At 40.0% G+C, this 144,179-nt stretch overlaps 1 protein-coding gene and 2 non-coding genes across 5 annotated transcripts; 2 read left to right on the forward strand and 1 right to left on the reverse strand.

Moving 5' to 3' along the window:
- Positions 1-20,782: 20,782 nt before the first annotated feature.
- On the forward strand, positions 20,783-20,882 carry LOC132534223 (small nucleolar RNA U13). Its single transcript, XR_009545892.1, has one exon. It is a non-coding gene; the product is annotated as a small nucleolar RNA U13 (small nucleolar RNA).
- A 1,916-nt stretch (positions 20,883-22,798) lies between these two features.
- On the reverse strand, positions 22,799-104,308 carry HIPK3 (homeodomain interacting protein kinase 3). 3 transcript variants are annotated; one of them, XM_060176628.1, is made up of 16 exons: positions 104,171-104,308; positions 80,924-82,019; positions 46,497-46,620; positions 40,810-40,929; positions 38,877-38,963; positions 37,724-37,908; positions 36,543-36,702; positions 36,001-36,124; positions 34,536-34,657; positions 33,658-33,782; positions 33,403-33,564; positions 32,598-32,888; positions 32,117-32,257; positions 28,555-28,790; positions 27,881-28,008; positions 22,799-26,943 (listed from the first exon to the last, which is right to left on the reverse strand). In XM_060176628.1, exons 2-16 carry the CDS (start codon positions 82,015-82,017, stop codon positions 26,467-26,469), a joined length of 3,576 nt encoding a protein of 1,191 aa, XP_060032611.1. In that variant the 5' UTR covers positions 82,018-82,019; positions 104,171-104,308; the 3' UTR covers positions 22,799-26,466. The 3 variants fall into 3 exon arrangements, with proteins under 3 accessions (XP_060032611.1, XP_007530154.1, XP_060032612.1); XM_007530092.3 differs by lacking the exon at positions 104,171-104,308 and adding an exon at positions 103,414-103,772; XM_060176629.1 differs by lacking the exon at positions 33,403-33,564.
- Positions 104,309-142,353: 38,045 nt separating this feature from the next.
- LOC132534096 (U1 spliceosomal RNA) lies at positions 142,354-142,517 on the forward strand. Its single transcript, XR_009545784.1, has one exon. It is a non-coding gene; the product is annotated as a U1 spliceosomal RNA (small nuclear RNA).
- The last annotated feature ends 1,662 nt before the right edge of the window (positions 142,518-144,179 follow it).

The following is a 144,179-nucleotide window of genomic DNA, read 5'->3' on the forward strand; positions in this document are numbered from 1 at the left end:
AATGTTTGGATGTTGAACTCGTTGTTTTGTGCTTCACCCTCTGGAGGACTTTTAGCTGGACTCTTGTCCTGGTTCGAGTCTCCAATATTTTTTCTTGTTGTTTTAACCATTTTATATATTGTGTTATGAGTTCCCTTTATCAGTACTTTTCAAATTATTGATCACTATTGCCTGGATTGACTTGTGTCTAAGTAATTTAATTAAAGGGTTCACCGTGGTGGAAGTTAACAGTTTTTTCAATTCCTGAGTTGGAGCTCAGTGGTGTAAAAGCCTCTTTTTTTTTTCTTCCCTGTAGGCTATGGGAGCTTGAGGGCTTTTAAACTGTCAATAGGCTTCTTAGCTTTATCACTGACTCCTGACCAAGAGATAAAGCAGGGTGTGGCAGAGATAATCCAGTGGTTATGCAAAGAGACTTTCACAGCCCCTCAGCTATGCCACCGAGGTATAGGTCTTCTCATGAGTTTCCCGGTTAGATCTCTGTCCCCTGGTGTCCCTCCCTGTTGCTGCTCCAGATTCCGAGGGTAGTAGCAATGGAGACTCAGAGTTGCACTTGGTGAGTCTCTGGGTTGTCCTTTCCTCCCTTCAGCTGTCCCCTTGTTGTGGAGCAGACTGGAGGTGGTGTCACACCTGATAAACTGTTGAACTGTTAGCAGGCCCCTCTCTTCTCTCTGTCACCAGCCACGCGTGTTTGTACTCACGGGTGATTTACTGGGTTCCTGTGGTCATTCTAGTCCTGTCTTGTTTCGGTCTGGGTGGTCTCCTTTGGTATTCCTAATTAATCCGGAAGAGGAGAGGAGAGGAGAGAAAGCAATCCGCTTCTCGTAGCTCCGCCTCCGGAAATGGACTGGTTTAACCATTCTATATAGTATGTTATGTTATGAGGTCCCTCTCTCAGTACTTTTCAAATTACTGATCACTCCTGCCTGGATTGACTTATGTCTAAGTAAGGTAATTAAGGCTTCACAGTTGTGGAAATTGACAGTTGTTTCAATATTATTTTAATATTGGAGATGGATATAATAGTTGGAGCTCACTCAGGGATTGAAACAACTGTTAACTTCCACCACTGTGAACCCTTTAATTAACTTACTTAGACACAAGTCAATCCAGGCAATAGTGTTCAATAATTTGAAAAGTACTGATAAAGGGAACTCATAACATAATATATAAAATGGTTAAAACAACAAGAAAAAATATTGGAGACTCGAACCAGGACAAGAGTCCAGCTAAAAGTCCTCCAGAGGGTGAAGCACAAAACAATGAGTTCAACATCCAAACATTAGCAAAGGAAATAATAGCAGGAGTGAGTAAAGAATTTGAAAAAATTGTAATCAGAAATGCAGGAACAACAAATGAGAATATGGAAGAAAATACTAATTATCTCATGGTTATTAGAGAGCTGAAAGCTGAAATCGCTGAGCTAAGAAGGCAACTAGCTGAACAAGCTAGAACAGTATCAAAGCAGGGCAACAAAATAGATGAACTCCAGAAAACAGTAGAGGGCAGAGAGTATAGAATCTATGAGGCTGAAGACAGAGTTAGCAAGATTGAGATGAATTAGAGACAACTAAAAAATAAGAAAGAGTCTCAAAAAGAGATTAAGAGATGCTGAAAACAACAACAGAGTCCTATGGGATGACTTCAAAAGAAACAATATACGTATTATTGGCATACCAGAGGAAGAAAGAGAAGGAGAGGAAGAAAGCATTTTCCAGGCCATAATAGCTGAAAACTTCTCTAGTCTAGACAACATCAAAGATATAAAGGTTCAAGAAGCCCAGAGGGTCCCAAACAGAATTAACCCAGACCTAAAGACACCAAGACATGTCATACTTAGATTGGAAAGGAATAAGGATAAAGAAAGGATCCTCAAGGCTGCAAGAGAAAAACAAAGAGTCACCTACAAAGGAAAACCCATAAGATTAGCAGCAGTCTTCTCCATACAAACACTACAAGACAGAAGAGAATGGCAAGATGTCTATCGAGTGCTCAATGAGAAAGGCTTTCAGCCAAGAATACTATATCCTGCTAGATTGTCATTCAGACTAGATGGAAGCATCAAAACCTTCTCAGACAAGCAACAGTTGAAGGAATCAACCATCACTAAGCCTACCCTGAAAGAAGTTCTGAAAGGTCTCCTATAAACAACCAGGCCACCACAAATAGGACATATATCAAAACACTCTAAAACTCTAAAGAATGGCATTAAAATATCTTCAATCTTTGATATCAATAAATGTCAATGGCCTGAATTCACCTATTAAAAGACACAGAATAGGAAGATGGATCAGAAAACACAACCCAACAATATGTTGTCTACAGGAAACTCACCTAACTCAACAAGACAAACACAGACTTAAAGTGAAAGGATGGAAAACTATCATACAAACCAATGGCCACAAAAAAGGGCAGGAACAGCTAATATCATATCCGACATGATAGACTTTAAAATAGATAAGATTTAAAAAGATAGGAATGGACACTACTTAATGCTCAGAGGATCAATCAAGAGGACTTAACAATTATTAATATCTATGCACCCAATGAGAAGCCATCTAAATACATCAAACTTCTACTGAAAGAGCTACAGCAATATATTAACAGTAACACAATCATAGTAGGGGACTTCAACACCCCACTCTCTCAACTTGATAGATCATCCAGGAAGAAAATCAATAAAGACATAAGGGAACTAAATGAAGAGATAGATAAACTAGAACTACTGGGCATTTTCAGAGTCATTCATCCCAAGAAACTGGAATACACATTTTACTCAAATCCACATGGGTCATTCTCAAGGATAGACGATATGTTAGGCCACAAAGACAGCATCAACCAATTCAATAGCATTGAAATCATCCCAAGCATCTTCTCAGACCACAGTGGAATTAAACTAACACTTAACAATCAACAAAAGATTAGTAACAGTCCCAAAATGTGGAAGCTCAACAGTACACTTCTTAACAACTTCTGGGTCAAAGAAGAAATCAAGGAAGAAATCAAAATGTTTCAAGAGTTCAATGAAAATGAAGACACAAGCTATCAAAATATTTGGGACACAGCTAAAGCAGTCCTAAGAGGGAAGTTCATACCTATACAAGCACACATTAGGAAACAAGAAAAACCACAAATAAACAGCCTGATTGCACATCTTAAAGACCTAGAAGAAGAAGAACAAAGGAACCCTAAAGCAACCAGAAGGACAGAAATCACTAAAGTTAGGGCAGAAATAAATAACATTGAGAATAGGAAAGCCATACAAAAGATCAACGAAAGTAAATGTTGGTTCTTCAAAAGAGTAAACAAAATCAACAAACCTTTAGCCAGACTCACAAAACAAAAATGTGAGAATTCCCAAATAAATCGGATAGTAAATGAAAGAGGAGATATCACAACAGACACCACAGGAATTCAACATATCATGCGAGGCTTCTATGAACAACTATATGCCACCAAGCTAGAGAACTTGGAAGAAATGGACGATTTCCTAGACACCTACCAACTTCCAAAACTAAGTAAAGAGGAAGTGGATAATATGAACAGGCCCATCACAGCTAATGAAATTGAAACAGTTATCAAAAATCTCCCCAAAAATAAAAGTCCTGGACCAGATGGTTTTACAAATGAATTCTACAAAACCTTCAAAGAAGAACTAATACTGCTACTTTTCAAAGTCTTCCAGAAGATTGAAGACATTGGAATACTCCCTGCCAGCTTCTATGAAGCCAACATCACCCTGATACCAAAAGCAGACAGGGACACAACCAAAAAACAAAACTACAGACCAATATCTCTGATGAACATAGATGCGAAAATATTGAACAAAATTCTAACCAACCAGATACAGCAGTATATCAAAAAGATTGTTCATCATGACCAAGTGGGGTTTATCCCAGGCATGCAAGGTTGGTTTAATATACGTAAGTCAATCAATGTGATCCACCACATCAACAAAAGCAAGACCAAAAACCACATGGTCATATCAACAGATGCAGAGAAAGCCTTTGACAAAATGCAACATCCCTTTATGATCAAAACACTACAAAAAATGGGAATAGATGGAAAATTCCTGAAGATAGTGGAGTCTATATATAGCAAACCTACAGCCAACATCATACTCAATGGTGAAAAACTGGAAGCATTTCCCCTCAGATCAGGTACTAGACAGGGCTGCCCACTATCACCATTACTATTCAACATAGTGTTGGAAGTTCTTGCTATAGCAATCAGGCAGGAGCAAGGAATTAAAGGCATACAGATTGGAAGAGAAGAAGTCAAACTCTCCCTATTTGCAGATGACATGATAGTATACATGGAAAAACCTAGGGAATCCAGCAAGAAGCTTTTGGAAATCATCAGGCAATACAGTAAGGTGTCAGGCAATAAAATTAGCATTCAAAAGTCAGTGGCATTCCTCTATGAAAACACTAAGTTAGAAGAAATTGAAATCCAGAAATCAATTCCTTTTACTATAGCAACAAAAACAATAAAATATCTAGGAGTAAACCTAACCAAAGAAGTGAAAGACTTGTATACTGAAAATTATGAGTCACTACTCAAGGAAATTGAAAAAGACACAAAGAAGTGGAAAGATATTCCATGCTCATGGGTTGGAAGAATTAACATCATCAAAATGAATATACTACCCAGAGCCATCTACAAATTTAATGCTATCCCCATCAAGATCCCAAGCACATTTTTTAGGAGAATAGAACAAATGCTACAAATGTTTATCTGGAACCAGAAAAGACCTAGAATTGTCAAAACAATCTTGAGAAAAAAGAACAGAACTGGAGGCATCACACTCCCATATCTCAAACTGTATTATAGGGCCACTGTCATCAAAACTGCTTGGTACTGGAACATGAATAGACACACTGACCAGTGGAATAGAATTGAGAGCCCAGAAATGAGGCCCCACACCTATGGACATCTAATCTTTGACAAAGGGGCTCAGACTATTACATGGGAAAAGCAGAGTCTCTTCAACAAATGGTGTTGGAAATAATGGGTTGAAACATGCAGAAGAATGAAACTGAATCACTGTATTTCACCAAATGCAAAAGTAAATTCGAAGTGGATCAAGGACTTGGATGTTAGACCACAAACTATCAAATACTTAGAGGAAAATATTGGCAGAACTCTTTTCTGCATAAATTTTATAGACATTTTCAATGAAACGAATCCAATTACAAGGAAGACTAAGGCAAGTATAAACCTATGGGACTACATCAAATTAAAAAGCTTCTTCACAGCAAAAGAAACCACTACCCAAATCAAGAGACCCCTCACAGAATGGGAGAAGATCTTTACATGCCATACATCAGATAAGAGTTTAATAACCAACATATATAAAGAGCTTGCCATACTCAACAACAAGACAACAAATAACCCCATCCAAAAATGGGGGGAGGAATTGGACAGAATATTCACCACAGAAGAGATCCAAAAGGCCGAGAAACACATGAAAAAATGCTCCAAGTCTCTGATTGTCAGAGAAATGCAAATCAAGACAACAATGAGATATCACTTCACTCCTGTGAGAATGTCATACATCAGAAAAGGTAACAGCAGCAAATGCTGGAGAGGGTGTGGGGTCAAAGGAACCCTCCTGCACTGCTGGTGGGAAAGTAAATTGGTCCAACCTCTGTGGAGAACAGTCTGGAGAACTCTCAGAAGGCTAAAAATGGACCCACCCTATGACCCTGCAATTCCCCTCCTGGGGATATATCCTAAGGAACTCAACACATCCATCCAAAAAGATCTGTGTACACATATGTTCTTGGCAGCACAATTTGTAATAGCCAAAACCTGGAAGCAACCCAGGTGTCCAACAACAGATGAGTGGCTGAGCAAGTTGTGGTATATATACACAATGAAATACTACTCAGCTGTAAAAAATGGTGACTTCACCATTTTCAGCCAATCTTGGATGGACCTTGAAAAAATCATGTTGAGTGAAATAAGTCAGAAACAGAGGATGAATATGGGATGATCTCACTCTCAGGCCGAAGTTGAAAAACAAGATCAGAAAAGAAAACACAAGTAGAACCTGAAATGGAATTGGCATATTGCACCAAAGTAAAAGACTCTGGGGTGGGTGGGCTGGGAGAATACAGGTCCATGAAGGATGATAAATGACATAGTGGGCGTTGTATTGTTAAATGGGAAACTGGGGAATGTTATGCATGTACAAACTATTGTATTTACTGTTGAATGTAAAACATTAATTCCCCAATAAAGAAATAATTTTTAAAAAATAAATAAATAAAAATAAAATAATAATAATAATAATAAATAGTTGGAGTTCAGTGGCTTAAAAGCATCTTTAGTTCTTTTTCTTCCCTGTAGGCTATGGGAGCCTGAGGGCTTTTAAAGAGAAAGGGAAATTCAAAGCAGGAGTTGACTGAATTTGGAGTAGGGCACCAAAGAAAAAACCCTGGGTGGAGGGTGAGGGTGAATGTTCAGCTTCATGGGGGGGGGGGAGCAATGGGAGCGGGGATGGGACAGAGTTTTTTGGTGGTGGGAATGGTGTTTAGTACACTCCTATTAATTTGCAGTCATATAAATCACTATTTAATTAATATGAGAGGAGAAAAATTGATTGAATATCTCAATATAGAAAAATAAAGAAAATATAAGTAGGCTTCTTAGCTTAATTCCCTCACTCCTGACCAAGAGATAAAGCACAATGGGGCAGAGAGAATCCAGTGGTTATGAAAAGAGACTCTCACAGCCCCACTGCTAGGCCACTGAGGTATAGAGCTTCCCCTGAGTTTCCTTGTTAGTTCTCTGTCCCCTGTTGGCAGCACAGGGATCCCCCCCCCCCCGCCCCCGCTGCTCCAGATTCTGAGGGCAGTAGCAAGGGAGAGTCACAGTTGCATATGGTGAGTCTTAGTGGAGTCTTCTCCACCCTTCAGTTGTCTTTTTGTTGGTGAAACAGACTGGAGGTGGTTTCTCAACTGGTAAACTGCCAGACTGTTACCAGTCACTTAATCTCTCCCTAGGCTCCTCTCTGACCTCAAGCCACATGTATTTGGTGATTTGGTGGGTTCCTGAAGTTATTCTAGTTCTGTCTAGTTGCAGTCCTAGATGATCTCCTTTGGTATTCCTAGTTGACCCGGGAGAGAAGAGGAAAGAAACACAGCTGCTGCTGTGCCCTGCCTCTGCAAGTCCACAATACCTCAAGTTGTTTTTCAAAAGAAGTTTCTCCAACTCACATTCTAAAACCCGCTACAACATAGATAAACCTTGAATATGTGCCACATTAAGTAAGTCAACCAGAAAAGGTCACATTATATGATTAACTCCACCTATGTGAAATAATCAGAAAACAGCACACTTGAAGAAACAGAAATAAGAATACGATTTTTCAGTGTCCAGGTTGTGGCTCACTGGTTAAACGCACATAGTACTCAGTGTAAGGACCTCTGTAAGGATCTGAGTTTGAGCCCCTTGGCTCATAACAGGGGTACCCTTCACAAGAGGTGAAGCAGTCCTGCAGGTGTCTCTCTTTCCCTCTCTATCTTTTCTCTCTCTCTCAATTTCTCTCTGTCCTATCTAGTAAAATGACAAAAAAATAAAAGAAAGAAAAAAAAAGGCCACCAGGAGCAATGGATTCATAGTCCCTGAGCCAAGTGCCAGTGATAACCCTGGAGGCAAAAAAAGAATATGATTTTTTCCCGAAATTCTTTCATGATCATTATTCTATAAACAATTTTTTTCTTTAATGACCAGTATAGCTACAGAGGGATTTTTTTTTCCTTCTTACATTGTCTATTTAAAGAACTATCTCCTAAAAACACCTAAGTGTATCTAAACTCAGTTCTCTTTCTATTGTTTCTTTCATTTGAAATTTATTACAGTTTGAGGTGATTTTGTGTGTCTGTGTATCTCGTTGGCATTAACCATTATGTCAGAAAATAAAAATTATAGGAAAAAAAGTTTTTTCTTAAAGTTACTCTGGCATCATGCTTGAAACATAAATCATTAGAGAACACTTTCTCCACCTGCTGGTCATACTTCAATATAGCAGTAATATAATGAATTAGATGGAAACTCAAGGAAAACTAAATAACTAGAGCAAACTAACTCTAGCATGTAGACAAACTAACCAACATCATATGTAAAACAATTTTCCCCAAGTCACTTTATTTTAAGGTAATAATTATTTACAAGACAACTGTGACATGAGTCCAGTGTGTTATTTCCCCATAATAGATGTCTGAACACCTATTATTTGCCCATTTTTTCCTTTTTTAAATTTTATTTATTTATTATTGGATAGAGACAGAAATTGAGAGGGGAGAGGGAAGATAAAGAGGGAGATACATAGATACATGCAGCTCTACTTGACCACTCATGAAGCTTTCCCCTTGCAGGTGGGGACCAAGGGCTTGAACCTCGGTCCTTACGCATTGCAGTGTGTGCGCTTAACTAGGTGCACCACCACCTGGCTCCTGTGCCCATTTTTTCCTATGGTCCTGCTTTCTCTTCCTGTCTAAAAAACACATTGCTACTTCCAAATGTCCTTCTTTTTTTCTTCTTCTCTCTGGGTCTTGATGAAATTGGAGTTCAGAACCCTCTAGTTATCTTCCCCTAACATTTCTCCCCATCTGGGGATATGGACCGAAATTCTTTATGGGGTGCAGAAGGTGGGGAATATGGCTTCTATAATTCCTTTGATACTAAACATGGACATTAGCAGGCCAATCTATACCCTACCCCCACCCCACACACACACACCTGATAGGAATCTTTCCCTAGTCGGGTAGGGCTCTGGAGAGGTGATGTTCTGGGACAGGTGATGGGGTGGACTGGTATTGACCAAACAGGCCATCATTAGTGAGTTAGTCTCTTACCCTTACTCAGCTTTTGTAGGCCCATTCTTTATTTGAAGAGCTTATACTTTCTCCTAGTTGTTAAAGTGTTGAGTGTCATTTGTTGTATACAAACCAGTATTACGTTTATCCACCTCTTTTTTTTTTTTTTTGAGTCTTTACTTCTACTGCAACAGACCACAATTAGTCCTAGTTTCACTCTGCCTTTTCCACTTCTTTGCTTCTTAAGTTCCACCTGTGAGGCCATCCAGTTTAAAGTAATTTAAAAAATCACTTGTCTATCTTTCAACAACATCCATATTTTTCAAAAAAAAAAAAGATATTGGTGTTTTCTGGTTACCTGCATGTCCACTGATGGCAATGGATTGTCATTAAAACCTGACTTCTAGGTTAAAAGAGGTACTCTGTGGTTTTAGGTTTTGCTTAGATTAACTATCGGTAACTTGTTATGAAAATATTCTTTGTTAATTTTCAAATGCCATTTACATATTTTTTATTTTGTTAGTGATTTAATATTGATTTACAAAATTACATATAAGCAGGGGTGTAATTCTACACTGTTCCACCACCAGAGTTCTGAATCCCCAGTCCCTTTATTGTAAGCTTCAGCAGTTTTTCTAAGGTTGCAGATATAGGTTAACTATTATTTCTACAACTGTCTGTCTATATTTGTATATATTTGTCCCCCTCCACTTTTGTTAAGGTCCCATTTTCTTTTCCTTTCCAGGCTACGCATAACCCTATTACTACATCCAAATGTCCCTTTCTTTTTCTTCTCTCTCGGGGTCCTGATGGAGTTGGAGTTTATAGTCCTCTTATCTTCTTCCTCCTATCACTTCTCCCTCACTGGGAGTATGGATCATAATTATTTTTGGGGTGCAGAAGGTTGGAGTTCTGGCTTCTGTAATTGCTTCTCCACTGGACATGGGCGTTGACAGGTTGATCCATACCCCCAGCCTGTTTCTATCTTCCCCCAGTGGGGTACAACTCTAGAGTGGCATGGTTTCTGGACACATTGGTGAAAAATCAGGATGGGATCATGATAGAGTCTGCAACTTGGTGCCTGGAAGCTGGCAAGATATAAAGTGGGACAAAAATGGCTAATGAACAGGAACCAAAAAGTAGGAACAGAGCAGATGAGATTAAGGACCTTAGGGTGGAAGGAAGCTAGAAAGTCCACTTTAGGCATGTATCTAGGGGCCCACAACTATCGTAGTTTTTGCTTGAGTTTGACAGCTAACATGAAGTTGGATAAAAATATTATCTGAGAAAATGGTGTCAGAGTAGAGAAAAGGGCAAGAAAGTTAGATTAGGACAAAGAGTAGCTCCCATTCTTGAAAAACAAAATATTTGAATAAAATCAACTATATACCCCCATCCACCTGTCCCGGAGCTCATGCACATGCACACACACACACACACACACACACACACACACACACACATATTTAGCACAAGAGTCTGTGTAACCCCTAAGTCCTTACTGGTCTGAGCTATCAATTCATGGTCAGCTGGGAACATTGTAGGATATGCCAGGCTAGCGTGAGGGTGTTTCTTCCTGGGCACGTGCTCTCTGGGTTGGAGAGAACTCCACTGGAGGCAATCTGGGCTGCCGCTTCTCAGCGATGCAGGAGAGAGACCAGGAACTCGTGGCAGAGGGGGAACGCAATGCATCTTTATTAATCAGAGACAACACTTTTATATATTTAGAACCAGAAGTGGCAAGTCAGAAAAGGAAATGGCTAGGAAAGGGGGTGGAGAAAAGGAAAGAGTGGGAAGGTAGAAAGCTTCTGTAGCAACGGTTGCTAGGGTTTTAACTGACAGGATGAATGTACCCTGCAGGCAGGGTGGGTAGAAAGAAGATAGATCTACCTGCAGTCAGGTAGAAAGAAGATAGATCAAAGGTGAGGATCTTTCAGGCAAAACAATGATTATGTAAATAGACCATAGTGTCAGCAATGGAGGATGGAGCAGGAGGCGCTGCCCAACAAGGATGCATTCATCAAGTGTCATTTTTACACAAATTAACCTTAAAACCAGTACAAAATTGTGATTTAGGGAGTGCTAGAACAGCAGGTTAAGTGCATGTGGCCCTAAGCACAAGGACTAGCTAGAGTAAGAAATCTCAGTTTGAGCCCTGGCTCCCCACCTGTAGGGGGATCAATTCACAAGCAGTGAAGCGAGTCTTCAGGTGTCTATCTTTCTCTCCCCCTCTCTGTCTTCTCCTCCTATCTTGATTTCTCTCTGTCCTATCCAAGAACAGCGACATCAATGGCGACAATAACAAGGGCAACAAAATGGGAAAAATGGTCTCCAGGAGCAGTGGATTTGTAGTGCAGGCACGGAGCCCCAGCAACAACCCTGGAGGCAAAAAAAAAAAAAATTGTGATTTATTAGTAATGAGAGGTTATCATTGGTACTTCAGTGCTCCAGGACTGTGGGACTATGTGAAAGCTTGGTAGAGCTTAGGGAAGCTCTCCCATCCTTGGATGGAGGTCTGGAAAGACACCCCACTTGTTAGTCTCGATTCTTATAGAGATGAGCCAAGAGGGAAAAGTCTCCCAGACTCAGTTTCTCCTTGTTAGTCTCTCAAGCTCACAGAAAGCCTACAGGCCCCTCACACTTAGTTTCCCCTGCTAGCAGCAGGCCAAATGGCTGCCTGCTTTAGGGTTCACTCAAAGTTTACACATCCACTTCACCTTTTGATTATAAAGGAAAACACACTCTATCATACACCCCCAACACCAGACAGTGAAAAGCCCCCAAATTTTATTTCCTTGTGTTCTTTGATATCTATGATTCATATCAACCTTTGTTTTTCTTTTTTCTACCTAACCTTACTGGTTAAACCCCTATGCTTCTCTCAAATGCCTTTGGATAATTAATCTGCCTGCATCATGGAGAATAATCGTTTTGACCTTTATGTATCACATCAATTCTTGTCATACCAGCCCCCTACCATAGTGGCAAACTGACCTTTAAGAAACCTGTAATTTCTGACATGTGAAAAATGTTATTTGTTTAACTCTTTATATAAACCTGTACCCATCTCCAAATAAATGAGTGTTCATACCAGAGTACTCCCCGAGGCCTCCTTTCTGTATCACGTGGTCCCTGAGAGCCAGTGAGGGAGGATTGGTGACTACCCCCTGGCTGGATCCACTCCAAGTGAGTGCCAGCACAGGCCAACTTCTTCTGAGAGACAGGCAAACATAAAGACAGAGCAGAGACAGAGACAGAGAGAAAACAGTACCAAAGCCTTCCTCAGTGAGTGGAAGCCAGGTCTGAACCTGGCTCACGCTCCTGGCATAGCAATGCACCATTCAAGTGAGCTATCTTGATGGCCAAACAATAGTAATTTTTAAGTTAAAATATTCAGGTTTTATTGAAATATAAATTGCAGACATGATATCAAGACTGCTGTTTAATGATTGTCTTTTGTGGTCACTCATATTTATCCATTTATTTGATATGAAACTAGAGAATGGGGAGTCGGGAAGTAGTGCAGTGGTTAAGCGCACGTGGTGCAAAGTGCAAGGACCCTGGTCCAAGCCTCCCGGTTCAAGTCCCCCCCACCACCTGCAAGGTGGTGAAGCAGGTCTGCTTTTATCTTTCTCTCACCCTCTCTGTCTTCTCCTCCTCTCTCCATTTCTCTCTGTCCTATTCAACAATGACGACATCAATAAGTACAACAATAAAACAAGGGCAACAAAAAGGAAAATAAATAAATAAATATTACAAAAATAAATAAATAAATAAATAAAGGAAACTAGGGAATGAGTCCCAGGGCTTGGGTATATGCAATACCACTGCTGAGTTGCTGTCCCAGCAACATTTATTTTTATTTTTAATTTCTTTATTGGGGAATTAGTATTTTACATTCGATAGTAAATACAATAGTTTGTACATGCATAACATTTCCAGTTTTCCATATAACAATAAAACCCCCACTAGGTCCTCTGTCATCCTTTTTGGACCTGTATTCTCCCCCACACATACATCGCCTCCCCCCACCCCAGAGTCTTTTACTTTGGTGCAATACGCCAATTCCAGTTCAGGTTCTACTTGTGTTTTCTCTTCTGATCTTGTTTTTCAACTTCTGCCTGAGAGTGAGATCATCCCATATTCACCCTTATGTTTCATGTTATTTCACTTAACATGAATTTTTCAAGGTCCATCCAAGATTGGCTGAAAACAATGAAGTCACTATTTTTAATAGCTGAGTAGTATTCCATTGTGTATATATACCACAACTTTCCAGCAACATTCTTTCATTCTTTTATTCCTTTGAAAAAGAGAGAGGGAGAGGGTATGGGAGGGCAGAGGGACTAGAAAAGGAAATGGAGCCAAGTGCATGATGGTGAAGGAAGGCAAGTTGGGGATAGGAATGATATGCACACATCTATCTCAGGAGAAAAGAAATTATAGCCATGTACCAACAACTGTCTTGTGGTTCCCCCATAAAGTGATATGAAAAAAAAAAAAAAAAGGAAAGGGAAGGAAAAGAAAAAAGAAAAAATGGAGAGAAAAATCAGAGGAGGGAGACAGAGCACCATCTATGGAGTTTGCCCAGTATTGACCATGGTGCTGCCATGTGGTGTTGGAACTGAAACCCAGGGCCTCCGACAGAGCAAGATGTGTGCTCCTCCAGGTGAGCTAACTTCCAGCCCCAGTCATCACTTTAGAATGAAAATTCTCATTTAAATTTGAGAAAAAAGTAGAGGGCAGGGTTGTTGGTACACTGGGCTGAGCACACACAGTATGAAGTGCAAGGACCTGCACAAGGATCCTAGTTCTAGTCCCTAGCTCCCCACCTACAGATAGGTCACTTCATAAGCAGTGAAGCAGCTCTGCTTTCTCTCTCCCTCTCTATACTCCCTTCCCCAGTGGATTCACAGTACAGGCACCAAGCACAAGCGATAACCCTGGAAGCAAAGAGAGAGAGAGGAAGAGGGAGATGGAGAAGGGAAGGGGAAGGAGAGGGGTAGGGGGAGAGAGAGAGTTGGTACCCATTGGGTACTAACACTGGGTCTATTTTCCTAAATATCTTTCCTGCACCCTCCAACCCCTTTGGACAGGGGTTGAAACTCCACTTTGCCATAGTTCTTTACTAATTTGAGCTCTTTGGAGAAATGACCCCCATTCCATACCTGAAACAAGAAAAAGTAAGTTTAAGATACTTTATTGTATAATTTTATAATCATGGAAACCACTATTATTAATAATAAAAAAGACACATTACTGGACTGCAGAACAAGAAAACATTGAGACTAAAGTGAGGATGTTGAAAAGATATGGATGTTGGGGCCGGGCAGTGGTGCACCTGGTTAAACACACACAGTACAAAGCACAAGAACCCATACAAAGATCCTGATTTGAGCCCCCAGCTCCCCAGTTGCAGAGGGGTTGCTTCACAAACACTGAAGCAGGTCTGCAGGTGTCTATCATTCTCTCCCCTTCTCTGTCTCCCTTCCCCTCTCAATTTCTCTGTCCTATCCAATGAAATGGAAAAAATGGCCACCAGGAGCAGTGGATTCATAGTGCCGATGTCAATCCCCAGTGATAACCCTGGAGGCAAAAAAAAAAAAAAAAGATGGATGTCCTGAAGACATCAGTAATTTATAGTGAATTAAATAAAGCAAAAACTCAAAATGGGATAGAGAAATAAAGAGGGGAGAATGAGAGAGATCGTGAAAGAGAGCAAAAAGCCTTTCTTCTTCCTTTCTTTTCACCCAGAGCCCTGCGCAGCTCTGATTTATGATGGTGCAGGAGATTGAACCTGGGACCTTAGAGCCTCAGGCATGAGTTTATTTGCATAACCATTACACTATCCTCCCACCTGCCTTAGAAAGCCTTTCTTTGCAGAAGAATGGAAGGTAATGAATATAGAAAGAAAGATGGAATTGAAAATCATTTTTGCAACCCCTAAGGTAAAATTGAGTCTGAGAATAATCATTAGTGAGTGCTAAAGCCACTGAATAATGTTACTAACACTGTCATAGTTTCACCCCAGAGATGACAATGGAGAAATTACTAATAACTTCATTACTCTACTCTTATTCACTGATAATAGACAACCTGTCATATCAATATTGAATAATAAAAGACACGACTACTATAATTCTTGGAAATGAACATTTAATCTATTTGTTATTTCTGAGCCAAATTTAATAGATGAATCAGAACAGATTCCTGGAGTAGGGGTAAGGAATAGTTATAAAAGACACTCTTAAAACAGTTGGGAAATTTTGTATATAGATAAGATATTAAGGTATTATAGAACTGATAATTTGGCTAGGTGTTAGTAAGGCTTTTGACAAGTTGAAGAATGTCATTCTTTTTTCTCTTTGTCACATTTACTTTTTATTTCTTTATTGGGGGATTAATGGTTTACAATCAACCATAAAGTACAGTAGTTTGTACATGTGTGACATTTCTCAGTTTTCCACATAACAACTCAACCCCCACTAGGTCCTCTGCCATCATGTCTAGGACCTGAACCCTCCTCCACATCCCCAGAGTTTTTTTTTAGTGCAATATACCAAACCCAGTCCAAGTTCTGCTTTATGTTTTCTTGTTTTTCATCTTTTTAAAAAAGTTACCAGTTATTTAATAATGTTCCACAAGATTGTGGGATAAGAGGGGTATAATTCATAAAATTACCACAACCAGAGTGCTATATCCCATCCCCTCCATTGGAAGCTTCCCTATTCTTTATCCCTCTGGGAGTATGGACCAAAGATCTCTATGGAGCAGCAGAAGGTAGGAGATCTGAATTCTGTAACTGCTTCTCCGCTGAACATGGGCATTGACAGGTCAATCCATACCCCAGCCTGTCTCTGCCTTTCCCTAGTAGGGTAGAGCTCTGAGGAGGTAGGGTTCCAGGACATATGGGTGAAGTCATCTGCCCAGGGAAAGCATATTGGCATCATGGTAGTACTGTCCAACTTCTGTCTATGAGCGAGATCATCCCATAGTCACCACTCTCTTTCTGACTTATCTTAACATGATTCCTTCAAGTCTCATTCAAAATGGGCTGAAAACGGTGAAAGCACCATTCTTAATAGCTGAGTAGTATTCCATTGTGTATATATACCACAACTTTCTTAGCCACTCATCTATTGTTATACTCCTGGGTTGCTTCCAAGTTTTTGGCTATTATAAATTGCGCTGTTATGAACATAGGTGTGCTTGGTTCCTTAGGATATATCCCCAGGAAAGGAACTGCAGGATAATAGGGAAGGTCCATTTCTAGCCTTCTGAGAGTTCTCTAGACTGCTCTCCACAAGGGTTGGTCAATTTGCATTCTCACCATCAGTGCAGGAGGGTTCCTTTGTCCCCATAGCCTCTCCAGCACTTGTTGCTGCTGACTTTTCTGATAAACGAGGTTGTCGTTAGTCTTACAGATGCATGCTTAAGTATTTAGGGGCCAGCCAGGTACCATGATTATCCGAAAATGGTTCAAATGAAAAATTACCTGTAGGGTGGGGCAGGGAAGTGGTTCACTGGGTTAAGATCACTTAGTACGAAGTGCAAGGACCCACGCAAGGATCCCAGTTCGAGCCCCCAGCTCACAAACAGTGAAGCAGATTTTCAGATGTCTTTCTCTCTATCTCTATCTCCCACTCCATCTCCCCCTCAATTTTTCTGTCTTATCAAAAAAAAAAAAATTGAAAAAATGGCCACCAGGAGCAGTGGATTCATAGTGCAGACACTGAACCCCAGTGATAACCCTGGGGGGGGGGGACTTATAGGGTCAGAAAAAAAGGGTTCGAACAGGGATCCCTACATCAGTCCTTGCGCTTGGCGCCATGTGTGCTTAACCTGCTGTGCTACCGCCCAAACCCCGTTTGCATTTTTTACAATTGTCATCAGGGCTATCGCTGGGGCTTGGTGTCAGCATTACAAATCCACTACTGCCGTGACCTTTTTTTTTTTTTTTTCCTTCTCTCTCTTTCTATTTTACTTGATAGGACAGAGAGAAATTGAGAGGGGAAGGGGAAATAGAGAAGGAGAAAGACCTGCTTCTCCACAAGTGGAGAGTGAGGGCTCCAAACCAGGTCCTTGCACCATCGCCTGTTTGCCTTTTTTTTTCTTAAATAAAATTTGTCTTAATATATAAGATTTTGTTCTATTAAGAAAAAATAAATGGGGGCCTGGCAGTGGCACACCTAGTTAAGTGCACACAGTACAGTGTGCAAGGACCCAGGCTCAAGCCCCTGGTCCCCACCTACAAGGGCAGAGCTTCACGAATGGTGAAGCAGGGCTGCAGGGTCTCTCTCTCTCCCTCAATCTCCACCTTCCTTCTGTTTCTCTCTACCTATATCTAATAAGTGAATAAATAAATATTTAAAAAAGAAAAAACAAATGCCTTGGAGTGTTCATAGTTAATAAATAATGATTAGAATAAAGCTGGTCGCCCATAAACTTCACATAGTGGCACCCAAAAATGTTTCTCAGGTGTGTAAAACATACGCTGCTCAAATTAATACTGAATTAAAAAATCAGAATAATAAAATTGCTTATATAACCTTAATCACTGGAACAATTAAAAAAAAAAAGAAGGGGGTCGGACGATAACGGGTTTAGCGCACATGGCGTGAAGCTCAAGGACCCGCGTAAGGATACCAGTTCGAGGCCCCAGCTCCCCACTTGCAGGGGAGTCACTTCACAGGTAGTCTGCAGGTGTCTATCTTTCTCTCCCCTCTCTCTGTCTTCCCCTCCTCTCTCCATTTCTCTCTGTCCTATCCAACAACAACGACATCAACAACAACTACAACAACAATAATAATAATAAAAGGGCAACAAAAGGGGGAAAAAAAGACTAGGGACCAGGTGGTGGCACGCTTAGTAGAGCACACATATTACACAATGCACAAAGACTCAGGTTTAAGCCTCTGTACCCATTTGCTGGGAAAACTTTACTATTAGTGAAGCACCTTTGCTGGTGTCCATTTTCCCCTCTCCCTCTCTATTTCTCCCTCCCCTTTCAATTTCTGTCTCAATTCAATAAATAAAAATTTTATGAGCATTAAAAAATATTTCTTCTGTATTTCCCAAATACAATATAATCCTGTCATTTTTATGACAGAAAACCATAAGATGCTAGCATTTTCTTTTTTCAAAGTCATATTTTTTAAGTATAGCTTCAAGATAAATCAATCTCATTAAAGTATAAGGGCTATGAAAAATTAACAGGAACGGAGGCTGGGTGTTGGTGCATCTGGTTGAGCAAGCACACATGTTAAAATGAACAAGGACCCAGGTTCGAGCCCCCAGCCCCCACCTGCAGGGGGAAAGCTTTGCAAGCAGTGAAGCAGGTCTGCAGGTCTCTCTCCCTCTCTAGCACCCCCTTCCCTCTCAGTTTCTAGCTGTCTCTATCCAATAAACAAATGAAGATAATTAAAAAAGAAAAAAAAATAGGGAAGTAGCACTCAGAACTTACATCCCAGGTTTGATCCCAACACCACCAGAGTTAAGCAACACATAGCCCCCCCAAAAAAAATACATATATACTAATTCACTATTTGGAGTAAAGTACTTGTAGTACAAATGCATCTTAGGAATGGTATCCATGAGCTCTCATCTGGACTACATCTGCATCAGCAACTGTCGACCAGTTTCCTTCCACTGCGGCACTGCAAGCATTCTCCAAGATAAACAGCTCATGTTGTTTGCTTAAAATTCTCCTGATTTTCCAATAACATTGAAATTTAGACTCCCTTCTTTAGCACAAGACCTGCATGCCCACCTCTGTAGTTATGTCTTCTAGTTCTTGCTCCTCACTCACACATATACCCTGGCTGGACTACTTTCCTGTTTTGCCCATATTATTAGCTAATTCCTAACATAGGACTTTTTACCTTTACCAGCTATCTCTTCCACTGTGAGTGACTAGTGTTCTCTTTGACTTAAATGACTCTTTCTTTCTTTTTAAATCACTGGGGCTTGGTGCCTGCACTATGAATTGACTACTCCTGAAGTTATTAAAAATAAAAAAAAATTTTTTTTGGATAACATAGAAATTGAGGTGGGGACCCCACCAATGTGTCCTGGAGCTCCGCTTCCCCAGAGACCCACCCTACTAGGGAAAGAGAGAGGCAGGCTGGGAGTATGGACCGACCAGTCAACCCCCATGTTCAGCGGGGAAGCAATTACAGAAGCCAGACCTTCTACCTTCTGCAACCCACAATGACCCTGGGTCCATGCTCCCAGAGGGATAGAGAATGGGAAAGCTATCAGGGGAGGGGGTGGAATACGGAGATTGGGTGGTGGGAATTGTGTGGAGTTGTACCCCTCCTACCCTATAGTTTTGTTAATCCTTTCTTAAAAAGAAATTGAGGTGGGGGAGATAGAGAGGAAGAAAAAAGAAAGACACCTGCAGACCTGCTTCACTACTTGTGAAGCGACCCTCCTGCAGGTGGGAAGCCAGGGACTTGAACATGGAACTTTTTGCAGGCCCTTGCACTTTGTAGTATGTGTGTTTAACCCGGTGCACCGTCACCCAGCCTCCCAAATGCCACCTTTTCACTGAAAACATTCACTAACATTGACTCCTTCCTGTTGATCTTTAGTACACTATACCTTTTTCATTCCATGAACCCTAACTGAATTGACTTATTTTAAAAATTTCCCTTCCGGGAGGTCGGGCAGTAGCGCAGTAGGTTAAGCACACAGGGTGCGCAAAGCGCAAGGACAGGAGTAAGGATCCGGGTTTGAGCCTCTGGCTTCCCACCTGCAGGGGGTCACTTCATAATCAGTGAAGCAGGTCTACAGGTGTCTTATCTTTCTCTCCCCATCTCATCTTCCCCTCCCCCTCCTCTCTCCATTTCTCTCTGTCCTATCCAACAATGACATCAATAACAACAATAATAACCACAACAACAATAAAAAAAAAAAGGGCAACAAAAGGGGGAAAAATTCCCTTCTACTAAAAGAAAAAAAAAAATCAATGTGTCTGATACATACCCAGCATTCAGTGCTTGGAAGGTGGTAGATGTTTCATAAATATTAGTGACACACCTTTATATCAGGCACCATGCTAACTAATGGCAAGATGGTTCAGGTGCTTTGTACTGGAAAATTATTTTAACTCTTTGGAAAATAAAATCACATTCATATATCCATTTAAATAAACTTCCATTCTCAAGTCAATTGACTTTCAAGCAAATTACAAAACCTGAATTTCACCTATGTGTACAATCAGTTTTGACACTATTTTGAATGACTCATACCTATAAGAATGACTAAAATAAAAGAAACAAAAAGATAATGTGTGAGAATGTAAATAACTGAAACTCTCATATTCTGGTATATAAATTAAACCACCTTGGAGTATTGTATGCAGCATTTTGTAATGCAAAATATATATATAACCTGAGTTTATATCTATGAATATACTCAAAATCATGCATGTGTTTTATCAAAAGGAATGATCAAAAAAGTTCCTAACACTATTCATAATAGCACCAAAAGACATATGCCCCCTTAAGTTCCAAGTTGCATTATTCACAATAGTCACAGATTGGAAGCAGCCTAATTGCCCATTAAGAGATGACTGACTAAAGAAATTATAGTATATATTTTCCATGGAACAGTACTCTGCAATCAAAAACGATTAATATTGTGTCCTTTGAGACAAAATGGATGGAACTGGAGGTGATTATGCTTAGCAAAGTAAATACAGAGACCAAAGACAACTACTGAATGGTTTCACTCATGTGGAATCTAGAGATCTGATACACATAAATTAACACACACACACACACACACACACACACACACACAAGCAAACTGTTTCCCAGACCTGTGAGAACTATGGTGATTTTCTTCAGATGAGGGCAGGGATATAAAATTCTGGTGGTGGGTGTGGTATGGAACTATACACTGTAGTCTTACAATCTTGTAACCTATTAATCACAAATAAAAAATTCAATTATTCGATCCTTTTGTAGTTCATAAGCATGTTGACTGGGTTTCATGTGGTTGTGTGAGATGTGCCACCCATAAACCTTACTACATTGGCACATTACCCATCTGAAGTGGAAAAAAGATTAAATTATAAAAAACTTGTCAAAAAAAAAAATAAGTAGCACCCAAAGTGGAAACAATCCAAATGTCCATCAATAAAAAGATAATGACAAGTATTTAAAGGAACACTACACATCAAAGAATACATGAACCACAACTACACACAATATGGATGCACTGACAGAATGCTGAATGAGAAGCCACACATCAGAGTAGTGCATGTGTGTTAACATCAGCTAACAATTTACTGTGAAAGCAGGAAGGCAGTCCAGGATAGAATGCAGAAGGTCCTAAGCTCAAGCTTTTGTGTCACATATGCCACAGAGGTACTGGTTGCTCTCTCTCATGAAATAAATACATCTTTAAAAAAAAAAAAAAAAGCAAGTATTGAGGGTGAGAATATATATTCCAAAGTATGAGAATGTGTTAAGTTCTGGTGGATACTCTCCAAAAAGCTTTTCTACTAGTATTTCTTTAGACCCTTAATGTATGGCATATCCTAAACGGGGCTACTACAACTACATTCTTTCAGGGTTTCGTGTTTTATAGCTTAAAAAGACATGCATAACGAGCAGAAATTCTTAGCACAAAATACATTTAGCAAAATGTATACAAAGAAGATAAGTTGTGCTTGTCCTCAATTGTAGTACTTTTGGCACAATGTCTCAGACTTCAAGTTAAACAGAATTAGTGAAAGGGCCAGGAGGCAGCTCACCCCCTGGAGCACAAGCCTTGTTGCACACGAGGCCCTGTGCTTGAGCATAGAAACAACATGGTGTTTCTTCTCTCTCTCGCCCTCAAAGAACTAATGCAAAAAGGTGGGCTGGTGAGACTACTCAGCAATGTTATCAATGCATGCTTAGCAGTCCCTGAGTTTACTCCCGAACTCCACATAAAAAAGGTGAAGGAGTGAGTCGGGCGGTAGTGTACCGGGTAAGCGCAGGCGGCACAAAGTGCAAGGAGCTGCGTAAGGATTACAGTTCGACCCCCCGGCTCCCCACCTCCACCTGCAGGGGAGTCACTTCATAAGTAGTGAAGCAGGTCTGCAGGTGTCTGTCTTTCTCTCCCCCCTCTGTCTTCCCCTCTTCTCTCGATTTCTATCTGTCCTATCCAACAACAGCAGCAACAACAATAAAACAATAAGGGGAACAAAAGGGAACAAAAAAAAAAGTGAAGGAACCAAACATACTCATCCAAAAAGATCTAGGTATACTTATGTTCATAGCAGCACAATTTGTAATAGCCAAAACCTGGAAGCAACCCAGGTGCCCAACAGATGAGTGGCTGAGTAAGTTGTGATATATATACACAATGGAATACTATTCAACTATTAAAAATGGTGATTTCATCGTTTTCAGCTCGTCTTGGATGGAGCTTTGCAGGAATCATGTTAAGTGAAATAAGTCAGAAACAGAAAGATGAATACGGTGTGATCTCATTCATAAGCAGAAGTTGAAAAATAAGATCAGAAGGGAAAACACTAAGCAGAACTTCAGACTGGAGTTAGTGTATTGCACCAAAGAAGACAACTCTGGGGTGCATTCAGGTCCTGGAACATGATGGCAGAGGACCTAATGGGAGTTGTATTGTTATGTAGAAAACTGGGAAATGATATGCATGTACAAGCTATTGTATTTACTGTAACCTGTAAAATATTAATCCCCAAATAAATTTAAATAAATAAATAAAAGATTAAGTGGAAAGTATTTTGGTAATAATAAGATAGTCTGGTTTGTGAATCTCTGATTCAACACTCATGAGCAATGCCAACTTTGGACAATTTCTTTAGATATTTTGAATCTATTTCCTCATTTATAAATGAGATGGATGTATGTTAGGCATTCAATGTTACTAACCTGTTCTTTGTCTACCTTGTAAGTACCTTTGTCTACCTAGTTAAGTCCTGAGGTGGAAAAAAAGTCAACAAGTTGTTTGCTGCAATATATATATATTTTAATTCAAAGTGAATAGACAGTAATACACCATAAATTCTTATTTTGACACTCACCAAAATAGTCACCTGGAAAACCCGCTTTTTGTGACAAAGTACAGAAGGCTTGGTCACATTTAAATCACTGAGAACTAGAAAGAAATACTATCGCAAACCGTAATAGACAATACATCCATAAAATTTTCCCAGTCCTTATTATAATATTGCACAGTGCAATTGCTACATGGCAAACTAGTGTAGCATAGAAATAAAAGCAAATACAAACAAACCAAAGAAAGAAAGCCACAAGTCTAAAATTGTTAAACAGTTAACAGTTCAAACTTAGTAATCAAAGCTATATCATTGGGTTCATTAAAATAAATCTTCCTACACCTTGCAGTGTATGATTTAACTTTTACTTAACACAAACCAAGTTTAAAATTAGTAGTAAAGGCTTTAAAATAAAATAAAAGGTTTGTTACTACAGTGACATATTTAAATAAGTACCCTGACAGAAAAGTATCAGGATATTTGATAAAAAATAATTAGCAAATTAAAATAGTTATGCAAATATGCAACTTGAAAGTCATGCAGTGTTTTATTTAAGAAAGCGCTAAAACCAAAGAAAATTAGTTTAAAATGTTTTAAAGAGATAAATCCAGATACTTTTGTCAATGTGCTAAATTTAGACCTTAAAAGAATTTTTGCAATTTTAATTTTTTTGATTACATAAAAAGACCATGATTTGAATCAGTTAAGATCGGTGTAATTAACTGGGGTACCCCTTTATCAAACATTACTATTATGAAAACACTAAAGTTTTACCATTTCCTGTCAATTGAACAAGACCACATCAGTCTGGTCCTATAGAAAATATGACACTTCAGGGGTGGGGGTGGGTGGCTGGGGAGAATACAGGTCCAAGAAGGATGACAGTGGACCCAGTGGGGGTTGTATTGTTATATGGGAAACTGGGGAATGTTATGCATGTACAAACTATTGTATTTACTGTTGAATGTAAAACATTAATTCCCCAATAAAGAAATTAAAAAAAAGAAACCTATAAAAAAAAAAAAAGAAAAAGAAAATATGACAATTCAGGGCAGTAAACATGGCCCCAAACAAAAAGAAACCTGTGCCAGTCTTGTACCTGTGGTACAACCATTATCATCAATCCTTTGCACTAGGTGTTTCTAAAACATCCACTGCTGACATTGATTCTTTACCAAAAGGTGAGCACAGTAATCTACTGAACCATATAAATAAAATTAGAAGGCTGTGGAGGGCAGCAAGTTTACTTAAATAGTGACTCCATAAATTTGCCATCTGTAAATAATCTTTTAAATTAATCTTAGGCTATTCCATTTTTCTGTGTAATATATATATTTCTATTTATATAAATGCATAGAATTGATTACTAAAAAACACTGAAACTTGTGGGGAAAATTAAGTCCTTCATTTTCAGTGCGACTAAAAATGTACTGCTGGTTTTTATTTTATGATCTAATACTGTAAAATTTAAAATCAATTTCAGGCACATTTATTTCATCGATGAATATTAAATAAAACACTGCTTGTGTCAATGGAGTAAAGAAAAGTTTATCCATTATTAGCTTATTGTCAACGCTGTACTAAAGCTGTACTAGTGGTATGCAATTCCTTTATCAAAGAAATGCTGTAAATCCAAAACATTTGAAGAGTTCTACACTCAAATGTTTTGTACTGTTTATTCCAGTAAATGTTGTAAGATTACATTCCAGATTTTTAAGGAAAAAAGTTAAGTCAAGCCTGCAAGATACAGCTTTCTCAAGTGTCTACAATGCCAGTATGAAAATAAAAAATTAAGTTACAATCCAAGTTTTTATATGCAGTGATGAGCACAAACATTAATAGAGATAAAATACTGATGCAAATAACACACCCCAAAATAACATATGCAATTATTTTCCATCATTTACAATACAGTAGTTACAATGACACTCCAAACAGAAAAGCAAAGTAAAAAATCAAAACCCCAACTTCTATTTCATGTAATTAGACCGATACAGAAATTAGAAGGCTAAATAACAACTAGTTAATCACCTAATTTCACAGCTATCTGAAGTGGCAATCGTTATATAGCAGCTTATCTATGATACATTCAAGATAAATGATACAATTTATTACTTGTCCATAAGCTAAAACACAGCCTGTTTAATACCTTTCCTTAAATTCCACCTCTATACTACAATATACTTGAGGTCTATGCAAAAAGTAGCTACCTTTTATATAGGAAATGGATGATTAAGTCTTTGGTGCTGTAAAAGCAACTTTGTTTAAACATAACCACCACCACCAAAACAAAACAAAACAGATTAAAAAAAAAAAAAAAGCACAAAACGAAAATCTCACACTTCCTAGGGGAGAAAAAAAAAAGCATGTAATTTCTGTCCCTGACGGAATGTATTAAATAAGCAAACACCACCAACAAGCAAAACAAGTACGATAATGTGAAAATACTTTAAAAAAAAAAACAACTCACATGCATAAATGAAAAATTGCACACAAAGAACTCACATCTTTTCAAGCTTCAATAGTAAATATGCTGCTACTATTTATTTATTAAATACTGCATGGTTTGCCCAAGCTAAGATGAAACCACATCATGAATCCATGAGAATTTTGCATTTTCTTTCTTTATCTACCCAAAGTCATGCCTACTGCACCTCTAAACATTTTATTAGATCCAATTATACAGCAAACACTCTTCAAAATAAACTTAAGATTGTATTGCAGTTTCACTTAACAGTATACAGAATCCTGTTTTGTGACAGTTATCAACTATCCATTAGATACTGAATCAACTTTTTAAAGCATTACTAACTGCTTGCTTTTCTTGAAGCTAGATCACTCTGAAAAACCAGACAGCAGAATTCACCTATAGCAAACATGCTGCCTTCTTAGTATGGAAAAAAAGTTCCAACCTGAAATCATACCACACAAACCCAAAAATGAACATTACTCTAGCAAAAGAAAATTAAAGAGTAGGTCTGAATTTTAAGTGCTGCAGTCCTCAACATTTATATATAGGTAATAACATTAACAACCTCAAATATTTAAGGCACTATGTGTGGGAACGGTTTACAATGCAGCTGAGAGTATTAGAACAACATTTAAGAGCAAAGTCTAGGCAACATCTTGCCCATGCAAAGACACATGCAAATGTAAAGAACAATAGCTCAAATTCTTAGGTAAGTGACCCAACATTTATACACTAAGACACAGATAATACAATTCACTTGTATGCTGTAATTCTGATGTATGTGCATCTGTTGCTCTAAGTCTGTACACAGAATGGCTTCCCAAATGTGAACATGTCTTGCACTGGTTAGAAGGCAATTTTATAAAAAATAGCAGGAGCAAAACTGGATTTCTGCCCCCATAAGTCACCTGTCTAGAATTACTACATAAGAAGATAACATGACCAAAGACAAGTTATACCAAATGTGCAAAACACATTAAAAGTGAGTTTTTTTTTAAAGCTCAAAGTTGTTTAAATTGCACCCAAGTCTACATGATTCAAAAATAATTTTCTTGTGCCATGGCTAATATTTATTAAATACCATGTTTTTATTTTTAATCAAATGTTTGTATCATTGAGCTTCCTCAATATATCCTTTTGACTTTTCACATATATGGATACTGGCTGAGTTTTGTTGGACTCAATGGAAATCCAGTATATGCAGGTGATGCTGCAATGTAAGAATGTGGTGGGAAGATAGGTTTGTACTGAGTCTGATGAATGGTTGGGGATGGTAACAGACGGGGATTTATGCCCACTGGGACTTGGTGGACTATGCCACCAGGATGGGAGATATTATAAGTTGGATGTTGTAACATAGGTCTTGAGGTACATGGAGAGGCTAAGAGGTGGGCCACTGGTGCAGCACTACTGAGAGTAGCTGATGATGGGTATGGGAGTAGAGTAGGCTGTCCTCCAAGGTGCGTGTTTCCAGACAGATGGGCATGTACAGCTGTGTGATTGGGACTTCCATGAGAAAGAGTAAATGGGTTACTGGTAACACTAGTCGGGATATAAGCTTGCTGTCTTCGATGTCCAAAATTTCCATTCCATTCTTGATGTCCTGGTGCAAAGTGCTGAACCTATCCCAAAAAGGAAAAAAATAAAAAAGATTAAACATATGTATTTTTAAGTTGAAAAGAAGGAAAAGGGGGAAATTAGAGAGTATTCTGTGACTGATAAGCCAATGAGGACCCCTCAGGTCTTAGCTTAAATTCTACACTAGCACTAACATTCCAGTATTTCATTTTAATAATAAAATTCATATTTTATTATATTTTCAACACAAACACCACCCATGCTTATACTGTCACTATCCCCACAGATTCTGTAATAGCCACCATCTGTGAAGTACTTAGTATATGGAAAGGCTAACATTACATACATGATACAGTTATTGTTCCCACTAATTATAGTTCACATTTGTTGAAGAGATCTGGTATAGGTAATATACATAGTATTTGGAGGGACAGGGATTTAAATGCAGGTCTGATTCCCTTTTTCCCCCAAGTGAAACAGAAGTGCAGAGAAAATTGTGAAACAGATATAAAGCATTCAATAGTCAGGTGATCACCATGACACTAACCATCAATCTATCAGTGCACACCCTGATTTAAGAGGTATAACACAACTCACACTAAAAAAAAAAAGTTATTTAAGAGAATCAAACAGCCCATTTTCCTAAAGAATTCAATGTCTATGAATGTCCTTAATCATTCCAAAATCAGGTCAATTACTGTTAAGTCACTGGATAGTAAAAAGGGAAAAAATACTAGAACTGCATAGCTTTAGAAATTTTTTTTTAAAAAAAGATTTTATCTATTTATCAGAAAGATAGGAGGAAAGAGAGAACCACACATCACTCTGGCACATGTGCTGCCGGGGATCGAACTTGGGACCTCATGCTTGAGAGTCCAGAGCTTTATCACTGCACCACGTCCTGGACCATAGCTTTAGAAATTTTTTCCAAGTGAAAAACTGATGAATCTGAATCTCAAAGACATAAGTCCACAAACATACCTGACTGAAATTCAAATGCTGCTGTTGGAATGCTGATGTCAATTTTTGTTGACGATTACCCACTGTAGAAGGCTGGTTTGATCTTCCAGGGGCTGATCGTCCTTTCGGTAATGGCTGGCATATAGAATCTGGGAATAAACAGAATATTAGGGAACTGATGCTTTCTTCTTCTCACATGAAAGTTAGGAAGGTCTGATTTTACACAGTAGTGGTTCAAGAACCTCAAAGTAGAAGGAAAGGAGGAGCTGAGAGATAGCTCACCTAGTATAGCACTTTACCATGTGCAAGGACTTGGCCACCCAATGGGAGCACCTGCACAGGGTGTATGAGCAGTGCTGTGGTGCCTCTCCTTCTCTCTCCCAACCATTTACTCTCCATCAAAAAAAAAAAAAAAAAATCACCAGGAGCGGTCAAATCACACAGGCACAAAGCCCCACCAAAAATCCTCAGAAAAATAAATAAATAAATAAATAAATAAATAAAACAACCATGAACAAAAGAGATTTCATGGTTTCTAAGTAGTGGGTGATGTTAGAGATGTCTCTGTACAAGAGATTTGGCAGGGTCAAGCTGGAAATTCATAGATGACTTAACTATGTTGTTCTCCAATGTACCCAAATAAATTAAACCCTTCTAATGGACAATTAGAAAAACAGGAGTGGCTGTTTGTTTACCTGTGTTTGCCATGTGCTCATCAGTATTTAATCGGTTTTCTAGTCTCATTGGTGGCACCACAACAGTACAAACAGCTGGTTTGGTTTTTTTGTCAGTAGAGGTTACCAGTTCTGTGTTCTGATGAGTGTCTCCCACAAAACTGCTCTCTACAAATGGACTGTCATGTCCTGAAGAGTCTGACGCTGGAGAGCCATCCACGGTGTCACATCCACTTTCCTGTTCTTCATCTGACATACTACAAGAAGACAACAGCTTTATTAATGTTTTGAAACATGAAATCCAGAGGCCCCAGCCCATTACTGAACTGTTATTCAATTCTTTTATCTCTAATTACAGTTTCTTCCTGTACAATGTGTATTTTTTCCTCTAAACTCTCACATTAATTCTCCATTCAGACTGCTAGCCCTAGTCCTGTCACCTTCAGGAATATCCTTTCAACATTTAGCTTTCTCTTCCTACTTGACTCCTTAATAGCAGTTCATAAAATTCCACTTTATACTTTTTAGATATTTTCATCATTAAACTATAAACGTAGCACTGTTTTAGATAACTTAAAAAGCATAGATATGTAAGCATGTAATCTGATTATTTCAGATCAAATTCTGATGTTAAACTATATTTCTCATGTGGTGACTGGACCCTTTTAACTAGCCAGTTAATCTGCGAGGTCTTCCCCATCTCTCCAAAGGCCTAGCAAAAATGCTCAAATATTTTCTCTTGTGTTACTGGCTCTCTCAGACCCATTACTGGGATTTCTACAGCATCACTTGTCTGTCTCATACTTAATAATTTGAAGATCAAATTTTAATACACTTAACTATTTATCTTATGCATGCATTTATATAAATATATTCTATGTGTGTATCTATCACTGTATATATATAAGGACTTCCAAGTTTTGTTATAAGAAACTTCTAAGAAGAAAATGTATTAAAAGTTCTTATTTTCCACTATTTTGATTATAAATACTTCATGTCAAGGCTGGAGAGAGAGAATAATGGTTTTATGCAAATCAATCTCATGCCTGAGGATCTGGGGGCCGCGCTTTTTTTAAAAAAAAAATTACTTATTTATTAATGAGAAACATAAAAGGAGAGAGAAAGAGCCAGACATCACTCTGGTACATGTGCAGCTTGGGAACTGAACTCAGGACCTCATGCTTGAGAGTCCGATGCGCCACCTCCCGGACCACTCAATCTTCACTTTTAACCAAAGCTGATCAGTGTCCTGGTTTCTCTCTGTGTACTTTCTCTCTCATTAAAAAGATAAAATATTAAGTAAATAAATATTTGATATCATATCTACTATGGAATTTTTTTTTTTCTAGAAGAATTCCTTAATCACTGCTTCAGTGTACAAAACATCCCTTTGTAATTTTGCTGAAGCCTATGTCTTAATTCAAATTCAAGTTATAATAGTAGTCTGTGGAACCACTGTTGAGAATGTGGCTTTTTTTTCATACTCTCAGAAACAAGATGATTCATTAAAATCACTTATTAGAACCTCAAATTTTACTTTTAGCTGCTTTATTACAATAAAGAAAATTACTCCTTAAAAGCTGAGTTTATTCTTAGGCCAGGTATATCAAAATCAACTGGTCCTGTTTTGCAAATTGCAAAATGGCATAAGTCATGGTGAAGTCATGTATGGTACAGTAAATCCTAACCATGGGGTTTTCAAAGTAAAGCAAGCTCCCAAATAACTTGGTTATAACACTAATTATCTATTGCCTTCTTAAACTCTAAGACTGCAAGGATCCTTCCCCATTCTCTTTAAAATCCCTACTTTTCCCAGTTCTGGAACCTCTGGGACTTTGCTTGTATTTCTTGATGCTTCTTCTCTTGATCCCCTACCCTGTGACACTGTCTCTGCTGGCCTCAACTAAACCAATGCAACCAGTGCCATCATGTCACATTTCACTTTGGACTGTATACAGAGATGGCAAGCCTGAGATGTCAACCTTCTAACTCCAACAATCTGGTGACACCTTTCCTAACACACAAGACTGACTACCTAGTTCCATTTCAAATGCTGCACCTGCTAACAAAGTTACAGAATCTAGATCTGGACTAGGGCCTAAGGGACAGGGTACATATATACATGTATCCATAAGTTAGGGGAAACTATATATCCCTAAGTGCTCAACAGCCTGCTATCATTAGACTTAGACTTAATAAACTCAACAAGTTAGTAGTAAGACCTAAAGAAGATACTATAAAGTGTCTAGTCAAATATTTACTACTTAGGCATAAACATCCTCTGTTCTCCTACCCCAGCTAGACCTCCCTCAATCACTCTGTCTACTCCATTAACTAGTAAGTAAGAGATATCTCCAATCTCTTCTGACAGCAACAGCATTAATGCCATACCATAGATGGTCTTTAGAAGAAACACTGTATGAAATTGGCCAAGAATATACTGGCAAAATTGCTAGAGGATAATTTTGCCCTAGCGGACAATTGCTGCCTCCCAGGACAACCTCCATTATAATCATCCAACAAGTAAAATGCAGTGTGTATTGCATCAAAGTAAAAGACTCTGGGGTAGGGGTGGGGGTACAGATTGACTTGCCTACATCATGTCTAGCAGAGACGCAATTAAAGAAGCCAGACCTTGTACTTTCTGCACTCCATAAAGAACTTTGGTCTACCTGGGTCCATACTCCCACGTGGTTAAATAGGAAAGCTATCAGGGGAGGGGAGAGGATATGGAGCTCTGGTGGTGGGAATTGTACCCCTCTTATCCTATGGTCTTGTCAGTGTTTCCATTTTATAAATAAATAAATTAAAAATAAATTAAAAAAGAACTTTGGTCTTTACTCCTAGAGATAAAGAATAGGGAAGTTCCCAATGGAACGGATGGGACACAGAACTCTGGTAGTGGAAACTGTATGGAATCATGCCCCTGGTATCTTATAATCTTGCTCATCATTATTAAATCACTAATAAACAATTTTTAAAGTTGAGTTTATAAAAGAGATCTAGATCAAAATAGCATTTAATGGAGGTCACTATAAAATATTAGCAAGCACTTATTTTTAAAACTATAGAAAGAAGGGGAGTTGGTGGTAGCGCAAAGCACAAGGAACGGCTTAAGGATCCTGGTTCCGAGCCCCCCAGCTCCCCACCTGCAGGGGAGTCGCTTCACCTGTGGTGAAGCAGGTTTGCAGGTGTCTTGTCTTTTTCTCCCCCTCTGTCTTCCCCTCCTCTCTCCATTTCTCTCTGTCCTATCCAACAACAACAAGATCAATAACAACAGCAACAATAAAAACAAGAAGGGCAACAAAAGGGAAAATAAATATAATTAAACAAAATTTAAAAAAAACTATAGAAAAAGGGGGGAGATAGCATAGTGGTTGTGCAGAGACTCTCGTGCCTGAGGCTTCAAAGTCCCAGATTCAATCCCCCACACCACCATAAGCCAGAACTGAGCAGTGCTCTGGTTTTTTGTTTTTTTTTTTTTAAGAAAAAAAAAAAAGCTACAGAAAGAAATTGAAGTTGGTTTTTGTTTGTTTTTGCTTTTAAGCAGACTTAGTATTTATTATATACTAATATTCCTTACCTGTTCGGTCTCTTACAAGGAGATGGGCTGGACTGCCCAGAGGAACTGGTGCTCAAGGTACTATCAGGACTACTCAATGAACACATCCGATCAATATTCAAAGTGCTCTGGCAAGCTTCACAATCTAGACTACCTTTACATCTGGTGGAAGAAGAAAGGGGAAAATGCAGGTTCAAAATGAGAAGATACTCCTACAGAAGTACAGTCACATTAAATGAAGGATATTAAACACTTAAAAGTGGTCAAGTGGTCAAAAACTTAAAACCTTACAAACACGAGAGAGATTCTGTAATAACCTCATAAATTTTATCCAGGATGTTCTCTCTGATAATTTAACTGAAGTTTTTACTCCGCAGGATGCTGACGGACAAGGATTAAGTGGCAAAAAGTTATTTCCTTTTTCTTTTCCTTTTCATCACACTAGAGTTGTCATCGTTCTTATTTTGAGGCTGCAGCATACACACAGGGATTTGGCACTTACTCTCTAAGTGAATGTCTCTGCGTCTCTTCTTCATCGGTGTCACTGCTAATAGTGATCACACTCACTGCAGGACTTGGGGAGTCAGCAATAATGATCGTTTGTCGCTGTTTGTCTGAAACTGATGAATCAGAGTCTTGCCTGATGGGAGTTTCACAACTTCTTGCCTCTCCTTCTGAGTTATGATTGTCCTGTGTTTCTATGCAAGTTACCTCCTCGACATCTTTCCCGCTGACTATCTTTGGAGAAATAAATGCTGGATGTGGGATACTGGTGTTCTGCAATGAATTACTCCTACAATCAAAAGAATAATGTGCCATTTCCATAATCAAAATATAGAATGTGCATGACAATTTTCTAACATATTTTATTAGACTGAACAATACAAATCTTCAGTTGTTCAAGAACATGTTTATAGTATATACAGATCACGAATTTTGTGAAATATAAAATGTCTAGAATTATTTCAGCAGTGTAGATTGCATTTATATACATTCAATTTATTGGTTTTGGACCATTGTGATATCTGTATATCTAAAAGTGCTATATTGTAGGTATATAATGAAAAGGGCAATAAAAACAATCTTACCAACAGAAAGCATTTATTTCCTCTCTTCCTGGCTCCCATTCTATAAGTTTTACCCAAACACCTCTGAGAAATTGAGAAGGGAGCTGGCTTAGTGTTTGTAGCAAAGCTATCAAAGAGGTCATTTTGAATACAACAGAGTGACCCTTCAGTGTACATGCAGAATTTGTCTTAAAGATTAGTTCTCAAGATGCAGGAAAAAGTTAAACTGTCAGTACCAACCTGTTCTGGCACATTTTATTTTTCTTTGTAGTGGCAGGCTGAGGCCAGACAACATGGGCAATGCCCACACTAATTGGCTGAGGGGCCGATAAAGTTATCTGATTGGTCAGAAGAGGCTGTGGTATCACTGAGCTATAATGATTGCTATGTGAAATCATTTTCCTAGGGAGAAAGTTTGGGAAAAAATGAGTACTTTCTTTACCAAGATCAATTTTGCCAACTATTCACAAAGAAGCACTTTTGTTTTTAACTTACCCCCAGTCTCCAAGCCTTTGCGAACCAGCCATGCCCTCAGAAGCTAGGGTAGTAGTAGCAGCAGCCATGGGTGCTACCTGTTGCCAGGCAGGTACCAGCATCTGCTGTGTTCTACCAGACCAAGCCTGCCATATCAAAACAACAGAGACGGCTATAAGTAATCCATTTTTACTACATCTTAAAACAAAAATTATATTAAAGCACCACAGCAAAGGATTCTGGGGGAGGTGGGAAAGGGAGAGGATGAAGAAACACTGGGACCCTGTTGTGTCTCCCAGACACCAGTCAAGGGGAGTTGAGAGGTTGTGGCTATGTCTTAAATACTGTAAACCATTAGCCCGCTGCTCCCCAACCCCCGTAAAAATTAAAAATAAGTAAATATATAAATATGCAGCTTGGGAGGTAGTACGGAAGATCCCTAAAATCATACATATCAAAGTAATGCTCTTATTCTCCTTCCTCCTCTCCTTCCCCCTCCCCTCTCACTAATAAATCTTTTTAAGTTGAAAAAACAAGATAATTTTCAAGGGGGCCAGGTGGTGGTACACCTGATTAAGGGCACACATTACAGTGCACAAGGACTCAGGTGCAAGCCCCTGGTCCCCACCTGCAGGGGGAAATCTTCACAAGTGGTGAAGCAGGGCTGCAGTTGTCTCTCTGACTCTCTCCCTCTCTATCTCTCTTCCTCCCCTCTCAATTTCTCTCTGTCCCTATCCAATAATAAATAAATAAGTTATATATATATATGTATATATATATATATATGATAATTTTCATAGTTTCAAGTGGCACAGGCTTATATATTTCAAATACATCAGTTCCAGGGTTGAGTATTAGGAGGATAGCACATATGTAAATAATAATGAATTGTTACTGACCTGAGACAGAACTCCTGGTCGTAGCTGTAGTGGCTGCACAGCTGGGGCCTGAGTTACAAGTGGAACTGCATTATCTACCCTTATTGAATAACTAGTGGGTTTACCATGTGTTGCAGGAATACCTGTGAAATAAAACAACAGTTCTGAAGAGAAGTACAATATTCTACTGAGTTAACACATTAACATTCTTTTTTTTTAAATTTTTTATTATATTTATTTATTTTCCCTTTTGTTGCCCTTATTGTTTTTATTGTTACTGTTGTTACTGATGTCATCGTTGGATAGGACAGAGAGAAATGGAGAGAGGAGGGGAAAACAGAGGGGGAGAGAAAGACACCTGCAGACCTGCTTCACCGCCTGTAAAGCAAACATATTAACATTCTTTATATAAAGAAATAACAAAACCGGGAGTCTGATGGTAGCGCAGCAGGTTAAGTGCACGTGGTGCGAAATGCAAGGACCAGCGTAAGGATCCGGGTTCAAGCTCCTGGCTCCCCACCTGCAGGGGAGCTGCTTCACAGGCAGTGAAGCAGGTCTGCAGGTGTCTATCTTTCTCTCTCCCTTTCTGTCTTCCCCTCTTCTCTCCATTTCTCTCTGTCCTATCCAACAACAATGACATCAGTAACAACCACAATAATAACTACAACAATAAAAAACAACAAGGGCAACAAAAGGGAATAAATAAATATTAATGAAAAAAAATTTTTAAAAAGAACAAAACCTAAGTAATTTCCCAGACTGTGAATTTATAGCCTCACAGTATCTTATAGTATTTCACCACTTATTTCACTTAAAGATTCAATTTTTCCTTTTAAACATTTATTTATTATTTATTTACTTATTTATGGGGGCAGCAGATTACCACTCCCGACCATACGATGCTAGGGATTGAACTCAGGACCTTATGCTTGAGAGAGAACTCAACACTTTATTCATCTATGTCACTTCCTGGGCTGCTTAATTTGCTGTTTTTATCTGAAGAAGGAAACTGTCTATTGTAATCAAAATAATTTTTCTTACCTAAGATATGAGTAAAGAGCAAGGCTTTAACATTTTGAGGCAGAACCTCTCTGACCAAAACTTAATGAATTGAGCACTCAGTAACTTTAGTGTCTAGTAATGGTAGATAGCATATACTTACTTAAACATATGGAACAGTAATACCCAGAAGGGGACAAGGATAGAACCTATTACAGCTTGCCAAGCTCATTAATTTCTACTAAGGTATTTTATCACGCTACGCTCCACAGGTAATGCAAGTGTTATGTGACCCACTTTGTTAATGATGATTGTAATGGAGCTCCAGTCAAGAAATGATGCCACTAGTCTCAAGGTTACTGATCAACTTAAATTATATTCAAACATAGCACTAAACATAACAAAAGCTATGCAACATACTAAAACAACAGATGCCCAAATTAATTTAAAGTAGTGCATGTGATGCATTGGTTAAATAAAAGGATACCTTGAATAGCTGGAGGGCAAATAATCAGTGTCTGTTGGAAAGCATCACCACAACCAAAATGAGCAGTTCCAGCCTGCAGAGGAATTCCATGATGCACAACCGAGTGAGCAGATGTAGTTAATGCCTGAAATGCAGTGGGCATTACATTATACAGAATAGTCTTCTAATTGTTCAACACCTGCTTTATACACGGAATGTCAACACACTCCTTGAAGTTATTATTTTGTGATAAAAATGGATCAGAACACTCATTCTACTAAACTTTACTTTTTGTAAAGCTGTAGGGTAGAAAAACAGGGGCAGCACATTAAGAGAATGATAAGTAAAAGGGAAAAATGAAGTTGAAGATACATTCTTAGTGTAATTGTTGGGGATTTATAGTAGGATAGCCAGAGTAAGAGCTCATTTGCACTAATAACTTCTAAACACTGACACAAAAATATTTGTATACTTCAAAAGTAAAATGAGAAATTATTAAAAAAAAAAACAAAGAAAAAGAAACCAAAAAGGAGTATAAATTGTAAAATACCACCTGTTCTTACCTGATTTCTCAATGTGCCAATTTTGGTAAAATTTGCTGGCAGACTACTGGTGCTATTTGAAGCAACTGGTCTTAAAAGTGAAACTTTATTGTGATTATTTGTGTCATTTGAACTTGGATGGGACTTACAAATATCCATAATATGAAAACAGGACTTAACACTGCAAAAGAAAAATTATTTTAAATGTTTGGAATAGTTTTAAAAGTCAAGTACATTAATAAAGTTCAAACTTACTGTTTCTAAAAGAAAAGCACCCTATGACATATCTAATCTGCTCACGGTCCTTCTGCATCATGACGTGCCTTCCTCCACCTGAGGAGCCACCGCCCGGCCCAGTTTTGAAATTGCTCTACTTCCTTCACTCTTTAAGAAATAGGCCTGGGGTTCAAAGAATGTGTAAGAGTTGCCTTACTCTGATAGATATTTCAATTTGAATATATATATTTTTTCCTTTACTAATCTATTTTAAATATATAGTTCACTAGGATAATGTGTCTGCTTTACCCAGGTTCCAGATTGGTCCCCATGACAGAGGGAAGCTTTGGTACTGGGGTGTCTTTCCCTGTGTCCCTCTGTCTCTTTCTATCTGAAAAAAAAATTGGCTTAACTGGTACAGCCCCAGAAAAGAAAGGGAGAGGGTAGAAGGAAAACTTAAAAATTGAGTTTTTGAGGCTCAAAGAATATTTAACCTAAAGGCCATCAAAACTATAACTTGATTTGGGGAGAAAAGACTGTTGATACTTCCTTTACATAAGTATGATTGGTTATTAAGATAGGAATATCATGTAAAAATCACTCAGTGGTCCGAGAGGTAGTGCAGTGGATAAAACATTAGACTTTTAAGCATGAGGTCCTGAGTTCAATCCCTGGAATCCAGAATGTCTGGATCTCTTTCTCTCTCTGCTGCTACTTTCTCAACAATAAATGAAATCTTGAAAAAAAAAATTTAAAAAATTAAATCACTCAGTAAGTTTCTGTATGACATTTTGGAAAAGTGACACTGAAATATAATTTAGATTTGTGTTCTGACACTAGTCTATATGTACCTGGCCAAGTTAGTGCAGTCTTTTGACTCAATTTACTTATATTTAATAAAGAAACTGTGTAATTCTAGCATGTTAATTTACTATAGACTTAATATTATTTTTCTAGTTATTTTAAAAGATTCTAAAATTACATACTGGTTGCTATGAGGAAAATCAAGAAGATGTTTCATATTAACAAAAGGATGGTTCAAAGTCTCTGCAGGAGTAATTCTTAAATCTGCATCAATCAGCAACATTTTTTTCAACAGACTAACAAATTCTCTTCTATCAGCTTTCTCAGCCAAAAGATCACTTCCTTCCAAATCCATCACTGTGTTCACCTAAAAAAATAAGAAATTTGAAGTTATCAAATAAAAATAAATTATAGGAGGCAGTATTTGTTAGTTACAGTATAGGACCAGGTGGTGGCACCCCTGATTGAGTGCACATGTTACAGTGTGAAAGGACCCAGGTTCTAGCCCCGACCCCCACCTGCAGAGGAAAAGCTTCACAAGTGGTAAAGTAGGGCTGCAGGTATCTCTGTCTCTCCCTCTCTACCACTCCCTTCTCTCTAGATTTCTGACTGCCTCTAATAAGTAAATAATATTTAAAAAATTAAAAGTTATAGCTTAAATAAATATCACACAACACAGGAAAGAATAGAAAATCCTAATTATTCTGAAGCAATTCAATTAATAGACCTTAAAATGTTGAGGTGAAAAATAGCATTCACAGTAGGAAAAAAAGTTTGAGTTAAGCAAATATCCATTTATTTTTAAATATTTTTTAAAATATTTTATTTATTTACTGGATAGAAACAGAGAAATTTTGAGTGAGAGGGAAAGAGGAAGTGAGACACCTACAGCCCTGCTTCACCACTCATGAAGCTTTCCCTTTGCAGGTGAGGACCCAGGGCTTGAACCTGGGTCCTTATGCATGGTAGCAAGTTGTGCTTTACCAGATGCACCACCATCCATCCCCCTTCAAATATCCTTTTCTAACAAGTTATTAGGAAAGGGAATTTGCTTGCTAGGATTGTTTCCTTTAAAGAAAATGTTTTCTGCTAAGTAATGGTGTAGCGCAGATTATATATTTGATGAATTCGAATACAATATAACTATAGGTTATATTGTTATATAACTGAAAGGTTGAAAGCCTAGAATCAGTTTCATTTTGAAAAGATTAAATATAGCAAACACTCTAAAAATAGCAAGTCACTTAGAAAATGGCAAATATGTTTTAGCATACTTAGCATTCAAGTCTATCACTGTAAGCACATAAGACTGACATATGTGACTGTGGTACTCACATGCACTATATCATCCAGACTGTTGAATATGTACTTTCGTGCTTCTTTAGATTTCATGCCTGTCTCTGCCTCATGTTCTTCTAGTGTCTTGTTGAATATATCAAAGAGAAACAGTAAATTATTACCACTGCTTGTAAATTTCCATTAAAAAATTTCCCCAACTATGACACCATGTCCCCAGACAATAACCTGGGTCCACCTGCATATTAGCTGTCAGGCTCAGGCAAAAACTAGTAAAGTCATGGGCCCCTTGGAATATACCTAAAATAGACTTACGAGCTTCTTCCAAAATGGAGACCCCAAATCTTCATCTGCAATGTTCTTGCCTTTAGGTTCATGATTAGTCAATAATTTGTCCTGCTTTATATCTTAACTCTTTTTCAGCTGCTAGGTTCCAGATGCTGCCATGATGACAACCTGACTTCTCTGGGTAGACAATACCACCATGTGTCCTGGAGCCTCACCTCCCCCAGATCCCTGCACCATTAGGAAAAGAGACAGACAAGCTGGGAGTATGGATCCCCGCCAATGCCCATGTTCAGCAGGGAAGCCATTACAGAAGCCAGACCTTCCACCTTCTGCATCCCACAATGATCCTGGGTTCATACTCCCAGAGGGATAAAGAATATGAAATCTATCAAGGGAGGGGATTGGATATGGAGTTCTGGTGATGGGAATTGTGTTGAATTATACCCCTCTTATCCTATGGTCTTGTCAATATAAATAAAATAAAATAAAATAAAGAATAAATGCCTTGCTTCAACGCCTTAAAAAAAAAAAAAAGGAAAAAAGAAAGAGGCAGGTTGGGAGTACAGATCAACCTGCCAATGCCCATGTGGAATTGTGTGGAAATGTACCCCTCTTGTCCTATAGTCTTGTCAATACTTCCATTTTATAAATAAAATTTTTTTTGAAAATTTCTGACATTTAGTCATACATAGCAAAAATTCTTTTAAGTAGTAATTTCAAAAGAATAGCTATCAAACATTATTTGAAGAACAAAAAAAAAAAGAGAACTTAGTTCATGCTAAAAAAATATGATCAGTTTCTTAACATAAAGTAAGTAATTAAAAGTTAATCACAGGATCAGCTAGTGGTTAACCTGCTTAAGAGCAGACATTACAGTGTACAAGGACCTGAGTTCAAGTACCTGGTTCCCACATGCAGGGGGAAAGCTTCACAAGGGGTAAAGCAGGGCTGCAGGTGCCTCTCTCTTTCCCTCCCTATCTCCCTCAGCCCTCTCAAGTTCTCTCATCTCTATCCAATAATAAATAAATATTTTTAAGAACTATAAAAAGATAAAGAAAAAACAAAAGTTAGTCACTGAGGATTTGCTGGCCCCTCAAAAAGCTTAGCAATAAACTAGGCATTTGGAGTGTAGACTGACAGAGATTCAGTTTGTTCTGTAAGGCTGACTAATGTAGGACTGAGGAGACAAGAGGAAGCAACACGAAAATAATTATACGCACAAAAGTCTTAAAGACACCTAAGATGATTATCAACTATTTTGCCAGTTAGAAAATAAGCTAAGTTAGGGACTGGGTGGTGGAGCACCTGGTTGAGCGCACATATTACAGTGCTCATGGACCCAGGTTCAAGCCGCCCACGGTCCCCATCTGCAGGAGGAAAGCTTTGCGAGTGGTGAAGCAGGGCTGCAGGTGTCTCTCCTTCTCTCTCCTTCTCTCTCCCTCTCTATCTCCCTTACCCTCTCAATTTCTGGCTGTCTTTGTCAATAAATAAAGGTAATGAAAATTGTGAAGAAAAAGAAAAACAGAAAAGAAGCTAAGTTATTCAGAAGACATCTCTTCAGAAAGGGAGGATTATAGATTAATATCCAAAAGGAGGGGGAAATGCAATGAAATAAAATTAGGTAAGAAGTATATTATCTAAGAAAATATGACATCTCAGAAAAAATGTCTAAAAAAAAAATTACCTTTAATCTCCAACCAGAATGAAATATATCAGCTTCTCTGCAAAAAAATCTTGTGGATTTCGTCCCCACGTTTAACAACTGTTCTCCTGGTAAACCTTGAGTCTGCGAAATGTATCGAATCTGAAAAATCATTTATAAAACAGAAGAGTTTATTGTTGAAAGCAATCGTCAATAAACTAAGCACCTATTATATGCTAGACACAAATTTAATTTAGTTCAAGAATGAAAAGATGTAGTGTGAGCCCTCAACAAATGTATTATCTACTAAAGAAACATACAAGTTCTAAGTATGTGAACATTATAAGTATCGTATGCTAGAACAGAAGAGAGATAACAACTACAGTCACATAAAGTTTCAGAGTCTATATTTACCCATATTTGTATGTCTGCTAACTAAAACCTCAACTTTACAATTTTGCTTCACCTCAATAAAGTGCAATACTTTCCTCTTGTTCTCTCTCTCTCCCCACTAAATGACTGAGTTTGTTATTTTATGGAGAGAGAAAAACACTAGAGTTCAGTACCTAGATAGTATATCAGTCTTTTAGATATCGGGAATTTCAACAAACACTGAGCAACTATTATGTGTTGGATGCTAAAGATGCAAAGGTAAACAAAATTTGGTAAGTCTTCAATAGCACATAATTTACATTAAAATAGATAACCATTTAGGAACATAATCTGTAATTAAATTAAGAAATATCATTATGAAGAAGTACCAAAAGAACATAGCAATTAATAGCGCACCTATAAAATTACAATGGTATTGAAAAGATAAACAAGTCAAGTGAACAGCTGAATATTTTTGGTCATAATGTGTTTCCAATCTTATGAAAAGAATCTGTTGAATCTATAGCACCTAATATATGACTGAACCTGCCTTTCCCCTCCCTGTTGCCAGTGAATGAAGTGTGGGGACTTAATTCAAAAACATTTAGCTAATTATTCTTTTGAATGCAACTAGGAATAAGCTAAGAAAAGAAGTGTGATGTAAGAAAAAGCGGATTGCTGTTGGGTTAGCTGAGTTTTTTTTTTTTTAATATTTATTTATTCCCTTTTGTTGCCCTTGTTGTTTTATTGTTGTATTTATTATTTGATGCCATCATTGTTGGATAGGACAGAGAGAAATGGAGAGAGATGAGGAAGACAGAGAGGGAGAAAAAGACACCTGCAGACCTGCTCCACCTTCCGTGACACGAGGCCCCTGCAGGTGGGGAGCCGGGGGCTTGAACTGGAATCCTTATGCCGGTCCTTGCGCTTTGCTGCACTCCCACCTGACTCCCTCAGTTCAGGAGTTTTTTTGTTTTTGATTTAATATTTTATTTATTCCCTTTTGCTCTTGTTGTTTTGTTGTAGTTATTGTTGTTATTGATGTTGTCGTTGTTGGATACGACAGAGAAATGGAGAGAGAAGGGGAAGAAAGATAAGACACCTGCAGACCTGCTTCACCGCTTGTGAAGCAACTCCCTTGCAGGTGGGGAGGCGGGAGCTCTAACCCGGATCCTTATGTTGGTCCTTGTGCTTTGCGCCACCTGCGCTTAACCTGCTGCGCTACTGCCTGACTCCCTCAGTTGAGGAGTTTTAAGGTTTCAATGGAGACTGTTAACTTCATGTTAACTTCATGGAGGTCATGTTAACTTCACCAAAGTTAAGCGTGGGCAGAAATCTGAGTAGTAAGTTAGAATGAGAACAGCTAAGAGCACCTAAAGAAAGCTAGGTCACACTTCAGTTCCAGCAACACTGAAGTTCTTGTGTCTATTAATTCTTCTACTGTTGCCCTGAATCCAAAACACTCCCAATAGAGACTTCACAAAACCCAGTCATACTGTAGTTCTTTTTTTAAAAAAAAGATTTTATTTATTTATTTATTAATGAGAAAGATAGAAGGAGAGAGAGAAAGAACCAGACATCACTCTAGTACATGTGCTGCCAGGGACTGAACTCAGGACCTCATACTTCAGAGTCTGATGCCCTATCCACTGTGCCACCTCCGAGACCACCATATTGTAGTTCTATTCCTCGGTTTTTGTTTTAGTCTGCATGTAATTAATGAATTCTTTTATTTTTCATTCTTATTTCTTTTTTTTTATTGGGGGGTTAATGGTTTACAGTAAATACAGTTGTTGGTACATATATAAAATTTCTCAGGACCTGAAAGTGCCACCCCCATCACCACCCCAGAGCCATTTACTTTGGTACAGTCCACCAAACCCAGTCCAAGTTCTGCTTTGCATTTCGCCTTTCTCATTTCTCAACTTCTGTCCATTCCCATCCCATAGGCATTCTTCTCTTTCTAGCTTATCTCACTTAACATGATTCCTTCAAGCTCCATTCAAATTGAGGTAAAGACAAAGTAATGAATTCTTATTTGAGTTAGCCAGAGTAGATTTCTTTGTAACTTGAGTAGTCTGACAAAACAGAAGTCTTTTAAGGCCTGAATATCACTCACATGGCAGAGCAGTCTTACCATGTACGAAGACCTGAATTTGATTCCCAGCGCCACATGGAATTTTCATAGAGATCAAACACTAAGGAAGCTGTATGCGTTGCAAAGCAGAACATTAGTATCTTTCCTTCACTCTCTTCCTCTCAGAGTATCTCTTCTCTCTCACTAGAAGTGTGTGTGTGTGCACGTGCATCACGTGTGTATGAGTGATATTTTGGTCCATTCATTGTCTCATTAAAAAAACGAATCTTTAAAAAACATTTTATGAGCAGGGGAGATAGCATAATGGTTATGCAAAAAGATTCTGATGCCTGAGGCTTCGAAGTCCCAGGTTTAATCCCCTGCACCACCATAAGCCAGAGCTGAGCAGTGCTCTGGTTTAAAATTTTTAAAAAAATATTTTATTAATTTATTTATTGGATAGAGACAGAGAAACTAGGAGAGAAAAGGGACCTGAAGCATTGCTTCATGACTCATGAAGCATTTTCCACACACCCCCGCCCCTTCCCCACCCCCCCCACCCCCCCACAGGTGGAACTGGTGGCTTAAACCGAGGTCCTTGTCCATACCAACATGTATACTCAACCGGGTAGGCATGCCACTGCCCAACCGACCCCCAAAATAAATAAAGCTTGCACCCCAGGAGGTAGCATGGTAGGTAGAGTGCTGGGAGTCACAAGTAAGAGGTTCCAGGTTCAATGTCTGGCATCATGTATGCCAGAGTGATGCTCTGGCAGTCTCTTGTTCTACCTCCCCTTTCTCTTTCATCAATAAATAAGTAAAATAGCTTTTAAAAATCTTTCTTATGAAGTATAGATACCTATGACAGAATTTAGGAAACTGCCTTGGTGAGAGTTTTGCCCAAATTACTATTATGTCTTATAACAAGTTACTTCACGTTCTTGGGCCTCAGTTTTCTTCTTTATGAACCTGGAAGGAAATAGATGCTGTATAATCCTTTTCAGTACTATATTCAGAATGATCCAAATAGAATGTAGTTGAAATTGCCACTAGATGGTGTCATGCTTCAGAGAAGAGTGCATGTCAAAGATGAATTTACAAAGTGAAAAGGTTCCATTGTTTAGGTGCCTCAGTACTTGGGCAGCTAAGGAATCCTGGGGCTCTTTAACCTGATCAGAAACTTGTTCAGCACTAGCAACAACAACTAAAGAACATTTTTTAAAAAGAAAAAAACTAAAAGAAGCCAGGGCATATGGAATTTCAAAATTTCATAGAATTCATTAGTTTTTGCTTTGTAGATAAAGACTGAGAGGCAGAGGGGCAGAGGGGGGGAGAGCCAGAGAGAGGAAGAGACCAAAGCATCAAAGCTTCCTCCCATGAGCTGGGGGGCTGGGCTGGAACCTGGGCCACACACATGACAAAGCAGCACAGTAACCAACCAAGTGAAGTATTTCACCAGCTCCTAGAAGCCATCTGTTTTAAAAAAATTTTTCTTTCTTTATTGGGGAATTAATGCTTTACATTCAACAGTAAATAGTTTCTACATGCATAAAATGTAGGAAATTTTAAGTGCTATCCTAAATGGAAGAGGGGGAATATGATAATATGGTAACTTTTCCTAAAAGAGAGAACAAAGTCATTGGAAGGGGTTGGGGAGATAGCATAATGGTTAAGACTTTCATGCTCATAATGGTTAAGACTTTCATGGTCCCAGGCTCAATCTCCAGAACCACCATAAGCCAGGGCTGAGTAGTGTTCTGGTCTCTCTCTCTGAATCTCTCTCCATCAGTAAAATAAAATAATATAATATAAAAGAGAAGTCACTGGGAGAAAATGAGAATTCAAAGTTAGTGATTATATATATTCTAATAACTAGTATTAAATGACTTGTAGGGTCACTACAGCAATATTTAGTCATCCAAATTAGATGACCTTCATGTCCCTTTTGATATAGAAACTAAACCTAAAAACCAGGTTAAAAGGCACATCATATTGTTATAGTTGCTATGTACTTTAATGAATTTTTCCCCCCAGAGCACTACATAGCTCTGGCTTATGGTGATTTGGGGGACTGAAGCTGGGACCTCAGGGCCCCAGGCATGGAAGTCTTTTATATCACCATTATGCTATCTACTCGGCTGCCCCATCCCCATGTGCTTTAAAATTTTCTGTTTTCCACAAGGTGGAACTTGGTCTGTGTATGGTGTATTATACCAAAATAAAAGACCTCCCTGCTCCAACCCCTCGAAAGGTGGTGATAGGTGTGAACAGAGAAGATATTGGGGATCTAGTACATGATGGTAGAAAAGGACCCTGTGTTGGGTGGGAGTAGTGTACAGACACCTGTCACAGGGAGATAAGGAAGGATACCCCTGTGTCAACATCTGTACTGTAAACCATTATTCCCCCTGCCCAAATAAAATGATTCGGGAGAAAAAAAAATAGTCTGTTTTCTAATCTTTAAAGTAAACAGTACTTAAATAAGAACTATGATTAACCAGCTACAAAATAGCAAAAAATGTAACAAAAAGACGAAAACTGTCAATTTTGACTAACACTTTCCATTCAAACAAGCTAAGACTATCTCTACCAAAAGTACACTGAATATTGAATAAGATAATTGCTTCAAAAAGCAATCTTGGTATTAAAAATAAGAAAAACAGCAATCAATATTGTCTGAAGGCATAGGAAGGCTAAAGAACATACCAGAAAATGATCACAGAAAAGCCTTTAATGGAGGAATTTGCTGAATTCTAATAAGTACACTTATAAACTAGACTCTCGGCCCCATTTAAAGAGTTAAAAATATCGAGCAGGGTTCCGGTGACTGAGGTACTTGTGATTATCAGCTTATGATCAGTAGTCAGTGTCTTTTATTCCTTGGGAGAGGCAACATTACTTATTTAGGAATCAAAGGTTGTCACTCAAGCAAGATACTATTATACAATTGTATGAAGCCCTATCTCTGTGTCTAACAGTATAAAAGTAATGTTAAAAATTTTTCCTTAGAGTTTTACAAACCTGGTTTTTGGGTCTCTGAATTATAATTTTGTTAATTAAACTTACTTCAGTGTTGTAGAAGAGCTATTTTTTTTCTTTAATCGAAGGCTAATTTTAAGATCTTGGATTTACATTCTATAAGATCCTAGATTTCTTTTCCATTTTATTATAAAAAGATTTTTCCCATATACACTTTGGAAACCCAACTCTACAAATCTATTATTATAATTATTATTAACATTTTGCCAACTCTACAAGATTATCCAGACAACTCTGTTACCTGGTCATACTCCAAGGCTCCCGGGTAGAGTGGCCATCCAAGGAACAATTCTGCAATCACACAACCCAATGACCACATGTCTATGGCTTCACAAAATGGCAACCCCAATATAATCTCTGGAGCTCTGGAAAAAGAAGGAAAAAGAATCAGTATATTTTTTTAATATCACATAATCTATAAAGTTGAATGATAAATAACCTTTTAATTATATTAGCTTTCCTCCCTATTTTATTTGGGGGGTAAATGGTTTATAGTATAGTTGTTGACACAAGGGTATAACTTACCTCTCTGGGCTAGGTATCTGCTGAATATTCTCACTCCCAACTTAGAATCTCTTCTATCATCATACATCAAGATGCCAAGACTTTCCTCACCACCTATCAACCCTTCCTTCCCCAGAGTCTTTTGTTTTGGTGCAATAAACTTCACCCAGTCCAAGTTTCACCTTGTGTTTCCCCTTTCTAATTATTTGATTTATTTAAAATTCCACCTGCAAGTAGGATCATCTGATATCCGTCCTTCTCTATTTTGATTTATCTTAATTAACATAATACCTTCCAGATCCATTCAGAATACTGTTAAACTCTGGTTGATACTGGTTCAGGGGATTGAACCTGGGGCATTAGAGCCTCAGGCATGAGAGAAATTTTGCAAAAACCATTAGGTTATCTCCCTAGTCCCCAGCTGCAGGGAGAGAAGCTACACAAGTAGTAAAAGCAGTGCTGAGGGTGTGTGAGGGTGTGTGAGTGAGTGAGTGAGTGAGTGTGTGTGTGTGTGTGTGTGTGTGTGTGTGTGTGTGTGTGTGTGTGTGTGTGTGTATGTGTCCCCTTCACTACCGATTTCTGTCTATATCCAAAATAAACAAGAACATTTATAATTTTAAAATTTTATAAATATAACACAGGATGGCACAGAATACCTGGGGGAAAAGTTTTAAAAGTATTTAAGCAGTAGCACACTGGGTTAAGTGTACACAGTACGAAGCCCAAGGACTGGCACAAGGATCCCACTTGGAGGCCCAGGCTCCCCACTTGCAAGGGGGTGGTTGCTTTGCAAGTGGTGAAGCAGATCTGCAGGTTTCTTTCTCTCCCCTTTTGTGTCTTCCCCTCCTCTCTCAATTTCTCTCTGTCCTGTTCAACAGAAACAAAAATGAAAAAAGATGGCCACCAGGAGCAGTGGATTCATGGTACAGGCACCGAGCCCCAGCAATAACCCTGGAGGACACACACACACACGTGCACACACACAGACACACTGAGTTGACTACTATTGAGTATGCAATAAATGAAGAGAAATGGAGAATGAGAGAGAGAGAGGTGATTACATGGAAGAGGACAGCAGTGGCATACCTGTTTAAGTGCACAAGGGCCTGAGTTTCAAAGGTTCAAAGCCCCAATCCCCACCTGCAGGGGGGAAGCTTCACAAGCAGTAATATCTATCTGTCTGTCTCTTTCCTCTCTGTTTCTCTGTCCTCTCAAATAAAGGAAAAAGAAAGAGAAAGTGAGGAAGAGAAGGAGGAGGGAGAGAGGGGTAAGGGGGGGGGGGGAATAGGAGGGGAGGAAGTTGCTCACTTGGAAAATGCACTCCAAAAAGATAATCATTCCAAAATGTTGCAAAATCATATAACCTTCCCATAATAAATTTAACATCCAATGAGATCCTTGATCCTGTGTAGTTAGCCTATATTTGTGGTGTGTTTTTTAATTTTAAAATGACTTCAAACTTAGTGATTTTTTTTTTCCTAAATGGTGTGAGAATACTTTTTCAAATACCTGTATACTTTGCATTTTTTAAAAATTTATTATCTTTATTTATTGAATAGAGACAGCCAGAAATTGAGAGGGGAGGGTGAAATAGAGAGGAAGAGAGGCAGGGAGACACCTGCAGCACTGCTTCACCACTTGTGAAGCTTTCCTCCTGCAGATGGGGAGGGGGGGCTTGAACCTGGGTCCTTGCACATTGTGACATGTGAGCTCAACCAGGTGTGCCATCACCCGGCCCCTACTCTGCATTTTCTGCAAACAAGAAAATATTAAATATCCAAAAATACAATCATCAAAATTAGGAAATTAACACTGCTGCATTTATAAAACCTATGCCTCCCTCAGAATCCAAGTTAGTCTAATCATGCTCTCTGCCAATTTATTTTTGAGCTTAAGTACTTTTTAGCATACCTATTTTATACCATATTTTATAAAGGTGTTTCAGGGCTTTAAAAAAGTACAGAGCATCAACTTAATGAGTATTGATAAAGTTAATTATGGTACATGGCAATAAAGGGGAAAAATATTTTCCTTAAACTATTTGACCTAAAATTTTGAGACTGCTTGTAGGTTTGACACTTGTCTTCTAATTGTGGTTTCTTATTTATAGAGGGGCAAACCACAAGTTTGGCTATATATTGCACTCAATAGACTTGCTCTGATGTGTACCCTGTCAGTTCTACAAAAGTACAAATGTTTGTTTCCTTCTATATTAGCACTGCCACACTATAGGTGTTCAGAAGAGAAATGGAAAAAAAAAAATGAAGAGCTTCCTTTAGAAGTAGAATGGAAGATTTATGTTGAAGTGGCTCATCAATCAGAATCCCTGCTCTGATAACTAATACAAAAGTATATTTAGCTCAGAAGGCATCTGACAGCAGGAAACTAAGTTTTATTAATTACTTACAGATGAATGTGTTACACTTTCATGCATAGTTTAACATTTTTGAAGACTAACTTGAAATAGAACTAGTGGGTGGGGGTGGTAGATATAGCGTAATGGTTATGCAGAGACTCTCATGCCTAAGGCTCCAATGTCCCAGGCTTAGTCCCCACCACCACAAGCCAGAGCTGATCAGTGCTCTCGTAAGGAAGAAGAAAGAAAGAAAGAAAGAGAGAGAGAGAGAGGGAGGGAGGGAGGAAGGAAAGAAGGAAGAAAGAGGGAGATATAATTCAACAATAAAAGACTGCATTTTCCTTAATATGCGTATTACAAAATAAAATACAAAGGCTTTTAGAAGATAGCTGTACCTTGTATTATGCCACTCAGATCTACCTTCAAGATAACTTCCTAAAGACTGAGAGCCTCCAGTGGATTCACCTTCAAATATATATGCTTCTTTCTTCCAATGGCTGCTACCCAGCTAATGACCCAATGCAGTAAGTATATTCAAGTTGGGCTGTTGTTATTGTTTGATACAGAACACCTCAGATAATTTTTCTTTTAAAGACTCACAAATGATTTAACACCTCATATAATTTTTCTTTTAAAGACTCACAAATGATTTAGTCAAGACTTTCTCATAACTGCACTGCAGTCAGGTTTTGTCTACCCAAATATTCCTCTTTTAAAAAAAATTTTTTTTAATGTATTATTGGATAGAGACAGAGTGAAATGGGGGGGGGTAGACAGGGAAGCAGACAGAGAGACATCTGTAGATCTGCTTCACCACTTGTAAAGCTTTCCCTCTGCAGGTGGAGACCAGGGGCTTGAATCTGCATCCTTGTGCACTGTAGTATGTGTGCTTAGCTAGGTGCGCCACTGCCTCTCCCCCCACCCCCAATCTTCCTCTGTAGTGCTCATCCCCTCTCTGTATCTGAAATAAAAGCAATGAAAAAGTTAGGTGTGAGGTTCTGGAACAGCATACAAGGAGGGAGGAGAAGGCAGGTGAAATGCTTACAATGCTTTCAGATTCTAAAATGAACTTGAGCTGAGTAACCTAGGTGCTATCATTAGGTTATGTTCTTTCATTGGCAAATATGTTGAAATGTTCTACAGGATCAGATATCAAACCTCATCAAGTTTTATCTTAAACATTGCAAAATAATCTGAAACATTCACACACAACTACAGTTCTATTAGTCTTAATGATCTCTTAAGATTCAAATTTATACATCAATAACCATCTCAAGATAATCTTTCAACTTGACACTTTTGAAACTGAACTGCCTTTTTGCTTTGAATCACTTTTCACTAAAGGCTAACATACTCTTTATAAATGAGTGAGTTTCTCTTCCTTTGTGCCTAGACTTTTCTTTCCTTGGAATTATTTGAGAAATACTGAGTGCAGGCACTCCCAGCGAACAAGAATGAGAAAGTTAATAAAATAATCCCATTTACAGGTACATAGAACTAAACTAAAAGTAAATTTAACAAAGGATAGACTGCAAGACACTGTTAAAAGATGAGAACTAATACTGTCAAAATATCCACTTCACCCAAGCCAATATAAAAGATTCAGTGTGACTGTTATCAAAATTCCAGCAATACTTTTTCTTTTCTTTTTCACCTGCTCAGCTCTGGGTTATGGTGGTACTGGGGACTGAATCTGGGGCTTCTGCTGCCTCAGGCATGGAATTTTTTTTTTTTTTTTGCATAACCATTATGCTATTTTTCCAGCACAGTTTAGAGTTTTTTTCAGCAAGTATAACATTAACTATGAAGAGTTCACAGCACCAGTTCTAACAGTGTGTGCAATGCGTGGCTTTCATTTTGTTGAGGTATTGTGATTCCATCTCCCTTAAAAAAATTTCCTTTAACATAAATGAGAAAGAATCTTTACAAGTTGTTTCTCCACATTTACTTAGATGGGTTGACTTTTGTCAAAATTGTGTTACATTAATTTGTTTATGTTGAACTTGTCTGGCATCCCTGGAATAAATTTCCCTTGGCCATCATGAATGATCCTCTTAATGTATTTGCAGGTCTGTGTGGGAGTTCTCCACTGCTTTGTGTATCAGATCACCAGTACTATCAGCTTCTTGTCTACTGTTGAGCCTCCCTATTGTGCTTTGTAGTTCAGCTACTGAGTTCTTCAGCTCTATTATTTCTGTTTGAATGATTTTTCATATTTTCGTTATCCTTGTACTTTTAATTTTGTTCATCTATTGTTCTTGTTTTGGTAACCACTATTAGAACTGGTGCTCTGAACTCTTCACCCGGTGCTGCTGCTTTTAAAAAATGCCCCCACAAGAAGTTCTGAAAGGTCTCCTATAAACAATCAGATCACCATAAACATGCCATATATCAGAACACTCTAAAAACTACAATAATGACATTAACATATCTTCAATCTATAATATCAATAAATGTCAATGGCCTGAATTCACCTATTAAAAGGCACAGAGTAGGAAGATGGATTAGAAAACACAATACAACCATATGTTGTCTGCCGGAATCCCACCTAACTCAACAAGACAAATACAGACTCAAAGTGAAAGGATGGAAAACTACCATACAGGTCAATGGACCACAAAAAAAAAAAAAAAAAAAAAAAGGCAGAAACAGATATGCTCATATTTGATGTGATAGACCTTAAAATAAAATTCTAAAGGATAGGGATAGGGAGTCGGACACAGTGGGTAAAGCGCAGGTGGCGCAAAGCGCAAAGAACAGCATAAGGATCCCAGTTTGAGCCCCAGGATCCCCACCTGCAGGGAAGTCACTTCACAGGCAGTGAAACAGGTCTGTAGGTGTCTCTCTTTCTCCCTCTCTGTCTTCCTCTCCTCTCTGCATTTCTCTCTGTCCTATCCAACAACGACAACATCAATAACAACAACAATAGTAACTACAACAATAAAACAAGGGCAACAAAAGGGAATAAATATTTAAAAAGTAAAAAAAAAAAAGATAGGGATGGACATTACTTAATGCTCAGAGGATCAGTCAATCAAGAGGACTTAATGATTATCAACATCTATGCAACCAAGGAGAGGTCATCTAAATACATCAAACATCTACTGAAAGAACTACAGCAATATATTAACAGCAACACAGTCATAGTAGGGGACTTCAACATCCCACTCTGTTGTTAAAATTCGGTGGCTCTAGCTGGCCGGGCTAGCTTCACGGGCGGGTAACAGAGACAACCAGAGACGTACAGCTGGGCAGGGAAGCTGTATTTCTTTATTCAGGAACAACGATTCATAAACTAAACCAAACTAATCACCAAATAGAACTCTGCTACCTCTTTCCCCCCACGGCGGTGCCAAGCACTCTGTAACTCTGAAACCCTCTCGGGGTTCCTTGGGGCGGGGCCAGCGAAACTAGCAGGACTGATCCAATTTTCTTGGCAGGGGGAGAGCTAGAACAACCTAATGTAAAGCATACAACAATTCCCCCTTTTCTTTTTAACTAAATGACTACAGTATCAAGGGTGTGGGGTGAACAGAAACCTCTATCATACAGGCATTTTTTTTAAAAAAGAAACTGGCACAAACATGGAGAAACATGTAAGCAAGTAACAAGAACCAGTGTGCTGCCAAGGGAAGGCCTGAGGGGGCCATTTCTTGCCTCTGTGGGCAAAACTTTATCAGCTTAAAAAAAAAAACATTTCTTGCCTCTGGGGGGTGTACTTGCCTCAACAGGTATTTGCATGGGGGTGGGGAACGGCCTAGAGTCCCAAAGGCAGCTGGCTGCAATTTACTTACTATGAAACAAAACTTGTTATTAGCATAACCACAGCACAATCTAAAATTTCTAATAGAGAGGGAATTTGGGACTTTTACATATCAGCAACGTCTTTTTAACCTTTTGTTACACCCATTCAAGATGGAGACACACCCTAGGTGTGCACAGGAAAGGAAACCTCAGGCATGAGAATAATTAGCATAGCCATTGTGTAATCTACCATTTCTAATAGAGAAGGTTCTTCTTCTTCTAGCGTTTGCCCTTCTTCCGTAGCCAGTCAACAGCATCAGGTTGAGCCTGATGTAAAGTTTCAAGACCTCCTTTGAATCTGGAGAGGTGGCAGTCGTTGACTATGTGGGTCATAGTCTGTCTGTAGCCGCAGGGGCAGTTTGGGTCGTCTCTGGCTCCCCAGCGATGGAACATAGCGGCGCACCGGCCATGGCCTGTTCCATAGCGATTGAGGAGGGCCCAATCATAACATGCCAGGTCAAAGCCGGGTTGACGCTTGCAGGGGTCTGTGATGAGGTGTTTGTTCTTTACCTCAGCTGACTGCCAACTCTGTTTCCAAGAGACAGGAACAGAGAAGTTCAGTGTAGGCGTAGGGGACCAGATTGGATGACGAGATGTCAAGCGTTGGACAGGGTGGGCGAAGATATCTGCGTATATTGGCAGGTCCGGTCCAGCGTAGACATGGGAAATGAACTTAGATGATGCCGCATCCCGACGAATATCTGGCGTGGCGATGTTGCTAAGAACTGGCAGCCATGGAACCGGGGTGGAACAGATGGTTCCAGAAATTATCCTTATGGAGGAATATAATTTGGAATCGACCAAGTGGACATGGGGGCTACGGAACCATACTGGGGCACAGTATTCTGCAGTGGAATAGCATAATGCCAGAGATGATGATCGTAGTGTGGAAGCGCTCGCGCCCCATGAGGAGCTGGCCAGTCTTGCAATGATGTGATTCCTCGCACCCACCTTTGATGCAGTTTTTATGAGATGTTTGTGAAATGACAAGGTGCAATCGAGAGTAACACCAAGATAGACTGGCTGGGCTTCATGCCGGATTCTCGTATCGCCAAGCTGCACATTAAGCTCACACGAGGCCGAGGCATGGTGTAGATGGAAAACATGATACCGTTTTTGCAGTGCTAGGGATCAGTCGCCATTTTTTACAGTAATCAGATATCAGAGACATGTCTTTCGTGAGTGTTTCCTCGAGGATGTCGAACTTGGATGCCTGAGTTGCACAGCAGATGTCATCGGCGTAGATGAACTTCCTTGAAGAAGTTTCTGGGAGGTCATTGATGTAAATATTAAATACGTAGGAGCCAGAGCAGAGCCCTGGGGGAGGCCACTTGAGACAAGTCTCCATCTGCTAGACTTGTCACCCAGATGAACCCGGAATCTTCTGTTTTGGAGAAGAAACGATATAGTGTTGGCCACCCATGGAGGCAGGCATCTTGAGATCTTGACTAGGAGACCACAGTGCCAGACCGTGTCATAGGCTGCTGTGAGATCAACAAAGACAGCACCCGTCTTTAAATTCTTCTTTAAATTCATCTCATTGCCTCCCTGGATGCAGCACGCCAAGCCCGCTGGCAACAACTCACGGAAAGTCTGAACTTCACCCACTCAAGTAGGAAGGCCTGGAAGCTTCTTCACAGACTGAGTGCCAGTAGCCAACCCCCTCCTGTCTCCCATCCTCCCGTATCTCCAAACTCAGTGGCCAGTCACCTAACTCAAGTTGGACGTGCTAAGATCGACCCAGTCTGGAAAAGAGAAATTTCCCATGAATGGTCATCCCACTTCCGGTTATCTTGTCCATCTCCAAAAATCTCTCCCTTTACACTGTCTGAACTGGAAGATGCTTTGAAGAGGGTTAAACCAGGAACAGCTGCTGGCTATGATAACATCACCCCAGAACTCATTCTTAACCTGGGTCCCGCGGCAAAGAAGTGGCTCGCTTCATTCCTGTCCCACATCTTGGAATCTGAGTCTATGCCCAAAGTTTGGCGTCGTGCAAAGATTATAGCGGTTTTGAAACCAAAGAAAGATCCAACACTGGCCGCCAGCTATAGACCAATTTCTCTCCTCTCCGTGTGTTATAGAGAAGGTAATGGAGAGTTTTACATATCAAGAAGTCTATTTAACCTTTTGTTTAGACCAGCTTAGTTAAAATATATTGATTGTTAACTAATTTTTACCTCAGACTTTAAATGTAAGTTAATTTTATCTTTATGAGAATTACGTTGAAAACCTTTTTCATTTAACTTTGACTAGTAAGAATTTAGCCTTAAAGTTACTGTTTACCAAATTTTAAACATACACATAAACATGGTCATTAATTTACAAGGAGAGAAACCTTTGTTACGAAGACATGTCATTTCAAACACGAATTTAGATATGTACTGTCTTAGTTGTTGGGGGGGTGCGTTGTCCAGTGGTGGTCTCTTGGGCAGCTTCACTTCTAGGAATTGCAGGTTGCAATCTCTGTACAAATCTCTGCGTACTCTAGCTTGTCTGCCTTCAGACCGGACCGGCAGCTGGAGATCTCGTGTGCCCAGTTTCGGCAGGGAGCCCGGGGGTCCGGGGGGTCCGGGATCGTTCCAGAATTCATAGCATGAGGGCGGGCGGGCCAGCCTTGTAGAAGGCGTGGGCCGAGGTGCCCAGGGGTGGTGGCCATGATAGGCTGCCGCGGCCCTGCCCCATGGCCCTGTCATGTCTGCTGCCCTGCTCGCAGTGGCCGAGCAGCATGGAGGGATCACACGTCCAGTGCCCTGCGCCACGCGGTGGAGAGCCAGCTCCTGTGGGCTGGCCTGCGTGCTGGCATTGGGCTCCTGCGTGTTGGCATCGGGCTCCAGCGTGTTGGCATCGGGCTCCTGTGTGGTGGCATTGGCTCCTGTGTGTTGGCATCGGGCTCATGTGTGGTGGCATCAGCCTCCTGTGGGCTGCGGGGCTGCGGGCGCGGTGTGCGGGGATGTCTGGGTGCAGCCGGCTGGCTGGCTGTTCCACCAGGTGGAAAAGGCAGCCCGCGCCTCGCCTCTTGCCCGCTGGCTCTTCCCGACTCATCTGGCTGTTTTGAGTGTGCCCAAGCGCGTGGAAAGCAGAGTGGTCCGGAGATAAATGTTCCAGAAACAGCAAAACAGTCTCGTGAAGAAAGAGCAGAGGCCTTTGGAGATCTCTTCACAAGCAGAAGAGAAGGCCATAGTACATACGTAGCCAAATTGTCTTCACTTATCTGAGAGATGCGCAGGTCAGCCCCACGTTGGGTGCCATTTGTTGTTAAAATTCAGTGGCTCTAGCTGGCCGGGCTAGCTTCATGGGCAGGTAACAGAGATGACCAGAGACGTACGGCTGGGCAGGGAAGCTGTATTTCTTTATTCAGGAACAACGATTCATAAACTAAACCAAACTAATCACCAAACAGAACTCTGCTGCCTCTTTCCCCCCGCAGCGGCGCCAAGCACTCTGTAACTCTGAAACTCTGGAACCCTCTCGGGGTTTCTTGGGGCGGCCAAGCGGGCCTGTGAAACTAGCAGGACTGATCCAATTTTCTTGGCAGGGGGAGAGCTAGAACAACCTAATGTAAAGCATACAACACCACTCTCTCAACTTGACAGATCAGACAGGCAGAAAAACAATAAAGCTAAATGAAGAGATAGATAAACTAGAACTAGTGGACATTTTCAGAGTAAAAATGGTGATTTTGCTATTTTCAGCCGATCTTGGATGGAGCTTGAAGAAATCATGTTAAGTGAAAGAAGTCAGAAATAAAAGGATGAATATGGGATGATCTCATTCACAGGCAGAAGTTGAAAAGCAAGTCACAAGAGAAAACACTAAACAGAACCTGGACTGGAGTTGGTGTATTGCACCAAAGTAAAAGACTCTGGGGTGGGTGGGGAGGAAGAGTTCAGGTCCTGGAACAGGATGGCAGAGGACCTAGTGGGGGCTGTATTGTTGTGTGGAAAACTGAGAAATGCTATGCATGTGCAAATTATTGTATTTACTGTCGACTGTAAAACATTAATTCCCAATAAAGAAATAAAAATGTCCCACAAGTATTTGTTTTGTTCTGTCATTTGTGGTATCTTCCTGTCTCTTCATTTGTTTGAAACAGCTTTTTTCCCTTAACTTGAGGCATTCACCTTATATTAAAATTACAAGTGACAGGATATAACCCTAGGTTGTTTACCCAAATACTGTGATGTCTGTTGCTTTATATAATGACAGCGCTGCACCTGTCTGGGTAACTAGAACTCTAGTGTCAGCACAGGGTTAGAGCCGAGGCAGCAGGAAGCAGTGGTTGCTGCTAGAGGGTACAAGAATTCAAGTTTCTCTATGTACTGCTGGTGAGAAAACTCTACTCTCAACAAGGTCCTTGGTAAGACCTTTGCCAGCAGCAATCTTGGGCTATCACTGAACACTTCTGCAGGTTCTACAGCCCAATTTTTCCCTGCGGTGTGGGCATAAGAGCAGCAATCTGAGACTGTGGTCTGGCTGGAGTTGTAGCAGCAATCCCAGCTGAATGAGAGGAGAGTTTCAGTTAGCATCCGTGGTACTATCTGTAAGACTGCCACCACCTGAAAGCCTTCTCTTAAGCCTTGTGGCCCTGTGAAGGAGCTACCATGAGGGCAGGGCCAGCCATTATAGGGCTCTGTTCCAAGCAATTTCCAAGAACTGAGCTCCCCCAGGAGGGGCATGCTTGTATATGGAGCTTTAATCTTGGACCAGAGGCAATAAACACCGTAGACGATTATAATCCCAGTGGGGGGGGGGGGAGGAATGGGACAGGTGTTTCACACAACACAAAGACCCGAGTTTCCGCCTGCAAGGGGAAAGCAGTGTTTCATAAACAGAACCCTGATGTTGATTACTACCAACCCACAAAATTACAAGGAGAAAAAAAATGTTTTACAACAATTAGATTTTAGAGTTGCCACACAGCAACAAGATAACAGACAGGTACACAGCCCATAGTTACCCAGAAAATAATAGAACTGAGATTTCAAATGCCTAATGACAAAACTATTCTCTGAAAAGGCTGGAGATAAATCAAACTAACAGAAAGCCTCAGAGTTCATGGTCATTTTTATCATCCCTTTTTGTTAATGTTCTATTTATTTATTTGGATACAGACAGAGAAATTGAGGAGGGAGAGAGAGGGAGAAAGAGATGGAGAAAGAGAGATGGCGGGGGAGATAGCATAATGGCTATGAAACATATTCTCATGCCTGAGGCTCCAAAGTCCCAGATTCAACCACCCCACCACCCCCCACCCCCCACCCCCCACCCTGCCACTGCCCTTCTATAAGCCAGAGCTGAGCGGTACTCTGGTGTTTCTCTCTGTGTCTCTCTCTGTATCTCTAGCTAAATAAATAAAATATTTAAGAAAGAATGAGAGACATAGTGGGGGTTGTATTGTTAAATGGGAATCTGGGGAATGTTATGCATGTACAAACTATTGTATTTACTATTGAATGTAAAACATTAATTCCCCAATAAAGAAATAAATTATTAAAAAAAAAAGAATGAGAGAGGAAGGAAGGAAGGAAGGAAGGAAGGGAGGAAGGGAGGAAGGGAGGAAGGGAGGAAGGGAGGAAGGGAGGAAGGGAGGAAGGGAGGAAGGAAGGAAGGAAGGAAGGAAGGAAGGAAGGAAGGAAGGAAGGAAGAGACACCAGCAGCCCTGCTTCACTTCATAGAGCTTTCTGTCTGCTGTGGTGGGGACCCCGGACTTGAACTTCAGTCCTTATGCACATGTGCATTTAACCACATGTGCCACTACCAGGACCCTCCCCTTGTTACATTTTTAACCTATTTTTTGTTACATAGAACCCTTTCAGATACATATAGTAGCAGCAATCACATAGGATAAAGCAATAGGCAATGATTTAAGTAGTTTTTAAATATCAACTCATCTTATAGTCACATAAATCATCTTAATAAAGAAACAAGAGACAAGAAAAAGTAACTTTCCAAATGTGACAAAATTGTATGAGGTACAGCTAATATTCAAAGTCAGGTTTTTATGACCTCAGAATTTATGCTTTTAACTGCTGCACTAAAATAAATAATTCTGAGGGCTACTAAAATTATCAGACTTTCAGCTTCCTGGAAGTTCTCGACTCAGATGTTATAATCAATGTGCTCTTCTTTTCTCTTTAAACATAGCACCTTTAATTGTAAGACTAATCAGGAAATATTAACTATAAACATGTTAAAAGAACTCTACTTGACATTTTTTTTCTAAATAAGCCTTTTTCCTGATCTTTAAGCATTTCCTCATTTTAACTATAATCTTTCACCATATATATATATATATATATATACACACACACACACACACACACACACACACACCAGCTAGATTTATCTCTTATTTAAAATAATGTTCTTATATAGAAGAAACTGTTTTCCTAAAGATGATTATAATATCCATTTATAAAAGCAGTTAGGAAATGAGCTCAGCAGTGGATGTGACCATCTACTAACTCGTATGTGTGATTACTCATAAATAACTAATTCAACATAACACTCAAGAAATTCTTACAAATCAAAGTCTATATTTAGCAAGAGGCAGTGAAGACCTAAAGTGGTTATAAAATACAGACATAGATATGTGTCTGTACAAGCATAGCAAATCTTGGAATGGATACACACTCAAGTTTTACCAGCAATAATCTCTGAGGAATCAACCTGGCACAGACAGAAAAGTTTGCATTTTATGGCATTTATTTCTAAAACCAGTATCTCACACTATATAATAGTAAGAGATTAATGTTTGAAATGTCAGTGATTTTCTTAAAATTCATTTCATGTTTTCTTTTAGTAATAGGATCAAATTAAACTACATATTCAGTGTTAAGTAAGTCTTTTGGTTTTCATTTATTGTAAGGAACAACATTGCAGTAAAAATATTTGATGTCGACGCGTAATGCCTCAGGAGGAGGAATGATCTTCTGTAAGAAGTATCATGAACGAGAGAGACCCTTTTAGGCACAAAAGGGAAACTTGTTTAGTAGGACCACCAATAATCCTTCTAAATCAGTACAACTAAAATTTACAAATCTGTGAAAGGACATTTCCATTAACTGCAACAGAAACTAAGGATGACTACAGAATGGAGGAAAAGAAAGAAAAACAACACTTAGAAAGGCAAATACATTTCAAAAGAGGCCATCACTTTTTGAAATGTTTTTTCTTGCAGCTGGGAGATGGCTTAGTGAAGATTTGCATAGGGAAAATCCAGGTTTCAGTCACCAGCACCATGTATGCCAGAGTGATGGCTTTGATCTTTTCATGCTGTCTCCCTCTCTCTTTAGTAAATAAATATTTTTTAAAAATATTTTTAAATTATAGGTGTGTTTACTATAAGAAATTTGTGGCTTAGGCAATAACATCACTAAGAGAATACTGGACATTCAGAGTGTTTCTATGACTGACTGCAACTATTCATGAACATGTTAAAATGTAATTAAAGTACAGGCTCTTAGAATAAACATTCATTCAAATGTAGCTTGAGTTGCAGGCTAAAAATATCACAATTAAAAATATCCTATTTGCAAGGCCACTTAATCTCTTAAGTATGCAGGACAATGATCCAGATCAAAGCACCCTGTACAAAGCATAATAGTGAAGATAAATATTTTTTAAGACTTATTAAATGTGAAACCGGAGAGGTGGAGACTAGGTCAATATTTATTACCAGTATGTCTATTATATAGTTTGCAGACTAATTTATACAAGAAATATTACGAAGTGTGGTCTGGGAGATGGCTCAGTGGATAAAACTCTGAAGTCTCAAGCATGAGGTCCTGAGTTCAAGCCCCAGCAGCACACGTACCAGGGTGATATCTGGTTCTTTCCCTCTCCTCCTATCTTTCTCATTAATAAACAAAATCTTTAAAAAAAAAAAAAAAGAGAGAGAGAGATTAAGAAGTGGCACATCTATGGCTGATCAACAACTATTATTTTATAAAGAAAGGAAAAGGATGGGGAGATAACACAATGGTTATTCAAAAGACTTTTCTGGCTAACTTTCTGATGATCAAATTCAATTGCAGGCACTGCTATAACCAACACATGAGCAATGCTCTTCTAAAAAATAAAACTTTTCTAAAAAAGAGAAAGAAAAAATACTAATATATTTTTTAAATGAATACTATTCTTTATTTATTTTAATGAGAAAGAGTAGATACAGAGGGAAAGGCACCAGGAGAGAGGAAGAGACCAGAACACTGCTCAGCTCTGGCTTATGGTGGTGCTAGGGATTGAACCTGGGACCTCAGAGCCTCAGGCATGAAAGTCTTTTGCATAACCACTATGCTGTCTGCCCTGCCCAACAGCAATGCTTTTAAAGGATTAGTAGTCTAAGATCAGTTTCTTTAGTAGGATAATGGTGTTACTCATAAAGAACATTTCAGAAAAATATTGTAGTCAGGGAGAGCTGTTCAGCAGTTAAGAGTGCTGGGATAGGCAGCAGGTTCCTAACACTGGATGACAGAGCAGCACATAGCCTACATTTTCCCATGTATTCATCTAAAAAGAATGAGGAGGAACTAAGTAGTGGCACACCTGTTAGAGTTCACATGTTGTAATGTGCAAGGACTTGAGTTCAAGGCCACAGTCCCTACCTGCAGAGAGAAATTTTCACAAGCAGTGAAGCAATGCTGCAGGTGTCTCTCTGTCTCTCTCTCTCTATCTCCCCCCCACCTTCTTGACTTCTATCTCTAGACAATTATATATATATATATATATATATATATATATATATATATATATATAGATAAGATAGATTCTTTCTTTAAAAAGATGAGCCAATAAAAAATAAATAAACATGATTGGGTAGGGCAGGAGGACCTAGTGGGGGTTGAATTGTTATATGGAAGACAGAAATGTTTGTTACACATGTACAGACTACTGTATTTTACTACTGATTATAAATCATTAATCTCCCAATAAATAAATTTAAAAAATAATAAATCAAATAAAAAGATTGAAAAAGCAAGCCATAGAACACAGGAAGATATCTTTCCAAAATTTCATACTGACAATATACACTTTTAAAATCTACAAAAAGGGAGTCAGGCAGTAGTAGCACAGTGGGTTAGGCACAGGTGGCACCAAGCACAAGGACCAGCATAAGAATCTTGGTTTCAGCCCCCGGCTCCCCACCTTCAGGGGAGTCGCTTCACAGGCAGTGAAGCAGGTCTGCAGGTATCGCTCTTTCTCTCCCCGTCTTCCCCTTCTCTCTCCATTTCTCTCTTTCCTATCCAACAACAACATCAATAACAACAATAATAACTACAACAATAAAACAAAGGCAACAAAAGGGAATAAATAAATTTTTTTTAAAATCCATGAAAGAACAATCCAAGCAAATAGAAAAACAGACAAAACAGCACTTCACAAAATAGAATATCCAAACAGTTCATAAAGTTAACTTGGGTAGCAGTTGTGTGAATTAGTTCACTTTTTAAAAAATTGTTTTTCTTTATTTATTGGATAGAGACAGCCAGAAGTTGAGAGGGTAGGGGGAGAGAGACAGAGAGATAGACACCTGCAACACTGCTCACCACTCACAAAACTTTCCCCCTGCAGTGGGGACCAGGGGCTCAAACCTGAGTCCTTGCACATTGTAACACGTGAGCTCAACCAGGCGTGCCACCTCCTGGCCCCACTAGTTCATTTTTGTAATTTGCATTTTATACTACCTTGTACATACATAAACAGATATATATATATATCGGTCTATGCGCCTGGCTACTGATACAGAGCTCCTAAAATCTTTGTAATCTCCTAAGCAATAAGAACACTAACTAGGAGCATATTTAGTTCTAAAACTTGTCTCTGATCCCATCCCTGACACAGCACTCCTAAAAACCCTTGTAAATTCTTAAGTAATAAGAGAAGTTGGAGCTCCTTTTGTTCTTTTGAGATGATTCAGGGATGGTTCCTGAACTGAGGCTGGTGACCAGAAAAACCAAGCTATGATTAGAAGCTTGGAATTTCCAGTCCTATTCACATCCTTCAGAGGGAGGGGCTAGAAATGGAGCTAATAATTGACTGGGCCTGTGTTAGGAAACCTCCATAAAACTCCCCTAGCACAGGGTTTGCAGAGTTTCCAGGTAGGAGGATGACTTACCCCAGCTTCCAGGGGGCAGAAGAAGCTCCTGTGCTTGGGACTCTCATCTGTATTCTTTTTTATGTTTATTCATTTATTTTCCCTTTTGTTGGCCTTGTTTTTTATTGTTGTTGTAGCTATTGTTGTTGTTTTTGATGTCGTCATTGTTGGATAGGACAGAGAGAAATGGAGAGAGGAGGGGAAGACAGAGAGGGGGAGAGAAAGAGAGACACCTGTAGACCTGCTTCACTGCCTGTGAAGCAACCCCCCTGCAGGTGAGGAGCCGGGGTGCGCTTAACCCACTGCACTACCCCCTGACTCCCTCTCATCTGTATATTTACCACATTCCCTAGTACTAACTTGTAAACACAAGTATTTCCCTGTCTTCTGTGAGCTATGTTCACAAATTAGTCAAACACAAGAGAAGGGAAACAACTATAGGAGACTCCCTACCATCATGTTACCACTGTATAATTTCCTTTTAAACCAAGCCACTTTTTAAATAGCTTCTAGTTATAAAATGCATGCAATGTCCCAAGACTATGTTAAATGTTTTATCTGCATTATGGAGCTAAATTTCACAGGAACTTTTGAGGTAGCTATTATCACTATTATAGATGAGTAAACTAAAGCTAAGAAAAGCTAACAGCTTGCTCAAGGTAACATAATTAGGGCTAAGACTGAAATGATGAACCTTTGAATAAATATAGCAATACAGTTTATTGCTCAGCATTATTCAACAAAGGCATAGGTATAAATTGTTTGTTTCACTTAAATTCTGTCCCATGAAAATGCTTCGACCTGGGAGTCGGGCGGTAGCGCAGCGGGTTGCAGGTTAAACACACATGGCACAAAGCACAAGGACCTGCATAAGGATCCCTGTTCGAGCCCCCGGCTTCCCACCTGCAGAGGAGTCACTTCACAAGCGGTGAAGCAGGTCTGCGGGTGTCTATCTTTCTCTCTCCCTCCCTGTCTTCCCTTCCTCTATTTCTTTCTGTCCTATCCAACGACGACATCAATAACAACAATAATAACTACAACAATAAAACAAGGGCAACAAAGGGGAATAAATAAATAAGTGAATACTTAAAAAAATAAAGAATAGAAAATGCTTCGACCTAATGCCTCACATAAATTGTATAAAAGTATAAAGTTAAAAAAAAAAGTATAGGGAGTCGGGCTGTAGTGCAGCGGGTTAAGCGCAGGTGGCGCAAAGTACAAGGACCGGCATAAGGATCCCCACCTGCAGGGGAGTCGCTTCACAGGCGGTGAAGCAGGTCTGCAGGTGTCTATCTTTCTCTCCTCCTCTGTCCTCCCCTCCTCTCTCCATTTCTCTCTGTCCTATCCAACAACGACGACAACAACAATAATAACTACAACAATAAAACAAGGGCAACAAAAGGGAATAAATAAAATAAATATTTTTTTTTAAAAAAGTATAAAGTTATCTGATAAGTCTGATAGCATAATGATTTCATGCCTGAGGCTCCAAAATACCAGGTTCAATCCCCCGAGCCACCATAAGCCTGAGCTGAGCAGTGCTCTGGTAAAGAGGGGAAAAATATAGTTAGTATAAAACTTCTTACCACAGAGAAAGTACAGAATCTCCTGACAAATGTTCAGAGATATAGTAGCCATTTTATTAGGGGAGGAGATTAGAAAATCTACTGAATATTGAATTTACAAAAGTAAATGCTTCCTAAAGACAGTAACATTTTGGTCACACGCTTTGATGTATTTGAGTTTCTTTTGATTAACTTTGCTTTTTATAATTTCTGTCATTCTGTCATAATGATGTTAATCTTAAATGAATTCTAAGTGAAAATTTATTTCAGAAGCATGTAAACTCAATTCTATAAATATTTATCACAATAGCTACCATTTATATAATGCTTTATTACATGCCAACAATGTTCTAAACTAATAAAGTATACAAGTTCAAATGAGGAAACCAATGCACAGAAGTTAAGTAACTTGTTCCAGTCATGAGACCAGTAAATGGAAGGGCTGAGTTTCTATCCAAGCAATCTCCCTCCAGATGCTTTACTCTGAAGTATTAGGCTTGCTACTCCTCTGAAGACTATAAACAGAGCCTCTGTATGATGAGTTTATAATGAAATATAGACATAATTCTACTCGACTAGCAGAGAGAAACACTAATTCCTCTTTGATAGCAATATATGGAGACATTCTGACACTCTCATAACTTAATGTAGCATTTGAGTCTTCCAAAAGTAGATATGGAGAAGTAAAGATGTATGGGGAACAGGAACAATGCAAACTTTTTTTTTTTTTGTCAGGAAAGTCATGATAAAGTTTTGCAAAGAAAAACAGGAAAATGTCATGATTTTCCCAGAAATCCAATAGTTTCTAATAGTACAAAAATGTAAGAGATGGTAGAGTCAAGGAATGAAAAGCAGAAAAAAAATAATAATGGTTATGTTAAGAAAGTATTACAAGACTTTAGGAGAAAAGATGAACAATTTTTTTAAATGTATTATTGGATAGAGACAGAGCGAAATGGGGGCAGGGCAGAGAGGGACGGAGTCAGAGAGACATCTGTAGACCTGCTTCACCACTTGTAAAGCTTTCCCCAGCAGGTGGGGACCAGGGGCTGGAACCCGGGTCCTTGTGCACTGTAACATGTGCACTCAGCCAGGTGCCCCACCACCCGGCCCCCATAAAATTGTTTTTAACATATCTATCTTTCACCCAAAAACTCTCCTTCTAGAAAAACTATGAAAAAGTGTCCAAAGATATACAAGGTGACAATGTGACAATATCAGAATACAATAAAAATGTACATCATACAAAACCATTTAAAAAAGCATAAATATACATTATAAATTTTATAAACTAGAGCCATGATAGAAAGAATTGCATATGTTTTGCTTCATACTCTTTTATATTGTTGCTTTATATAATTCTTGGATAACATTATTGAAATTCAAAGCTGGGCTTCGGAGACAGCATGATGATTATGAAAAAGGCTCTCATACCTGAGGCTCCAAGATACTAGGTTCAATCTCAGGCATCACCATAAACTAAAGCTGAGCAGTACACTGTTCTCTCTCTTTGACATCTCTCTCACTAACATAAAATAAAATGTATTTTAAAAAAGAAATTCAATGTCTTTTCATAAAAGAAATGTGTTCTTTTTAATGTCAAAGTTTAGCACATACTAGATTCTAGCTCCTAAGTAATATAATCTTGCCACACCAACTGATGTCTAAATTATTTACTGCTCACTGAACAGGCATTCTCTTGTGGCAGCATGCTAACATCTACTGAATTCCATTCACAGGAAAAGATGCATGCATTCTGAGATGTGTAAGATCAGGACTGACATGAGATCATTGATATAATTATATTCTATTACAGTACATTCATGAGATCAAATATCTTCGCCCTTTTTTGTTTTGTTCTTATGTGGTGCCTGGACATATATGATAACACTAAGTAGTGACCAGGGGTCCAATTTTCACTTGTGTGTAGCTGGAGCTTCACTCACAATTTCACTGCTCAAGGGCCAACTTTTCACTTTTGTTGTTGTTGTTGTTGTTGTTTTTAAAAAAACATCTTTATCCTATGCTTGATGAGCATTATTCAGCATTTACATTTCATGTGCCCAAAGACAGTATTGGGTTCCATCTGACTTCAGATGCCAGGTGCAAGTCCAGGCAATTGTGCGGCCTGTGCGTCCAACCAAACAGACAGAAGAGGATCCCAGGACATACTCTTCAACTTCAATTAATTTGCTAGGATGGCTCACACAAGTTAAGGAAGTAGTATATGCACCAGCCCACTGACTTAGTACAAAGGATGTTCCTCGGGTACAAGGCAGACAGAAGAAATGCAAAGGGCAAGGTAGAGTGGAAAGGAGCACAGAGCTTCCATGCCCTCCCCAGGTGTGCCAGCATCCCCACGTAGGTAGGCCTATGTTCACAAGCCTGAAAAGCTTTCAGAAGTATCTCCTTTAGGGCTCATATGGAAGCTTTATCTGGTCACGAGAATAACCAAATAAGATTTATTTCCTATAAGTCACAACACTGTGACAATAAAAAAATGCAGGTTCTTGGGGCAAGAACCTTTATAGTGGTTATGTAAAGAGCTTCATGCCTGAAGCTCCAAGGTCCTAGGTTCAATCCCCCATACCACCATAAGCCAGAGCTGAACTCTGGTAGAAAAAAAATTTTTTTTTTAATTATCTTCATTTATTTATTGGATAGAAATAGCTAGAAATTGAGAGGAAGAAGGAGAGGGAGAGGAAGAGAGACACAGAGGTACCTGCAGCACTGATTCATCATTTGCAAGGCTTTTCCCATATAGGTGGGAAGTGGGGGCTTGAACCTGGGTCCTTGTGTGCTCAACCAGGTGTGCCACCACCCTGGCCCCCAATACACAGAGTCTTAAAGAGCTTTTTGTGCACTTTCATTGCTAGCAGCATTATTCACATCAAGCTAGAAGTAGAAGCAACACAAATTTTCACCAACAGATGACTGTATAAACAAACTGCAGTGTGTACATCTTATTTAGTCTTACAAAGGAATATATTTATAAAAGAATATATTTAGCCTTAGAAATTTGGTCATACCGAAAATGGTACAAAAACTATGGATTAAGAAGCTACTTCAAGGAGAAAGCATAGACTTTCACACCTGAGGCACCAAAGGTTCTAGGTTCAAATACCAGTACCACTAGATGCGATGGCTTAGAATATGCTGCACGTGGGGGAGTCTGGTGGTAGTGCAGCAGGTTAGATGCAGGCAGCACAAAGCGCAAGGGCAGGTGTAAGGATCCCGGTTCGAGCCCCAGGGTCCCCACCTGCATGGGAGTCACTTCACAAGTGGTAAAGCAATTCTGTAGGTGTCTTTCTCTCCCTCCTCCCTGTCTTCCCCTCCTCTCTCCATTTTTTTCTGTCTTATCCAACAACAATGACATCAATAATAACTACAACAATAAAACAACAAGGGCAACAAAAAAGAATAAAGAATATACTGCACGGGAGTCGGGCAGTAGCACAGCGGGTTAAGCGTATGTGGCGCCAAGCATAAGGACCCGCTAAGGATCCCGGTTGGAACCCCCGGCTCCCCACTTGCAGGGGAGTCGCTTCACAGGCGGTGAAGCAGGTCTGCAGGTGTCTATCTTTCTCTCCTCCTCTCTGTCTTCCTCTCCTCTCTCCATTTCTCTCTGTCCTATCCAACAACAATGACATCAATAACAATAATAACTATAACGATAAAACAAGGGCAACAAAAAGGGAATAAATCAATAAATATCAAAAAAATTTTAAAGAATATACTGCACATAAAATGGTAAATGCTAAGCAACTGTGTGCTTTTCACAATGAAAAAAAATGTATGCATTAGAAATAAGTCTGAACACCAAACCAATCGTTAAAATACCAGTTGATAACACATGATAGTACAATTTATTTTTCTAATATTTAGAGAACAATATGTAAAAAGTATATGTATGTTCAGAGTAAAGTAGTAAAGAACGGAGTTAGCAAAGTATATAAATATGTTAACCGAGGTGGTGGAAATAAGGTGTTTATCTAAATTAACATACAAATCAACAAACAATACCAACTAACAAAATATCCACCTCCAGGGGTGGGGGTGTGTGTGAAGCAGAATAATTACATTATTACCAAAAAGTATCTCAAATCCATCTTTTTTACTTTCACTGTGACCACCCCTTCCTCTAATCTACTGTGTTTAATGCTTTCTTCCTAATGCTTTACTCTTGTTTTCATTCTGTTTTCCCTCCCCCTCCAAACAGCAGCCAGAGTGTAAAAAAAAAAAAACACACATTGTGGCTACCCTCCAACACAAGCCATATTAGTACTGTACTCAACTCCACCATGCCTAAGTCTCATTGGCAGGCTTTCAGATTCTTTATCTTTCCAAGCTCTTTCAAACATCTGAGCCTTCACACATGCTCTTTATCTAGGCTCTCGTTCCACCTACTCTGGGTGGTGAGCTCATCTTCAGCTCTTAGTTTAATGTATCATTTTCTTAAGAGTTTTCTCCTTATCTCAATTGCATGTTGATCTCTACAACTGATCAGAGCTACTAGGGAAAAAAAGAGCATCAGATAAATATTCCACACCAGTTATAACAATAAACTCAAAATAGATTTAGGGGGCTCAGTGTTGGCACACATGATTAAGTGCATGTTATCATACACAAGGACCTGAGTCTTTACTCCTCATCTGAAGAGGAAGCTTCGTGAGTACTGCAAGTGTCTATCTCTCTTCCTCCCTATCTTCCCTTCCCTTCCTCTCTCAATTTCTCTCTGTCCTATCAAAGAGGGAAAAAACTCAAAACAGACATAGAAAATAAAAATTTTAATATTTTAAATGGGGACCTGGTGGTGGCACACCTGACTGAGCACACATGTTACAATGTGTAAGGACCTGGGTTCAAGTTTCTGGTCCCCACCTGTAGGGAGAAAGCTTCACAAGTGGTGAAACAGATCTAGATACGAATATATATGATGGGATAAACAGTTAATTTTACTGATAGATTTTCTTCAAGATTGGGAACTACTCTCTGACCTACTCCAACTTTCTAGCCTTATTCTCAACTCTGACACCATCTTCCAAGACAATATTTTTTTCCAACTCAATGTTAGCTCTCATACTCAAGCAAAAACTATGATAGTCATAAGCCCCTAGGAACATACCTAAAATAGACTTTCTCACTTCTTTCCACTCTAAGATCTCTATTCTCATCTACTCTATTCCTACTTTTTGGTTCCTGTTCATTAATCATTTTGTCCTGCTTTATATTTCACTGCCTTTCAGCTACCAAGCTGCAGATACTATCATGATTCTATGCTGACTCCCCTGGGCAGATGACCTCACCAATGTATCCTGGAATCTCAACTCTCTAGAGCCCTACCCCACTAGGAAAAGACTGAAACAGGCTGGGGTTATGGATCAACCTACCAACACCCATGTCCAGTGGAGAAGCAATTATAGAAGGCAGGCCTTACACTTTCTGTACCCCAAAGAGAATTTTGGTTCATACTCCCAGTCAGGGAGATGATAGTGGAAAGATGACTAGAGGGCTCTAAACTCCAACTCCATCAGGACCCAGAGAGAGAAGAGGAAAAAAGTAAGAACATTCAGAAGTAGTAAAAAATGTAGCAGTGTGTTAGAAAGAAAGAGAAGATGGGACCATGGGGGGAAAAATAGGCAAATATAAATATAGACAGATAGTTGTAGAAATAATAGTTCACTCATATCTGCAACCTTAGGGTAACTGCTATAGCTTCCAATGGAGAAAATGGGGATACAGAACTCTCATGGTGGGAATGGTGCAAAATTATACCCATTATCTTATATTCTTATTTTACTTTTACCAGAGCACTGTTCAGTTCTGACTTACGGTGGTATGGGGGATTGAACCTGGGACTTTGGAGCCTCAGGCATGAGAGCCTATTTGTATAACCACTATGCTATCTACTTTTGCCCTTATAATTCTGCAAATCAATATTAAATCACTAGTAAAATTAAAATAATTTCAAAAAGAAAAGCATATATAACATACACAGAGTTGGGGAGATAGTATTAATAGTTATGCAAAAGATTTTTGTGTATAAAGTTCTGGGGTCTCAGGCTCAAGTCCCAAAACCACCATAAGCAGAGCTGAGCACTGCTCTGGTCTCTTGTCTCTATCATATACATATACGTATACATATACGTATATGTATATGATAGAGACAGAGAGAAATTGAGAGGGGAGGGAGAGATAGAAAGGAAAAGAGACACCTGTAGCCCTGCTCCACCACTTGTGAAGCTTTCCCCCTGCAGGTAGGGACCAGAGGCTTGATCCCAGGTCCTTGCACACCGTAATTTGCACACTTAACCAGATATGCCACTGCCTGGCCCCTAGTCTCTCTCTCCTCTCCCTTTATCTCTCATTAAAAATAAATAAGTAAAATAAAATATAACACAATTTTTAAAATGACACTTAAACTTGAGCTGTTTAACTTCCCTCACAAAAGAAATTTGCAAATTAAAACAACATAGATGTCCCATTTGAATGGCAACATTTCAAAAAAAACAACAACATAGTCTGTTGAAAGAGAAAAGCAGAAAAAAGTGTTCTGTTGGTTAAATAGGGACACTGCTGTTGGGAATGCAAACTGGTACAGAACTTAGCAGAACAGGAGTTGGCGACATTTAACAAAACTACATATGTCTTTTCACTAAATAATTCTACTTCTAGAAATTTACCTTGAGAATATACCTCCCAAAATATAAAACTACACATATGGATGAAGGTATTCGTGACTGTAAAATACTATATGAGTGGTTAGGAAAGTGGCTGAATAAACAACTAAGACAACCTAGATACATGAAATAAATAATATTTCAAACAAATCAGAACTCTTTAGGGAAATGGCCAGTAACAGAAGCAGGACAGTAAAAACATATACTACATTTCCATGAACTGTTCATAATATGCAGTTCAACTGAAATAGTACATTTTTGCTTGCTTAGAGTTGGTAGGATGGGAAAATTGGAGAAAGATGACTACAATGTTTGGGGGAGGGTTCTTATGGAGATTAGAAAAATGTTCTCAAATTGACTGGCGATGTCACACATCTGTGAACACAGTCAAAGCCATTGAATAGCACATTTTATTACTGCCACTGGGTTTTAACCCTTTTGCACCCCCCTCAAGATAAAAAGAGAGACACCGGGGGTCGGGGGGTGGCGCAGTGGGTTAAGTGCATGTGGCGCAAAGTGCAAGGACCGGCGTAAGGATCCTGGTTCCAGCCCCTGGCTCCCCACCTGCAGGGGAGTCGCTTCACAGGCGGTGAAGCAGGTCTGCAGGTGTCTTTCTCTCCCCCTCGTCTGTCCATTTTTCTCTGTCCTATCCAACAACGAACAACATCAACAATGGCAATAATAATAACCACAACGAGGCTACAACGAGGGCAACAAAAGGGGGGAAAAAATGGCCTCCAGGAGCAGTGGATTCATGGTGCAGGCACCGAGCCCAGCAATAACCCTGGAGGGGAAGAAAAAAAAAAAAAAAAAAAGAGACACACCACAGCATCAAAGCTCCCCACAATGTCCATGTGATATACTAGAAGCAGGAACCTGGGTCAGGTACAAATTGCAAAGCAGGTGCCCTTCCAGGTAAGCTATCCTGCCAGCCCTGAAATACACACTTTATATGTGTTGAATTTATGCTTTATCAATCACACATCGATAAAAGTACTTGTCTAAAGAACTTTTTTTTTCTCCTCCAGGGTTACCGCTGGGCTCGGTGCCTGCACCATGAATCCACCGCTCCTGGAGGCCATTTTTTCCCCTTTTTGTTGCCCTAGTTGTTGCAGCCTCGTTGCGGTTATCATTGCCATTGTTGACGTTGCTTTGTTGTTGGATAGGACAGAGAGAAATGGAGAGAGGAGGGGAAGACAGAGAGAGAGGGGAGAGAAAGATAGACACCTGCAGACCTGCTTCACCGCCCGTGAAGCGACTCCCCTGCAGGTGGGGATCCTTACGGTCCCTGCGCTTTGCGCCACGTGCGCTCAACCTACTGCGCCACCGCCCGACTCCCTAAAGAACTTTTTTTTTTAAGATTTTATTTATTTATGAGAAAGATAGGAGAGAGAAAGAACCAGACATCACTTTGGCACATGTGCTGCCGGGGATCGAACTCGGGACCTCATGCTTGAGAGTCCAAAGCTTTACCGCTGCACCACCTCCCGGACCACTTTTTTTAAAAAAATATTTTATTTATTTTATTTTTGAGAGAGATGCAGAGAGAGAGAGAGAGAGAGAGGGAGAGAGAGAAAACAAAACACGAGAGCACTGCTCAACTCTGGCTTATTTGGTGTGTGTGTGGGGGGGAGATGGGGGGGATTGAACCTGGGACTTTGGAGCCTCAGGCATGAGAGTCTGTTTGCATAATCATTATGCTACCTCCCACGCTCTAAAGAACTTTTGAGCTCTTCCCAAACTACTACTTTAAGGCTGAATAACATGGAGTAATCTAAGTCTGTTGCCATAACACACAGTACTAAAACAAACAAAAACCACTTTAAAACCTACTAAAAACGGCTACTTAGATAAGGGTAAGGGATCAAGAAGAAGTACCCTGCCTTTTAGAGTGTGAGGCCCTGGGTTCAGTTCCCATCACCACAACCACCACCACACAAGAGTTACTACTACACAAGACAAGGCAAATCAGTGGAGCAGTGCTTCCTTTCTATTTCACTCTCTCAAAAGAAAAACTAATTTTCAAAGAGGAAAGACTAGGCCAGGGAGTAGAACACACATGAGACCCCCAAGAATTAATTCTCTGGCACCACATTAAGTAAACAAAACTAGGACTGGGAGATAGCTCAGCAGGCTTTAAAAAAATACTTATTTTATGTTGAATGAGGTTCTGAATTCAATTCCTGACACCACAAGGGAGGATCATGGACAGCATCATGGGAACTCCATGACTGGTGGACTAGTGTTTTCTCTCTAGCCTCACCATTGCTCCCTATATATAAATAAGCATAAACTGACATATATATTTATTTATGGAAAAAAATTGGACACGGTTCACAGGAACAACGTCCAGGACTCATCCCCAACACCATATAAAATTTTAAAAAAGAAAAAAAAGGAAGGAAATATTGGTATAGGGGTGATATAGTGGCTGGAGCTCTGGACTTAAAGCATGAAGTCTCAAGTTCAATCCCCAGCACCAAATGTGCCAGAGTCATGCTCTGGGTGTGCGTGTGCGTGTGCGTGTTGTTAATAAATAATATAAATAAAAAGCAAAACTTAACTCACTTGAAAACCTTGCATTTGCCTAATAAAGATTCCTAAACAAAAACAAATACTGATGATGAAGAAAAGAAACTGACAGGAATTTCAACTGAATATTGAACTTTTTTTCCCCCTCCAGGGTTATTGCTGGGGCTCGCTGCCTGACCATGAATCCACTGCTCCTGGTGGATATTTTTTTCCTTGTGTTGCCCTTGTTGCTACTGTTATTGTTGTTCTTATTGCTGTCATTGTTGTAGGATAGGACAGAGAGAAATCGGAAGAGAAGACAGAGGGGGGAGAGATAGACACCTGCAGACCTACTTCACCGCTTGTGACGACCTCCCTCCCCCCACCCCCACAGGTGGGGAGCCAGGGGCTCTAACTCAGATCCTTGCACAAGTCCTTGCACTTTGTGTCATGTGAGCTTAATCTGCTGCGCTACCGCCAGACCCCCTGAACTTTTTTTTAAGTAAGACTGAGTTAGTTAGAAAGAACATTCTTTTAGACTAGTCAATCCTAACTCTACTCTGAAGGCCCATTCACGTACGATTGATCCCTGGTGCCTTTTCTGAGCCCTCAAGTAACAATTTTCCTGTAGGTTTCCACAGCAGCTGCATACACCTCTACCCTAGCACTTGTTAAACTCTTTTTCACGAATAAATGATGAAGTCATGTTTTAATTATCTCTCTGTTTGTAGTAACTACAACAGTGTCAGAATAGGAAATGGACTAAATTGCTAAGTGAATATAAACCTATGTGACTTACATATAAGCCTCAGTTTTCTATCTTTTTCTTTCCTTTTTTTTTCTTTGAGACTCAGAGTTCTACTTATTAAAGAGGAATCCCATTGTCTCATTAATTCACAGGGATGAGACATGAGAAGACAAAACGAAACACACATAAAAATACCTGAATGAAATGATGAGATAGACATATAATCTTCTGTATTTATAGCAAAACAGATTTTCAGGCCTAAGGCACCAAAGGTCACAAATTCAATCCCTCACACCATCATAAACCATAGCTAAGCAGAGCTCTGGTGGGGGGGAAGGGGTTGGACGACAATTAAAATTATTTTTTTATGGATCATACTACGTACCTTTATTTTTGTCTAAGGAATTTTGTTTTTGATATTTTAAGAGTCTAAACATGTAAATGGAGTAGAATTGTCCTAAATAAAAACTACTGTTTACAGCTACACTCTATTCTATTATATGCAAAATAGAAAGTAATTTTTATTTCAATAACAGTGCTTAACTACTCAGTGAAATAGCATATAATGCAACTACTGTGCAGGTTACTTTATGGCCCACTTTCTTATCTCTGTATTCTGAAATGACTCAGAACCACAGGCTAAAATTGTATAGTTAGGAAAAAAGGTGTTCATGACCTGAATATTACCACAACATCTCGTAAAGACAGCATTTTCTACAGCTAAATCCTTTTATGAATTCAAGAGTCCTATGTGTTCTTGACTGAAACCATACTCAAGTGGCTGAATTTAGAACATGCTGACCTTGAGCAAATCAATGCCCTTAGCAGGTACTTCTGGCTTATATCACTGCAAGAGCTAGACAGCCTCACCATCTATAGCAGTCAACAATTTCTGGCCACTGGCCACTGTCTATTTCAAGATATCTCAGGGGTCTGGGAAAAAAAAAAAAGAAGATATCTCTACTACATTTCTGTATTTAACAGTTCAAAGAAACAGAGTAATACATGAACAATTTACCTTAGAATCTGAGGTATGGGGCCAGGTGGTAGCGTACCTAGTTGAGTGCACATGTTACAGTCAGCAAGGGCCTGGGTTCGAGCCCCTGGTCCCCACCTGCAGGGGGAAAGCTTCACAAGTGGTGAAGCAGTGCTGCAGGTGTCTCTCTGTCTCCTCTGTCTCCCCTTCCTCTCAACTTCTGTCTGTCTCTATCAAATAAATAAAGATTTAAAAAAAATTTTTTTCAAGAATTTTAGGTATATGAACTCTTACTATGATCAGCTAAAAAAAAAATTAGGTCTCCTGATTTCATTTTTTAAATAAAAAGCATTTTTTAATAAAAGGGTGAGAAATCAAATATAAGGCACTTTGCTTACTTACTGCCTAAATATATTCATAAGTAACTTAGTTATAAATTAAGCCAAAATTAACAGTTTCAAATGTAAACTAAATACTGAAAATAATATAATTACCTACTAATTTTATGCAAAGCTACACTATGTGCTAAGAATGTCTAATTAACTACTGAACTACTTTTTTTTTTTAACAAAAAAAAAAAAAAAAACCTGAAAATTTACTAACTCTTCTAACTCCTGGATCTGACACACAGCCCATTTATTTTTTATACAGGCAACACTAAGAAAAATGATACCACTAATCCTTGCTTACAAATAAGAACCTTATTCTTTTTCCTCTAAATGCAAAACCTATAATTTAGCAAAGTAATTGTATAGCTTCTGAAATTCAGGTAAATTATATGTAAAAACAGATCAGATACTGCTAATTTGCTTAGCAATTACTCAGTGTTTATTTTCATTCCCAAGGTACTATTTGTGCAAAGGTCTAGTGCCAGAAACATAAATTATTTAGCACTATATATTACTAAAGAACTTCCTTTACTTACTTACAACATTTAATAAACAGTTCATCCCAAAAATAAAAGGCAAAGCTTTAATCCAAAAGATTTAAATATTAAAAAAAAAGTCTAAATATCACGGAGTGAAATTTCATATGTAGAATAATGCAGGACCCAAATAAAATGAAGTCATTACTAACAAGTGAACTAAATATAGTACCTAAGTAGCTGGAACCAGAGGGGTTATATAATATGTGAGCTAATTCCTAAGAACTCTTAAGACAAAATCCATAGGGTACAGAAAGAGGGAAAACCAGAAACAAAAAACATTATCTTCATGCTGCTAAATAAGATTTTCAAATAAATTTCCTGATGGTGGGGAGGGAGGAATCCACCACCACTTTATGCCAGCACCAAGTGGTACACTGGTTTTCAATCTCTCTCCCTATTTGCTGTCATTTTTCTCTCTCATAACAAATAAATAAGTCTGTAAATAAAACAAAATAAAAATTACTAGCCAAAACTATAGTATCTTTTAAAACATCTAACAGTGGGGGGCTGGGTGGTAGCGAAGCACAAGGACCAGCATAAAGATTCCAGTTTGAGCCCCCAGCTCCCCACCTGCAGGGGGATCACCTCACAAGCAGTGAAGCAGGTCTGCAGGTGTCTATCTTTCTCTCCCCCTCTATGTCTCCCCTCCCTTCTCAATTTCTCTCTGTCCTATCCAACAACAACATCAATGGCAGCAGTAACAATAAGGGCAACAACAAGGGCAACAAAATGGAAAAAATGGCCTCCAAGAGCAATGGGTTATTGGTGCAGGCACTGAGTCCCAGTGATAAGCCTGGAGGCAAAAAAAGAAAAATATAAGTTATTAAAATGGCAGCAATGGTGGTCCGGGAGGGGGTACAGTGGATAAAGCACTGGACTCTCAAGCATGAGGTCTTGATTTCAATCCCCGGCAGCATATGTACCAGAGTGATGTATGGTTCTTTCTCTATCCTTCTATCTTCCTCATAAATAAGTATATACTTAAAGAAAAAAATGGGGAGTCAGGCGGTAGCGCAGTGGGTTATGTGCAGGTGGCGCAAAGCGCAAGGACTGGCATAAGGATCCTGGTTTGAGCCCCCGGCTCCCCACCTGCAGGGGAGTCGCTTCACAGGCGGTGAAGCAGGTCTACAGGTATCTATCTTTCTCTCCCCCTCTCTGTCTTCCCCTCCTCCCTCCATTTCTCTCTGTGCTATCCAACAACAATGACAACAACAATAATAATAACTACAATAAAAACAGCATGGGCAACAAAAGGAAATAAATATTAAAAAAAAGTAAAAGAAAAAAATGGCAGCAATGAAAGTAAGTTTGAATCTTCAAATAATTAATCAGAACAACTTTTGAGCATACATGGATTTTTTATTATTATTATTAAAGAAATAGGAGAAGAGAAAGAGAACCAGAGCATGTACCAGAGAGAACTCTGGTACATGTGCTGGCAGGGATTGAACTCCGGACTTCATGCCTGAGAGTCCACTGCTTTGCTTTATCCACTGCACTACCTCCCAGACCAGAGCATACAATTTTTTAAGCTGTTCTGTTACATGTGATTATGTTTTAGTAAACTATTAAATAAAAAGACCTATGCAAAAATTAGCACAGACTCTTTTTCAACATGTAAAGACTTGTCTGATCATTAGTTACCTAGCATTCTTTTTTTTTCTTTTTATATTAATTTTATTATTCCCTTTTGTTGCCCTTGTTGTTGTTGTAGTTATTGTTGTCGTTGTTGGATAGGACAGAGAGAAATGGAGAGAGGGAGGGGAAGACAGAGAGGAGGAGAGAAAGATAGACACCTGCAGACCTGCTTCACCGCCTGTGAAGCGACTCCCCTGCAGATGGGGAGCCGGGGTTCGAACCGGGATCCTTATGCCGGTCCTTGTGCTTTGCGCCACGTGCGCTTAGCCCGCTGCACTACAGCCCGACTCCCGTTACCTAGCATTCTTGTGGGTCTTCTATTGACAATAAAAACCACGGGTTCGGGCCAGGTGGTGGTACACCTGGTGGAGGGTACCCATTACAGTGTGCCAGGAACTGGGTTCAAGCCCCTGGTCCCTACCTTCAGGGGCAAAGTTCCACAAGTGGTGAAGAACTGCTGCAGGTGGGTATCCCTCTTTCTTCCTCTCTCCCCTCCTCAAATTTTGTGTTCCTATCCAAAATAAATAAATCTAAAAAATATATTTCTTTCTTTCTTTCTTTTTTAAGATTTTATTTATTTATGAGGAAGATAAAAGGAGAGAGAAGAACCAGACATCAACTCTGGCACATGTTCTTCCATGGACTGAACTTGGGACCTCATGCTCGAGAGTCAAAAGCTTTACCACTGTGCCACCTCCCGGATCACTTCTCTTTCTTTCGTACTACGTGTGCTTAACCCAGCGCGCCAAAGCCCAGCACCCCTTTCTTCTTCCTCTTTCTTTTTAATCTTTATTAATTGGATAGAGACAGCCAGAAATCAAGAGGGAAGGGGGAGAGGAAGACAGAGAGACACTTGGAGCCCTGCTTCACCACTCGCAAAGCTTTTCCCTTGCAGGTGGGGACTGAAGCTTGAACCCAGGTCCTTGTGCACTGTGACATGTGTGTTCAACGAGGTGTGTTCAACCAGGCCCAAAGAAAAGATGTAAAAAGAAAAGTGATTAAAAATTAAGCAACAGGGAGCCCAGCGGTAGCGCAATGGGTTAAGCACACAGGCAAGAACCAGGCATAAGGATCCAGATTTGAGCCCCCGGTTCCCCACCTGCAGGGGAGTCACTTCACAGTGAAGTAGGTCTGCAGGTGTCTATCTTTCTCTCCCCCTCTGTCTTCCCCTCCTCTCTCCATTTCTCTCTGTCCTAGCAACAACAATAATAATGACAACAACAATAAAAAAAAAAAAGCAAGGGCAACAAAGGGAAAATAAATAAATATAAAAATTTGAAAAAAAAACCAAGGGCAATAAAAAGGAATGAATAATAAATTTTTTTTAAAAAAAATTAAATACTGACCAGGCAGTGGTGCACCTACACTGTGGAAGGACCTGATTTCCAGCCCCCAGTTCCCACTTCATGAGTGGTTAAGTAAGTTCTCTCCCTCTTCTCTCACAATTTCTTTGTCTCTATCCAAATTAAATAAATAAATAAACAAAATAACTAGTGTTAGGGTAACCGCATAATGGCTCTGCAAACAACTTTCAAGCCTGAAGCTGTGAGGCCCCAGGTTCAAAATCCCCAGCAACACCACAAGCAAAAGCTGAGCAGTGCTTTTACCAGCATAAAAGTAGTACTAGTAGCAATAGTAGTAGTAAATAAGTAAATAATAATAAATAGTAGTAAATAAGAAGCAATAATAATAATAATGAATAATAATAAGTAGTAAATAATAAATGAATAAATAATAACCTGCTGCGCTATCACCAGGTCCCCTTCAGTGAAGATTTCTATACCGCTTGGCATATATTATGCATATATATTTTTTTACCTTATTTTTTTTATATTTATTTATTCCCTTTTGTTGCCCTTGTTTTATTGTAGTAATTGATGTCATCGTTGTTGGATAGAACAGAGAGAAATAGAGAGAGGAGAGGAAGACAGAGAGGGGGAGAGAAAGAGAGACACCTGCAACCTGCTTCACCGCTTGTGAAGTGACCCCCCTGCAGGTGAGGTATGCATATATTTTTTAAAATCTTAAATAAAAACCTCAAACTAAAATTATCTGGGTTTCTTTCTTCCTTCCTCTCTCTCCCTCTCCCTCTCCGCCCCCCCCCCCCCCAATCTCTCTCTCCTTGCCAGGACTTCATTGCTTCAAATAGAGAAGAGACAAAGGAAAACACGCCATAGCACCAAAGCTTCTTCCAGTGCGGTGGAGTGCCACGGTCAAACCTGGCATGACAAAGCATGCATTAGCGATGTGAACAATGTTGTTGGCCCATCAATCTCTTTATCTGAAGTAGCCTTTTTCCCAACAAACACACAACAAAATTATTTCATTTAGCTAAAAAAAAAAAAAAAAAATTCACTAAAATACTAAAAAGTGATTGTCAGGAGTCAGGTGGTAGTGCAGTGGGTTAAGCACAGGTGGCGCAAAGCGCAAAGATCCTGGTTCGAGCCTCCGGCTCCCCACCTGCATGGGAGTTGCGGTGAAGCAGATCTGCAGGTGTCTATCTTTCTCTCCCCGTCATCCCCTCCTCTCTCCATTTCTCTCTGTCCTATCCAACAACAATGACATCAATAACAACAATAATAATAACTACAACAGTGGTCCAGGAGGTGGCGCAGTGGATAAAGCATTGATTCTCAAGCATGAGGTCCTGAGTTCAGTCCCTGGGCAGCACATGTACCAGAGTGATGTCTGGTTCTTTCTCTCTCTCTCTCTCTCTCTCTCTCTCTCTCTCCTCCTACCTTTCTCATAAATAAATAAATAAATCTTTTTAAAATAATAATAATAATAGCTGTAACAATAAAACAACAAGGGCAACAAAAGGGAATAAATTTTTTTTTTAAAAAAGTGGTTGTCACCTACCTGTAGTACCGAGATTGTAGATATGTTGAACACACTGTCTTTGATACATGACTAGCTGACCCAAAGTCTATGACTTTCACCCTGTATGGCTGCCGAACAGGATCCACCAACATGATATTTTCTGGCTTGAGGTCAGCATGAATCAAACCAAGACTTTTCAGTTTTTTCAGTGCAGTGGCCACTTGTTGAAGAATGGGTCGGATTACTTTTAGTGGCAGGGGACTGAATTTGTTTTGTTTCAAAAAGTCATATAAATTTTGTTCCAGCATCTCAAAGACTAAGCAAGTATGGTTCCGGTGCTGAAAGCATTCATAAGCCCGTACAAAGTTATATTCATCCGCATTTTCAGTACTGAGCCTGGCTAGTATGCTCACTTCTATTTGACCTTGGCGTGCATAAGAAGGGTGATTCTTCAAAATTTTGATCGCTACGATTTCATTTGTCCCTCTTTTCCAGCACTTGACAACTTGGCCAAAAGTGCCTCGACCCAGAAAGTCAAGGACTTCATAAGTATTCTTCATGGAGCACAAGACTTCATGCTGTACTAACTGATAGTCACCTTCTCCGGTGGTACAATTCTGTTTTGTTCCTGTGGTAGCTGTCACAACTGTCACTGGATTTCCCATGTTGGTTTGCAACATTGCAGGAAGTATAGACAATTCATCAACAATCTGCATCGCGCTGCTATGATTATCCAACTCCTCACTCTTGCGCTTCAATCCACATCGCTGGGAGCCTTCTAGGAAATTTAGCCTGTGTCGCCACGCCCCAATCTGAGGTGCCTCTACTGGAGCTTGCTGCGTCTGAGCGGCTATGACTTTTGTAGCACCTGCAGTGTTTTTTAAAACAACAGCACTTTGCAATGAAATGTTTTGTCCTCGAGGTCTGTTAAATGGTATCTTTGTCTGAAAAGCACTACCCTTTATGGGAGGACGAGAATTTCCAATGTTTCTACCATTCACATAGGTCCTTGGATAGTTTCTTTCCTGGAAAACACAACTGCTTGGCTCTACTTTGAGTTTCTTCACACTACAAAAGGCACTTGACTGAGTTTGATAAACATATGGTGGATAGACCAAGACTTGTGAGGCCATACCTGCCAAAAGAAAGAGAAAAGGAAATATTAGTGTTTTTAAATTAATTTTAAATCACATGAAGAAAACATTTAAGGATCAATCATAATTTGTAAAAAATAATTCCATTAAGATTATATTCTCTCTTGTGGTCCAGACTGTGACACTGTGGACTCTCAGGTCTGGAGTTCAATATCCGACAGCACATGTACCTGAGTGATGTCTGGTTATTTCTCTCTCCTCATTCTCCTTATTCAATAATAAACAAAATCTTTTAAAAATCTTGTTTATGACTTTTTAAAAAAGATTAATTTCTCTTGGAAAAAATAAGTTAGAGAGTCTAGGTATAAACCAGAAAGCAAACAATTAATACAACTAAATACCAAACAGATGATAGAAAAGCAATTTAGTAGTATCTACCAAAATTAAAAGTAGATATGTTCTTAGCTTAGAACCAGGTTAATTCAAATAAATATTGGAAATAACTTAAATATCCATTCAAAAGGCACCAGTTAAATATAATCTTGATTCACAGGCCAAATATGGTGTTAAAGAGGAGTACAATCCATTATGCTCTGATTCCCAAGATGACACCATTATATGAAAAAAGAAATATTCAGAAAAACATGTGTTTACAATAATCAGCACATATGTCCAACTGGGGTCAACTATGTAAAGTTCAGGAAAAAAATCTGCCTTTCTATGATCAATTTCAATCATTGTGTCCTATGGGATCAAGTTAAAAAAATGAGGACTTTTGAAATGAAATACAGATCGGATCGGAATATCACATATTATGCACACCACTCCAAACCAAGTTATAATAGACCGAAAGAATTCTAAATTACCAATTAACTTGATCACTGAGACTCCCTGCCATAAACAGCCTTCCCCCTCTCCTATTACTCATCAGATAAATTCATGACTAAATACAAGTATCTTATATTTGGTGTTTATAAACACCAAATTTGGTGTTGAGTATTCCTATAACCTACTGAACTCTGTGGAGTCCAAAACACTAGTGCAGCACAATATTACTTCCTGTTATTTTCAAAGAATGGCAGCAAGGAACAACAAAAAGAAATAGGTACAAGAGGTGGAGCAGTGGACAAGAGTCGGGCTCTAAAACATGAGGTTGTAAGTTCCATGCCCAGCATCCCAAGTGCCAGAGTGATGTTCTGCTTTCCTCTCTCATTAATAAGTAAAGGAGGGAGTCGGAAGGTAAACACATCGGGTTAAGTGCAGGTGGCACAGGGGGCACAAAGCACAAAACCGGCATAAGGATCCCAGTTCGAGCCCTAGGCTCCCCACCTGCAGGGGGTTCGTTCACAGGCGGTGAAGCAGGTCTGCAGGTGTCTATCTTTCTCTCCCCCTCTGTCTTCCCCTCCTCTCTCCATTTCTCTCTGTTCTATCCAACAACAACGACATCAATAACAACAGTAACTACAACAACAATAAAATACAAGGGCAATAAAAGGGAATAAATATATTTTTTAAAATAAGTATATAAACTGTAAAAAGGGGGGGGAAATAGATGCTTTTTAGAAAGATGAAAGAATACGGGAGTTGGGCGGTAATGCAGCGGGTTAGGCGCACATGGCAGGAAGCCCAAGGACCCGCCTAAGGATCCGAGTTTGAGCCAGATCTCCCCACCTGCAGGGGGGTTGCTTCAGAGGCGCTGAAACAGATCTGCAGGTGTCTATCTTCCTCTCCCCCTCTCTGTCTTCCCCTCCTCTCTCCATTTCTGTCTTCCCCTCCTCTCTCCATTTCTCTCTGTCCTATCCAATAATGACGACATCAATAACAACAATAATACCTACAACAATAAAACAGGGGTAACAAAAGGGAATAAATATTTTTTGAAAAGATGAAAGAATATCTAATTTGATACAGTGAAAGATTCTAGAATAAATCATTTTCATTTGTGATTCAAAACTATGTGTACTTCTTTCCTCCAGGGGCCTGTTCATGGGTAATTCTACTGCTCTGGGGCTGATTATTTTATTTGTTTAGTTTCAGATAGAGGGAGAGATATCTCTTTAGTGCTCTACCATCCATGGAGCTTCCCCTACTGCAGTGATGCTCCATGTAGTAGGAGTTCAAACCTAGAACCTCAAGCATGATCAAGTATACATATTACCAGGTAAGTTATACTCCAGGAGGCTAAAGGAAGATAGTGTAATGGTTACGCAAAAAGACTCACAAGTCTGAAACTCCAAAGTCCCAAGTTCAAGCCCCTGCACTACCTTAAGCCAGAGCTAAGCAGTGCTCTGGGGAGGAAAAAAGAAAATGGAGTGACGCACCTGGTTGAGCGCACATGTTACAATGCACAAGGTCCTGGGTTTGAGCCCCCAGGCCCCACCTGCATGGGGAAAGCTTTTCGAGTGGTGAAGCAGTGTTACAGGTATCTCTCTGCCTCTCTCCATCTCTACCACCCCCTTCCCTCTTGATTTCTAGCTGTCTCTATCCAATAAAGACAATAATAAAAATTTAAAAAAAGCAAACTGAGGCTCCAAAGTTGAGGCTCCAGCTTGCATAAAGTTTTTTAAAAAAATAATCAAGTCGGCTTAACCAAAACTTAGTCACATCTCCATTTTTTACATTAACTACAAGAATGGACTAAACAGATTAAATGCTTCAGTCTTTTGGTATGGTTACTCATTTCACCCTCCCCCATTCTATGAAAGTGAGCATCATCACTGCTGAATTTATATATATATATATATATATATACACATACATACATACATATTATTACCAATGCAGTGCTCAGCTTTTCCACTGTAGTGGTGCTGGGGTCTGAACCTTGGATCTTTCATGCCTCAACCATGAAAATTTGTTATTTTTGCATAACCACTGTGCTACTTGCCAGCCCCACTGCTTTATTTTTAGGAATTTCTTTTATTTATTCTTTTTTTTTTTTTTTTTTTACCAGAGCACTGCTCAGCTCTGGCTTATGGTGGTGTGGGGGATTGAACCTGAGACAAAGATTAGGAATTTATTTTATTTATTTATTTTTCCCACTGCTTTATTTTTAACTGTTAGGTCTCCAGTTAGTGATTTCCAAAAATTTTTAAAGATTTATTTTCACAAGAGAGAAAAACAGATTAGAGTACTACTCAGCTCTGACAAATGGCAATGCTGGGGATCAAACCTGTGACCTCTGGACTCTTGTGTGTGCAAGCTTGGTATACTAGCAAGCACTGTGCTATCTCCTCAGCTCTGATATTCCAAATTCTTTTTTTAATATCCTATTTATTTATTTATGAGAAACATAGGAGAAAGACCCAGACATCACTCTGGTACATGTGCTGCTGGGGATTGAACTCGGAACCTCATGCTGGAGAGTCTGATACTTTATCCACTGCGCCACCTCCTGGACCACGATATTCCAAATTCTTATCATATAAAGACCACTGGTGAATTTAACTTGGGAGGTGTACAATGCTATATTGGTCCCTCATTACATTTAAGCGGTTTCACACCCACATGCTCTAATTATTCTCCAACTGAAGTGTTAGAATTTCCTTCAGAAAGATAAATATAAAAGAGGGAGAAAAATCTTCTCCAATTATAGATATTTCTATCTTTCTATTCCAGAGACTTAAGAAAAATATTCTAAGTTTATAAATATCTCAAAAACACTTATGCACATCCTGGTCAACCTACACAGAAGATATATAATTTTTTATCGCTTTCAGTTTTAAATTGCTAGTTTTTTAACAAATCATAAACCTTTGAAAGAATGATTCTGCTAAAACAAGACACAAAAAGTACAAATTATAAACAAAAAAATATTAGAAACCTGACCTCAAAAAAATTTAAATCTTTCATTCTTATAAAAAAAAGGATACCAGGGAGCACGGCAGTGGTGCAGCAGGTTAAGTGCATATGCCGTGATGCGCAAGGACCCGCTTAAGGATTCTGGTTCGAGCCCCCGGATCCCCACCTGCAGGGGGTTCGCTTCACAGGTGGTGAAGCAGGTCTGCAAGTGTCTTTCTTTCTCGCCCCTCTGTCTTCCCCTCCTCTCTCGATTTCTCTGTTCTATCCAACAACGACATCAGTAACAACAACAATAATAGCTACAACAAAAAGCAACAAGGGTAACAAAAGGGAATAAACAAATATCAAAAAACAAACAAAAAAGTTTAAAACCGCAAGGCAACAAAAGGGGGAAAAAATAACCTCCAGGAGCAGTGGATTCATGGCAATATCCCTGGAGGCACAAAAGTATACATCCTCCCTATTTCATTAAAAAAAAAAATGAAATAGGGAGTCAGGAGGTAGCGCAGCGGGTTAAGCGTAGGTGGCACAAAGCTCAAGGACCGGCATAACCATCCCAGTTCCAGCCCCCAGCTCCCCACCTGCAGGGGAGTCGCATCACAGGCGGTGAAGCAGGTCTGCAGGTGTCTATCTTTCTCTCCCCCCTCTGTCTTCCCCTCCTCTATCCATTTCTCTCCTATCTAACAACGACAACAATAATAACTACAGCAATAATAAAAAAACAACAAGGGCAACAAAAGGGAAAATAAATAAATATATAAAAAACATTTTTAAAAAAATGAAATAGCAACCCTGATGCACTGGATTCTCAGGCATGAGGTCTCAAATTCAAATTCTGGCATGGTATGTGCCAGAGTGATGCTCTGGTTCTCTCCCCCTCCCCCTCCTCCTTCTTTCTCATTAATAAACCTCCTTTTTACTCTTAATTTTATATACAGAAAAAGAAATGAGAGGGAAAGGGGAAGTATAGAGGGAGAAGGGGCTGGGGAGACAGCCTAATAATGGCTATACAAATGACTTTAAAGCCTGAGGTTCTGAGCACTCTCAGGTTCAATCTCCAGCACCACTATAAACCAGAGCTAAGCGGCTCTATGGTAGAAAGAGAGGTGGGGGAGTCGGGCAGTAGAGCAGCGGGTTAAGCACAGGTGGCGCAAAGCGCAAGGACCCCATAAGGTTTCCGGTTCGAGCCCCAGGCTCCCCACCTGCAGGGGAGTCGCTTCATAGGTGGTGAAACAGGTCTGCAGGTGTCTATCTTTGTCTTCCCCTCCTCTCTCCATTTCTCTCTGTCCTATCCAACAACAATGGCATCAATAACAACAAGGGCAACAAAAGGGAATAAATAAATATTTTAAAACTTTTTGAAAGAAAGACAGGTGGGGGGAGAGCTGCAGCCCTGCTTCACCACTCAGGAGGCTTCCCCCATATAGATGAGGACCAGGAGTTTGAATCCATGTGGCCCGGGAGGTGGCGCAGTGGTAATTCACTGGATTCTCAAGCATGAGGTCCTGAGTTCAATCCTCAGCAGCACATGTACCAGAGTGATGTCTGTTTCTTTCTCTCTCCTTCTATTTTTCTCATTAATAAATAAATAAATTCTAAAAAAAAATTTTTTTTTTTAAAAAAAGGAGTTTGAATCCAGGTCCCTTTGCATGGTGGTATGTGTACTCTACCATGTATGCCACCATCAGATCCCCAACAAACAAATCTCTTTAAAAAAAATGCTACCACCAGACCTACACCAAACAAATCTCTTTAATAAAATAAAATAAAATAAAAGAACAATGAAACAGGTAATGTTAAAAGTTGTACCATATGCAGCGACAGAATTGTGAAATAATCTACTTGTCAGAAGAGTTGAATCTTCCTCACAGAACACACATAATACAAGTGTGTTGTGTGACACATGCACAAAAATAAAATAAAAGCCACGCTGACACTAAGACAACATACATTTTAAGATACATCACAACTTCAATGGTATCCACAAATGTGGAGGAAATTTATGTACATCAGAATAATGTTTAGTAAATGAACTAAAATTACATGTTAAGGCAGTTAACTTTCATGTAGAAAAACAAGTTCAGAGAGAAAGAAAGAAAGAAAGGAAGAAAGAAAAACAAGTTCCAGAAAAGCATGTATCATTTATTGTAAAGCAAACAACAGACAAATCTATACTGGGTTTCAGATACATTATGTAGTAAGAGCATTAAAATATGCATGGAAATAAGCATACCAGGGAAAGAGAACATTCAACAACTATATATTTTATTTCCTGTCCTGGATAGTAGTCACACAGGAACTGATTATATGACTCACTATACCTACCTAGACTAGGTTTATATTAATATCGAAAGAGGGATAAGAGATAACAAGGTAAGTAGTACACAAGATTTACATAAAGGAGGTCCCAAGTTTGATCATCAGCACCAGAGTTAAGCAGTCAAAAAATAATAATAACAAATAAAGGGGGGGGGGGGAGAGAACATTAAGAATAGGAGAACTATCTCCTAATCCTAGGTACTCTGAACTCTCCCTCCATCACTGGTACCACCATAAGCCAAAGCTGAGCAGTGCTCTAGTTATTAAAAAAAAAAAAAAAAACTTAAATGAAGAGAAAACAATCTGCCAGAAAATAACTTTCTATTTTAAAATTTAGAAAATGTAACCCATTGCAATATCTTTTACTGACATATTCAGTGACACCCTATTCATTTTAAGTTTCTCCATGTCATGTAAGCAAACACTAGCTGCCTATATATTTTATTTATTTCCTTTTGTTGCTCTTGTTGTTTTATTGTTGTAGTTATTGTTGTTGTTATTGATGTCATCGTTGTTGGATGGGATAGAGAGAAATAGAGAGAGGAAGGGAAGACAGAGAGGGGGAGAGAAAAATAGACACCTGCAGACCTGCTTCACCTCCCCTGCAGGTGGGGAGCTGGGGGCTGGAACGGGATCCTTATGCCGGTCCTTGTGCTTTGCACCACCTGCACTTAACCTGCTGAGCTACCACCTGACTCCCTAGCTGCCTATTTTTTCAAAGGTTCTTTTCAAGGACATTTTATATACATCAGCCTGGGAAAATAAGAGATAACGGCTTCCACCTGAGCAAAGAACAGATATAATAATAAAGATAAGCTAGAGCTGAACAAGAAGGAGGAAGAGAAGGTGGGGGATTACAAATTAGTATTAAGAATCAGAAAAATTGAACTTTATAACTAGCCACATTCCAACAACAAAAAGCAGTGTCTAGTCTTAATATTTTATTTTTTTTCCCAATTACTCTGTTTACAGTAGATATTTATAAAGGACAAATATGCCTTCTTGGAAATAAAGGACAGGAAACACCAGAAGTTATTAGTGTGAACAGGAAATGAGTTTAACTCTTTGCTGGCTCTTTAAGTCTCAATGAGCCAAATAAATTAATAAATTATTTGACTGGTATTCTAACCAGGAAACACTAAAACATTACACACAAGAAACATTTTGACATAAATGAACTGCCACCGACTATAATGCTTCATAAAATAAACCCAGGGTCTGAGGTGCCTACAAAACATTTATTTGAAAACACTAACGTTCTGGATTTTTTTCCAGCAGTATTGTGAACAAAGCATCTAGGGAATGTGTTGACTGTAACACAGATCAGCATGTTAAATAACAAGCTTCATCTGACTTAGCAAAACATTCCAACTTTTGGAACAGAAAATGACCTGCTGGACATTTCAAAGCCACTAGAAATAATCCTGCCAATATAAACCTTTACACTAGAAAGACTAGAAGAGAGCTAATTAAGGACTGTACTTAAGGACTACTCTTACTAAAGCATATAATTCGAGATTTTTTAAAAGCTATATAAAATCAAAATGCAAAAATATAAATACTGACAGAAAAGTTGGCTACAGATTAAAAAAATTTAAAAAACACTTCACCTGAAGCACTCTAACAATCTGAATGCTGTTGATAAAACTTAATAAAATGTGTGTGGTCCAGGAGGTGGCACAGTATTGCTAAGGAACTAGACTCTCAAGCATGAGGTCCCGAGTTCAGTCTCCAGCTGCACATGTACCAGAGTGATGTCTGGTTCTTTCTCTTTCGCCTATCTTTCTCATTAATAAATAAAATCTTAAAAAAAAAAAAAAAACTTAAGGGAGTCAGGTGGTAGCGCAGCGGGTTAAGCACAGGCGGGTGGCAAAGCGCAAGGACTGGCTTAAGGATCCTGGTTCAAGCCCTCGGCTCCCCACCTGCAGGGAAGTCACTTCACAGGCAGTGAAGCAGGTCTGCAGGTGTCTATCTTTCTCTCCCCCTCTCTCCATTTCTCTCGGTTCTATCCAACAATAACAACATCAATAACAACAATAATAACTACAACAATAAAAAAACAAGGGCAACAAAAGGGAATAAATAAAATTTTAAAAAAATTTAAATTTAATAAAATATAAATATAAAAAATTTTAAAAAGATAGAAACATTAACTCTTGGAGAAGTTTGGGGGGGAAAGGAACCTTTTCCCTAAAAAAAAAAAAAAAATTATAAAGAAGTAAAAAATATTATAGAAAGTAAAAGTAATCATTTTCCAACTCTGTCCCAAAGAAACCACTTTGTTTCTTACAAGAATCCCAATTAATTAACTTAAAAGAGTAAAAAGGCAAATGACAAACCATCATCACTAGTATACTTCCTAAATTAATTCACCTCTGAAACAATTCAATTCATGAGGAAGCTGAATTCTATACTAATAATTACATTAAGTACCCACTGTTTACAAAGCATATTACAGAAAAATTCTGACAAATATAATCTTTGTATGAAATCACAATTCAGAGTCTCAAGTGAACATTTACAAATCGAAGATAAAATTCAAGAAACCATTTCAAATGACAGACTATCCTAAAGAATTTCTTCTTTCCTTATAGGGCCAGTTAAATAGCTCACTTGTATAGTGTACTGCTTTGCCATGAATGCAACCCAGGTTTGAGAAGGTCTCTATCACATTAAAGGAAACCTAGGTGCTGTGGTTTCAATCTGTCTACTGATATCTACCTATAATTAATAAGTAATACAATTTTTAAAAATAAGATACTTCTTATATATTCATGTATCTTTCATGCAAAAATGTGTCATGATTTTTTCTGACAACCCAATATTTCTGATTTCACCTCAGAAAGGAGTATAATCCCCAAATAAAGTATATCACAAGAATTAACAAGCCAGGGGGCCGGGCGGTAACACACATAGTATGAAATGCAAGGACCTGAGCAAGGATCCCAGTTCGAGCCCCCGACTCCCCACCTGTAGGGGGATCACTTCACAAGTAGTGGAGCAGGTCTGCATGTGTCTGTCTTTCCCCCTATCTTCCCCTCCTCTCTCAATTTCTCTCTGTCCTAGCCAACAACAACAGAAATGGGGGGGGGAAGGGGGGGTACCAGGAGCAGTGGATTCGTACAGTAGGCACAAAAACAAAAAACAAAACAAAACAAACAAAAAAAAGAATTAAAAAGTGGTGGACCTTAAAAAAAAAAAAAGAGAGAGACAGAATGGGAAAGCACAAAGTGAAACTTGGACTGGATGTGGTATATTGCAACGAAGCAAATGACTCAGAAAAAGGAAGAAAAGGGGGGTGGAGAGTGCATTGGGGTCCTATTTTATGATGGTGGAAATGGAACTAAGTCAGAGGTGAGAATGTTTTGCACATGAGAAATTGTACTCGCATGTCAACAGCTGTACTGACAACAGTTAAGCCTCCAATAAAATGACTTTTATTTTCCAGAGCACTGCTTAACTCTGGCTTATTGGTGGTGCTAGGAATTGAACCTGGGACCTTTTAGTGCCTTAGGCAAGAAAGACTTTCTGCATAGTCATTATGCTATCTCCCCAACCCTAAATTTTTTTTTAATTTATTTATTTTTATTTCTTTATTGGGGAATTAATGTTTTACATTCAACAGTAAATACAGTATTTTGTACATGCATAACATTCCCCAGTTTCCCATATAACAATACAACCCCCACTAGGTCCTCTATCATCCTTCATGGACCTGTATTCTCCCCACCCACCCACCCCAGAGTCTTTTACTTTGGTGCGATATGCCCTTAAATGTTTTTTAATTGAATAAAATTAAGTCTAAAAAGTGAAATAACACTAGTTGCCCCTAAATACACATCCACACAGGTAATAGTTCTGTATTGTAAAAGTTGAAGAGGCAAATATTTACAGCTGCAGAAGTTTAATTACAGTACTTCAAGTTTTGGAAAATCTTTATGAAAGCTATCTTGGTAACATAAAAGTTAACTATTTGTTCTTTCCAAAAATCTGTTAATATGCCTATGTGGTTCTGATGTGACCTCACACCGTTGAAAATAGAGGTTTTTATTATTTTAATTCCTACAGTTATGTCCTCTCATATTTTAATTCTCAGATATGCTACTTTATTTTCTTTCTTTCTTTTTTACCAGAGCACTGCTCAGCTCTGGCTTATAGTGGTGCAGGGGAGGAGGGAGCCTCAAACACAATCAGATATACAACTTTACACAGATGACCCCACATTATTTTTTAAAGGAATTCAGTTAAGTGCCTTCAAAAACCTTTCTAATATCTAAATACTATTATGTTTTAATTTCATGACAAGAATTTCACATGAGCTTGATGCCAGAGTACTTCAAGTACTTGGATAAGTGCATTCTGATACATAGAGAGAAAACTGGGAAATTCAGGCATGGAAGTTCCAGATGAGCAATTTTCCTGAACTTTGAAATACCATTTTCAAGTCTCGAATACATACACATACACATATATCCTGTGAACTAAGGATAGTTTTTCATGGTGTTTACAGGAAATCCTGTGTGTCAGGAAACTATGATATTAAATCAGAAACAAAAGGGACAGAAATGAGAAAATTTTTTAAATATTTTATTTATTTTGGCTAGAGACAGAGAGAAGTTGAGAGGGAAGGGAGAGACAGGGAGAAAAGAGACCTATAGCACTGCTTTACCAATTATAAAGCTTCTCCACTGCAAGTGGGGACCAGGGGCTTGAACACAGGGACCTTGTACACTGTAGTATGTGCATTCAAATGGGTGCAGCATCACCCAACATCAAGAAATGAGAATATTAAGAAAACATGTGTCTTACTGTCTCAGCAAATCTAAGGAGAGAGAGAAAAGAGATTTACAATGGGTTGCCTTAAAAAACGTTCTGATTGGGAGTCGGGCTGTAGTACAGCGGGCTAAGTGCAGGTGGCGCAAAGCACAAAGACCGGCATAAGGATCCGGGTTGGAACCCCGGCTCCCCACCTGCAGGGGAGTCGCTTCACAGGCGGTGAAGCAGGTCTGCAGGTGTCTATCTTTCTCTCCTCCTCTCTGTCTTCCCCTCCCTCTCTCCATTTCTCTCTGTCCTATCCAACAACAACAATAATAACTACAACAATAAAACAAGGGCAACAAAAGGGAAAAAAATAAAATAAAATAAATATTAAAAAAAAGTATTAAAAAAAAAAACGTTCTGATTCTCTCTGTGTCTCTCAGAAATAGTTTAAAAAATAAAAAGAAATCTGAATGTTATGTTTAAAGTGTTATTTCTGTTTTATGACTTACATAAAAACAAAAGTTAATCTCATCTACTCGTTTCTCAAAGCAGCAATATGTCTCTTACATATACTCAAACTTTAGTGTACACTCAAATATATATTTGATATTATCACTGTTTTAGCTGCCACAATAAAACTTCATTTATTTGTGATCAGAATCCAACTAAGAAAAAAAAAAAAAAAAAACTTGGCTAAATTCTGGCATATGGTAGTACTAGGGATTGAATTTAGGACCTTGAGTGCTTCCAGTATGAAAGTCTTTTTGCATAAGCACTACACTATCTCCCTAGCCCAACAATCTGTAATAGTATTTCAACCCATACTAAACTGATTTAACTTTAAATTAAATACAGAGACCCAGGAGGCGGCACAGTGGATGAAGTACTGAACTGTCAAGCATGAGGCCCCTGAGTTCCATACCCAGCATTACATGTGTCAGTGTGATACCTCTGGTTCCTGCTCTCTCATAAATAAATAAATCTTTAAATACACAATTACAAGGCCTGGGGAGCCAGCTTAGTGGTTACATAAAAAGATTTCTTGGGGCTGGGTGGTGGTGCACCTGGTTGAGTGCACATGTCTCTCAATATGCAAGGACCCAGGTTCGAGCCCATGGTCCCCACCTGCAGGGGGAAAGCTTTGCAACTAGTGAAGCAGTGTTACAGGTGTTTGCCTCTCTCTCTCTCTCCCTGTCACTACCTTTCCTCTTGATTTCTGGCTGTTTCTAGCCAATAAAAAAAAGATAATTTTGGAAAAAAAAAAAAAAGATTTTCTTACCAGGGCACCAAAGGCCCCAAATTCAATCCCCAGCACCACCATAAGCCAGTGCTGAGCAGTGCTCTGGGTAACATTGTATGTATGTGTGTGTGTGTGTGTTTGTGAAAATTAATAAACACAAAAGTACAAACAGTATATTCCAGAGATAGTTGTACTGTGTATCCACTGAAATTAATTATAAATTGACCCAAAGCATGTTTTTGTTTTGTTTTGAAAATGCTTTCAAGCATCATTACCCTTTGCAAGAGAATATACAGTTCAATTTTTCATTATGATTTTTGTCACTATATCCTATTTAATTTCAATAAAAGTGCACTAAATTACATATTTAAGATCCTCAGGGAAGTTTGGCGTTAGCGCAGCTGGTTAAGCTCACGTGGCGCAAAGCACAAGGACTGGAGTAAGGATCCCGGTTCCAGCCTCCGGCTCCCCACCTATAGGGGAGTCACTTCACAGGCGGTGAAGCAGGTCTACAGGTGTGTATATCTTTCCCTCCCCCCTCCTCTCTCCATTTCTCTCTGTCCTATCCAACAACGATGACATCAATAACTACAACAATAAGAAAAACAACAAAGGCAACAAAAGGGAAAATAAATAAATTTAAAAAACTTTTTAAAAAAATCCTCAGAAGACTTAAATTATCTTTAGAAAAAAATGTCTCTGGAAAGCTAGGTTCGATTTTCAATGTTATCACTCCATATAACTTATTAACTATTTATGATAGTATTATATTAAAAAATCATATAGTTTAACAAGCCTACAAGACTTGCATTGTACTATTAAACAGATAAACAAGTCAAAATAAATGCAAATAACCTTTAAATATACTATTTTATAGGGTAGGAAACTTTCTTTTTTTAATAATTTGTTCTGGTGGTGCTGAGCCAAGAAACATTTTCTTTCTTTTTTTCCAGAGCACTACTCATCTCTGGCTCATGGTGGTGTGTAGGGGATTGAACCTGGGACTTCAGAGGCTCAGAGAAGAGTCTCTTTGCATAATCATTATGCTTTTTACTCCCACACCCAAAAAACATTTTCTAAGCAAGTAATTTTCTGCAAATGTTTGTAAATCAATCTTTTTATAGAGACAGAAATTGAGAGGAAATGGGATGACAGGAAGAGACAGAGAGACCTGTAGCACTGCTTCACCACTTGTGAAGTTTCTCCTACAGGTGGGGACTGGGGGCTTGATACCAGGTCCTTGCACATGGCACTCAACGCAGTCACCTTCTGCAAATGTTTTGGGAGAGAGAAAGACATCTGCTGACATGCTTCACTGGTTGTGAAATGTTCCTGCTGCAGGTGGGGAGTGGGGGTTCAAACCTGGGACCTCATGCATGATAATGTGTGCACTTGACCAAGTGCACCACCGCCTAGCCCCCTTAATTTCAAATCTTAAAGATAATTTTCTTGATGTTTATGTAATCAAACATTTTTTTTCCTCCAGGGTTATCGCTGGAGTTCAGTGCTAGCACTATGAATCCACTGCTCCTGGAGGTTGTTATTTTTTTCTAATATTTTATTTATTTATCAATTAGAGGGATAGGAACAGAAAGAGAAAGAGCCAGACATCACTCTGGTACATGTGCTGCCAGGGATTGAACTCAGGACCTCATGCTTGAGAGTCTAATGCTTTATCTACTGTGCACACCTCCTGGACCACCTAGAGATTTTTTCCATTTTACTGGATAGGACAGAAAGAAATTGAGAGAGGAGGGGAAGACAAAGAGGGGGGCAGGTGGTGGTACACCTGGTTAAGCGTTCACATTACAGTGCACAAGGACCCAGGTTCAAGTTCCTGGTCTCCACCTACAGGGGGAAAGCTTCATGCATATGATGAAGCAGGGCTATAGGTGTCTCTCTCTCCCTCTCTTATCTTCCCCTCCCCTCTCAATTTCTCTGTAGGTGGCGCAAAGGGCAAGGACAGGCACAAGGATCCTGGTTCGAGCCCCTGGCTCCCCACCTGCAGGGAAGTCGCTTCACAGGCGGTGAAGCAGGTCTGCAGGTGTCTGTCTTTCTCTCCCCCTCTTTGTCTTCCCCACCTCTCTCCATTTCTCTCTGCCCCATCTAACAATGACAACATCAATAACAACAACTACTACAATAAAACAACCAGGGCAACAAAAATGAAAAATAAATTAATATTAAAAAATTTAAAAAGAAACTAAAAAAAAATTAAAGAGACAGAGAGACACCTACAGACCTGCTTCACCCCCTCTCGGAGGCTCAAACCTGGGTCAGTCCTTACACTTAGTACTATGCATGTCCTTGCGCTCAGTACTATGTACCTTAACAGGGTGCACCACCATTGGGCCCACATCAAATAATCTATAATAAACACTGTAAAACCTTAAGGAGGAAAGAGAAAAATTCATATTGTCAATTTGATTATTTCAGTACCTACCAGCTCAAAACTTTTTTTAAATATAATGCTACAATGTTAACCATACTAGTAACAAAAAGTATAATAACAAACAGCATTAACAAACATGTAAAATACAGATAATTAGATCTGACCATCCCAGACAAGCCTTTATCCTGTTTTATCTCTTTATACTTCTAATTTTATTTATTTATTGAGTTACTTTATTTAGTTTATTTTTTCCACTAATTTTTTTATTTATTATTGTTCAAGAATTATTGGCTATCACATTCTAAGATAAATATTAAACTTAACAAGTATTGATTATGACAATACTGTATATCTAGAGAGTCAAATGAAAATTTGTGAGAGCAAGATAATTAATTAACCAAGTTGCTGCCTTCCAAATTAATGTATAATAATCAAAATAGGTAAGATTTCCTTACATTTTACCTTTTTCTTTTTATTTATTTTTTTTTTAATTTAAGAAAGGAGACATTAACAAAACCATAGGATAAGAGGGGTACAATTCCACACAATTTCCACCACCCGATCTCCATATCTCATTCCCTCCCCTGATAGCTTTCCCATTCTCTATCCCTCTGGAAGTATGGACCTAGGGTCGTTATGGGTTGCAAAAGGTGGAAGGTCTGGCTTCTGTAATTGCTTCCCCGCTGTGCATGGGCATTGACTGGTCGATCCATACTCCCAGTCTGCCTCTCTTTTTCCCTAGTAGGGTGAAGGGTCTCTGGGGAAGTGGAGCTCCAGGGCACATTGGTGGGGTTGTCTGTCCAGGGAAGCCTGGTAGGCATCGTGCTGGCATCTGGAACCTGGTTTATTTAGTTTATTTTAAGCAGAGCACTGCTCATCTCCAATTTATGGTGTTGCTGGGAACTGAACCTGGAAACCTCAGGTATAAATGTCTTTGGCATAAACCATGATGCTATCTTCCCAGTCTAGTGCTTCTAATTTTAACTTAGGCCTGTAGTATAAGACTACATTTTTATGATACTGGAATTTTTTTCTCTTAGTTTTTAAATTAGTTTACTTATTTCATATGCAATAAAGACTTTTACAGGAATGATAGACCAGAGCACCACTCCAACAACTGGAAGGGATCAAACTGAGACCCTTAGGCATGTAAGTCCCATTTCTTTTCTTTTCTTTTTTTTTTTTTAAATAACTTATTTCTTTATTGGGGAATTAATGTTTTACATTCAACAGTAAATATAATAGTTTGTACATGCACAACATTCCCCAGATTCCCATTTAACAATACAACCCCCACTATGTCATTCATCATCTTTCATGGACCTGTATTCTCCCCACCCACCCACCCACCCACCCCAGAGTCTTTTACTTTGGTGTAATTCTCCAATTTCATTTCAGGTTCGGTAAGTCCCATTTCTACTAGCTGAGCTATTTTCTCAGACATGCTCATTTTGTTTTGCTTTTAATTATATAGAAATAGTATCTTCCGGGCTGGGGAGACAGCATAAAGGTTATGCAAAAGCCTTTCAAGCCTGAGGCTCTGAGGTCCGAAGTTCAATCCCCAGCACCACCAAAAGCCAGAACTGAGCAGTATTCTGGTAAAAAATAAATAAATAAAAGAAATAGCATCTTCCTTTTTTTTAAATTTATTTTATTTTTGAGAGATGCAGACAGAGAGAGACATAGAGAGAAATACCAGAGCACTGCTCAGCTCTGGCTTATGGTGGTATGGGGGATTGAACCGGGGACTTTGGAGACTCAAGCATGAGAGTCTGCATAACCATTATGCTATCTCCCCCACCCAGTATCTTCCTTTTAAGTAAGAAAAAAATGTATTCTTGCTGACTCAGATAAAGGACAACCTGTAAAAATATAATGAAAAAAATAAATTTTAAATGTGCTGTAAAAGGGGTTATTTAAAAAAATTATTTAATTCCAATAAAGCTATGTGTGCCACAGGAAGAAAGAAAAAAAAATAGTATCTTCCCTAAATTCTGTACTAATAAGACATAAAAAGGGAGACAAGCAGGGAAAAAAGCATAGATTCATAAACTCATCAAGAAGGATAAAGGGCTATTATTTTATAAGACTGAACACTTAGCAGCTTTCACAGCATATAGTAGGTTTTCCTTTACTTGTGGGGTATGTTCCATAGATAACACTGAAACCTATGTCAAAGTGTTTTTTTTTTTCAATGTGAACATACAGAGACATGTATAAATTAAATATCATATTAGAAATAACTAGCAAAAAAAAAAAAGAACTAGCAATAAAGCAAAACAATTAAATATACACTGTGGTCCAGGAGGTGGCGTAGTGATAAAGCTTTGGACTCTCAAGCATAAGGTCCTGAGTTCGATCCCAGCAGCACATGTGACAGAGTGATGTCTGGTTCTCTCTCTCTCCTCCTAACTTTCTCATTCATAAATAAATAAAATATTTTTAAAAAACAATTATATATACACTAATAAAAGTTATGTGTAGGTTTTTATTTTTGTCCAGCACCAGGTAATTAATGAACCTAAGGTTTGGCACTCAAACAAAACCACCTACCTCTAACTGGCCTATTCTGGCTTATTTTTCAATTTCTTTTTGTTTGTTTTGTTTTTATTTCTTAGCTAGAGACAGAGAAAAATTGAGAGGGAAGCGGGAGATACGGAGAGAGGCAGAGAGACACCTGTAGCCCTGCTTCACCACTTGTGAAGCTTCCCCCCTGCAGGTGGGGACTGGGGCTTGAACCTGGGTCCTTGCACACTGTAATGTGTGTCCTCAACCAAGTGCACCACCACCCAGCCCCTATTTTCCAATTTCTTATTTTGTACAAAGTAAGAAAATAGAAGAGGCAGAGTCAAAAAGAGACACTACAGCATTGCTCCACCATCCATAGCAGACCCCTAAGTTATGCATGGTTATTTTTTGGATTGCAGTTGACCATGAGAAACCAACCAATCATGGAAAGTAAAAGCATGAGCAAGGGAATAGTACTGTATTTGCAATCTTTGCACTGACTTTAGTAGCTAAGTAAACTCTAATCTACAGCAATTTCAACATTTAAGTCAAAACAGATTTCCAGGTTTCCCAAATCCAAATAGGTCGCTAGTTTAAGAGTGGATACTAGTAGCCTCAGAATAAAGTCATTATGTTGCTCTTTCAAAGCATCATATGGCCCAAGCATGAATGGAGGAAAGCACTGATCTACTAAGTAGGTAAAATGTATCACATACATCCTCCAAGTATCTATTTTTGCTTGGTACTAACACTGATTTTGATAAGATCCAATAGTACAGTCAGTCATTTCAAAGCCACAGAAGTAACACACATACATTATGCTTTTTTTTTTTAATGAGAGGAGAGAGGGTGAGGGTAGGTAGCATAATGGTTATGCAGAGATCCTCATGGCTGAGGTTCCAAAGTCTCAAGTTCAATCCCTGCACCACCATAAACCACAGCTGATCAGTGCTCTGGTAAAAGGAGGGGGTGGGGGGAGAGAAAGAGAAGAGAAAGAGAACCAAAGCATCACTCCGGCACATTTGATGCCAGGGATCAAACTTAGGGCCTCATGCTTCAAAGTCTAACACTTTATCCATTGTACTACCTCCAAGTCACATTATATTTCCTCTTAAGGTCACATAAGTGCTTTGGCTCTCCTAAAAAAAACTTGCATGAACCAAAACTCTACTCCAAATAGATACCCTATTCAGGTTAAGTAGCTAACGGTATTAAGTGGGCAGAGGTAGATAACATAATGGTTATGCAAACAGGCTCTCATGCCTGAGGCTCCAGGTTCAATCCCTCGCACCATCAATAAGCCAGAGCTGAGCAGTGTTCTGGTAAAAAAAAAAAAAAAAATTAAGCAAGACATTTTTTAAGCAGCTGAAAGCAGAATCAATAAGGATATTTTATTAAGATGTAAGTATCATATAAAAAAAAAAGGCTACCCCAACAAAGCTTTCAGCAAGTTGTATGGCAGGAAAAGTAGTAAATAACCAGGGATGGGGGGCCCGCACAGTGACGTACCCGGTTAAGCGCACATAGTATTAAATGCAAGGACCTGCTCAAGGATCCAGGTTTGAAACCCTGGCTCCCCACCTGCAGGGGGGACATTTCACAAGCAACAAAACAGGTCTGCAGGCATCTTTCTCTCTCCCTATCTCCCCCTCCTCTCTCAATTCAATTTCTTTCTGTCTTATCCAATAAACTGGAAAACAAATGGCCGCCAGGAACAATGAATTCATAGTGATAGTACTGAGCCCCAGCAATAACCCTGGATGCAAAATATAAAGTAAAATTGTACCATATATATATATATATACACACACATATGTATCCATACACACACATATATATCCACACATGTAGCTCAGTATTGGAGTGTATACTTCATGTATATGAGAACTTGTGTTCAATTCTGGACACTAAAAGAAAAAAAGTTGTAAAATAAAATTAAAACATTAGGGGGGGGGGGCAAAAAAATAGCTCATCAAGTAAGGTGCATACCTTGCCATGCAGGCAGTTGAGGTTCAAACCCAGCACCACATGGGAGATGTTATGGCACAAGGTAGGACTGGAAGAGTGGGTACTCAATCCCCAGTACATATGTACCAGAGTGACTCTCTGGTTCTCTAGCATTAATAAAAAATTAAAAAAGAGAAAGTATAACATGACAACAAGTAGTCCACATCATGAATGTGAAACACATTTTAGCAATGTAATTCAGCATTCCAAAGTATATGTTTTCCCTTTCCTTCCACATATATGCCTTCAGTGTTGATGTATCAAATATTTAAAACAAAAGCTGGTGGCCTGGCAAGTGCAGTAGATAAAGCACAGGCTCTCAAACATGAAATCCTGTGTTCATTTCCTGGAACCACATGTGCCAGAGTAATGTTCTGGTTTTCTCTCTCCTCTTCCCATTCCTTCTCTCACAACTGAAAAAATAAATCTTTAAAATAAGTAAGTAGACAAACAGAAACTTTACACATATGAAGCCCTAACTTTGGTTTCTAGGAACCAGAAAAGTCATGTGATGGTTTTTCTTTCGAAAGTTGCATGGTTTAGAGAAAAAAAAGGGGGGGGGCTTTCAATACCTTACATTTGTTGAAATATTTATGGATCTGTCATACTAGCTACAGAAACCTACCTCTAATTTTCACCTTATTTTATAGTACTTCCTGACAGAACATCCAAAAAAATTAAAGTAGTGTGATCTATAGCTTCTTTTCAGACATGTTTATATGAATTATCTCATAAAAAAACATCTGCTTTTATGTGACTCTTAAAACCCTATGCCCAGAAGCCAATGACTAGTTTATAAGCAAGATAATGACTAGTTCAGTGGAAAAGGTATTATGACAATAAACTAGGGCTGGCTCACCATGTTATGATTTGCTTGCCTAATATGTATGTTTAGCTACTGTAGTCAGCAATGTCCAAATATAAATTTGAAACACTTAATGGCTGGTTCTGTTCTACATTTCAAGCTCATCTTACTTCTTTAACTGAGAGTTTTAACCTAAGGTGCTTCTAAATGTTTTTAATATGAAATATGTTCCCTAGAGTAGAAAAAGAATCAAGAAGCTAAATGGCTACCCGTTTCCCAAAAGTATAAAACTGAACTGTCAAAAATGTTAACTATTTGGGAGTCGGACAGTAGCGTAGCAGGTTAAGCACAAGGACCTTCTTAAAGACCCGGGTTCGAGCACCCTGCTCCTCACCTGCGGGGGGGGGGGGGGGGGGGGCTGGGGGGGGTGGTGGCTTCACAGGCGGTGAAGCAGGTCTGCAGGTGTCTCTTTCTCTTCCCCTCTCTCTTCCTTTCTCTCTGTCCTATCCAACAATATCAATAACAATCATAACAACAATAATAAAACAAGGGCAACAAAAGGGAATAAATAAATATTCAAAAATCTCAACTATTTCAGTATATCTTAACACAAGCTAAAACAACTAAATTTCAAATTAAAACAAAAATAAGCTTCAAATAGGCATGAAGACTGTATTTGAGAAATCAACTGTAAACTTTATGAATACACTCACAGTCATACTGAGAAATACTCTGTTGGCTTTAAGGCTGGTCAGTTATATTTCAAGTACTACTGAGTAGCATGAAGGCACAATAAAACTACAGAAACTTTTTTTAAAGGTTAGTTATGTTTCGCTGACTTAAAAAAAATACTACGTTCAATCTTGACCTATCCAAGCCTTTTCATGGCTCATTTCAGGGCACCCACAAAAAAAAGCAGAATCTAGACTTATCAAACATATGGTGAGGCTAGCCTAGCTCAGTGAGAATGATGGATTACATTGTTTTTCCGTGAGAAAAAGGCGAACCCAACCTGCTCAGAACATTTAATTTGCCTCTGTGATTAGGGGGAAAAAACTGATCAAAAAAGAAAACCTTGAAGAGATTGTTAGTGTCCAGCAACAAAAGCTTTAAAATTAAAAAGCTTAAATACAATAGCTACAGACAAGAACCAGGTATCCGGAACAGAAATGATAATAATTCAGTCAATCTCTAAACTACGAGAAGGTTCACAACAGCACAAACACAGGCTGGTTTACCAGCTAACTTTTCTGGCCTTGTATCTGAGAGACAGACATCAAAGCTGACAATAACAGCAGCCCCTGAGCTTTTCCAGCAAATTAAACGATAATCTGGAGAAAGGAGGAAACAAAAAACAAAAACAAAATCGAAGAACAAAACCTGCTGCCCAGCGAAGCGCCTTATAATTAGAAGCAGTGAACCGACAGGTGGGAAAATAAATTGTAACCGGGCAGCAAGAGGTTGTTAAAACACGGCTCAAGGTCTGAGCGTGTTAAGACTCCCGGTTACAGAGCCAAGGTAATTTACACACACTTCCTTTAGCGCAATTCCTCCGGCAGAGATGAGACTGGGAAACGCCAGGCTACGCCGGGAACCACATACCATTTTAAAACACCGTCACCCTCCCGAGCAGAAAACAGACATTCTCCTCCCAAGTCTCTCCACGAGTTCTCCCCGCGCCGAGAAGGGAAGCGGGCGGCCGCCTCCGTAACGAGAGAAGCCGGCAACAGCCCCGCCGCGCGGCCGCCACGCCTTCCTCCCGCCACGGCGGGGGCCGCGGGGCGGCGGGTCACATTTCTCCTCCCCGACAATCACACGCACTCACGTCCCCGGGGCTGACACCCTCCAGGCCGGCCGCTCGGCGCCGCTAGTGACTTGGCCCCGAAGCCAAAGGACGCGGCCATCGGCCGGGGCGCTCCGGTTGCGCGTGTGCAAGCGCGCGTGTGTGTGGCTTCCCCTCAGTCAAAAGCCCCGAAGTCTCCGCAGCGACGGCCTAGGGCTGCGGTGGGGGCCGCGGCGCCGGGGGGGACTAAACAAAACTTCAGTTGCTGGGAAGAGCCGTTGCGCAACCCCGAGCAGGGGGAGGCCGGGGCTGCCCGGCCTGAGCGCCGCTTCCCGGAGGCTGCGCCACCGAGCGCGCAAAGCGCGCGCGGCCCTACGTCCGGCGGCCTCGGGCCTGGGAACAGCCGGGCCTCGACGGGCCGCCGCCACAGGCCGCCCGGGGGCGCGGGCGGCCCTGGGCATGGGGGCCGCGGGGGTCTTGCTCAGGGACCCGCGGGCTCCCAGGCCTCCAGACCGGAGGGGTCCCCCACCCTCAGCCTGGGCCTGGGTGGGGGCGCCCTTCGTCCCTCTCTCTTACCTTCCTAGAGGCCCGAGCTCTCCCCTCGCCGGGCGGCCGCAACCCTGAGCATGTCCGGAGTGGGGTGCGGGGCCGTGCCGGGGACAGGGAGCCAGGCGCTTCAGCAGGCGGCACCACCCAGCCCGGGCTCAGCCCCTCTCCGCGGCCGCTGCCATCTTGTCCTGGCGGCTAAGAGGAAACGGCGAGAAACCCTCCCCCGACCGCTGCTGCTGCTGCTCTGGCTGCTCTGGCTGCTGAGCGCCGGGCCCGTCTCCCTCATCTTCCCTCCCGGGGCCTCGGGGTGGGGACGGCTGGGTAGGCGACGGGTGGTGAGAGGCCGGCCAGCCGGCCTCCGATTGCTGGGGCCTACGGGCGGCGCAGGGAGCGGGGCCCGCGACGGTTGGAACCCATTCCTGACAGCCCAGCGGAGAGAGGAGGGAGGGAGCCGGCCGGGAGACGCGGCGACGGCGGGGCCAGCGGCTCGGTGTCCTCAGGTCGCCGCTCAGCCAGCAGTCGTCACGGTGGCAGCTGCCGCCGGCCGCCCCAGTCTCGGGGCCCCTCCTCTGCGCCCGCCGGCCTCGGCCGCCGCCTCCGCAGCGCCACCGCCCGCCCGGCCGCGCAGCGCGCCGAGCCCGGGCGGCCCCGCTGGGCTCAGGGCTCCAAGGCTCCACGAAGCCCCTCCCCGGGGCCCGCCCGGCCGGCCGCGCCCTAGTAGCTCTGTGCCACCCTAGCGGCCAGCGAGGATCCGACCTCCCAGCTCCCTCGCCTCTTTCCCGGTGTTCAGAGAGAATCCGTCAGGGTGCCCCTGCTCTTCTGAGCCTCACTGTAAGCACACTCCGCCAAAAACCGTCTTTTAGAAAGAGATTTTTTTTAAGGATTGAAAGGAGGAAGCATGGTTTTATAGGCTTTTGAGGATTCCAAAATTATCAGTTCCCTTTCTACTCCACTTAGGATGTTGTTTTTTTTTTTTTGCAGGAATTTTTAAAGGGTCCAAATCTAAGAAATATCCAGTGAACTTCAGTCTAAAATAGATTCTTTCTCATTCCCCCCCCCCAAAAAAAGTCAACGAATTGCACGTTCAGATTAAAGAGTTGGAAAAAGGGCTCTCTGGGAATTTTTCCAAGAGCTTCCTTCCCCAAAATCCACACTGTGAAGTTCACTTACCTCTGTGTCGACAATTCTCCATCAAGTCAGTTCTTCTCCCAGAGATTAGTTACCTTCCTCCTAGAAACTAAGAAATCAACAGAATGGCCCAGCCCATCTCAAACGACAATCATAGAACCATAGAATTTTAGAGATGAAAGAATCTTAGAGATCCTAGGTCCAAACTCCTACCTAAGCAAAGATAAGAGTTGAAAGAAGGTCAAATCCCCCGACCGCAGTTATACAGCAAATTCCTGGCCTGCTATCTATCTCTTGTCTCTCCCCCCTAGAAAACTGACATTTTATTTTTGATGATTCACTTAATTTTTTGTTTGTTTGTTTTGGTTTTTGTTTTGTTACCAGAGCACTGCTCAGCTCTGGCTTATAGTGGTGCAAGGAATTGAACTTGGGACTTTGGAGCCTCAGGCATGAGAGTCTCTTTGCATAACCATTATGCTATCTACCCCTGCCCATTCACTTAATTTTTTTAAGTACTTGTTTTCTCTGGGTTTTTATTTGTTTGCTTGTTTGTTTGTTTTGAATACTTTAGCCTTTGGAAAATAGTTTTCTCTGTTCTCTTCATAATCTTCACTAGAAGGATTGAGTTTTCCACTTGTGTATATTTATCCCCAGACATTTTCTATTGCAGCAACTGGGGTAGGGCAAAAGGACAAAAGGAGTGGCAAGTTGCAGAACATTTAATACTACATATGCTTCCCCTGCTGCTTTTCAAAGTAGAAGACTATTTGCAGAATGACTTTAAAAAGAGAAAGATAAAAAAAAAAAAGTGAGACAGAAAGATGCCTTGAGGCTGTTGGAAATAACATTTTTGAATAACAGTTGTTTCCTTCAGATTAGAGAGGATAACCATTTGAAAAGACTTCCAAAATAGAAAAGCAAAACAATAACTGTCTCTCAGATAGTAGCATATTAGCCCTTCCTTTTTACTTAGTATTTAGCTACTTTTGATATTTTTAAAAGCAATCAGGGCAGAGGGTAGATAGCACAGTGGTTATGCAAACAGGCTCTCATGCCTGAGACTCCAATGTCCCAGGTTCAATCCCCCACACCACCATAAGCCAGAACCTGAACAGTGTTCTGGTAAGAAAAAAAAGAATGTAAACCACCTTAAAAAAAAAAAAAAGTAATCATTAAAAGAACCTACAAAGGGGGTGGGGGGAGAAGCAGCATAATGGTTATGCAAACAGACTCTCATGCCTGAGGCTCCTAAACCCCAGGTTCAATCCCCCACACCACCATAAACCAGAGATGAGCAGTGCTTTGCTGTTTCTCTGTGTGTGTGTGTGTGTGTGTCTCTGCATCTCTCTCAAAAAAAAAAAATTAAATTAAATTTTTAAAAAAGAACCTAAAAAGGACATAATCATTATTCAAAAGCAAAAAATTACAAGAGGAAAGTTTATCAGTGAACAAAAAAATATATATATTCCTCTAGAATCTTGTAGCTGGGGGGAATAGTTTAACTGATAGAACTTTGGACTTTGATGCCTGAGGTTCCTGGTTCAATCCCTGGAGCCACATGTACCAGAGTGATGCTCTGGCTTGTCTCTCCTCTCTGTCTCATGTGAATTTCTCTGTTTCTCACATGTAATAAAAATTTTTAAATAATAAATAAGGGCAGAAGGTAGATAGCATAATGGTTTTGCAAAGAGATACTCATGCCTGAGGCTTCAGAGTCCCAGGTTCAAGCCTCAGCACCACCATAAACCAGAGTTGAACAGTGCTCTGGTAAAAAAAAAAAAAAAAAAAAAGGAGAGAGAGAGAATAAGCTCTGCTGGTATAGTTAAAATTAATTTGACTTAAAAATAAATAAAACTTCAAGTATTTGAATGTTTGCAAAACATGCATCCAGGTTTACTCTAATGAAAGACTTACATTCTCCTTAATTTGAGCTCTTGCTCCACTTACAAAGCCGGAAATGGGGAGGATTTTTTCCTCCTTCCTATCTCTGGTTTCAGAATTCCTAGGAAGAAACTGTCCTGTGTCAGATATTTTTATCTCTTATTATTGTCTCTGGGACTTCAGTGCTCTCGATCAACTTTTTCAGATTGAAAGAGAGAGAGAGGGGTTGAGGGAGAGACATACCAATTAAGCTTCCTTCAGTGTGGTAGGGGCCAGGTTTGAACCTAGGTCTTGGGTAGAGCGTAACAACCTCCATCCCAGGTAAACTATGTTGCTGACTTTTTTTTTTTTAAACATTGCACTGTCAGTGCCTAACACAGCAAGAGACTCATAGTAAATACTTAGTAAAAGTTGTGAAATAACCAAGACATACCAGTCAGCATTCTTTTCCATTTTATATACCTAACTTTAACTTTTTTTCTGGGAGGAATTAAACCATTTTAGCAAGGAAGGGTGTTACCATGCATCAGGCTGGAAGGATGGGATTAAAGGTCCTTCGCCCAGCCAGAATCTCCACATCTTCACAGTAGAAAGTAGAAAGGGGGCTTTGTAAGTGGTGAAGCAGTGTTGCAGGTGTCTCTCTGTCTCTTTCCCTCTCAATCACCCCTCCCCTCTTGATTTCTGACTGTCTCTATCCAATAAGTAAAAAAGATTTAAAAAAAAAGTAAAAATAGTGGTCTGGGAGGTGGCACAGTGGAGAAAGCATTGGGCTCTCAAGCATGGGGTCCTGAGTTCAATCCCTGGCAGCACATGTACCAAAATGATGTCTGGTTCCTTCTCTTTCTCCTCCTATCTAATAAATGAATTCTTTAAAAAAAAAATTAAAAATAAAAAAGAAAGTAGAAAGAGGTAGATAACATAATGATTATGCAAGGAAACTTTAAAAAAAATATTTATTTTTCCTTTTGTTACCCTTGCTTATTTTTTAATTGTTGTTATTGTTGTTATTGATGTCATCATTATTAGATAGGACAGAGAGAAATAGAGAGAGAAGGGGAAGCCAGAGAGCAGAGAGGGGGAAAGAAAGACACCTGCAGACCTGCTTTACCGCCTGTGAAGTGACGCCCCTGCAGGTGGGGAGGTGGGAGCTGGAATCTGGATCCTTAGGCCAGTCCTTGTGTTTCATGCCACTTGCACTTAACCCACTGAAATACTGCCTGACTCCCACAAGGAAACTTTCATGCCTGAGGCCCCAAAGTCCCAGGTTCAATCACCTGCACTACCATAAACCAGAGCTGAGCAGTGCTCTGGTTTAAAAAAAAAAAAAAGGGGAGTCAGCGGTAGTACAGTACAAAGCACAAGGACCAGCCTAAGGATCCTGATTCTAGCCCCCAGCTCCCCACCTGCAGGGAGGTCACTTCACAGGTGGTGAAGCAGGTCTGCAGGTATCTATCTTTCCCCCTTTCTGCCTTCCCCTCCTCTCTCCATATCTCTCTGTCCTATCCAACAATGATGACATCAATAACAATTACAACTACAACAATAAAACAACAAGGGCAACAATAAAGGAAATAAATTTTTTAATAAAAAAGTAGAAATGCTAATGTAATCTCTTTAACATCTCCAATTTGAACAACATACAGATACTTTTTCAAGTGATGAATTTTATGAAACCTTTAAGGGGGGGCTGGGGGTTGGGAAGATAGCATAATGGTTAAGCAAAAGGTGTTTATACCTGAGACTCTAAGATCTTAGGTTCAACACCACCATGAACCAGAGCCCGAGGCTTTCTCTGTATCTTTTTCTCTGTCTATTTACTTAATAATAAAATATTTTAATGGGGCATTTTTCAGTACCAAATTCTCTCCCTCATTTCTAAATTATCTTTTTAAAATGTAGAACAGACCAGCAAAATAGCTCACCTGGACTGTGTGCTTGCTTCGTCATGGATGTTAGCCTGGCCCCCACCAGACTGGAGGAACCTTTGGTGCTTATGTGATGTCTTTCCCTTTCTACTTCTGTCTCTGAAAAAGTTGGCTCAAAACTATAAAGGCAAAAAAAATAAATAAAAATTTAAAATAAAAAGTGGGTGGGGTAAGGTGGGGGTGGGGAGGGGCAGGTGGTGGTGATTTTATTAAACACAAGGTTACAGTGAGCAAGAACCCAGGTACAAGCTCCTGATCCCCACCTAAAGGGGAAAAGCCTCACAAGAAGTAAAGCAGGACTGCAGGTCTCTTTCCCTCTCTACCTCCCCCCCTTCTTAATTTCCCTCTGCCACTATCAAATAATGAATAAATAAGCAGAGATTACAAGAAAAGTTAATTTTGCATAAAAAGCCAAATGAAGGGAAAAAAAGCAAAATGGGGGTCGGAGCAGTGGGGAAGGGCAGGAGGTGGCTTAACAGGAGAGGGAGCATATTACCAGGTACAAGGACCTACGTTGGAGTCCCAGAGCACAACATGGGAGCTCCTGACAGAGGGAAAGTTCACAATGCATAGAGTTGTGCTGTGGTGTCGGTCTGTCTGGACCTACCTATCTTCCTATTTATCTACCAACCTACGTCTGTCTTTAACCCTCTATATAGAGGAAAGAAGAAAAAATGGTACCAGTGAAGTCATACATACAGTCCCAGTGATAACCCTGGTGGCAAAAATAATTGTAAACTAAACAAATCTTATTGAAACAAACAAAAACAACAGCAAAAAGCTATTGCTCACCTAGATAATGTGTCTGTTTTCCCATGTGTGTAACCAATGTTCAAGTTCAAGTCCATATTGCAGTGGAGGAAGCTTTACTGTTGTAGTATCTTTTGCTTTCTCTGTCTTTATCTGAAAAAGCCAACCTGGAACAGTGAAGTACTGGAAATTATATACAAAACAATGTGCTATATTTTAAGCAGGTAGTTTTACAGGATGGTAGTCTATGAGTTTATAAGGATCTAGAAAGTTAACTGTTACACAATTATAAATATTATTAATAATAAGAGACATAGGAAGAGGTAGATAGCATAATGGTTATACTAAGAGACACTCATGCCTGAGGCTTCAAACTCCTAGGTTTAATCCTTTGTGCTACCATAAAGCTGAGCTAAGCAGTACTCAGGTGAAGAAAAAGAAAAAAGACCACCAAGCTAGAGAACCTGGAAGAAATGAATGATTTCCTAGATACCTACCAACTTCCAAAACTAAGTAAAGAGGAAGTGGATAACATGAACAGGCCCATCACAGCTAATGAAATTGAAACAGTTATCAAAAATCTTCCCAAAAATAAAAGTCCTGGACCAGATGGTTTTAAAAATGAATTCTACAAAACCTTCAAAGAAGAACTAATATCTCTACTTTTAAAAGTCTTCCAGAAGATTGAAGACACTGGAATACTCCCTGCCAGCTTCTATGAAGCCAACATCACCCTGATACCAAAAGCAGATAGGGACACAACCAAAAAAGAAAATTACAGACCAATATCTCTGATGAACATAGATGCGAAAATACTGAACAAAATTCTAGCCAACCGGATACAGCAGTATATCAAAAAGATTGTTCATCATGACCAAGTGGGGTTTATCCCAGACATGCAAGGTTGGTTTAATATACATAAATCAATCATTGTGATCCACCACATCAACAAAAGCAAGACCAAAAACCACATGGTCATATCAATAGATGCAGAGAAAGCCTTTGACAAAATACAACATCCCTTTATGATCAAAACACTACAAAAAATGGGAATAGATGGAAAATTCCTGAAGATAGTGGAGTCTATATATAGCAAACCTACAGCCAACATCATACTCAATGGTGAAAAACTGGAAGCATTTCCACTCAGATCAGGTACTAGACAGGGCTGCCCACTATCACCATTACTATTCAACATAGTGTTGGAAGTTCTTGCCATAGCAATCAGGCAAGAGCAAGGAATTAAAGGGATACAGATTGGAAGAGAAGAAGTCAAACTCTCCTTATTTGCAGATGACATGATAGTATACATGGAAAAAACCTAAGGAATCCAGCAAGAAGCTTTTGGAAATCATCAGGCAATACAGTAATGTGTCAGGCTATAAAATTAACATTCAAAAGTCAGTGGCATTCCTCTATGCAAACACTAAGTTAGAAGAAATTGAAATACAGAAATCAGTTCCTTTTTCTATAGCAACAAAAACAATAAAATATCTAGGAATAAACCTAACCAAAGAAGTGAAAGACTTGTATACTGAAAATTATGAGTCACTACTCAAAGAAATTGAAAAAGACACAAAGAAGTGGAAAGATATTCCATGTTCATGGGTTGAAAGAATTAACATCATCAAAATGAATATATTACCCAGAGCCATCTACAAATTTAATGCTATCCCCATCAAGATCCCAAGCACATTTTTTAGGAGAATAGAAAAAATGCTACAAATGTTTATCTGGAACCAGAAAAGACCTAGAATTGCCAAAACAATCTTGAGAAAAAAGAACAGAACTGGAGGCATCACACTCCCAGATCTCAAACTGTATTATAGGGCCATTGTCATCAAAACTGCTTGGTACTGGAACATGAACAGACACACTGACCAGTGGAATAGAACTGAGAGCCCAGAAATGAGGCCCCACACGTATGGACATCTAATCTTTGACAAAGGGGCCCAGACTATTATATGGGGGAAGCAGAGTCTCTTCAACAAATGGTGTTGGAAACAATGGGTTGAAACATGCAGAAGACTGAAACTGAATTACTGTATTTCACCAAATACAAAAGTAAATTCCAAGTGGATCAAGGACTTGGGTGTTAGACCAGAAACTATCAGATACTTAGAGGAAAATATTGGCAGAACTTTTTTCCGCATAAATTTTAAAGACATTTTCAATGAAACGAATCCAATTACAAGGAAGACTAAGGCAAGTATAAACCTATGGGACTACATCAAATTAAAAAGCTTCTTCACAGCAAAAGAAACCACTACCCAAACCAAGAGACCCCTCACAGAATGGGAGAAGATCTTTACATGCCATACATCAGATAAGAGTTTAATAACCAACATATATAAAGAGCTTGCCAGACTCAACAACAAGACAACAAATAACCCCATCCAAAAATGGGGGGAGGACTTGGACAGAATATTCACCACAGAAGAGATCCAAAAGGCTGAGAAACACATGAAAAAATGCTCCAAGTCTCTGATTGTCAGAGAAATGCAAATCAAGACAACAATGAGATATCACTTCACTCCTGTGAGAATGTCACACATCAGAAAAGGTAACAGCAGAAAATGCTGAAGAGGGTGTGGGGTCAAAGGAACCCTCCTGCACTGCTACTGCTGGTGGGAATGTCAATTGGTCCAACCTCTGTGGAGAACAGTCTGGAGAACTCTCAGAAGGCTAGAAATGGATCTACCCTATGACCCTGCAATTCCCCTCCTGGGGATATATCCTAAGGAACCCAACACATCCATCCAAAAAGATCTGTGTACACATATGTTCTTGGCAGCACAATTTGTAATAGCCAAAACCTGGAAGCAACCCAGGTGTCCAACAACAGATGAGTGGCTGAGCAAGTTGTGGTATATATACACAATGGAATACTACTCAGCTGTAAAAAATGGTGACTTCACCGTTTTCAGCCGATCTTGGATGGACCTTGAAAAAATCATGTTGAGTGAAATAAGTCAGAAACAGAAGGATAAATATGGGATGATCTCATTCTCAGGCCGAAGTTGAAAAACAAGATCAGAAAAGAAAACACAAGTAGAACCTGAAATGGAATTGGAGTATTACACCAAAGTAAAAGACTCTGGGGTGGGTGGGTGGGTGGGGAGAATACAGGTCCATGAAAGATGATGAATAACATAGTGTGGGTTGTATTGTTAAATGGGAATCTGGGGAATGTTATGCATGTACAAACTATTGTATTTACTGTTGAATGTAAAACATTAATTCCCCCCAAAAAATAAAAATAAAATAAAATAAAAAAATAATAATAAAAACATACAAACAGGACAGGGGTAGACAGCATAATGGTTATGCAAGGAGACTTTCATGCCTGAGGCTCTGAAGTCCCAGGTTCAGTCCCCTGCACCACCAAAAGCCAGAGCTGATCAGTGCTCTGGTAAAAAAAAAAAAAAAAAGAGAGAGAGAGAGAGACAGAGAGAGACTGCAATTAAAAAAACAAAACACAACGCAATGATTGCCACCTCAACATGCTTCACTTCAGACTGTGTCCAGAGACTTCACGTGTGGAATGACAACCCTTCAGCTTCATTACTCGGGTAAGACCTTTCCTTTCATAGTATACTCTAATTCCATCTCAGGTGGTTCACTTTCTAACAAAGTCCCAAAACCTAGATATACACCAGTTTCTGTGTGAGAGAGCATATGCTCACACGTATCCATAAACTACTGCAAAATATATACCTGAAATCAGAAGTACACTAGAGTTTGCAGTGAGTATCCCCCTAACACTTCCTCCCGCTATTCCAAGCTTTGGGTCCATGATTGCTCAACAATTTGTTTGGCTTTGTATGTTGACTCTCTTTTCAGTCACCAGGTTCCAGATGTCATCAGGATGCCGGCCAGGCTTCCCTGGACTGAAGACCCCACCAATATGTCCTGGAGCAACGCTTCCCCAGAGACCCACCCTACTAGGGAAAGAGAGAGGCAGACTGGGAGTATGGACCGACCAGTCAATGCCCATGTTCAGGGACCAACCAGTCAACGCCCATGTTCAGCGGAGAAGCAATTACAGAAGCCAGACCTTCCACCTTCTACCACCCACAATAACCCTGGGTCCATACTCCCAGAGGGATAGAGAGTGGGAAAGCTATCAGGGGAGGGGGTGGGATATGGAGACTGGGTGGTGGGAATTGTGTGGAGTTGTACCCCTCCTACCCTATGGTTTTGTTAATTTATCCTTTCTTAAATAAAAAAAATTTTAAAAAAAGAAGAAAAAAGAGAGAAAGAATCATGCTGTGAGAGGGTAGAAAGAAGATTTAGTCAAATGGAAATATGAGGAAGTCATTTAAAAAGGAAGAAAGAAAAATTAAAAAAAAAAAGTGGAACCCCACACCTATGGACATCTAATCTTTGATAAGGGGGCCCAAAGTATTAAATGGAAGAAGGAGACTCTCTTCAATAAATGGTGCTGGGAAAACTGGGTTGAAACATGCAGAAGAATGAAACTGAACCACTTTATCTCACCAGAAACAAAAATCAACTCCAAATGGATTAAAGACCTGTATGTTAGACCAGAATAAATCAAATACTTAGAGGAAAACATTGGTAAACACTTTCCCACCTAAACCTCAAGGACATCTTTGATGAAACAAACCCAAATGCAAGGAAGACTAAAGCAGAAACAAACAAATGGGACTATATTAAATTGAAAAGCTTCTGCACAGCCAAAGAAACTATCACACAAACAAAGAGACCCCTCACAGAATGGGAGAAGATCTGCACATGACATACATCAAACAAGAAACTAATCACCAAAATATACAAAGAGCTCAGCAGACTTAGCACCAAAAAAGCAAATGACCCCATCCATAAATGGGCAGAGGATATGAACAAAACATTCACTCCAGAGGAGATCCAAAAGGCTAACAAACATATGAAAAACTGCTCCAGGTCACTGATTATCAGAGAAATGCAAATAAAAACAACATTGAGATACCACCTCACTCCTATGAGAATGGCATACATCAAAAAGGACAGCAACAACAAGTGTTGGAGAGGCTGTGGGGACAGAGGAACCCTTCTGCACTGCTGGTGGGAATGTAAATTGGTCCAGCCTCTGTGGAGAGCAGTCTGGAGAACTCTCACAAGGCTAGACATGGACCTTCCATATGATCCAGTAATTCCTGTCCTGGGGATCTACCCCAAGGACTCCATAACACCCAACCAAAAAGAGGTGTGTACTCCTATGTTCATAGCAGCATAATTCATAATAGCTAAAACCTGAAAGCAACCCAGGTGCCCAACAACAGATGAGTGGCTGAGAAAGCTGTGGTCTATATACACAATGGAATACTATACAGCTACTAAGAACAATGAACTCAACTTCTCTGATCCATCTTGGTCAGAGCTAGAAGGAATTATGTTAAGTGAGCTAAGTCAGAAAGATAAAGATGAGTATGGGGTGATCCCACTCAACAGAAGTTGAGAAAGGGGAGTCAGGCGGTAGCGCAGCGGGTTAAGAGCAGGTGGCGCAAAGCATAAGGACCGGAGGAAGGATCCCGGTTTGAGCCCCTGGCTCCCTACCTGCAGGGGAGTCGCTTCACAGGCGGTGAAGCAGGTCTGCAGGTGTCTGTCTTTCACTCCCCCTCTCTGTCTTCCCCTCCTCTCTCCATTTCTCTCTGTCCTATCCAACAACGATGACATCAATAATAACTACAACAATAAAACAACAAGGACAACAAAAGGGAATAAATAAATAAATATAAAAATTTTTTAAAAAAAGTTGAGAAAGAAGATCAGAAAGGGAAACTAAAAGCAGGATCTGACTAAATTGAAAGTAGGGCACCAAAGTAAAAAACCCTGTGGTGAGGGGGAGGATGGACATGCGGCTTCCTGGGCAGGCGGGAGGGGGAGGGGGGGTGGGGGTGGGTAGGATGGGACACAATCTTTTGGTGATGGGAATGGTGTTTATGTACACATCTATTAAATTGTAGTCATATAAATCACTATTTAATTAATATGAGAGGGGGAAAATTGATTGTATGTCTAACAAAGGGACTTTTCAAAGTTAACCCAATTACCAAATAATGTGATGTTAACAATTAGTATCCATTGTCTTCTTGAACCCTAAGACAGCAGGAACCTCACATTTCCACTATAGAGCCTAAACTTCCCCCAGTCCTGGGACCCTAGGGTAGGGCCCACTTTCCCACATGCTTCTCCCAATTCTTATCAAATAATATTGCATCCGCTGATTGCAACCTAATCAACACAACAAGTGCCATCCCAGCATGCTTCACTACAGACTGTGTCCAGAGACTTCAGGTGTGGAATGACAACCCTTCAGCTTCATCACTCGGGTGAGACCTTTCCTTTCATAGTATTCTCTAACTCCATCCCAGGTGGATCACTTCCTAACAAAGTCCCAAAACCTAGATATAGACCAGGTTCCAGGAGATAGAGCATATGTCCACACGTATCCATAAACCAGGGCAAATATATACCTGAAAGCAGTAGTACACTAGAGTTTGTAATGAGTACCCCCTAACACTTTATCTCCACTATTCCATCCTTTGGGTCCATGATTCTTCAGCAATTTGTTTGGCTTTGTATGTTAACTGTCTTTTCAGCCCCCAGGTTCCAGATGCCACCAGGATGCCGACCAGGCTTCCCTGGACTAAAGACCCCACCAATGTGTCCTGGAGCTCCGCTTCCCCAGAGACCCATCCTACTAGGGAAAGAGAGAGGCAGACTAGGAGTATGGGTCGACCAGTCAATGCCCATGTTCAGTGGGGAAGCAGTTACAGAAGCCAGACCTTCCACCTCCATGCTCCCAGAGGGATAGAGAATGGGAAAGCTAGTGGGGAGGGGATGGGATATAGAGATGGGTGGCAGGAATTGTGTGGAGCTGTAACCCCCCATCCTATGATTTTGTTAATGTCTCCTTTCTTAAATAAATAAAACTTGGTTCCAGAAAGTCCAGCAGTAGCGCAGCGGGTTAAGCGCATGTGACGCAAAGCGCAAGGACCAGCATAAGGATCCCGGTCCCAGCCCCCGGCTCCCCACCTGCAGGGAGGTTGCTTCACAGGTGGTGAAGCAGGTCTGCAGGTGTCTATCTTTCTCTCCCCCTCTGTCTTCCCCTCCTCTCTCCATTTCTCTCTGTCCTATCCAACGTCGACATCAATAACAACAACAATAAAACAACAAGGGCAACAAAAAGGAATAAATAAAATAATGAAAAGTGCAAAATGAAAAGGATTTCAAGATGGTGCAAAATGAAAAGGATTTCAAGATGGTGACAGCACAAAGTATCAGGTCAATTACAGACCTTTGATGCATGAGACAATGTGCAAGGTTGGATGACAGTGAATGCAAGTGAATGAGTAAATGAAAATTGAGATATCAATCTCAATGGATTAGCCAGAACAAAGCGAACACTTGAAGCAGAAGAAAAGACATATGTAAAATCCACATCGAAAGAGAGATTTTGAGAAACTGTAAAACACTACCATACCACCTCACCCCACCCTTCCCCAGGCCCAGAAGTTAAATTAGGTCCTAAAGCCAGGAATTTTTGTCTGTTTATTGGCTACTCCATCCCCAGGTTACCACGGATATATAAAATATAACTTGATAAATACAAAATGAAGGAATGAAAATTCTGAGTAAGTAGCAAGTAGTCACAATTATTTTAGATCAGCCAAGACTCCACCCCATTCTTTCTCTCTTTGGTTTTTCTCCCAACCCTTATGCCTATAATTACTCTGTACAAAGGTGAGACCTCCATGTACTTACTTCCTTACTAGTCTTCACCACTGCTGTTGTTCCTCAGTGTACTCCATAGAGAAGACAATCTGAAGATAAGGCACTCCACAGACTCCAGTGATTTAGCCAGTGATACTAAGACTTCTCCAAAGGAAAACCTTACAACTTGATCACAAAGCCTGAGTCATCAAGTTACCCTTCCTTGAGGAAAATAGGGTTTTTGTTTTCCTCCAGAGCCTAGGTATTGTTTTCCTGACATTGGGTGAAGGAGAGGATCTAGTCAACCAAAAAGAGGTCTGTCTCCTCTCACCCTAGAGGTCCTGAAATCCGTATGCAAATAATTTACCCACTCCCTAGAGATCAACTTTGAATACCTAGGCCTCAAGGAGGGGCAACTGAAAAGGGAAAAAAAAAAAAACATCCAGGAATGTCTCAATCCTATCTGTATTTGCATAGCTAAAAGGCTATCATCTCACATACTGTAACTTTTTTTTTTTAATTTTTATTTTATTTTATTTTTGAGAGAGATGCAGACAGAGAGAGACACAGAGAGAAACACCAGAGCACTGCTCAGCTTTGGCTTATGGTGGTATGGAGGATTGAACCTGGGACTTTGGAGCCTCAGGCATGAGAGTCTCTTTGCATAACCATTATGCTATCTCTCCTACCCTCACATACTGTAACTCTTTGATGAAATACGAAGTCCTGTTACCCTTCCTTAAAAAAAAATTGTCCACTAAATTAATGCAGATGAAAATCATGTCATCAATCTAGAAGTTCACAAATATTGACCTGGGAGTTTGGTATCAGCAATCTCATCTAGTAAAATTTATCCTTGAAAAATCATCCAGGGCTGAGGAGACAGCATAATGGTTCTGCAAAAGTCTTTTAGCCTGAGGCTCTGAGGTCCTAGGTTCAGTCCCCAGCACCACAATAAGCCAGAATTGAGCAGTATTCTGGTCTTTTCCTCTCTCCCCCTCCCCCACATCTTTTCCTCTTTATCTACTCTTTTTTAAAATATTTTATTTTGTTACTTTTTAATATTTATTTATTCCTTTTTGTTGCCCTTGTTGTTTTATTGTTGTAGTTATTAATGTCGTTGTTGGATAGGACAGAGAGAAATGGAGAGAGGAGGGGAAGACAGAGAGGGGGAGAGAAAGATAGACACCTGCAGACCTGCTTCACCACCTGTGAAGCAACCCCCCTGCAGGTGGGGAGCAGGGCTCGGCTCGAACCGGGATCCTAATGCAGGTCCTTGCACTTTGCACCACCTGGATGTGCTTAACCTGCTGTGCTACTGTCCGACTCCCTATTTATTTTATTTTTGAGAGAGAAAGAGGGACACCAGAGCACTGTACAGCTCTGGCTTATTGTGGTGCAGGAGATTGAACCTGGTACTTTGGAGCCTAAGGCATGATAATATCTTTGCATAACCACTATGCTATCTACTCCCATCCTACTCTTTCTAATTAAAATAAAATAAATAAATATTAAAAAGCACAAAAAAAAAGAAAAAAAGTTTAAAAAAAAAAAAAAAGAAAAAGAAAAGAAAAATCATCCAAAATAGGACTGAGAAGATAGCATGATGGTTTGGCAAAAGACTTTCATGCTTGAGGCTCTGAAGTCCCAGGTTCAGTTCCCAACATCACCATAAATTAGAGCTGATCATTGCTCTGGTCTCACCCTCTCTATATATCATTCTCATTTTTAAAAATATTTTTAAAATATATATTGTCTCCAGGATTATCATTGGGGCTCTGTGCCCACACTACAAATCCACTGCTCCTGGTGGCCACTTTTTCCATCTTTATTTGGCAGGACAGAGAGAAATTGAAAGAGGAGGAGAAGACAAAAAGGGGTGAGAAAGACACCTGCAGACCTGCTTCACCACTTGTGAAGCAAACCCCCTGCAGGTGGGGACCCGGGGGCTTGAATGGGGATCCTTACGCCGGTCCTTGAGCTTCATACTATGTGTGCTTAATCTGCTGCACTACCACTCGACCCTCTAGCCTTCTTATTTTGTTCATGACATTTCCCTGCATACAAATCTTCAAACTGTTTCACCTACTATAGATGACTAGTAACTCAAGGATAACTATTATTGTTTTCATTTTACAGATTAGGGAACTGAATAAAACACTTCTGTCCAAAGTCATGTACTAAAAGATAGAGCTGAATTTGTACCCCAACTACCTGACCGTAACCACCTATCCCAAATGAAAGATTTTTTTCAACTAAATTTAAAAATACTGAAGGGGGCGGCGCGGGAGGTGGTGCACCTGGTTAAAGTGCACATATTACCAAGCAAAAGGACACAGGCCCAAACCCCTACTTCACCCCCTCACCCCCAACCCCCTACCCCTGTGCAGGGGGATCACTCCACAAGTGAACAAGCTGGTCTGCAGGTATCTATCTCTCTACCCTCCCTATTTCCCCATTCTCTTTCAATTTCTCTCTGTCTTATATAGTAAAAATTAGAAAGAAGGAAAAAAAAAAAAAAGATGGACACCGGGAGCAGTGGATTCACAGTGCCGGCACCCAGCTCTGGAAATAACCCTGGTAGCAGAAAAAAAAAAAAAAAAAAACCAGAAACAAAACAAACAAAACCGTTGAGGGGCCTGGTGGTGACACATCTGGTTAAGGGCAAACACTATCATATGCAATGACCTGGGTTCAAATCTCTTGTAGGAGGAAAGTTTCACAAGTGATAAAACAGTGCCACAGGTGTCTCTGTATTTCTTTCCTTCTCTCTCCCCTTACCTCTGTCCTATCAATAAAAGTAAAATTAAAAATACTTGAAAATGTTTTTGAAGATTTTATTTGTTCATGAAAAGATAGGAGAGAGACGGGGGAAGAAAGAAAGAAAGAAAGAAAGAAAGAAAGAAAGAAAGAAAAAATATCACTCTGTACATGTGATCAAGCTACAACTTCAGGTTTGAGAACCCAATGGTTTATCCACTGCGTCACCTCCCAGGCCACACTTGAAAATGTTTTTGTGGGAGTCGGGCAGTTGAGTAGTGGGTTAAGTGCAGGTTGGCGCAAAGCTCAAGGACGAGTGTAAGGATCCCGGTTTGATAGGGGAGTCGCTTCACAAGCGGTAAAGCAGGTTTACAGATGTCTTTCTCTCCCCCTCTGTCTTCCCCTTCTCTCTCCATTTTTCTCTGTCCTATCCAACAACAATGACATCAATAACAACAATAATAACTACAACAATAAAACATGGGCAATAAAAAAGGGAATAAATAAATATTAAAAAGTTAAAAAAAAAAAAAAGAGGGGAGTGTGGCAGTGGCGCAGCAGGTTAAGCTCAGCGGGTTAAGCTCAGCGGGTTAAGCGCAGGTGGCGCAAAGCGCAAGGACCAGCATAAAGATCCCGGTTCGAGCCCCGGACTCCCCTGGGGAGTCGCTTCACAGGTGGGGAAGCAGGTCTGCAGGTGTCTGTCTTTCTCTCCCCCTCTCTGTCTTCTCCCCTCTCCATTTCTCTCTGTCCTATCCGATAGCAAATGACATCAAGAACAATAAAACAAGGGCAACAAAAGGGAATGAATAAATAAATAAATATTAAAAATAAAAAGAAGAAGAAAATGTTTTTATAAGGCAGGTGCAAGACAGCATAACGGTTGTGCAAGACTTTCATGCCTGAGGCTCTGACATTCCAGGTTCAAAGCTGAGTAGTGAGGCCAGGTGGTGGCGCACCTGGTTGAGCGCACATGTTGCAATGCTCAAGGACCCAGATTCCAGTCCTGGGTCCCCGCCTGCAGGGGGAAAGCTTTTCGAGTGATGAAGCAAAGCTGCCGGTGTCTCTCTGTTTCTCTCTCCCTCTCTCTCACCTCCTTCTCTCTCGACTTTTGGCTGTCCAATAAATAAAGATGAAAATAAATAAATAAATAAAATAAATGTCTCTCTTTTTCATTAAACAAATAATTTAAAAAACATAAAAAAGAAATAAAATGGTTTTTAAATTTCCTTTTTAAATTTTTTTACATTTATTTATTTTTCCCTTTTGTTGCCCTTGATGTTTTTTATTGTTGTAGTTATTATTGTTGTTATTGATATCATCGTTGTTAGATAGGACAAAGAAATGGAGAGAGGAGGGGAAGACAGAGAGGGGGAGAGATAGACATACCTGCAGACCTGCTTCACCTCCTGTGAGAAGACCCCCCTGCAGGTGGGGAGCAGGGGGCTCGAACTGGGATCTTTATGCCGGTCCTTGCACTTTGCGCCATGTGCGCTTAACCCACTGGGCTACTGCCCAACTCCCTTAAAATTTCTTTATTGGGGGATTAATGGTTTACAGTCAACGGTGAAATGCAATAGTTTGTATATGTGTAACATTTCTCAGTGTTCCACATTCACTAGGTCATTCATTTCCCTCACTAGGTCATCCTCTGCCATCCTGTTCCAGGATCTGACACCTCCCCCCTCACCACAGAGTCTTTTACTTTGATGATGTTAAATAAATTGTTTTTGTAAAACATGTAGTCATGTGTGGTCCAGGAGGTGGCACAGTGGATAAAGCATTGGACTCTCAGGCATGAGGTCCTGAGTTCAATCCCTGGCAGCACATGTACCAGAATGATGTCTGGTTCTTTCTCTCTCTCTCTCCTCCTATCTTTCTCATTAATAAATAAATAAAATATTTTTTTAAAAACCATGTAGTCATAAAGATGACTGAAGTTTCACTAAGGAATAGTTGAGATTTAAAACACTATTAATGAAAGAGAGAGAGAGAGAAGAGATGCTGGGGATTGAACCTGCGATTTTTGGTTCCTCATAACCATGATGCTGTCTACCCAACTCATAATCACCTTATTTCTCACAATGCCTTAGAAACATCTTTTTTTATTTATTTACTTTTTTTATTATTGTTAGCAGAGCACTGCTCAGTTTTAGGTTATGATGGGGCATGGAATTAAACCTGAGATTTCAGAGCCTCAGACATGAGTCTCTTTGCATGGTCTGGGAAGTGGCACAGTGGATAAAGAAAGGGTTGGACTCTCAAGCATGGGGTCCTGAGTTCAATCCCCGGCAGCACATGTACCAGAGTGATGTCTGGTCCTTTCTTTCTCCTCCTAGCCCTCTCATTAATAAATAAATAAATAAATAAATAAATAAATAAGCAAATAAATAGGTTTTTAAAAGAGTCTCTTTGCATAACCATTATGCTATCTACCCCTGCCCTATTAACTACTTTTTAATGAGTGAAAGATGAGAGCACTGCTCAGCTCTGGCTTATGGTGGTGCTGGGGATTGAACCTGAGACCTCAGAGTCTCAAGCATGAAAGTCTTTTGCAGGACCATTATGCAGTCTCCCCAGCCAGAAACATTATCTTCACTTCTGTTTTGTATTGGTTTTGGTTTTTACAAGTTCATGCATATCAGATATCTAGATTCCACGGGAGTGAAATCATTTGGTAGTTGTCTTTCAACTCCTTACATATTTCACTATGCATAATCACCTCCAGTTCCATCTACTTTGTCATGAAGGACACAAAAATCATCTTTTTTATTACTGAGTAGCATTCCATGGAGTATATATATCCCATAATTTCTTTAGTCAGTCACCTGTCAATGAGCATTTAGTGTTTCCACTCTTTGGCTATTGTAAATAATGCAGCTATGAATATAGGGGTGCATATGTCCCTTAAAATTAGTGTTTGAGGGAGCCAGGCAGTAGTGCAGCAGGTTAAGTGCAGGTGGCGCAAAGCACAAGGACCGGCATAAGGATCCCGGTTGGAGCTCCCGGCTCCCCACCTGCGGGGGAGTAGCTTCACAAATAGTGAAGCAGGTCTGCAGGTGTCTATCTTTCTCTCCCCCTCTCTGTCTTCCCCTCCTCTCTCCATTTCTTTCTGTCCTATCTAACAACGACAACATCAATAACAACAACAATAATAACTACAACAATAAAAAACAAGGGAAAATAAATAAATCACTATAAAAAGTTTTTTTTTAAAAATTAGTGTTTGAGTGTCCTTTGGATAAATACTAAGAGTGATGTGATGGATGATAAGGTAATTCCATTTTTTAAAGTTTTTTTTCATTTTTTCTTTTTTTTTTTATTGGCTAGGACAGTGAGAAATTGAGAGAGGAGGAGATACAGAGGGAGAGACAAAGATAGACATCTTCAGACCTGCTTCACCACTGGTCTCTTCTCTGAAAGTGCTGAGCAAGGGACCCAATCCCTGGTCCTTATTCATGGTAAAGTGTGCTTCACTGGGTTCACCAACATCTGGCCCCTGGTAATTCCATTTTCATTTGTTTAAGGACTCCCCATACTGTCTTCCAAAGAGGCTAAACCAGTTTATATTCCCACCAGCAGTGTAGCTGAGACCCTTTTTCTCCCTCCACAACCTCAGTAAAAGGAGGTCTCGAAACTTTACATCAGGCTCAACCTGACGCTGTTGACTGGCTACGGAAGAAGGGCAAACGCTAGAAGAAGAAGAAGTAAAAGCTATTATTTCCTGTTTTGTCAATGTAGGCCATTCTCACAAGTGTGAGATGAAATTTTAGTATAGTTTTAATTTGCATTTCTCTAATGATATTTGAAGTGAGATGAAATTTTAGTATAGTTTTAATTTGCATTTCTCTAATGATATTTGAAGTGGGGTATTTCTTCATATGTCTGTGGGCCATGTGTATCTGTCTCCCTCTTAAATTGTTTTATCTTTATTTATTTTTTGCATAGAGACAGTCAGAAATCAAGAGGAAAGGGGGAGATAGAGAGGATGAAAGACAGAGAAATACCTGCAACACTGCTTCACCACTTGCAAAGCTTTCCCCTTGCAGGTGAGGACTGGGCGCTCGAGGCTGGGTCCTTGTGTTTTGTAACATGTGTACTCAATCAGGTACACCACCACCTAGCCCCATGTATCTCTTTAGATAAGATAAACTTCTAGAACACATGTGCACATGTATCCTATGGGAAAATAAAAGTAAGAGTGCACAGTAGTCTACAGTGACTCAATAAGCAAATAGAAAGACCTAAAAAAGACACCATGAAGTTCAATCAAATAGTTTCTACTTAGATCCAGATAATCCCTCTCACCAATTTCCAATTTCACTTCCCTCAGTCACTCTAAGACTAAGCCTTGTCAGGTAAAGTAGGACTACAAAAACTGGATAAGTCTAAGAAACTAGCATACTTTTTAAAATTTATTTTTAAAAAATATTTATTTTATTTATTTATTCCCTTTTGCTGCCCTTGTTGTTTTATTGTTGTAGTTATTATTGTTGTTGTCATTGTTGGATAGGACAGAGAGAAATGGAGAGAGGAGGGAAAGACAGAGAGGAGGAGAGAAAGATAGACACCTGCAGACCTGCTTCACCGCCTGTGAAGCGACTCCCCTGCAGGTGGGGAGCTGGGGTTCGAACCGGGATCCTCATGCCGGTCTTTGTGCTTTGCGCCACCTGCACTTAACCCGCTGCACTACAGCCCGACTCCCGAAACTAGCATACTTTTATGATGGCTCTTTTGGTCATTACCAAGCCACCCCATCATCCAGTGCTCTACTCAGAGAATCCTGGGATTCCCACATAGATACAATGGGCCTATAATAAGTGCAGCCCAGAATGTTCCTATCTATGACCATGAAATGTGAGCTCAGACCTACAGGGATGCAAAGGTTACATAGGGTTCTGTGCTGATTATGGGTCCCAGATCAGAAAGGGTTTACAATTAATGGTATTCATATACTTTTCCCATTTTCAGAAGCTACTCTCTTCCCTGATCTAACTTTCTAGTCCTATTCCCAACTCTGACATGATCTCCCTGTGCGATACCTTTAGCCCACCTGCATGTTAGCTGTTGGGCTCAAGCAAGAATTAACGAAGACATGGACCTCTTAGAATATACCTAAAATAGACTTCCTAACTTTTCCCAAAAGGGAGAACCCAAATCTCATTTGCTATATTCTTACCTTTAGGTTCCTAATTACTAAACAATTCTTTCTGCTTTATATCTGAATGCTTTTCAGCCACCAAGCTGCAGATGCTACCATGACACCAGTGTGACTTCCCTGGGCAAATGACCTCACTAAAAAGTCCTGGAACCCCACCTCTCCAGAGCTCTGTCCCACTAAGGAAAGACAGAATCAGGCTGGGAGTATGGATCAACCTGCCAATGCCCATGTCTAGTAGAAAAGCAATTACAGAAGCTAGAACTTCCACCTTCTGCACTCCATAATGATCCTGAGTCTACACTCCCGGGAGGGATAAAGAATAGGACATCTTGGAGCTGGGTGGTAGCGCAGCAGGTTAAGTGCACATGGCACAAAGCACAAGGACCAGCGTAAGGATTCTGGTCCGAGCCCCTGGCTCCCCACCTGCAAGGGGGTCACCTCACAAGCAGTGAAGCAGGTCTGCAGATGTGGCTATCTTTCTCTCCCACTCTCTGTCAACCCCTCCTCTCTCGATTTCTCTCTGTCCTATCCAACAACAATGACAGCAGTTAACAACAACAACAGTGATAAACAACAAGGGCAACAAAAGGAAAAAATGGCCTCCAGGAGCAATGGAACTGTAGTGCAAGCACCAAGCCCCAGCAATAACCCTGGAGACAAAAATAAATAATTTTTTAAAAAAAATTAAAGAAGAATAGGAAATCTTCCAATGCAGGGGGTAAACTCTGCAGAAGAGAACTCTAGTGGTGGGAATTGTGTGGAATTGTGTGGCACTGCATCCCTCTTATCCAACGGACTTGTCATTCATTATTAAATAAAGTAAAATAGGGCAGGGGAGACAGCATAATGTTATGCAAATAGACATCATGCCTGAGGCTCCTAAATCCCTGGTTCAATCCCCCGCATCACCATAAGCCAGAGCTGAGCAGTGCTCTGGTGTTTCTGTGTGTGTGTGTGTGTGTGTGTGTGTGTGTGTATGTGTCTGCATCTCTCTGAAAAATAAAATTAATTTAAAAACATTAAAAATAAATAAAGTAAAATAATACTGTCTTCTAATTCTTTGGCCTACTTTTTAATTTGGTTATAATGTTTTTCTTTTGTAGAGCTGTATCAAGTCTTTATAAATATTTGATATTAGTCACTTGTGAGATGTGCAAATATCTTCTCCCATTTACTGAATTACCAGCTTATACTTGTATAGTTTGCTTTTGATGTGTAGAAACTTTTTAGTTTCAGACAGTCACTCTTATTTGCTCATTTTCTTTTTCTTTTCTTTTTTGCCTCCAGAGTTATCACTGGGGTTTGGTGTCTGCACTACAAATCCATTGTGGCTCCCCACCTGTGCACTGTCGCTTCACAAGCAGTGAAGCAGGTCTATCTTTCTCTCTGTCTTCCCCTCCTCTCTCCATTTCTCTCTGTCCTATCCAATAATGACATCAATAACAACAACAATAAAGCAACAAGGACAACAAAAAGGGGGGGGTGAAGCAAATTAAATTTAAAAAATTAAAAAGAAAGTGCCAGTCTAGCTTCATGGGCAGGAAAGAGACAACCAGGGACTCATGGCTGAGTGGGACGCAGTTCAGTCTTTATTGATAAGGAATGCAGTGCAAGCTATCTATCTCTAATCACAATCCTGTCCTTATATCTCCTGAGGGGGAAGTGTCAGGTCTGAAGAGGATGTATGTAGGATAGGGGGTGGGGAGAAGGAAAAAGCGATTGAACTACTGGGGATTAAGCGGTGGAAAACAGGATGTGACTAGGAGAGGGGGCAGAGTGGAAAAATAGCATGAACCAGTGGGGATTAAATCAATGCAGGCAAAACAATGATTATGTAAATAGACCACAGTGTCAAGCAATGCAACAGAAGGGGGTCTTAGAAGCAGAATTTAGAAGCAGACCAACAAGAAAGTCTTTTAAAAAATAATAATAATAATAATTAACTGTTGCTATTTTAAACTCTTTCTAAGGCTGTAAAATACCCTTTGCAAACTATTTAAGATTCCCATTCCTCCTAGTGCTAGAACCTCTAGGACTATGCCCATATTTCTTGATATTTCTTCTCTCTGATTCCTTACCACCATACTATCTTTGTTGACCTCAACCAAATCAACACTACAAGTGCTGCTATCCCATGTTATGTGGCTACTGAATTCTTACTTCAGACTGTTGCCAGAGATACCGAGCAAGAGATGTCAACCTCCCAACTTGTGAGATCTTTCCTAACACATAGGACCTAGTTCCACTTTAGATAGCACATCATCTAACAAAGTTACAGAGAGGGAGTTGGGCGGTAGTGCAGTGGGTTAAGCGCAGGTGGGGCAAAGCACAAGGACCGGTGTAAGGATCCCGGTTGGAACCCCTGGCTCTCCACCTGCAGGGAAGTCGCTTTACAGATGGTGAAGCAGGTCTGCAGGTGTCTATCTTTCTCTCCCCCTCTCTGTCTTCCCCTCCTCTCTCCATTCCTCTCTGTCCTATCCAACAACGACAGCAATAACAACTACAACAAGGGCAACAAAAGGGAATAAATAAATAAATATTTTTTAAAAGTTACAGAGACTAGATCTAGGCTAGGGTTTAGGGTATTGGGTACAGGTGTACATGTATCCACAAGCAAGAGGCAATGATGTAACTCAAAGTAAAAGTGATTAATAGCCCTCTGTGGTAAGACTTAGGTCTGGAATAATAAGCCTGGAATCCTAATAGAACTGCCTAAAGAAGGCATCAAAATTGTCTGTGGATCAAACTTAGATCAAATTAGCTTGACAATCTAGCAGAAAAGCCCAAAGAAGACAGATCCTAAAAACTTTTTTAAAAAAATTTTATTGGGGAATTAATGTTTTACATTCAACAGTAAGTACAATAGTTTGTACATACATAGCATTCCCGTTTCCCATATAACAATACAACCCCCACTAGGTCCTCTGAATCCTTCTTGGACCTGTATTCTCCCCACCCACCCATCCCAGAGTCTTTTACTTTGGTGCAATACGCCAATTCCAGTTCAGGTTCTACTTGTGTTTTCTTTTCTTTCTTTTTTTTTTAAATTTACTTCTTTATTGGGGAATTAATGTTTTTTTTTAAATAATTTATTTCTTTATTGGTGAATTAATGTTTTACATTCAACAGTAAATACAATAGTTTGTACATGCATAACATTCCCCAGTTTCCCATTTAACAATACAACCCCCACTATGTCATTTATCATCCTTCATGGACCTGTATTCTCCCCACCCACCCACCCACCCCAGAGTCTTTTACTTTGGTGTAATACTCCAATTCCATTTCAGGTTCTACTTGTGTTTTCTTTTCTGACCTTGTTTTTCAACTTCGGCCTGAGAGTGAGATCATCCCATATTCATCCTTCTGTTTCTGACTTAGTTCACTCAACATGATTTTTTCAAGGTCCATCCAAGATCGGCTGAAAACGGTGAAGTCACCATTTTTTACAGCTGAGTAGTATTCCATTGTGTATATATACCACAACTTGCTCAGCCACTCATCTGTTGTTGGACACCTGAGTTGCTTCCAGGTTTTGACTATTACAAATTGTGCTGCCAAGAACATATGTGTACACAGATCTTTTTGGATGGGTGTGTTGGGTTCCTTAGGATATATCCCCAGGAGAGGAATTGCAGGGTCATAGGGTAGGTCCATTTCTAGCCTTCTGAGAGTTCTCCAGACTGTTCTCCACAGAGGTTGGACCAATTGACATTCCCATCAGCAGTGCAGGAGGGTTCCTTTGACCCCACACCCTCTCCAGCATTTGCTGCTGTTACCTTTTCTTTCGTTTTTTTTTTTTTATAATTTATTTCTTTATTGGGGAATTAATGTTTTACATTCAACAGTAAATACAATAGTTTGTACATGCATAACATTCCCCAGTTTCCCATTTAACAATACAATCCCCACTATGTCATTTATCATCCTTCATGGACCTGTATTCTCCCCACCCACCCACCCACCCCAGAGTCTTTTACTTTGGTGCAATACGCCAATTCCATTTCAGGTTCTACTTGTGTTTTCTTTTCTGATCTTGTTTTTCAACTTCTGCCTGAGAGTGAGATCATCCCATATTCATCCTTCTGTTTCTGACTTATTTCACTCAACATGATTTTTTTTTTTTTCTCCTCCAGGGTTATTGCTGGGCTCGGTGCCTGCACCATGAATCCACCGCTCCTGGAGGCCATTTTTCCCCCCTTTTGTTGCCCTTGTTGTAGCTTCGTTGTGGTTATTATTATTGCCCTTGTTGACACAATTTGTTGTTGGATAGGACAGAGAGAAATGGAGAGAGGAGGGGAAGACAGAGAAGGGGAGAGAAAGACAGACACCTGCAGACCTGCTTCACCGCCTGTGAAGCGACTCCCCTGCAGGTGGGGAGCCGGGGGCTCGAACCGGGATCCTTACCCCGGTCCCTGCGCTTTGCGCCACATGCGCTTAACCCACTGCGCCACCGCCCGACCCCCTCAACATGATTTTTTCAAGGTCCATCCAAGATCGGCTGAAAACGGTGAAGTCACCATTTTTTACAGTTGAGTAGTATTCCATTGTGTATATATACCACCACTTGCTCAGCCACTCATCTGTTGTTGGACACCTGGGTTGCTTCCAGGTTTTGGCTATTACAAATTGTGCTGCCAACAACATATGTGTACACAGATCTTTTTGGATGGATGTGTTGGGTTCCTTAGGATATATGCCCAGGAGAGGAAATGCAAGATCATTGGGTAGGTCCATATCTAGTCTTCTGAGAGTTCTTCAGACTATTTTCCACATGTACATTCCCACCAGCAGTTCAGGAGGGTTCCTTTGACCCCACACCCTCTCCAGCATTTGTTGCTGCTACCTTTTCTGTTGTATGACCTTCTCACAGGAGTGAAGTGGTATCTCATTGTTGTCTTTATTTGCATTTCTCTGACAATCAGCGACTTGGAGCATTTTTTCATGTGTTTCTCGGCCTTTTGGATCTCTTCTGTGGTGAATATTCTGTCCATGTCCTCCCCCCATTTTTGGATGGGGTTATTTGTTGTCTTGTTGTTGAATTTGGCAAGCTCTTTATATATTCTGGTTATTAGCCTCTTGTCTGTGTGACATGTAAAGATCTTCTCCCATTCTGTGAGGGGTCTCTTGGTTTGGGTAGTGGTTTCTTTTGCTGTGAAGAAGCTTTTTAATTTGATGTAATCACATAGGTTTATACTTGCCTTAGTCTTCCTTGTAATTGGATTCGTTTCATTGAAAATGTCTTTAAAATTTATGTGGAAAAGAGTTCTGCCAATATTTTCTTCTAAGTATCGGATATTTTGTGGTCTAACAGCCAAGTCCTTGATCCACTTGGAATTTACTTTTGTATTTGGTGAAATACAGTGGTTCAGTTTCATTCTTCTGCATGTTTCAACCCATTTATTCCAACACCATTTGTTGAAGAGACTCTGCTTTCCCCATTTAATAGTCTGAGGCCCTTTGCCAAAGATTAGATGTCCATAGGTGTGGGGGCTTCCGAAAATCTTAATTCTGGTTGGGAACAACAAATGACACTCAATGCTTAAACAACTGGAAGTCTAAGGTCATCAGATAAAGAGGACTACAAAAGTTGGATAAGGGCAAGAGTAAGTCTAGCTCATAGAAATGGACCTACCCTATGACCCTGCAATTCCTCTCCTGGGGATACATCCTAAGGAACCCAACACATCCATCCAAAAAGATCTGTGTATACATATGTTCTTGGCAGCACAATTTGTAATAGCCAAAACCTGGAAGCAACCCAGGTGTCCAACAACAGATGAGTGGCTGAGCAAGTTGTGGTATATATACACAATGGAATACTACTCAGCTGTAAAAAATGGTGACTTCACCGTTTTCAGCCGATCTTGGATGGACCTTGAAAAAATCATGTTGAGTGAACTAAGTCAGAAACAGAAGGATGAATATGGGATGATCTCACTCTCAGGCCGAAGTTGAAAAACAAGATCAGAAAAGAAAACACAAGTAGAACCTGAAATGGAATTGGCATATTGCCCCCAAGTAAAAGACTCTGGGGTGGGTGGGTGGGTGGGGAGAATACAGGTCCATGAAGGATGATAAATGACATAGTGGGGGTTGTATTGTTAAATGGGAATCTGGGGAATGTTGTGCATATACAAACTATTGTATTTACTGTTGAATGTAAAACATTAATTCCCCAATAAAGAAATAAATTATTTTAAAAAAAAGAGAGACAGAGACTAGCTCATAATTATAGTTGACCTTTTTGGCCAATATCATTCTATCCCATCATCTGGGGCCCTAGTCAGGAAATCCTTGGATTCCCACACAAATAGGATGGGCCTATATCTCTAAAAGATCCCTTGCTCCACCATCAATGGTCATTTCCATCAGGAACATCATCTTCTTGTGGGCCTTCCCAGGACCTTGCCTTTACCACAAAGCAGCAATGGTAGGGACTGCCCCAGTCTCCAAAGGGAGGCTGTGGTTTTCTACCGTGTCACTCAACGAAAACTGGTCCTGAAATGAGTGCAGCCTGCAATGTTCCCAGCTGTGGCCATGAACTACAAGCTCAGACCAATAGGGACTCAGAGTTTACACAGGTTTTTGTGCTAAACATAAATATATTTGTGGGCCCTGAATAAGGTGGGTGAGGTAAACACTTAATTTTATTCATGGAATTTTTCAAGAATAGGAGCTACTGTCTGGCCTAGTCCAATTTTATGGTGTTTTTTTTTTATTGCATTGTATTTAATTTGAGAGAGATGCAGAGGGAGAGAGAAAGAGAAACACCAGAGCACTGCTCAGCTCTGGTTTATGGTGGTGCGGGGGATTGAACAAGCGACTTTGGAGCCTCAGGCATGAGAGTCTGTTTGCATAAACATTATGCTATCTCCCCCACCCAAGAATTTTCTTAGTTCAGTTTAAAAAATATTCTATTCCAGGAGCCAGGCAGTAGCACACTGGGTTAGGTGCACATAGTGCAAAGCGCAAGGACCTGCACAGAAATGCGGGTTCCAGCCCACCCCCTCCAGCCCCGGCTCCCTACCTGCAGTGTGGGGGAAAGGTCACTTCACAAACAGTGAAGCAAGTCTGCAGGTGTCTATTTCTTTTTTTTATTATTTAATTTTTTATTTATAAAAAGGAAACATTGACTAAACTATAGGTTAAGAGGGGTACAACTTCTGACAGTTTCCACCACCAGAACTCTGTATCCCATCCCCTCCCCTGATAGCTTTCCTATTCTTTATCCCTCTGGGAGTATGGACCCAAGGTCATTGTGGGTTGCAGAAGGTGGAAGGTCTGCCCCAATATCAGGACCCATCTTCGTCAAGTGTAGCATAGAGTATGTTGTCCAGCCTCCGGATGAAGAATGAACATTGTCTACCATTGTTGATCCAAGTTGAGGGCAAGGTCCTATTGGGGCCCACAAAAGGGTCCATTGTGTTGTTCCTGTTAGAGATGACCAGTAACAGTGGAGAGAGGGATTTATTCAAAGTCTAGGCCCATCATGTCTGTTTGGGAATCTCAGGACACCCTGAATAGGGCCCCAGCTGATCAGGTATCTATTTTTTTCCCTTTGTCTTCCCCATCTCTCTCAATTTCTCCCTGTCCTATCCAACAACAACAGCAACAAAAACAATGGAAAAATGAAAAAAAAAAAAAAAAAAAAAAGATGGCTTCCAGGAGTAGTGGATTAGTACGGCAGGCACAGAGGAGTCCCAGTGATAACCTTGAAGGAAAAAAAAAAATCTACTCCAAGAGGACATAGGCTGGGGATAAGAATGTTTTGCAGGGGGTTCGGGCGGTGGCGTAGTGGGTTAAGCATGTGGCGCAAAGCGCAGGGAGTGGTGTAAGGAGCCCGGTTCGAGCCCCCGGCTCCCCACCTGCAGGGGAGTCGCTTCACAGACGGTGAAGCAGGTCTGCAGGTGTCTGTCTTTCTCTCCCCCTCTCTGTCTTCCCCTCCTCTCTCCATTTCTCTCTGTCCTATCCAAACAACGAATTGCGTCAACAAGGGCAATAATAATAACCACAACGAAGCTACAACAAGGGCAACAAAAGGGGGGGAAAAAAATGGCCTCCAGGAGCGGTGGATTCATGGTGCAGGCACCGAGCCCAGCAATAACCCTGGAGGAGGAAAAAAAAAAAAAGTGTGTGTGTGTGTGCAAAAAAAAAAAAAAAAGAATGTTTTGCAGAAGGGAGTCAGGAGGTAGCAGTGGGTTAAGCGCACGTGGAGCGAAGCGCAAGGACCGGCGTAAGGATCCCGGTTCAAGCCCCCGGCTCCCCACCTGCAGGGGAGTCGCTTCACAGGTGGTGAAGCAGGTCTGCAGGTGTCTATCTTTCTCTCCTCCTCTCTGTCTTCCCCTTCTCTCTCCATTTCTCTCTGTCCTATCCAACGATGATGATGTCAATAACAACAATAATAACTACAACAATAAAACAACAAGGGCAACAAAAGGGAATGAATGAATGAATAAATGAATGAATGAATAAATACAAAAGAATGTTTTGCAGAAAACTGAGAAGTTTTTACAAATGTACCAACAACTGCATTTATTGTAAACCATAAATCCCCCCCAAAATCTTAGCTCTTTCCTCTTAGCTTCTATCTGTATCCAAAATAAATAAACAAACATATAAACAATCAAACAAAAAGAATGAGTAAATATACTTCCTCCTTATTTTATCTTACTTATTGTTATTATTTTACCAGTGAACACTGCTCAGCTCTACCTTATGATGGTGCTGGGGAATGAACCTGGGATCTCTAAGCCTTGCGCATGAGAATCTGTTAAATAGCCATTAAGCTGTCTCTTGGTAAGCTGATGTCCTCATTTTTTAAAATCTTTTTTTTTTTTTTAAACAGTCTCAACGTCATGTCCGGATGAACTCTTGGCTGTGTCTTTTTTTTTTTTTTTAAATATTTATTTTATTTATTTATTTATTCCCTTTTGTTGCCCTTGTTGTTTTATTGTTGTAGTTATTGTTGTTGTCGTTGTTGGATAGGACAGAGAGACATGGAGAGAGGAGGGGAAGACAGAGAGCGGGGGGGAGAGAAAGATAGACACCTGCAGACCTGCTTCACCGCCTGTGAAGCGACTCCCCTGCAGGTGGGGAGCCGGGGGCTCGAACCGGGAACCTTACGCCGGTCCTTGTGCTTTGCGCCACCTGCGCTTAACCCGCTGCGCTACCGCCCGACTCCCCTTTTTTTTTTTCTTTACCAGAGCATTGATCAGCTCTGGTTTACGGTGGTGCAGGGGATTGAACCCGCGATTTCGAAGCCTCAGGCATGACAGTCTGTTTGCATAACCATTATGCTATCTACCCCTACCCTGATGTCCTCATTTTAAATGTAATTCTGTAAACAGGTTGCAGATAAAAAGTGACTTCTACACTGAAATTCTCAGTATACTGATTAGAGACGAATGCTTGTGTTGATTATATTGCACGTTTCATTTAACTTTATTGCAATATGAACTCATTATACTCTACACAAGAAAATGCCATATTTATTTATTTGCTTTCACACTGGATTATTTCTTCCACATCTCATAGGCATTGTAATAACCACCCTCTTCTTTTTTTCGTTTTGCAAATAGGCTTTTCTCCTTACTATAAAAAAAAAAAAAAATGTATTGCCAACCACAGTATAATCCCAGTAACAATTTAAGGGATGATATTTCTTCCAGTACTTAAAGATATGAACAGATGTTTGTGCTATATGAAAAATAAACAAGTAGGACTGAAAATACTTGTTGAGGATCTGATGTTTTAAGAAACAACTAAGATGCACCAAAGCTTATTTAATAGTAAGCATTAATTGTCAAGCTACCTAGTAATTTAGACATAGGGGTGGTAAAAACAGGTAACATAAATAACTATATTTACATTTATTGAAGGTAAGGCAAACATTTGTTGAGGTCAGTTGAGGACAAAGGAAATTTGGGGTTGGTCTGAGCAGAAATACTTGATTATGAACTAAGAAGGGTATGAATAGTTGGGACTGTCAATCTTTTGATTTAAGCTATATCCAAGAATAGACTCTATAGGGTTTCACATTTAGGGCAAGACAGGCGTTTTCTCAAGGAAAAACAACTTCTTTTTTTTTTTTCCTCCAGGGTTATTGCTGGGCTCGGTGCCTGCACCATGAATCCACCGCTCCTGGAGGCCATTTATCCCCCCCCCCTTTTGTTGCCCTTATTGTTGTAGCCTCGTTGTGGTTATTATTATTACCATTGTTGATGTTGTTCATTGTTGGATAGGACAGAGAGAAATGGAGAGAGGAGAGGAAGACAGAGAGGGGGAGAGAAAGATAGACACCTGCAGACCTGCTTCACCGACTGTGAAGCGACTCCCCTGAAGGTGGGGAGCCGGGGCTCGAACCGGGATCCTTACTCAAGTCCTTGCTTTGCGCCAGGTGCGCTTAACCCACTGTGCCACCTCCCGACCCCCAGAAAACCAACTTCAATCAAAGTAGAATAAAAATTAAAAACTGAAGGTTGTAAAAGTAAGAGGAGAGATTTAAGATGGAGAGTGACTGATACGAGGGTCTATTCTGTCACTCAAGGAAGACTGGTTCTGAAATGAGTGCAGCCTAGAATGTTTCCAGCTGTGACAAGCTCAGACTGACAGGGACTTGGAGGTTATCCTGTGATAAATATGAATACACCTGGGCTCTGGGTCCGATTGATGTGGCCCACAGTTGAATGCGTATGTATATATTTTCTTCATGTTTGGGAGCTACTCTCTGCCTCAATGCAGCTTTCTAGTTCTGGTCTCAACTTTGACTACATCTTCTCTTCCCAGACATTGTTTTTAGCCCACTTCCATGTTAACTATCAAGCTCAAGTAGAGATTACTAAAGTCATAGGCCCCTAGGAATATACCTAAAATAGACGTGCTAGTTGTTTGTTTGTTTGTTTGTTTTCTTTTTCTTCTTTTTTAACCAGAGCACTACTCAGCTCTGGCTTATGGTAGTATGGGGGATTGAACTTGGGACTTAGGAACCTCAGGCCCAAGAGTCTTTTTGCATAACCATTATGCTATCTACCCCCACCTCAAACTTTCTAGTTCCTTTCTACATTAAAATTCTTATTCTTACCTGCTCTAATCCTACTTTCTGGTCCCTGTTTATTAAATAATTTGTCCTGCTTTATACCTTTTTTTTTTTTAAGATTTTATTTACTTATTAATGAGAAAGAAAGGAGAGAGAGAGAACCAGACATCACTCTGGTACATGTGCTGCTGGGGATTGAATTCAGGACCTCTTGCTTGTTAGTCAAATGCTTTATCCACTGCACCACCTCCCGGACCACCTGCTTTATATCTTATTGCCTTTCAGATACCAAGCTTTAGATGCTACTATGATTCCATCTTGAACTCCTTGGGCAGAGAACCTCACCAATGTGTCCCAGAACCTCACCTCTCCAGAGCCCTACCGCACTAGGGAAAGATAGAAATAAGCTGGGGGTATGGATGGACATGCCAATGTCTAAGTCCAGCAGAGAAGCAATTAGAGAAGCCAGAACTCCTACCTTCTGCACCCCCAAAATAGTTTTGGTCCATACTGCAAGAGGGGGAGAAATGTTAGGGAAAGATGACTAGTGGGCTTTGAATGAACCCTAATTCCATCAGGCCCAGAGAGAGAAGAGGAAAAAAGTAAGGAGACTCAGAGGTAGTAATAAGTGTAGTTATGACTTAGAAAGAATGGGAAGGAAGGACCATAGGGAAAAAATGGACAAATATATATAAATATAGATAGATAATTACAGAAATAGCAGTCAACCTATATCTGTGAGTTGAGAGAACTACTGCAGCTTCCAATGGAGGGAATTCTTCTTCTTCTAGCGTTTGCCCTTCTTCCGTAGCCAGTCAACAGCGTCAGGTTGAGCCTGATGTAAAGTTTCGAGACCTCCTTTGAATCTGGAGAGGTGGCAGTCGTTGACTATGTGGGTCATTGTCTGTCTGGAGCCGCAGGGGCAGTTCGGGTCGTCTCTGGCTCCCCGGCGATGGAACATAGCGGCGCACCGGCCATGGCCTGTTCGATAGCGATTGAGGAGGGCCCAATCATAACGTGCTAGGTCAAAGCCGGGTGGACGCTTGCAGGGGTCTGTGATGAGGTGTTTGTTCTTTACCTCAGCTGACTGCCAACTCTGTTTCCAAGAGTCTGGAACAGAGAAGTTCAGTGTAGGCGTAGGGGACCAGATTGGGTGACGAGACGTCAAGCGTTGGACAGGGTGGGTGAAGATATCCGCGTATATTGGCAGGTCCGGTCGAGCGTAGACGTGGGAAATGAACTTAGATGATGCCGCATCCCAACGAATATCTGGCGGGGCGATGTTGCTGAGAACTGGCAGCCATGGAACCGGGGTGGAACGGATGGTTCCAGAAATTATGGAGGGAATGAGGACACAGAACTCTAGCGGTGGGATGGTGTGGAATTATACCCTTGTTACCTTATGACTTTTTAAAAATATTTTATTTATTTATTAGAAAGATAGAAGGAGAGAGAAAGAACCAGACATCACTCTGATACATGTGCAACCGGGGACCAAACTCAGGACTTTATGCTTGAGAGTCTAATGCTTTATCCATTGCACCACCCCCCAGACCACACCTTATAATTTTGTGAATAAATACTGAAGAACTAAGAAAAAATGAATCTAGAAACAACAAAAGGAGAAGAGGAAGGATAGTGCAAACAGAGAAGAGGCATTTAGAGAAGAGACGACCATTTTCCTTTGTTGCTCACATTTTTTTCTCTGTCACTTTTGGGGCTGATCTCAAAAGGGATATGGAAAAATGTGTTCTGAATACCTTCTCCATTTAGTCTGAAGTATTCCTCATAGGTACTGTTTAAAAAATGAAGACAGAGAGGAGAGGGAGAAAGAGAAAGAGTTAGTTATAGCACTAAGGCTATTTTCAGTGTTATGGGGATTGAACTCAAACCTAGGTCACTCACATGACAAAGCAGCACACTGGGACCAGGCGGTGGCACACCCGATTAAGCGCACAAGGACCCAGGTTCAAGCCCCTGGTTCCCACCTGTAGGAGGAAAGCTTCACAAGTGGTGAATCAGGGCTGCAGGTGTCCCTCTGTCTATCTCCCCCACTCTTCTCAATTTCTTTCTATCTATATATAATAAATAAAAACATTTTAAAAAGCAGCCACTGTTCAAGTAAGTTATTTTTATCAACCACTAACTGTACATTTTTGAACATTTCAACTCAATGAACCTTTACATAGAGCCTTACATTCATATTTCAGCTTACACAAGAAATCTTAGTCAACTTTGAAAGGTTTTTATTATATCAAATTCAAAAAGTAGGGAAAGGAAAAAAAAATCTAGAAACCTATGAAATGTGTCCAAAGTTGCTCCATAAACTAAGGAATCTTGGGCAGGAGGTAGATAACAAAGAGACTCTCATGCCTGAGGCTCTAAAGCCCCACATTCAATCCCCACCCCCCACACCCTCTAAGAACCATAAAATAGAGTTGAGCAGTGCTTTGGTTAAAAAAACCAAAAAAGCGGTCCGGGAAGTGGCGCAGTGATAAGGCTTTGGACTCTCAAGCATGAGGTCCCGAGTTTGATTTCTGGCAGCACATGTGCCAGAGTGATGTCTGGTTCTTTCTCTCTCCTCCTATATTTCTCATAAATAAAATAAAAATATTTTAAAAAGACAAAACAAAACAGTGGTCCCGGAGGTGGTGCAGTGATAAAGCTTTGAACTCTCAAGCATGAGGTCCTGAGTTCGATCCCCAGCAGCACATGTGACAGAGTGATGTCTGGTTCTTTCTCTCCCCTCCTATCTAATAAATAAATAAAATCTTAAAAAAAACAAAACAAAAAAACTGAGGCATCCAAATTCCTTCTTATCCAATCTTCTTCCCTTTCTAGGAAGTTCAAAGGACAATAAAGAAAGGCTGTATCAACAGGCTCACTGGGAGGAATGGGGGCATGATTCACATTGCAGATATCTCAGATTTGTTTGTTTATTATGATACTTTGCAGACATATAGCAGAAAAGCATGTTGCCTTAAGAAAACTGATATATTGTGGTCCAGGAGGTGGTGCAGTGGATAAAGCATTGGACTCTGAAGCATGAGGTCCTGGGTTCAATCCCCCACAGCACCTGTACCAAAGTAATCTCTGGTTCTTTCTCTCTCCTCCTATCTTTCTCATGAATAAATAAATAAGATATTTTTTAAAAGAAAATAAAACTGATATATTAAGGCAATTTCAGAAAGATGGAAGCAATGCAGACTAAGTGCTTCCCCCTCTACACCCCAGCAAGGTTCAGCTCTGTTTTATGGTGGTATGAAGAAGGGAGTTGAACCTAGGATCTGGGAGCCTCATGTATGAATATACATCACCATTATGCTATCTTCTCTTCCCCTAGCCTAAGTGCTTTTTAAAATTCTAACTAAAAAAATAATCTAACTAAAACTTTTTTTGAATTATTGACTGTGTTGACTATTTTGAAGTTCAACAGTTTAAATATGTAAGTCTTTAGTAGTATTATTATTATTTTATTTTTACCAGAGCACTGTTCAGCTTTGACTTAAAGTTGTGCTGGTGATTGAACTTGGGAGCCTCAGATATGAAAGTCTTTTGCATAATGTTATGCTATCTCCCCACCCCAACAGCATTTCTGTTATCTGTTGTAGAAGGAACACAGATGGTGGATTATAAGACTGGTCCCTGTGAGCATGAGCAAATACTTTGAGAAGAAATGATTATTTGCCTATTTACGGTTCTTTTTAAATTTTTATCAATATTATTATTTGTTGTTGTTGTCACTGGGGTGTCAGTACTCAAGGCTGACTGAGAAAAAGAAAGAGAGACAGAGAGAGATACCAGAGCACTAAAGTTTTCTCTAGGACAGTGGAAACCAGGCTTAAACCTGATTTGTACACATGGCAAAGTAGCTTACTTGAATAGTGTGTCTGCTTACCTTTTTTTATTTATTTACTTAATTATTTCTTCTTCTTCATCATCATTATTATTTTACACAGAAAGAGAGAGAGAGAGTTCAAAGCACCAAAACTTCCATCAATACAATAGGAGCTGCACTCAAACCTGGGTTGTGTGCACGGCAAAGCAGCACACTCTCCAAGTGAGCTATTTTGTCAGCTTGCCTTTTTGTTTGTGTATTTATTGGGTACTGACAGGGAGAAATTTAGAGGGGGGAAGGGAGATATAGAGGGAGATAAAAGGACACCTGCAAGGGTGGGAGTAGATAGCATAATGGTTATGCAAGGGGACTCTCATGTTTGAAGCTCCAAAGTCCCAGGTTCAACCCCTCACACCACCATAAGTCAGAGATAATCAGTTCTCTGTTAAAAAAAAAAGGGGGGGGGCTGGGAGTATGCATCTACCTGCCGACACCCACGTTCAGGGAGGAAGCAATTACAGAAGCCAGACCTTCCATCTTCTGCACCCTGTAATAAGACTGGAGTAAGGATCTGGGTTAGAACCCCAGCTCCCTACCTGAAAGGGAGTCACTTCACAAGCAGTGAAGCAAGTCTGTAGGTGTCTTTCTCTCCCCCTTTCTGTCTTCACTTCCTCTCTCCGTTTCTCTCTGTCCTATCCAACAACAATGACATCAATAATAACTACAACAATAAAACAATAAGGACAACAAAAGGGAATAATAATAATAATAAAGAATAGGAAAATGGTGGTCTGTGAGGTGGTGCAGTGGATAAGGCATTGGACTCTCAAGCATAAGGTCATAAATTCAGTCCCGGGCAGCACACATACCAGAGTGGTGTCTGGTTCTTTCTCTCCCTCTCTCTCTCTCTCTTATCTTTCTCATTAATAAATAAATAAAATCTTAAAAAAAAAAAAACCTGCAGCACTACTTCACCCCTTGTAAAACTTTCCCCATAAAGGTGGGTGGGAGAGGGGTTTGGGGAGCATGAACCCAAATCCTTGAGCAACCTTATTTTATTATTATTATTATTATTTTGCCTCCAGGGATATCGCTGAGAATCAGAGCCAGCACTACAAATCCACTCATCCCGGTAGCCATTTTTTTATTTCTATTTTACTGGATAGGACAAAGAGAAGAGGGGGAGATAGAGTGGGTCAGAGAAAGATAGACACCTACAGACCTGCTTCACTGCTCATGAAGCACCCCCCTTGCAGGGGCCAGGGAGCTTGAATCACAATACTTGCACGGGTCCTTGCATTTAACACTATGAAGTGCACCATCACCCATCCCAATGTTATTTTTCTAGGTCAATAAATATATATATTTTTTTTCTTTTTCCAATTCCAGTATCACTTTATTGAGTGAATGTTGACTCTCGGCATTTTTGTTGGCACAAGGGTACCACATTTCCACATTTCCCCAAGATAGCTGTTAGTACAACCAAACCATTGTCTTATTCTATCCCAGGGATTCAGATCCCCAACTTCCCTGTATTAACCCCCCTTTCTCTTTCTGAGTCCCTGAAGATTCACAGTAGACTGTAGTTGCGGTTTTGCCCCCTGTAAGAAATGATGGCATAAGGCCAGTTAAATAGCTCATTTGAACAGTGTGCACCTAGCTCCCATCACATTGAAGGAACCTTCGGTGCTATGGCTATTTTTTTTTTCACTCTGTCTCCTTCTATAAAAAAAATAAAATAGGGAGTCGGGCGGTAGCGCAGCAGGTTAAGCGCACGTGGCACAAAGCCCCCAGCTCCCACCTGTAGGGGAATCATTTCACAGGCAGTGAAGCAGGTCTGCAGGTGTCTATCTCTCTCTCCCCCTCTCTGTCTTCCCCTCCTTTCTCCATTTCTCTCTGTCCTATCCAGCAACGACAACATCAGTAACAACAACAATAATAACTACAACAACAATGAAAAAAAAGGCAACAAAAGAGGAAAATAAATAAATACTTAAAAAAATAAATAATAATATACTTACCTGGCAGGGGAGATACCATGATCACGAAGGTGGTTTTCCCAGGGCGAGGCTTATCCATTGCACTCCGGATGTGCTGACCCCTGCGATTTCCCCAAATGTGGGAAACTCGACTGCATAATTTGTGGTAGTGGGGGACTGCGTTCGCGCTCTCCCCTGAAAAAAAAAGAAAAAAATAAAATAAATAAATAAAATAAAAAGATATTCTTGCTACAACATGGATAGAATTAGAGGGAATCATGTTAAGTGAGATAAGCCAGGAGAAGGATAAATATCAGATTATTTCACTAATAGATGGGGTCTAAAAAAATAAAAGGAAAATATTTATTTTTATTTAATTTTTAAAAGATTCATTTATTGATGATAAAGATAAACAAAGAGGGAGAACCAAAGCATCATACTGTCACATACATTGCTGAGGATGCTACTATGATTCCATCCTGACTTCCCTGGGCAGACAACCTAACTAATGTGTATCAGAAACTCACCTCTCCAGAGCCCTAACCCACTAGGGAAAGATAGACACAGGCTAGAGGTATGGATCAACCTGCCAATGCCCATGTCCAACAGGGAACACATTACAGAAGGCAGAACTTCTACCGTCTGCACTCCAAAAAGAATTTTGGTCCATATGCTGAGAGGGGGAGAAATGTTAGGGGAAGATGACTAGAGGGCTCTGAAAACCCCATCCATCAGGACCCCCATAGAGAAGAGGACAAATGGAAAGACATTTGGAAGTAGTAATAGGTATAGGTGTGACTTTAAAAGAAGAGAAGGCAAGATATGGAAAAAATGGCAGATAGATAAAAGAAAGAAAGAAAGAAGGAAAGAAAGAAAGAAAGAGAGAAAGAAAGAAAGAATCCATATTTGTGACCTTGGGAAAACCACTGTAGTTTCCAATGGAGGGAATAGGGACACAGAACTCTGGTGAAAGGATGGTGTGGAATTATCCCCCTGTTATTTTGTAATTTTGTAACTCACTAGTAAAAAAAAGGGGGGGGGGAATGCAACCAGTTCCAGCCCCCGGCTCGCCACCTGCAGCGGAGTCACTTCACAGGCGGTGAAGCAGGTCTGCAGGTGTCTTTCTCTGCCCCTCTCTGTCTTCCCCTCCTCTCTCCATTTGTCTCTGTCCTATCCAACAACAACAATAATAACAACAACAATAAAATAAGGGCAACAAAAGGGAATAAATAAATTTTTTCTAATCACATCATAAAGAATATCTAACATTTGCTTTGTATTGTAGAAGTCAGGTGAACACCCCAAACATATAATAACCATGGGATATATCTATAGTACCATTAATTTTTGTCCAAAATAAATGAAAAATTGAAACAATTCAAAAGCATGAAGCAAGTCCAATGAGCCAAACAGTATCATATTGATTTAAAAGCCACACAGCCTTTGGCAAAGAAAAGTCACTATTTTAACTAGGTGTGTGTTTTATTAGTTAGCAGAAGAAATCTGACTCAAGTGGAATTTGATTTTCTTTATTATTTATTTATTTACTTATTTCTTCTTTACTAAGCCACTGCTCAACTCTGGCTTATGGTGATGCTAGGGATGAAAATGGGATCTTTGGTGCCTCAAGCATCAGAGTCTTTTTGCATAACTACTATGCTCTTCCCAACCCAAAATTTCTTTCCTCTCTCTTTTTTTTCAATAGAAAGTTATTTTATTTATTTAATTTATAAGACAGAAACATCGACAAAACCATAGGATAAGAGAGGTACAACTCCACACAATTCCCACCATCAGAACTCTGCATCTCATTCCCTTCCCTGATAGCTTTCCTATTCTTTTTAAAATATTTTTTTAAAT

This window comes from Erinaceus europaeus, chromosome 17, assembly GCF_950295315.1.
Source record: "Erinaceus europaeus chromosome 17, mEriEur2.1, whole genome shotgun sequence".
Taxonomy (NCBI): domain Eukaryota; kingdom Metazoa; phylum Chordata; class Mammalia; order Eulipotyphla; family Erinaceidae; genus Erinaceus; species Erinaceus europaeus.

Excerpts from the sequence above, each read along its gene's own strand:
- HIPK3 (XM_060176628.1), bottom strand. The coding sequence starts at position 82,017 with ATGGCCTCACAAGTCTTGGTCTATCCACCATATGTTTATCAAACTCAG. Across the intron at positions 37,909-38,876 it reads GTCTGGATGATATAGTGCAT|GTGAACACAGTGATGGATTT; the intron begins GTGAGTACCACA and ends TTATTTTTTTAG. Across the intron at positions 33,783-34,535 it reads GACCAGGAGTTCTGTCTCAG|GCTTGGTCTGGTAGAACACA; the intron begins GTCAGTAACAAT and ends TTGATATGGCAG.